This window comes from Eubalaena glacialis, chromosome 11 (genome assembly GCF_028564815.1).
Source record: "Eubalaena glacialis isolate mEubGla1 chromosome 11, mEubGla1.1.hap2.+ XY, whole genome shotgun sequence".
In the NCBI taxonomy this organism is placed as follows: domain Eukaryota; kingdom Metazoa; phylum Chordata; class Mammalia; order Artiodactyla; family Balaenidae; genus Eubalaena; species Eubalaena glacialis.
Window position 1 is genome coordinate 90,765,538 of NC_083726.1, and position 144,179 is coordinate 90,909,716.

At 37.4% G+C, this 144,179-nt stretch overlaps 1 protein-coding gene across 1 annotated transcript; it reads left to right on the plus strand.

Annotated features, from left to right (window-relative positions):
- The first annotated feature begins 4,005 nt into the window (after positions 1 to 4,005).
- On the plus strand, positions 4,006 to 72,349 carry IPO8 (importin 8). Its single transcript, XM_061206717.1, has 25 exons — positions 4,006 to 4,234; positions 9,640 to 9,721; positions 14,554 to 14,710; positions 17,286 to 17,444; positions 18,439 to 18,595; positions 23,359 to 23,448; positions 24,970 to 25,064; positions 25,508 to 25,592; positions 27,898 to 28,032; positions 29,689 to 29,788; positions 32,359 to 32,435; positions 32,728 to 32,844; positions 34,016 to 34,105; positions 35,419 to 35,584; positions 36,637 to 36,797; positions 37,625 to 37,750; positions 39,692 to 39,758; positions 42,966 to 43,091; positions 43,692 to 43,789; positions 48,655 to 48,750; positions 57,767 to 57,987; positions 60,277 to 60,482; positions 66,696 to 66,899; positions 69,146 to 69,262; positions 70,355 to 72,349. The coding sequence occupies exons 1-25, from the start codon at positions 4,151 to 4,153 to the stop codon at positions 70,450 to 70,452; spliced, it is 3,114 nt and encodes a 1,037-aa protein (XP_061062700.1). The 5' UTR covers positions 4,006 to 4,150; the 3' UTR covers positions 70,453 to 72,349.
- The last annotated feature ends 71,830 nt before the right edge of the window (positions 72,350 to 144,179 follow it).

Below are 144,179 nucleotides of genomic sequence, written 5' to 3' on the forward strand. Positions count from 1 at the left end.
GTACTCTTGCCTGTTTTTCAGGTGCTATGATGTAGAGCTCTGCCAACGTAGACCCTTTTGAAGTAGAGGCATTTAATCAAAATTGACGTACTGTATTCACTTACAGATCATTTAAATGGTTTAAGAGATATATTATTAAACTTACAGTAGAGATTTTTGTGCATTGGGTTTTAACTCCCATTTTGTCTTTACCGTATGGACTAGATTCAAGCCTGCTAACACAGACCAGCAGTTGAGCTGCTGCCAACAGATGGGGAGGACAGCTGTGTGATATTCCATTTAGATGACTGAAATGTTAAATCTCAAAAAAGGCCACAGTGGCAGTGCTTGGAGTGAAAATTGCTTTCTGTAATTTGAGCTGGAATCATGCCAGTTATCCTCTGTGCTGTATTTCTAGGATAATGTCATCCATTTCTATGGTGTCAACTAACCTATATACACAGATGACTCACAGTTCTCTAACTCCATCCCTCTCTCCTTCCTCTAACCCCCTGCCATAGCTTCCTCCTTCTCACCTAGCTCTTCTGTGAGAGCCAGAAGTCAGTTTCTGATTGTCACTGGAAATCTCCACTTGTATAACCCATAAGCACTTCTAGTTCAACGTGTCCAAAGACAAAGTCATCTTCCTTCCAAAATATAATACTCCTTCCATTTTCCCATAGGTCATCAAAGCTTGATACTCTAGAATCATTTTTGACTTCCCTTTGTTACTTTGTGTATCAGTCACAAATTTCTGATGCTTCAGCCTGCGAAATGTCTCATATCTGTCCTACCTTCTTTATTCCTACTGTGCATATCCTGTTTCAGACCCCTTATCTCTCTCACATTCATTCATTTATTCACTACTTATTAATTGTTTATTATGTGTCAGGCATAGTGTGAGACTGTCTCACTATGTCTCATTTATCAAAGGTTGAATAAGGTCTCTCCTCTCTCCTTAATAGAATACAATGATAATAGTTAACATTGAGCATGTACCATGGGCAATGTACTTATATCATTTAGTCTTCACAGTAGCTTTTGGAAGCAGATGAGGAAACAGGCACAGAGAGGTAAGCCGTATGCAAACCATGATACTACAACAAGACAATACAGCTCGCTCAAATTCTACCTTAAACAAGGTGAATGTGTTAATAAATATAGACATCCTCTCATATTGTGCATATTAGTTAAAAAAAGGGACTCATAAACAACGAGCCATTTATAAGTTAAAGATATAGTTTAGGGAAAGCAACTTTAAAACACTTGCAAAGAAATCTGAGAGCAGAATCAGATGCTTGGTTTTTGTTTGTTTGTTTGTTTTCCTGTTGTCTCAGACATCACTAATTTGACAGCATTATTTTTGAGTAACTTGTCTTCACTGAGTCTTTTCAAAGCATACAAAGTTTTCATGGGAACATCATCTCTTTCTTAAATTATATATTTTATAAGTTAAAGTTTATTTTTTGAGATAATTGTAGATTCTCATGTAGTTGTAAGAAATAATACAGATGGGTCCTGTGTACCCTTTATCCAATTTCCTTCAATGGTAACATCTTGCAAAACTATATATATATATATATATATATATATATATATATATGTATATATTACAGTGTCAGATACCAGAGAGAGGTTTTAAGATGAGAACTAAAACTGTCTCTTGTATAGACCAAATGCACATACCTTAGATACCAACTAAGGGATTAGTGTTCATTTTTTGTTGGCAGTTTCAGTGGGGGAAATGAAGGCAGAAGCCTCGGAATAGCTGACTGAAGCACAAATAGGAAGTAAGGAAGTAGAGACAAGGAATGAAGACCATTCCTTGGAAAAGAATGAACGTTAGAGAGCATTACTGAAAAAGATTGTTTTTTAGCTGGGGGAAATATTTTTAGGCTGAAGTTGAATCAGTGGAGAGAAAGGTTGAAAATATAGGAAAGTTTTACAAATTGTCAACCGTAAGTGTGTAATAAGACTCAAAATTTATTTTAATGAAAAATATATAGAATAGAGATTTATGGAGCAAGGTCCCAGAGGAAATGGGAGAAGATTGGGTTCAGATTGGAGGCAAGGAGGTAAAGAGGGGTAAACAGATTAATTTGTGTTTGAGTGATTTGAACCTAGTGGTTTTGTTCATCTTTGCAGAGCTTTGTGGAAAGAGGTAGGGAGTTTGAGAAGAGTCTTGAGGGTGGGAACAGTTGCTGAGATGCTGAAGGTGGTGCTGAGCAAAGGAAAGGAATGGGATTGTTGAGCCTAAGGAAAGAACACATTTGTAGCGGTGTCGGTTTGCACCGTGGGTCAAGGGTAGACTTGAGAAGTTAAATTGGGAGTTTATTAGCAGAGAAAGATGTGTAGTCGTGAATGGATAGACTAAGGAAGGGTTGAAAAGTGACTGAGTTGGAAAACCGGTATAGAGTTATTGAGGGAGACAGAGATGGAAGAGAAGGTCCTAAATTGAAAAGAGGATATTGGAGTTAAGATTTCAGAGGTCAAGGCGTTTTAGATTCATGTGGTCCAAGAGAGTGGGATAAGGAAATAGTGTGAAGATGAAAGGCACTATGATTCATAAAAATTTGGAGTGCTAAGGAGTTTGTATTTTATCTTGAAGTTGATGGGAAATCATCAAGGAAGGGACATGACAGTATTAACCTTTAAGAAACACTACTCTGATGGAAATGTAGAGAATGGGCAAAACTGGAAGCAACCAGAGACATATTGCTAGGCACTTTTGCACCCAGCTGAAGGGCGTGGTCCCATTTACAGCCCCTGTAGAGGGGAGAGCTTTCAGGCAGCTAAGTTTTCCACCACAAAGTTTGTACCCTCTTGATTGAACCCAGTTAGCTGAACCAATCTGTCTTAATTACCTGCTCCAGGAAAGATCACACCCCTTCAGATGTATTTTGCCCACAGTCATCTTCTTTACAAATGTAATTAAACTCTCTTTTTCTGGGTTAACCTCAGGAACAACTAGCTCCTTAATATTTTTATGCCATTGAAATTTTGGGGCCAGATATGGCCACAGTGGGTGGAGACAGTATAAACTTTCTTGCCTTTCACTACTTTTCTGAGAAGATCTGGAAATATTTCAGAAACCCTCAGGAATAGAGTTAGTTTCTCCGATCTGGAACAGTTACTTTCTAAGTATATTTTTTCTGTTTACATTTGTCTCTTCTATCACATTGTAAGTTCCTTCATAGTAACCTGCATTGAATTCATTTTGTTATAATGTGGTGCCTAAGTATCGTAGTACTCTGGCCCAAAAATACGTGTTTAAAAAACGTTCAGTGAGGGACTTCCCTGGCGGTGCAGTGGTTAAGAATCCGCCTGCCAATGCAGGGGACACAGGTTCGAGCCCTGGTCCAGGAGGATCCCAAACGCCGCGGAGCAACTAAGCCCCCAGCGCCACAACTAATGAGCCTGAGCTCTAGAGCCCACGTGCCTAGAGCCCACGCAGCCAAAACTAAATAAATAAATATGAAAAAACAAACAAAAAAACCGTTCAGTGAATGAGTGAGTGAGTGAAGGAATGAATGATGGCTCCCACAGACTGAGGGAGCCTTGTTCTCCTTTGGGCTAGATGATCTCAAGGTCCCAACAAGTCTGCCCTGGAACAGGCTCAGTTGTAATGTCCAAAGAGTGCTCAGACTAACAAAAAGTGCCACGCCATCCATATATGCTTAATTTGGATGTAGCTGTAAGGAGACCTAGCTAGCTCGTTTCCGGATCTGCGAAGAGGCGGGAGGCTCTTTTCCGTATGGCAGCAAGACTGCCGCCTGCCGGAGCTAGTGAAACCGGTTTCCCTCCGAGAAAGAAGCCGAGACTACTTTCCGTACAGTAGCATGGTGGCCGCCAGCGGGGGCGGCCATAGCATCACGCCCCGGGGGAAGAGGCCGCCGTAAAGGAGGCGCCGCTTCCTCTTCTTACTTCTCCCGCCTCCCACCGGCTGTCGTAAAAGGGTGAATGGAGAGCGAGTTGTTGGGGGTAGAAAGGGAGGACAGGGGGCGCGGAGTCAGAGTGGCGCAGCAAGTGGCTGCAGGTGGCGACGGTGGCGGGGGGTGGGGAGTGAGGTAGTGCAAGGGTCGCGGAGGAGGCGGCTGAGAGGGTCAAAAGAAAAACTAAAGCTGCAGTCTGGCCTACTGGTCCGGGGGCCGCGGAGCCCCCGCCCGGGGAGATGGACCTCAACCGGATCATCCAGGCGCTGAAGGGCACCATCGACCCGAAGCTGCGGATTGCAGCTGAGAATGAACTCAACCAGGTAAGGAGCAGGCCTGCGGCGCCCCCCGCCGGCTCGCCGGACTCTCCCTTCTCGGCGCCCCTGATCTCCACCCCTACCCGGGCCCCGGGCCCCGGGCCCCAGACCCCGACGCGTCTCTCGGCCGGTTCCACCCTCGCCCCAGCCCCCGCCCCGGGGTCCAGTGGGGCCGCACTCCCCGGATCTTTTCTCAAGGGCTCACGCACCTGTTGGCCACCTTTGCATCTTTTCATGTCGTTTTCCTTCCCCAGTGCAGTTTGTTCAGCCTGCTTGGTCCGCAAAAAGAAGCTTTAGCAAGCTTTGCTAGTGTTTTCGGGATGTGATTTCTTTTCCTTAAGTACGCTGACTTGGTGGGAAAATTCACTTAAAATTCAAATCTGAGTTCAGCTTTTCTGCAGACCCAGCCCTTTTTAGGTGTTGCTGTGGGAAACCCTGCCCATCGCCTGCTTCTGTGGGGTTGGCAGCACCGTTTAGACACTGATTGGCAGAGTTTTGTTGGAGCGTTGGAGAAATGCTGTCGAGAGAGTGCTCTGGGAAGAACAGGCAATTTTTATGGTGGTAGTGCTTTGCGAAAGACATGCCGAGTAGTAAGTGTTTGTAGGGATTTCTTATAAACGGTAAAATGTGTGAGACTTTCTTTCATCCCCCATCCTCTATTCTTACTAACTAGCCTTGACCATGTTCCAGCGATACTACCGACATTTCCAAATTTAATGATCCCAAACCCTAGCTTGTATTTTACTCCTCACCTGTAAGAATGAATCAGAAACCTCTCACTAAAAAATACGAATTAAGGTCCACCCCCAGGATAGAGTGACAGCTGTTTGAGGTTGCAGTAATCCTTAAAATGTAAAGGAATATACCTAAATTAGTGGTTCTCAAAGTGTTGCCCAGGATGAGCACCATCAACATCGTATGGGAACTTGTTGGAAATGCAAATTATGGAGCTTCACTCTAGACTTAAAGAATTAGAAACTCTGGGGATGGGGCCCAGTTATATTTTAATTAGATAGCTAGGTGATTCTGTGCTTCCTAAAGTGTGAGAACGACCGTCCTAAGTAAATGTTTCTGTAGGAGTTCACTTAGGTTTTCCCTGGTTGGAGTTGACTTTAAAGTGCAGATATCCATTCTAAATCTCTGAAAGGGATTATTTTAATGGGAAATCTGGGTGGAGTAAGTGTGAATCCAGGATTTCCAAGAGATAAAAGGGAGAGTGAAAACACTGACTGGAGGGAAGGTTGAGTTGAACTGAAGCCCAAAGGGAATGCATTGGTGCTTCAAAGAGAAAAGGATTCTCACTCAGAATAGGGGAAAGTTAAAGTCAGTACCTGTCCCAGGCTTTACAGAGTATAAGTACTATATGTTGCTTGGCTAGAAGAGTAGTAATCCAGGCATTGGTTAGGAGGAACAAAGCAAGAGCTGAACTTGCAATCTACCAGTATGAACAGGGGAGTTGGCCTGTTTCTCTTCACAGTGAGGCCAGATGTTATACTGATAGTGTTGACAGGGATCGTGTCTTTGCCATCATGTTGTACTACCCTGCCTCTGTTAGCCCACCCTTGCTTTGTTTCTGAGTCATCAGTATATAAGTGCAGTTGAATTTATAGAAGTGGAAAAGGTAGGGAGGAAAGCCTACAGAACTGCAAGAGACATTTAGGATCCAATTCTACCCTTTTCTTCGTGATATTTCAATCCAAATCCATTCCAACCTCACTCTGCCCTGCCCCATATCCACCCAACTCATCACAGACCACAATTTTCTCGCAACTTCTAAAAGTACTTATTGCTATGTCACTCATTTAGCATTTATATTTAGTATAATGCTTTGGATTGTAATATGCTCTAAGTATTTTTTTGAATTGTAAGTAGAAGACCAAAGTATAATGTCACATAACCTTTTAATAAAACATGGTTTTAATGTTGGATTTTGTACGCTTTATCCTTTACCACCACTGTAACCTCCTTTTTTGTTGAATAAACAGGTGGGTAATCTACCATAAATGATTAGGGTCCAGCTCATTTAATATTTTAGTCTAGGTCCCCCCACGATAAATAGTCTCTGCATAGGAAATAGGGGCAGTTTCTACAGTGTACTGATTGATTTGTCAGTTGCCATTTAGAAGAGTAGGCAGTTTCAAAACATAACGGCCTGTGTTCCAAAGGACTGGCTTCTTGACTGCTATATCTGATATTGTTTCTCTGGAAAAAATGTGTTTTCAGTTTTATTGGAGGATATTAAGAATGGATCCTGTACACATTCATCATTGTCTTTAAACCCAGCAGTCCCTTTAGCAGCAGCATAGGGAAGTAGGAATGGGTAGATATCTTTTTCTAGTAACTCATCCAGAAAGGTGTCTTCTTTTAATAAATCATGGCCTCAAAAGGGAAGATATTGGGCTTCCCTGGTGGCGCAGTGGTTGAGAATCTGCCTGCTAATGCAGGGGACACGGGTTCGCGCCCTGGTCTGGCAAGATGCCACATGCCGCGGAGCAACTAGGCCCGTGAGCCACAACTACTGAGCCTGCGCGTCTGGAGCCTGTGCTCCGCAACAAGAGAGGCCACGATAGTGAGAGGCCCGCGCACCGCGATGAAGAGTGGCCCCCGCTTGCCGCAACTAGAGAAAGCCCTAGCACAGAAACGAAGACCCAACATAGCAATCAATCAATCAATCAATAAATCTTTAAAAAAAAAAAAAAGAAAGGGAAGATATTTACTTTCATTGCCACTCTTTGGAATCTCTCCTTTTCCATGCATCTGTATGTATCATTTTTATTGCCCTTTAAGAGAGTTTGCTTCTATGAATAACATATTTATCGGGTTATTTGCAGGCACTACTACAAGACTCTGCTCTCATGGACCTTACATTCTAGTGGGGGATACAGAAAAGTAAATAATACAATTTTAGGTTATAAGTGCTGTAGAGAGTAAAGCCCTAGAGAGAGCGTTGGAATGTATAAGTAGGGTGATCAGTCTCTGAAGAATGGCATTGAGCAGAGACCTAGATATTGTGAAGAAGTGAACCAGATGAAGAACTGGGAGAGGAAGAAAGGGAAGAGCAAGTTCAGTAAAGGCCTTCAGCTTGGTGTGTTGGAGGACTGGAAAAGTTAATGTTGAGGGAGCAATGAGGCAGAGTGGGAAAACATCAGGTTTTTTGCTTTAAATGAATTCTCATAAAATGCAGAATTTAGCTAAGCAAGGAAAGTTTATTTTCAGAAAACTTCACAGGTATGAACCAAATATCCTCAAGAAATCATTGAGAGATAGTATTATTATTATTTTTTAGAAACTTGAAGCCCAGGGTAGAAAAGGAAATTGGATAAATATTTGTAAGGAAAGTAGTATGAGAATATATCTGAATTTACCACTGAATGTTTTAGCTGATCAAATTAATGTTGATTGAATCAAGGCTGAAAGAGGACAAAAAGTTGCAGAAGTTCTCTGAAATGTCAAACAGTTGTAAAAAGAGGAGTTCCAAAATGTGTACAATGACAACAGTGTTGAAATAGTCTCCACTATAACTACTTCCAAATAAGTAGTATTAATCTAAGTGTAAAGGTTATTTTGTACTTATGTGTAATAAGTAAACTACGTAGATTAGAACTAAACTATATATATGTTTCAATCATTGATTCACTACAGGATCTTACAGTATCTCAAAAGTTATAAATGTGAGCTATTTTACAAGAATGTAAATGTAGAAGGTGAGACTGAGCTAAATCTGTTTTAATTTTGACTCCTGTAAACTGCTATTAAAAGAAATCTGTTTTCTTAAAAACTACTTTAAATTTCTGGTGGTTTCAATTTACTTTATACACAACAGATTTAAGATTTTGAGGTTTATACAGGATGAAAGGAAGAGCAATTATAAGATAATTTATAATTTTATTGAAGGATATGGAAAGACTTGGAAAGCATAATGTTCCTGGATGGAAAGAAGCGATATTTTAAAGATGCCAGTTTTCTCCAAATTTTTGGTCAAACATTTATTTATTTATTTTTAATATGTATTTATTTGGTTGCACCAGGTCTTAGTTGTGGTAGGCGGGCTCCTTAGTTGCGGCACACAGGCTCCTTAGTTGTGGCATGTGAACTCTTAGTTGTGGCGTGCATGTGGCATCTAATTCTCTGACCAGGGATTGAACCCCGGCCCCCTGCATTGGGAGCGTGGAGTCTTAACCACTGCGCCACCAGGGAAGTCCCTGAACATTTATCTTAATAAATGCTATTACAAATAATAGGAAAGGTGATAAATTTAAAAAATGGAGTGGTATGCATAAACCTAGTGGTGTACTGAAAGGGATCCACCATAGATCCAGGCTCCTGGGAGGAGGTAAGCAGAAAAGACTCTCTGCATCATGGTCTGGCTTTACCCTCACTGAGTATGAGTCTTTTCTGGGAATGTCAACGGGCAAGGCCAAGTGTAAGCTCTGGGAATGTGGCAGGCCTGTACTAGACAGGCTCTAGGTCCAGGTACTAGACATCTGGAGGGTATATGATCAGAAGGAATAGGCTGCTCTCTATTTTTTCTTTGCTTCTAAAGTTACCATGGCCAAACTCAGGAATAGGTCAAAGTAGAACATGTCTATGGGGAGAAATGGCCCAGGCAGCAGGCAGTTCATCAGCACAGGCTCACTTGGGCATTGTTAAGTTTAAAAGATGCTCTGGCAACAGAGAGCAGCTGGTGACGACAGCTCTCAACACTGTCTTGTGAAGCACACTGTTCCAGTCTGGACTGGTTCCTCTCTATAGCTCATGCACAGCCATTGTCCATATTCTGTGTTGGATCTCTTGTTTTCTGTAACCCGTGTTTTCCTGTTTGTCAAAAATACCATAAACAAAATTGAAGCACAAATAAGCTGGAAACAAACATTTGCAATGTATAAGTCAAATAAAAATTTGAGATTAAATTCATAAAATAGCTCCTAGAATTTATTAAGAATAAAACAAATATTCCACTTACAAAAGGGTGAGGGGAAAAAGGAATTTGTAGAAGAAAACAAATAGCCAACAAAGAGGAAAAAAAATTCAAGCTAGAATAAATGTAATTTAAAATATGAATAAGGTTTAAAAGTTTTGAAGGAATGATAATGCTAATCCCTATATTAGATAGATGAACACACACATATTCTACTCTTGGGAGTGTAAATTGCTACACCCTTTGCGGAGAGCATTTTGACAATATATGTCCAAAAAACATGAAAGTGTTCTTACTCATTTATTCATCAATTTATTCTAAGTAAATTTTTCTGACTTGGAGTATTTTAGTAATCTTCATTTGGCTTTGGAGAGTTTCTCTCACTTTAAAAGTGTTTCTTTTATTTGGACAGTAATGTATTCAGGAACAGGTGCTAGCAGTTATTCATTTATATTGCCCTATTTTTTTATAAAATATTTCTTTGTAATTTCAGTCTTACAAGATTATCAATTTTGCCCCCAGTTTACTTCGGATTATAGTCTCTGACCATGTGGAATTCCCAGTACGCCAGGCAGGTGAGTTGGTTTTTTTATCCTTTATAAGTTTATTTATGGGTAAAAGTAGGACTAGCGTTTTATTTCATTTCTAAGTATATGCTTTCTTTGAAAACATAAGAAACACACATGAAGTATTTCTAATGGCTTAAAAACTCACTCTCTTTTTCCCTGGAAATTTAGAGGTCCATACTGAGCTCTTAAATCTCCCATAGCTTTTTCTTTCCTCTTCTCCCTTCTAGCTTCTAGCTGCAGTTCCTTTTCTCTATAACCTTGCCATTTTTCCCTCTTAGCTTTCCCAGTTTTAATAGCTTTATCTCCCTAATTTTTAATGCTTCCTGGTGGCCTTGCCTTTGGGCCCATAGATTAAGACCATGAATTTGTATATATTAATTTGGTTCTATTCATGCGTCAGATCATGGAGATAAGGTTTGCACAGGTGTTCTTAACCACATGATTGGGGAGCAGGACTTTTGTTATAAACATGAAACTTACTTTTGAGTCTGTGGGATCTTAGGGTAGTTCCCTGATGTTGTGTATTATTCTTCTTTTTGCTTTTTTAATGAACTGGTAATTAGAACCCAGAAGGTTAAAAAATGGAGAAAGTCTTGGAGTGTAATGAGTCCTGGAAAGAGAATAATTTCATGATAAAAGGGGTAAAATGATAATAGCTAATTAAAAAATATGTAATTGAAGAGACTTAAAGAATTATGTAGGTGATATGTACTAATAAATAATTTGGGCAATATAGAAAAATAGAGACAAAAAAGTAGAAAAAAATTACCTGACATTCATCACTCAGAAATGACCATCATTAACATTGGGTGAACATTAGTCTTTGCATGTGTTCAGGTAGAAGGATAGATGAACAATATAGAAATGGGATTATACTATACATGCTGATAAAAGTATTTAGTTTTACTTGAACATAACAGAATAAAAAAGTAGGGGACCATTAAGTTTTGGAAAAATATGTATGATTTTCTAAATGATCCGTTTGTGGTTAAGAAAAACCTATGGAAAAACATTCACGGTGGAATTATTTTTTTACTTTAATAAGGTTTATAAGACTTCTATGTAAGTTTTTTGAAACCACAATTCTCAATTTAATCTTTGTTTTATAAAATAGGGCTGTTTTGAAACCACATTTTGCTAAGTAGAACCTATTTTAATAACCTAAGTGTTTATAGCACCATTGTGAATTTCCCATAAAGCTTTGTAGAAACAGTATTTTTAAAGATCTTAAAGCAATTTATTAAATTAATATGTCTTCTTTATATGACATATAAACATTACAAAAATACAGTTTATATTATTAGATTGCTCTTAATCCCACCCCCAAAGATACCTACCGTCAACTTTGGTGCATGGTTCTCTAATTCTTTTTTTTCTGTAGATAAGCTGGTTTTAAAAAGTAACAAAAATCTGTTTGTATTACACATGCTATTTTATAATTTCCTTTTTTTTCATTTAACCTTATACCCTTGGGGGATCATTCCATGTCAGTGCATGTACATATACTTCATTCTTTGTAACAATTATTCAATATTTCTTTGAATTAGAACTGCCATAGTTTATTTAAGCAATCTGATATTAGTGGACATTTCCTTTATTGTCCCTTTTTGTTGTTTTTGATAGAGGCAATGCTGAAATGAACATCCTTAGACACATATCTCTGGATGCTCGTGCGGATAGTTTCACAGAATAAATTTTAACAAATGGAAGTGCTAGGTCAATGATACTAACAATATTAACATTTAGAATTTTGAATCTTATCACCAAGTTGCATTTACTTGCTTTTTCTATCAACAGTGCATTAGAATGCTGGGTTCCCCATGTCCTCACCAACTGTATACAACTTTAAATCTTAATAACTTAGGTAATTAAGTTTTGATATAAAATGTAAATAGCATTTAAAGGCAATTTTTTCTTCATAGTTTATGTAGATTTCAAATCTGTTAGCCACATGACAGGGTTTGTCTTGGTGGTTGATCATGTCCTAATTTATTAGGACAACTTTCTACTTTAGAGCATCCATTTTGTTATACAGTCTGAAATATACTGTGTAGACTTCTACATTATCACCTAAATTTAAGTGCCATTTATAAATTTTCTGTTCTATTTAATCTATTATTAAAATACAAATGCTCCAAGAATCTGATGGTGACACCCAGACAGATAATTTATCATTTTAGCATGACATTTAAAGAAGAATGATATGATCTTTGATTAAAAAATATCAGCCTGTATAAAGCTGTAAAAAATTATGCTAATATTAAGTGGAAATACTTAGTTCTGCAAAATATTCAGTTCTTGATTATTTTGTTTGTGGGCAATTCTAAAATATTCTTGCTATTATCAAGCAAGCTCATTAGTGAATGTCCTTTATTACCTTACTGTGAAGAAATAGGAAATAAATGTAATATTTTGATATTGGCAAGCCAAACAAAATAAATTTGGATGTTTGCTCCACTGTTTTCCTTTTGATTGGTAGGCTTAATAGCATTATTAAGGTTAACCTCAGTGTTCCAGAATACAAAACCTAGAAATAAACAGAAAGTTGCCTCTGATCAGTCCAGAAGCACTTCAAGAAGCTCTTTTGTTAAAACTAATGTGTCTTATTTGTAGGATACTCAGAATCTATTTAATCTTGTTTTAGATACAATATATACACTTTGTTACCTTATTTCCTAGCCTTTAACAGATTAAAGTAATAACAAAGGAGAGAAGGAGATAGGGGCTACCAAATTACTATGAAAAATGGAAAAGCTTAAAAACATCAACTCAAAAAGCACGGCATTCTGCTTCACAGAGTTTAATGGCATCCTTTCCCCTTTGAGGTTATGGAACCCAGTTGATCTGTGTAGTGGTGGCTCTGGGTCCAGAGGATAGAGCGTATGTGATGATTCATTGTGTTTGAGAAGGGGAGAAGCGTGTGTATGTTTTAAAACTAATTTCAAACTTAAGACGCTTGAAATTGTAAGTGGATTCTGCAGAAAAGCAAATTTTAGTACTTAATTTCTTTATGAATGAATTAAGATATTTGTATTTTCTTAGCTCTGGCAAATGTGAGATACTTGAATTAAATGATTAAAGGGAGATTTTTAGATTATTGGTACAGTTTCAGTTATTTTTGGTATTTTTCCTTCATTATCTTTAGTAATCCATGATTATCCATGAGAGTAATTAATATTCTCTTTTCAAATTATTCATTAAGTTCAATTTTATTTTAACTAATTGCAGATTTATTCCAACATATACAAATTTGTCAGTGTGCCTTTTATATAGGCCATCTCTTGTGGTGTCCCATAATAAAAATATTTTTAGTTATAAAATTAATAGCATTTAATGACTGAATTATGAGTAAGTCCATGATTTTACCATGTCTGTATCTTTGCTGTCTGAAAGTTGTTTTTTATTTTCAAGACTAGTTCTGTAGGGATTAAAATGGTGTGTATAATATATTGATTTTTTGATTTTTCTTTTTGCAAAGATTAATCTCATGAAATCAGTCTGAACTGCTGACAGGTTGGACCATATTCTTAGATCATTTATTCATTTTTTTCAACAGTTTATGTATTTTTATTGCTGATGACTGTAATATTAAAAAATAAATATACTGGGACAAACGATGGTACTTAGTCCAGAGCCTGTGTGATCTGAATTAAAAAAAGACAAAAACCCAAACTCTCTCACATATAGACACATTTTCTCCCTCTCTCTCCCTCCCTCCCTCCCTTTCATTCTCTTAAATAATTTTTGTTTTTATCCTAAAAAATGGAAATGCTAGGTGAAATTGTCTTTTTCAGACCTGTGTTGAATCAAAACTAATGAAAGAGGAGCTTGTAGGATGTCAGGTTTATAATTTCATTGGGTTTCTGTTGTATTATAGCCAATGTAGAACATGTTGGTTTATTCTCTGTGGTGTAATGCTTTTACGAGCCAATTTAGTTTATGTTAAAATTGAGATGAAGGGAGGATTGGGTGGGGGGGAGAAGGGAGAGGAGAAACTTAAGGGGAGAAAGTTACAATGCTTTGCAGATCACCTCTCTTTATTCATATATATTATGTATATGTAAGAATATGACACTATAAGTATTAATTTACATTCAGTGCTCAGCTGGGATGGTTAGAAAACTTCACATCCCCTATCAAAATTCTGTAGCAGTATGTTAGCTTCTTTCGGAAGTCTTTTGTTAAATGTTGATGGTGATTAAAAAGAATAGGAACAGAATCATTGATTATGTATTTTGATAGAAATAAACAGGTAAGAAATTTCCTGAGATTTTCCAAAAATATTGGAAAGCTGATGTCCTTTTCTTTATTGTTATATTTACAAGTGGCAAATATTTCAAAAGGGTTAGATAAAAATTACCAATACTATAGGTATTTCAAAATGGTAGTGCAGGATAATAGCCAGTGAAAGAAAAACAAAAAAAGCAATCTACATGAAGGACTGTAGAATTTCATGTGTTGTCAGTTCAGTATTAGGCATTATGAACAGTATGACTCTTACGGTCTCAAAGTACATTTAGTAGAGTTTCATTTAGACCATCTTGTATTTAGTCTAAGGATGCATCCTTGAGTCCCTGGATCATTTTTCTGTCATGTAAACTCTGGAAGCTTGATTTAATGAGATGTTTTCTGCTTAGACTTGCTTTACTAGCTAAAGAGAAACTTTAAATTCTTATCCATTTTCCCTTCCCCACTTGGCTATTTATAACTGTAAGATTTTCCATTTTTGCTGGGTATCATGTTTAGCGTTGAAGGGTTTAGCCTTTCATGCTCTGTAAAGCTGAATGAAAGCCATCTTTTTGATACTGCTACTTTAGCATTTTTTTTCTCTGACTTAGCTGCCATTTACTTGAAGAACATGGTGACCCAGTACTGGCCGGACCGAGAACCTCCACCAGGAGAAGCAATATTTCCATTTAACATTCATGAAAATGATCGCCAGCAAATACGTGATAATATTGTGGAAGGAATAATTCGGTCTCCAGATTTAGTGAGGTACATTATACTATTTCTATATGCTTAGTAGGAAGCCCAAAATATATGAATGGGGGAGGTTGGATTTAATCATCAGCCTCAAGTTTGTTTTTTAAAAGAGATAAAGTAATGAAGATGGGCACTCAAAGAGTACAGTTTTAGTTATTTGTTTTTGCATTTGTAATTCTTTGCCTCAAAATATTTTGGAAAAAAAAATTTAGTTTCTATAAGTTGCCACAAAAAGAGTTGAGGCAAAAATCTAACTAAAATTGTTGTATAGATCCTTGCTATGTGAATAACCTGTGTTCTTAGTTATGAGCTCTTGACTTTTTACTATCTGCTTTTCTTTTCCCTGATACAGGGAAATTGACTTCTGGGGGGTTTTAACCTACCAGTTTTTGTAACACTTTACCTATCTTTTTGTTCATTTTTATGAACTGAGCTTCTTTTCTTTTGAAGAAGACAGGATAGAGAAAATATAAACTAGAAGAATTGTCTCTGGTTTTTCAAATTTAGATTAGATGCTATAAAGCAGCACTGTCCAATAGAACTTTCTGCAGTGATGGAAATCTTTTATATCCACACTGTCTGATATTTAGCCATGTGGCATAGAAGCCAACTGAGTACTTGAAATGTGGCTAGTGTAACTGAGGAACCGAATTTTTAATTTAATTTTGATTAAATTACAGTGTGTGCATGTAGCTGGTACCTGCCCTTAGTGGACAGCAGAGGTGTAGGTCAAAAAAATAATGCAATCTTAAAACAGGAGAAACAAATTCTTTTCACCATGAGCAAGTGATTAGGTTTCTTTTGAACATGTGGGAGGGAAATAGATGAAATTGAGGTAGGGGAATGAAATTATTTAACTTCAAGAGATTAGATGTAACCTTATCCCTGAGTGTATAATGTACATCGGCATAAGCAGAAGAAAGGGAAGAAGGTGTGAGGATAACAGTGAGGAAGGTGGACAAACATTGAACACCTCTTTGTGCAGTTGTTTGGGTAAGAGGAGAAAATAGGGGTATTGATGAAAGAAAATCATCATTCTCATTGGTTGCCCAAATGCCATCTGGCACTGGCTTCCCTGTGGTACCATCATGTGTCCATTTCTTGTCAAAATCTTTACATTTTCAAATCTCTCTGAATCTTGCAAGCAATGCTTCTACACATTAATATATGAAAGGATGGCTGTTCATAAACATCCTTTGCTTGGCTTGGAATTGAGAAAGGATTAAGAGGGTCAACCTGAAGATGAAATTAAAAAAATGAAAAGTTTCAGTTTTATTGAATACAAATATGACCTATTTGTTGTTTAGCAACAGCTGCTGGTGGCACAAGAGGTTATCTTTATTATGAGACAGTTCTTTGTGGCTTTGCTTCTTTTATGTCCTGAAGGCGTAACTGTAACTACTCTTAAAGAAATATTCTCAAAGTTTATTTAAGAGTATTACAAAGGATCTTTTGCAATTAGATTTGGAAAAGACCCTTTGCAAGGGAAAGGCATTATTTGTTTGTTTCATTTCAGTGAAATCAAGTTATTGGCTGTTGAACTGAACACATATCTTTTTCTTGGCGCTGTGGAATCCTAATTTAGCTAGATTCACTCTCCAACCATTTGCAAGTGACCATGTAAGGACATACTAATAGTTGGTAGAAGAGAAATTTTTTTCCCCTCACTTTCTTGTCAATCCCAATTACAGTTGGATCCAATTGAGGAAATGATTACTGACCTAAGTGTTATGAGATCACATCTTTCATAGCTTCACTTTGTGGTTTCATTAAAGAGATTTCTTCTTTTTTTTTTTTTATGTCTTTCCTGTTGCTTTTTTCTTTATTTCTTTGGAAATAGCTCTTAGCATTCCTCTTCAGGAATTGCCAGCTAATGCTTGTTACTTCATACAAAAATTAGGATCTCAGGAAGCAGTGATAGGTGCAAAATACTGTGTGACTGGGAACTGATGATGAATGGTTCCAGGTTTTGGCTCACAGAGATGTTTCCCACTGTTATGTAGGCCTCCATTTTACTTACTTTGACCATTTTTAGGCTAAGTTTGTCCAGTTGAAATGATAAAATACTTTTTTGGTTTTGTTTCCCCCTTAGGATATGATAACCAAAATACAAAATATAACAAGCTGGAAAATTTTACAGAGCTGGGGTGGATTCATTGTCTTTTTTTTGGAAAATTTTTTATGAATTTATTTTAAGTTTTTTTTTTTTTTTTTTGGTGTGGACCATTTTTAAAGTGTTTATTGAATTTGTTACAATATTGCCTCTGTTTTACATTTTGGTTTTTTGGCCACAGGGCATGTGGGATCTTAGCTCCCCGACCAGGGATCAAACCCACACCCCCTGCATTGGAAGGCGAAGTCTTAACCACTGGACCACCAGGGAAGTCCCTGAATTTATTTTTAAATTCTTTATAGGACTTTATAGGTTTTTCTTTATAGGACTGCTCTTTTTCCCTCCACCCCAGATAAATATCTATATAATGTAGGTAAATAGGAATCAGAGTGTTTTTATGTACAATATTAGAGGTCTTTGAAGCGTGATATTTATAACTACTTAGATTTTGGACTTTTTTCCCCCACTTTATAGAGTCCAGTTAACAATGTGTCTCCGTGCCATCATTAAGTATGATTTCCCTGGTCACTGGCCAGCGGTAGTCGACAAGATAGACTATTACTTGCAATCACAGAGCAGTGGAAGCTGGCTTGGCAGTTTATTATGTCTGTATCAACTGGTGAAGACATATGAGTAAGTTGATTTCTATTGGCTGAAGATACCAGCCTCCTGTTACTTAGAAAGAATTGCATTGCATAGAGGGGTCTGCTATGGGTGTTCTACAGAATCAGGTTAGTTTGGGAAATGTTGGATTAAACACAGTTAAACATGTTTATTTACTACAGTTTTTCAAAGAATCTTTAATCTGCTAATGTACTAATCTCTAAGTTAGTGCTTCTCAAACTTATTTGTTAGTTTCAGAGGACTATTTATTAACAGCTTTCCTTGGAAATTTTGATGGAGAGAGGTACCTTAACATTTGTCTTTAAGTAAGCACATCATTAAGTAAACCAAACATTTACCTTTTTGGATGCAAGGTAGAAAATGTTCAAGTTTCTTTGCTAGTGACTTTCTTTTCTATAAAAGTTGCTTGGGAGGTGTGGGACTAGTGTTGCATTTAATAGCAGTGCTTTCTAGCTTCTAAGGGGATTGCTGCTCCTGCATGCAAAATCCTGTAGTCTTCCTTCTAAAATGATTTTTAGAGGATATTTTAGATTTATACCTGTTAAAGTGGTCTAAGAGCACCTAAATTTGTAAACTGTTTTAACTTCTCAAAGTAGGGTGGTAGACGGAGAAATGTTTTTTCCACCACATTATTTGTTATATGATAGGAATGTCTATTTGAACTGTTTATCAACTTGTATTTTATAGCAAGAATTGTGGTATGTGAAAATTAATTTAAGTAGTAGAAAAATTCATGTAGGAAAGTTGCAAAACTGTCTTGGATTTTTTTGAACTAGTCTAACTCTTTCTAGAAAGATTTTAGGTATTCTGTCTAAAACAGGGATATGCTCTTTCAAAGTTCCTTTCAAGTTTATTCTAACAATCCAAACAGAAAATGTAAGCTAGTGTTTGGAATGTTACTGTTTAGCTTTATATAGTTTAAAAATATTATTTTCATTCATTGTTTATAGCTCTTTTGTGGGGGAGAAATTATTGTTCTCTCTTTTTGTCTTTGCTTATGTAGATATAAGAAAGCAGAGGAAAGAGAACCTCTTATAGCAGCAATGCAAATATTTCTGCCTCGTATTCAGCAACAAATCATGCAGCTCCTTCCTGATTCCTCACATTATTCTGTATTAATACAGAAGCAGATCCTGAAAATCTTTTATGCACTTGTGCAGGTAAGTTTCTATAGCAGAAGACAAATACGGAGCCTTGTATTTCTGCCTGATACATAGAAAGTGCTCAGTAAGTGTCAGTTATTGTTAAAAATTACATATTGTATATTCTCACATGTATTTCTTTAAAAAAATCCTTATGAGCGAACAGACTTTGAGAGGTCAACTTAATTGTCCAAGGTTATCTGAGTGGCAGAGCTGAGATTCAGTGTCCATATGCCTTTCACCCGCAGTGTCTGAAGTCTGGGTGTGGAAGAAACAAGGTAGTTAACTTCCCTGAAACCTGATAATTTGACTAATCTGTGCATAGCATTCTGCCTGTAGATTAGTTATGATTATAGGAGAAGAGGAAGGAAAAGAAGAGGGTTCCTTTTTTTAATTGGGAAATCATTTTGATGGTAGTTTCTTTGCATTTGACCCATTTAAAGCTAACAAACAAGATTGAGTGCCTCATTTACCTTCATTTAAAATACTTCCTTTTTCTTACCTGAAAGCTATAAAGAACATTAATATGGAATGTTTTAAATATAAAAATATTTAAAATTTAATCCTCAAAAGACTTGGGTAAGTTATTTCGATCTGGGTGGAGAAAGAATAATTGTTGTCAGTTTAAACTGTGTGATGATGAATGGATTAAGGCTTTATTTCATGCTTTCTAGTTAAATTAGTCACGGCAAGAGGGTAGTTTCATCAGGCTAGAGAGCCAAGATAGTTTGGTTTTGTTCTTGGCTTCTATCTGACGTAAGTACTTTTGTACTGTTCTAGAATATTTCACTTGAATAAAGATTTATATTTTTAGCCTCATCTTTTAAACTTTTAATAGAGACAGTCCAAGGCACATTTTCCTTTTTTTTCAGCTTAGCCTTTTTTGGGGAAGAGAGAAGGGGAAAGGAGGCACATCTGAGAAAAGAGAAGAAACTGGACTACTAGGAAAACATATTCCTTCACCCTCTTTTTTGTTTTTTCTTTTTTTAAAAGTAATAAGGTAGGAAGATGTACGGTGCTTTTATTTTTGTTCTTCTGTTCAGAAATCTTTCTCAGGAGAATCACTTTGTGGCAAATATTTTTTATTCAGTGAGATGTTTTGCCATTAGATATAGTAATATCCCATTTATTCTGAGCCAGACTTCCCTTTCCTATTGGGAGAAGCATAGCCAGGAATCAGTAAGTAAGAAAGAGGCTGATGAAATAGTTTTCTTAAAGCCTCTACTTCTACTTGGTTTGCTAAGAGAACAAAAATCTAAATTTTTTTTCCTCAACATGTATGTGCTAAAAACCTAAAAAAACAGAAAAAAAACCTCATCATTTGAAACCATTTTAGTAATCTATTATATGCTAATACAGTAATATTCTTTAGTGGGAAATCCTGGAAGCAAAAATTTAGAAGGCTTTAAAAGGCACAGTTACAGTGTTTATGTAAGTAAAAAGTGATTGACAATTTGGGAAGAGGCAGAAAAGTTTATGTTTTAAAAAGTATGATACAATGATTTTGATTTTGTCTAAGCATTTATTGAATATTGTGTACAGGGCTGTTGAATATTCCATACATATTTCAGAACTCGTTTGTCCAGAAGTGAACTCATTGTTACTTTCCCCCAGCCCTTAGCCTGCTCCTCCGATGTTCCCCATCGTAAAGCCAACTGACTCCCCACTGCATTTAGAACAAAGTGTTAACTTTTTCCCATGGCCTATAAAACCCTTCATCTCTTGCCTCATCTTATACCATACTTAGCTTTAGCTTTGTTCTTTACACTCCAGCCATATGGAAATTCTTTCAGCTTCATGAGCAGATCATGTCCTCTGTCACTTCTGAGCCTTTAAGGCACTGTGTTTCTGCCTGGAGCATTCTCCTTCCCCTTTATGCCCTGGTCAATTTGTGCTTCTCCAGGTCTTGGCTTGCATATCACTTCTTCCAGGAAGTTGTCTCTGATAGTAGCAGGCTGCATTAGGTGGTCCTCATGGGTGCCCTTATCAACATTATACTGCTTTTATCTGTACTATTTATCATACCATGTTGTAATTCCTTGTTTAAATGTGTCCCCCCCCGCCCCGCCCCAACTAGACTGTGAGCTTTACTTAACATTATGTCCTTAGTGTGTAGTAGGTTTTGGAATGCATGGATGCAGAGGTGCTATGCCTCATCTCCTGTAGCTCAAGGTGTAGTAGGGGTGGGGTTGCACACTGTAATACAGTGGACTGTGACTTCATGCCACCGTGTAGAGGAAAGTAATTGAAAAAATGTTTCTTGAATGTTTCATGACATAAAGATTTTCATTAAAGTCATTAGAATGAGTTTCCACCACAAAAAATAATAATTATGGGAGGAGAAATTAAGGAAACACCTCTATTTACAATTGCATCAAAAAGAGTAAAATACCTAGGAATAAACTTAACCAAGGAGGTAAAAAACCTATACTCTGAAAACTATAAAACATTGATGAAGGAATTTAAAAACAATACAAAGAAATGGAAAGATGTTCTGTGTTCTTGGATTAGAATAATTAATATTGTAAAAATGTCCATACTACCTAAAGCAATCTATAGATTTAATGCAATCTCTATCAAAATACTGATGACATTTTTCATAGAACTAGAACAAATAATTTACAAAAGACCGTGATTTGCCAAAGCAATCTTGAGAAAAAAGAACAAACCTGGAGGTATCAGGCTCCCTGACTTCAGACTATACTACAGAGACACAGTAATCAAAACAGCATGGTACTGGCACAAAAGCAAGCATATAGATCAGTGGAACAGAACAGAGAGCTCAGAAATACACCCACGCACCTATGGTCGATTAATCCATGACAAAGGAGGCAAGAATATACAATGGAGAAAAGACAGTCTCTTCAGTAAGTGGTGCTGGGAAAACTGGACAGCTACATGTAAATGAGTGAGATTAGAACGTTTCCTCACACCATATACAAAAATAAGCTCAAAGTGGATTAAGACTTGGAAACCATAAAACTCCTAGAAGAGAAAATAGGGAGAAAACTCTTTGACATAAATCATAGCAATTTTTTTTTGATCTGTCTCCTAAGGCAAGGAAATAAAAGCAGAAATAAATAAGTGGGACCTAATTAAACTTAAAAGCTTTTGCACAGCAGAGGAAATCATTGACAAAACAAAAGACAACCTACTAAATGGGAGAAAATATTTGCAAAGGATATGACCAATAAGGGGTTAATATCCAAAATATATAAACAGCTCATATAACTCAATATCAAAAAAACAACCCAATTAAAAAATGGGCAGGAGACCTGAATAGACATTTATCCAGAGAAGACATACAGGTGGCCAACGGACACATGAAAAGATGCTGAACATCACTAATTATCAGAGAAATGCAAATCAAAACCACTAGATACCACCTCATACTGGTCAGAATAGCTATCATCAAAAAGTCTACAAATAACAAATGTTGGCAAGGATGTGGAGAAAAGGGAATCCTCTTACATGTTGGTGGGAATGTAAATTGGTACAGCCATTATGGAAAGCAGTATGGAGGTTCCTGAAAAAACTAAAAACAGAACCACCACATGATCCAGCAATTCTACTGCTGGGTATATATCTGGAAAAAAATGAAAACACTAATTTGAAAAGATACATGCACCCCAATGTTCATAGCAGTATTATTTACAGTAGACAAAATATGGGAGCAACCTAAGTGTCCATCAATAGATGAATAGATAAAGAGGTGGTGTGTGTATCTACATACACACAATGGATTATTAGTCAGCCATAAAAAAGAATGAAATTCTGCCATTTGCAACAATGTGGATGGACTTAGTGAAATAAGTCAGACAAAGAAAGACAAATACTCTTATCACTTACATGTGCAATCTAAAAAAATAAAACAAACGAATGTATATAACAAAACAGAAACAGATTTACAGTTATAAAGAACAAACTAGTGGTTAACAGTGAGGAGAGGGAGGTGGGGAGGGTCGAGATAGGGGTATGGGATTAGGAGATACTAACTACTATGTCTAAAATAAATAAGTAACAAGGATGTATTATACAGCACAGGGAAATATAGACATTATTTTGTAATAACTTTAAATGGAGTATAGTCTATAAAAATACTGAATCACTCATAGACCTGAAACTAATATAATATTTTAAATGAACTATACTTCAAAAATAAAAAGATAATTTTATGAGGTAATGGAGGTATTGACTAACCTTATTGTGATAGTAATTTCATAATGTATATGTGTATCAAATCAGCCTGTTGTATACCTTAAACATACATAGTATTATATATCAATTATATCTCAATAAAGCTGGAAAAATGAAAAGTTTGACACACAAAGGGGTAAATGGTAAAAAAAGCACTTATCTAGAATCTCATGTTGAACAAATGATGCCTTACTGCATTATTATTTATTTTTTACTTAAAAAAGTAGCTTTGGGACTTCCATGGTAGTCCAGTGGTTAAGACTCCGTGCTCTGAATGCAGGGGGCACAGGTTTGATCCCTGGTCAGGGAACTAAGACCCCTTGTGCCTCACAGCGCAGCCAAAAAAAAAAAAGCCTAGAGAAATAATTCATGGCATGTATATTTTCTAGATTTAAAAAATTTAATTTACATATATATGTTTATAGAGCTGTTTTAAGTTAAATTTTAGGTTGAACCATCTGAAATTACTAATTTCATGGTCAGGTGTTAACCGTTTCATATATTTCAACCTTTCAATATAGATAAATTGCTGATTTTTTAGAGGGGAGGAATTATTGTCTGACGTTGTTGTCCTTTGTTTTCAGTATGCGTTGCCTCTTCAGCTGGTGAATAACCAAACCATGACAGCGTGGATGGAGATCTTCCGAACTATTATTGACAGGACTGTTCCACCTGTAAGAAAGGGCTTCTGTTCCTAAGAATAATGGGGAAAACTTGGGTTTGGGTTATTTGTGGTAGATTGATTTATTATACCAGCCTGCTATTTAGAAAAAAAAAAAATACTACTGTAATAAAAGTAATTAATGATACATACTCATTTTTAGAAAGTTCAGATAAACAGAATTAATAAAATAATAACTATTTAATCCTACTAAAAATGATAACCATTTTTAAAACTTGGTATTTATTCCTCTTGTCTTTTTTTCTCTGCATTTATGTACAACCATATTTTTTTTCTTTCTACAAAAAATATTACAGAATCTTTATAGGAAGAAGTGATTAAAAAGGGTATGCTGACAAAATCTTATTAAAAAGTAATTTAAAAGGGTATACAGAAAAAGGAGCATTAATGAAATTTGTCAGGAGGAGCAATCATATTTTATTTGTAAAAATGGTATAGATAGGTACTGTTTTGAAGTTCATTTTTCACTTAAAATCTATTGTAAATATTTTGTATGATTATGAATTTTTTTACATTGTGCCATTTTTGTTGAATGCTTCATTTGCTAGATATTTAGGTTGTTTTAGTTTTTTAGTGTTTTAACTATAAGGATGTAGTTAAATTTTTATGCACATACATGATTATTTTGTTTGGATAACCTCTTAGCAGTGTTTAAGGCTTTGACAGATCTTTAATTAATTAATTAGTTAATCAATTAATTGAAGTATAGTTGATATACAATATTATATTAGTTTCAGGTATACAGCGTAGTGATTCAGTATTTTTATAGGTTATACTCCATTAAAAGTTATTAGAAGGTAATGGCTATAATTCCCTGTGCAAGACTTTGACAGATCTTGCAAACGGCTTTCCAGAAACAGTGCACTGGTTTATACTTTAATAAGCAGTGACTGAGAATGTCTGTTTTGTTAAATTCTAAGTTTGCCGGTTTGATAGGTGAAAGATGGTGTCTCATTTTTATCTGTAGTAACAGTGATACTATATTTCATCTATCAAATTAACTCAAATAATTAATCAAATTAACTAAATTAAAATATATCAAATATTTAAAATTTTGAGCTTGTCTCCAAATGTGCAGTATTCCTTCCTTTGTCCATATCTTGGGACAAATTATGTTGAGGTTTAGTTTATACACATAAATGCCAGAACTTAGTGAACAGTTCAGTGAATTCTGACAAACATATACTTGTGTTACCATCACCCAGATCAAGATATAGAACTTTTCTGGCATCTCAGAGAGTTTCCTTGAGGGATATGGTATTTTGTGTTTTGTTTTCTACTTATTTGGGCCTTTTAAAGATAGAAGATAAAACAACAGCACTGGTTGGTTGAAATTTGCTTTGCTTGTTTAATTCCTACCTAGCAATCTATAAAGTAAGAATTTGCATTTGTATGGCAGTCTGAATTCACATTTAATATTACTTAATTTGTATCAATATTTATTCTGTCTTTGTTAGTCACACAAACCTTTTCATTATGTGGGAATTTTATCTGGGTGTTTTTGTCCTCCTAGGAGACTCTGCAGATTGATGAGGATGATAGACCAGAATTAGTCTGGTGGAAGTGTAAGAAGTGGGCATTACACATTGTAGCTCGTCTCTTTGAACGGTAATTCTGGTTATTAGATTTACAATCTATGGTTAGTACCTCAATATTGGATATAATAAAATTGAATAGTCCCTTGATGCTCTACAGTATATGGTTATTTTTCTTTAGAGCAGCAAAGGGCAAAAAGTCACCTTCTGCTTTGTTTTAAAGCAGGCTTAACTGTGATCATTGGCTTTGAGATCATAGTGAGGTGAACAGTCTTCTCTGGATCTTTCTATTCTCTGTAAAAAGGATCAAGAAATGATATTTCTGTCTGAAATTTTAAGTATGGCCTGGAGTCTGAGTACAGCTTATCATAATTTCATTTTGGGGCTTGTGAAAAAAAGGTAAAACGTTAGTTTTCTGTCCCAATAGAATACATCTTTCAACAAGTATTTAAACTGGTGAGCATGCTTTGTTTCTAAAATTTGCAGTATTTAAACATTTTCTCTTTGTATTTTAAGATATGGAAGCCCAGGAAATGTCACAAAAGAATACTTTGAATTTTCTGAATTCTTTTTGAAAACTTATGCAGTGGGAATTCAGCAGGTAATAAACTTATATTTTTTAAATAGAAGGATGGTTACTACTGCAAGTAGTTAAGTCACTTCTATCCATTTAAAAGTAGTTTACAAACATGTTAATTAATACATATTTACAGGGGATGAAATGGCAGCTCTGGGAATCTAATGCAGTGCAGTCTGTTTTAGAACCAAATGTCCTAGGGTAGCTACTGCAAGAATTTCCCTTCTAGACTCCTAGATGCTGGACTGAAACCTTTCAAGTCTGTTGATTGATACTTGTGTAGCAGTCGCCAGTGTTAGATCAGGTTCTTCAGTTAACTTCCTGACCTCGCATGAGTTTCTTACCCTCTATTTCTTGGAGCCCCACCTCTTTGTTCTAAGCTTTTATATCAGAAGATTTAGGTAGTAGGAACTGATCTATTTCAAGAGGAGTTGAGCTTAGAAGTTAAGACTTTCAGCTGATAACTTACACATTTTTGTGGAAGTTTGGGAACCATTCTGTACAGTGAAAATTAGGAGTTCTTGAGAAATAATCCAAGTTGATATTAATATTTACAAACTACAAAGGATAGATGGGCATGAAGACTATCTGTATTGCCATTTGAATCATGAAATTTTTGTTTCTATTTCAACAAATGAAATTCAGTAATCATTGAGCATTGGCTGTGTCAGGGCTATATTAAGGAAGCAAAGATTAATCAGACATAGTAAAAGGCTTTCATGATACAAAGGGTGTTTCTAGATTTTTATAAATCTATGCAGATTAGTCTTCTTTACTGTCAATGATAGAAAGTTCAAACCTGTCATCTTAGATGGAATACTTCCTTTTATGGATTATCATTTTGTCTAGTATCATTTTATGGATTATCATTTCTAAAAATTACCTTGCAACAATTCAGGAAAGCTATGGCTATAATTTTCTCACAGATTATTTTGTTGGCCCATGAGAAAGTCTGTGGGGAAAATTGGTGAGTGATGAATAAAATTATATATTCAGCCATTCATTTTGGATACTAGGATAATCAGGGAGCTGGTTAGCTCTGTCTTCTGCTCTTTCCACTGCTGTTAAACCCCAGTAAGCATCCTAAAGTTGGTGCCCTCTTCTAGTGTGTTCAGTAGAGGTTTTCCAGTGTCACATAAACATGTATGTACACACACATTTAAATTTCATGCTGTTGCATAAACTGTTTGAACCTTGGTCATTTAAGGTATATATTCCTGATATTTTAAAAAGTTTTTTTTTTTTTAATCAAAAACTGTTCTCTTCTTTACTATTGTGTCTCATCTGCGACCACCTCCACTTCGTGTGAACAGCAACTGTATTAGGAAGAACTGTGTTTAGTAGCATCCATTTTTAGCCTGCATTGCAGAAGGAGTTTCTAGGTGATAGTAGGACTTCTGACAAATTTTATAAACCTGAACTTTATATAACTTGAACTGAATTCATGTTCTGAATTTATAAATTCTGTACATGTTTTAAAAGAACCCCTTTTATTTATTCAGCAGTTCAGTGATAAGCTTGCTGTAGTGAAGGGCTCTGGAGATCAGGAATTGGAAGACTTGGACCGTGTTGTAGTGCAGCCTCTGACTGCATGTCCTTGGGTCCTCACAGCTGCTTTGGGCATGGTTCTTTCCTTAGAAACAATCTTTTTTTTAAAATCAATATTTTAAAAAATAACTTCTCAGTTTTGTGGTATTTCTACAAAGACTTTCCGTGGTCTGAGATTATAAAATAAAATTTTTGCACACTCTTTCTTAGTTACTCTGTGCTTTCATTTTTTGTTGCTGTTGAAATATTTCCCTATCTGGAATTTATTTAGGTGTGAAGTTTAGTTAGGGAGCCACCTTAATTTTTTTCAGAGGGCTGGTCAGCTGTCCCAATACTGTGTTTTGGATAACTTACCATTTCTCTTCCAGTTGAAATGCACCTTTATCAAATATTAAAATATGTTTATGGCATCTCTTGCTATATGGATGTTTTCAGTGTTCACTTAGTCAAGTCTGTTAATATTTGACAGGAGTCTTAATTTATTTGAAGAGCTAGTATGTGGAATAGTGTATAGACGTATTTTGAGTAGTTCCACAGGTTAGAGGTAGGATAAATGGCTGGAAATCACAGTGAGACACCCTTCAGTTCAATATCACAAAGACCTATCTAAGAATTAAAACAGCTCGTGTGCTTTCTCACAAAATATTTACTTCTCTAAAAATCTGTTAATTTTTATCTCTATGACTTCTGCGTTGGTTTTATGTCATGCCTAAAATGCCCATCCTGTTAACTTTAAAATTGTTTATGTTTTCCTATGTTTTCTCTTCCTATTTTCCTGCAGGTACTACTAAAAATTTTAGACCAATATAGGCAGAAAGAGTATGTAGCTCCCCGTGTTCTTCAGCAAGCATTCAACTATCTCAACCAAGGCGTTGTTCATTCTGTAACCTGGAAGCAGATGAAGCCGCACATACAGGTTAGTGTCAGGGAGCACTCTCGGAAATCATTCTCTGGTTAAATTTTCTAGACAGGGTAAGTGTTAACTAATCCCATATTTTATATTTAATATGTTTTTGTTTCCATTAATAATTTCAAATGAATGCAGTCTTATATCTGATATGAAGGGCTTGGAAATTTAAGTATTTGAGAAGAGTGAAGTTTTCAAGTTGTATGAGTTGGAAGACTTGGATTTAGTTAATCTTGCTTGGAATCTCATTTAGCCTCTGTTTCTCCTCTGTTAGGTCAGATAATATTTTTCTACCCTTCTTACCTAAAGGTTGCTAGGATCAAAAGAGGTATTTTGTATGATAGCATTTTGAAAACAGTCACCAGGGCTCTACTAAGGTAGTGTTATTTTGCAGGAAATGCAGCCTGATACATGACCATTTTCTTTTGTAGGTATGAGCAAACAAGGTTTTTATTTCTCTTTTTGGATTGTTAAATTCTATAAAAGAAGTTGAAGTTTTCGGTTTTTATATCAATTGTGTACTTAAAGGTAGAATCAGCATTGTTATTAAAGAATAAATCAGAATGAAAAATTATGGACCATTAATAAATAAATTAATATTTACATACAGATAATTTTGGGTAATTCAAAGATGTTAGGAACGGAATTTTTTCCTCTCAAACTATGAATTCTTAAATTCTGTAATCTCTAAGGTGGTATCTAAAAAGTAAAGCAATTCTTTTACTTTGTCTTTGGTGTCTAGGATAGAATTTGTTTAGTGTTTTATTATAGGTCTTACAGATATTAGATCTTTTGCATTGTTTTCTGTGGACATTTTAATAATGTTTGCCTAATTCCCTTGATCAAATAGTGATTGGTTCTTTGCAATTAATAAAGATACAGATTTCATTTTATTTACTGTGTGCCTGTAAAGTAAGGGTGAACTGTGATAGCATTTTTTTCTACTTGATGCCTTTGGCCTTATTTTTACATGGCTGTAATGTAGGAGTAAGAAAACTCTGATTATTAGGCTGAATTTTTTTCTCTTAGAATTACTTAATTTGGAAGAAGTGATAAGAGCTAATTTTGTTCTTACGTATGTAGTTGTTAGAGCACGGAAGGGCTTGGTAGAGCATTAGCGGTAGTGAACATAGAGGCTATTAGATGTGATTTTTTTCCCCCCACTGAAGCCTGCATTTGTAGGGTAGGAAATTAAGTTGTTGAAAATGGAAAAAGAGAAGAAAATGTTAATGTTGATGAAATATTGACATTTAGGATCAAAATGGAAATGTAAAAATGTTCACAATAAGTAATATAATAGTAAATATAACCTTGGTTTGATATTTATTTCTCTTCCTTAAAGAATCAAGGTATGTTTAGGTATGTTTAATATTGATAGTAAAACTTTATTATCCCCGTTCTTGCTTCAAAGAATAACATTCATCTCTTTCTCTGTCCCTTTAATCAGTTGTTGTTTAAAAACAATCTTATGTTTAACTTCTTCTGCCCCCCACCCCTTACCCCCAAGGCTTTTGCTTTCCTGCTTTCACCTTAGCCAATGCAAGCTTAACAGAACGATTAATATAACAGTTTGGAAAACTAACTTCATGAAGGCTTTCATTCTTGGTGTTCGCCAAATGTGAATAGTCTATACCCATTTGTTGTTTTGTTTTTTTCTCTTGTTAGAATATCTCTGAAGATGTGATTTTTTCTGTGATGTGTTATAAAGATGAAGATGAAGAGCTGTGGCAGGAAGATCCATATGAGTATATAAGGATGAAATTTGGTAATGGAGATGATTTTAGTCCTCATCAGTTCCTGGCTCTGTAAAGTAGTAGAACTAAATTTATACTTTTAAGCAGATTTTACTACTTTGTTAAATTCCCAGAGTTCTGCTTTGCACTATAAACTCTGAAACTCGTGAGAGTTTGATGTTCTGTTGAACCGATGGACTTGAGATGAAAAGCTGCGTTATTTGTCCATCCCTCTCATGGGTGCTGAAGCAGTCATGGAGCCATCTATGTATAACTCTTTCTGTTGTGATGCTGATCTGCAGGGACCATTCCTTTCTGTGCCTTTTGGGATACCTGTTTGTAGATTGGTTTGTTCTCAGTCTGGGAGATCCTTTGCATTTCTGCATATTTTAGGAACACCCAAATTTAGTTTGCATCCTTAACCTAGAGACTGCGTATTCCACAGGGGAATGAGATTACTTCTGATGACCCCACTGTGTGGCCCAGTTCTCTGTGGGTCCTTTTAGCCTTGGATCTTCCAGGAAGCTGTTGAATTGTGTAGGTTGCCTAAGTTCATTCCCTTTTGTCACCAGTTTGAATTAAGCACTTCCTGGAGTACTCAGGCGCTTAGCATAGGAAGATGTTATTTGTGTACCTCTGTTCCTCCCACGGTGAAGAAGCTATCTGAGGGCAGGGACTTTATCTTACTTGCTTTATTTTGCATTCTCCATCCCTTCTACACCCCTACATTCCTCTGCAAGTTCTTGGCCCTAGTCTGCCTTCAGTGAATGTTGAAACAAATAATTGATAAGACTAGCACTCACCAAGGCATGCTGAAGGTGCTGTGACCACAGTGCTTCCCCTTGTTGGGCCATATGTCTCTAGTTACTTGAGTTAAGCCTACTAGTATAGATGCTAGATTATTGGGCTATGATGTTTTCACAGTGCTTTGTGTTTAGATTCTTTGATTCAGTAAGTGAAGAAGTGCCTCTTTCCTTTGGAGACAAAGTACAGGAAAAGCAAGTGAATGAGAAACAATATTTACCACTGCTTTATCCTTCCATTCTATCATTTCTATTTGAAAATCATTGTACATGTGCATGATTTATTAATTCCCCTTCCTAATGCTTTTGTTTTCCTAGTTTGCTTTGACAGAGCAGAATCGTTAACTGGTCCTTCTTCTTTTTTAAGGCATTTTTTAGTGTCTAGCTTTTCTATGATACCTGTTTTTATAATATGCAGTGTATTTGTTTAACTTTCAGAAGGCTACCATTATTTTACTTATAAGAAAGTATCTCAGTTTTTAGAAAATACAATAGTTAAGAGCTGTGTGTGTTTTTTTTTTTTTTTTTTTTTTTTTTGGCTGTGTTGGGTCTTCGTTTCTGTGCGAGGGCTTTCTCTAGTTGTGGCAAGCGGGGGCCACTCTTCATCGCGGTGCGCGGGCCTCTCACTATCGTGGCCTCTCTTGTTGCGGAGCACAGGCTCCAGACGCGCAGGCTCAGTAGTTGTGGCTCACGGGCCTAGTTGCTCCGTGGCATGTGGGATCTTCCCAGACCAGGGCTCGAACCCGCGTCCCCTGCACCGGCAGGCAGACTCTCAACCACTGCGCCACCAGGGAAGCCCCGAGCTGTGTGTGTTGATTGATAGAATTTACATTTTATTGATTAAAAGAGAATATGGATAATTCAAGACTAGCTAAAGTGCCTTTTTTCCTTAATCACTTCCTTCTGTAGAATGCAGTGGGTATTACTTGATATGTGTATTTTACTTTTATTTTAGATAACCACTGGGGAGAACAATTACGTTATTAGTTTTCTTTTTATATTTTTGTCATGTGCAGTTATTTAATTAACAAAATACTCCTGTCTAAGTTTATTGACTGATATTAATAATGGTGTTTTTAGATTTGGTAAAAACTGAAGGAGCTCAGGCCTTCATGTTAAGACAGCCTGGATGTGAATGCTGGCCTGGTTGCTTGCTCACTGTGTGACTGTGGGCAAATTACTTAACCTCTCTGAGATGGAGTGTCTTCAGCTATAATATCTTGTGTGTGTATGAGTGTCTATATGTGTATTATCAGTTTGTTTCTTTCTCTTACTACGTAAGCTCCATGAGAACCTTTTTTGTTTGATATTTGTATCCCCAGAGCCTAGAACAGTGCCTGGCACATAGTAAGCACTAAATAAATTTTTATTGTTTTTTGATAGAGGTAAAGCATTTTTCCTATCCTCAGTGAAACAGATATGCCTAATATGTATTGTTTGTTTTAATATGATTATTTAAAAGGTCAACCTTTTAAATAACTATTTAAATATTTTAATAAACATTTGATATTTATTAAAATAAACACATATTTAAATATGTGTTTATTTTAATAAATAACATTTAATTTAAATATTTAATAACTATTTAAAATATTTTAAAAACGTTTAAAATAAATATTTGATAAATATTGTTGTGCATGAGAGCAGTGATGATATATCTTTAGCTTTTTTATGCTGTAAATGAATGTTATATGTGGACTGTTTTATTTCTTGGTTTTGGAATAGTGGTCAATCAGGTTTAAAATCTATAATAAGTAGTTGTATTTTTTCTAACATGGTTTAAACTTTTAAAATCTTAGATATTTTCGAAGATTATGCTTCTCCCACCACAGCAGCCCAGACTCTCTTATATACTGCTGCAAAGAAAAGAAAAGAGGTATATAGTTATTCTTTTTAAATACAAAACTGAAAGGTGGCCTGTGTTGATTTGACACTCTAATGAATGCCCCTAGTATTTGAAAAATTATGTTAGTAGTTATAATCTGTTACTTTAAAAATATTTTTCTGTCCTTGTTAAGGGAAAAGGAATATTTTGTTTTCTTAATTATAATTGCTAGATAGAACACAATAAAATGGCTTTATTTTTGAAAATTTATACATCATATTTAATACAGTAGTAAGGCAGTAAAAGTTCATGTAGACTAAAATGGTTTCTTCTGTTTCTTTAGGTGTTGCCAAAAATGATGGCATTCTGTTATCAAATCCTAACAGACCCGAACTTTGACCCTAGGAAGAAAGATGGAGCCCTGCATGTGATCGGTTCCCTAGCTGATATTTTATTGAAGGTTAAGCTACTCAAATTTAATTTACTTAATAACGCTGTGTAGCACAGGCAAATGAGAGAATATGAAAGTTATGGATAATTTAAAACTGGTGACTTTCTGCATAATTGAATTGACTAAATATTTTTCTTTCCTTAATTAAAAAAATGACTTTTTTCGATAGTTCCATTTTTATTTATTTATTTATTTATTTTTTAACATCTTTATTGACGTATAATTGCTTCACGATGTTGTGTTAGTTTCTGCTGTATAACAAAGTGAATCAGCTATATGTATACATATATCCCCATATCCCCTCCCTCTTGCATCTCCCTCCCACCCTCCCTATCCCACCCCTCTAGGAGGTCACAGAGCACCGAGCTGATCTCCCTGTGCTATGCGGCTGCTTCCCACTAGCTATCTATTTTACATTTGGTAGTGTATATATGTCAGTGCTACTCTCTCACTTTGTCTCAGCTTACCCTTCCCCCTCCCTGTGTCCTCAAGTCCATTCTCTACATCTGCGTCTTTATTCCTGTCCTGGCCCTAGGTTCTTTAGAACCATTTTTTTGTTTTTAGATTCCATATATATGTGTTAGCATGTGGTATTTGTTTTTCTCTTTCTGACTTACTTCACTCTGTATGACAGACTCTAGGTCCATCCACCTCACTACAGATAACTCAATTTCATTTCTTTTTATGGCTGAGTAATATTCCATTGTATATATGTGCCACATCTTTATCCATTCATCTGTCGATGGACACTTAGGTTGCTTCCATGTCCTGGCTGTTGTAAATAGTGCTGCAGTGAACATTGTGGTACATGTTTCTTTTTGAATTATGGTTTTCTCAGGGTATGTGCCCAGTAGTGGGATTGCTGTGTCATATGGTAGTTCTAAAAAAATGACTTTTTATTCATCACTTTTTCAGTATGAAAATGTTGCTGTATAAAAAAAATGATACAAAATGATTTTAGTGTTATTTATTTCTAGAAAGATCAATCAATATCAAATTATATCTAAAGTACTATTTCTGTCTTGTTTTAAAACATGCAATATGTAGGTAAAATAATTTTACAGAATTGTAAATAGAAGTATATTAAGTGTAAGTCATAACAAATGTATTTTATTAGGAAGTGATTTTTACATATGAAAAAGACATTGGTAAGTTAAACTTAATTTCTGTCTCCTAACAGAAGAGTTTATTCAAGGACCAAATGGAATTATTGTTGCAGAATCACGTATTTCCATTATTATTGTCTAACCTGGGATACCTTCGAGCCAGAGTAAGTTTTCCATATTTCCATTATAGTATCTCGGAATCTTCATTTGTAAGTTAATTATTGAACTAAATATTTTTGGATAAGTTGACCTTTTACCACATATTGAGGCGAAATGAAGGCAATTAGAATGTCTTTTATGGTCACATAAGCTGAATAAAGAGCAAACTAGTGAATAAAGGAATTTATAGATTTTAATTCCAGCTGTTTTTTCCCCTGGCCTCACTTGCTGCATATGCAAAACATTCAGTGAGAGGGATGATGTTACAGCAATGGTACAATGTAAATTCATAAGCTGATTAATTTTTAGTGTCCAAAACAGAATGGAAATTATATTTTGGCTAAAAACTTGATTATGATTTCCAGTATAATAGATATGCCTTAATAAAATGGAGAAAATAATAATCCATGTAAATTTATTTGTGTTCTAAGTGTATATTATTTATAGAAATAATATATTTTATGGAGAAATAAAAATAGAACTTTAATTTAAGAGCCTAGTACTTATTTTTATAACTGTATCAACCCAACAAAATGTCTTGCTAAAACCAATATATGTTAAAATGCCTTGTACACTCTAAAGCATTTTATAAACAGAAGATAATAGTCACTAAGGAAATATTTGTGTGAATGTAGATTAGCGATGTGGAGGGCACACAAGTATTTTTGTAAGTAGGCTGTTATTTCTGCAGACTCTGTGAATTGTATTTCTCTTGTTAAGTCTTTAGCCATTCAAATTAATTACTGTCAGTTGTGTTTTCTGCACATAGAGAATTTTAAAAAATAATGTGATTCTGTGGTCTAATAGTTTAAACTTTGGTAATTTATGCAAAGTTAAATTTCTTCGTGTCTTGTGTGAGTGAAAAAATCAAGTTTGTTAAGCCAGTTAGTGTAAGGGAAAATAATATTTCATTCATTTGTTGTGAAGACCAGTAAATGAATATCAGCATTGTTTGGTTCATAGTGCTTTTGCATATAAATAATAAATAAGTTATGAATCATAATATTTATTAAAAGCATTGACAGGATTTCTTTTTTCAGAGACACTTAAATTTGGCTGTTTTCTTTTTCCTGTGAATAATGATATTGCATAAAGGTAATTTAGAAGTAATAAAACTGCCTTTATTATAAGAAGTCTGGGAAATCCAGAAGTTAGCCACTAAGGCTAATATGCTTCTTTCCAAAAACAAATAAATAAACAAATAGCACTTGGTAGAATTAATGATATTTTACTTAGTAAGAAGTTCTTATATGTGTGACATTATTACGTAATGCCATAATCCTAATAGTTTCCTACTAACTTTTTCCTTATAACATAGTCCTGTTGGGTACTTCATGCATTCAGTTCTTTGAAATTTCATAATGAGCTCAACCTAAGAAATGCAGTTGATCTAGCAAAGAAGAGCCTGATTGAAGATAAGGAGATGCCTGTCAAGGTTGAAGCTGCCCTTGCTCTTCAGTCATTAATTTCTAACCAGACACAAGGTAAAGACAAAATTTTTAAATTTAAAAAATTTAAAATAAAAACACACCTTTTAGAGGGTGTATTTAATTTATTTTTTTGACATGGTCTTCTCAAGGAGTTTTGTTCACTTCCTTCCCTAACAAAGATGAGTCCCTAAGTCTTAAGGTTCAGGGTTTGGATTTTTGAGCTTTTGCCCCCTCAGAATTTTATAGGAGTTTATTCTTGCCACTTTCAGGAGTGTCTATTGACTGTGGTTTCCAGAAAAATTTTAGATTAGAAAAGAAGTTGATGATTAGTAGATGGGGAATCAAGAGACCTGGGGGTCTAGTTTTGATTGTGCTACTACCTTGCCATGTAGACCTGGGCAAGGCACATGATCTGTCAAGACTTAGATGCCGTATGTTTAAATTTAGGGGGATTGGACTGGATGGCTTTAAGATTCCTTTTAACTCTAGGATTCTATGATTCTGCTAGTTCTGAAAGTAGCAAGTAGCATTTCTAGTGAGTGATAACACATATCTCATTTGTTTGTTTAGAAGAATGTTCTGTTCAAAATTCAAATAAACCTTTGAAAGTAAATTGGGCTTTATGAAGAACGTGCACCTTTACCTCTATTCAACAATGTTGCAATGGAAGGACAGTATTACATAAGCACATGTGGGGAGAAGGGTGGTGAGAGATGGAGTGGGGGAGGGAACAGGCACATCAGTGTTGGGCATAGTCTTTATGTACATGATTTTTTATACTTGTATCTTGATGGCATATTCATGTTTGGTAAGTCGTGCTGATGACAGAGCACATGTGTAATTAGAATTTCTCAGTGGGTACTATTGGCATTTTGGGCAGGACAGTTCTTTACTGTGCTGAACTGATTATCCCTATGTTACTCATGGGAAAATTGATACATTGGTGAACATTATTTTGGTACAGCTTTGTAACTTACTCACTGTGAAGCAAATATGTTATCTAGAACCTATTACCCTGTGTTATTTACCTTGTGACCAAGTTACTTTCCTTCACCACTTGTCAATGGCTAATTTTTTTTTACTGAGTTTGTTTTTTATTGCATTAGCTAAGGAATATATGAAGCCACACGTGAGGCCTATTATGCAGGAGCTGTTGCACATTGTTAGAGAGACAGAAAATGATGATGTTACTAATGTTATCCAGAAGATGATATGTGAATACAGTCAAGAGGTAGCCTCAATTGCTGTTGATATGACTCAACACTTGGTAAGACTGGGCAAAGTTTTATGTTAGTTGGTATAAAGGCTTTGAATAATCTAAATCAATTTAACTCCAAAATCTGGAGTTCAGTTTACATGTAATTGAAATGCTAATATAAAAATATTTGCTCTAATAATTCTGACAGTTAATAATTTCTATATATACTTTTCAGTTTTCCTGGATTTTGGATTTATTTATTTAATGACAACCAGAAGTTAATTATTTGCTATCTGATTATAATAGCTAATATATATTCCACTTTAGTGACTAGATAAGGGAAAAATGGCTATGTTTAAAACATGACAGATTCTATCATTGATTCACTTGGCAAAGTGCATATCTTAAAGTTTGAGCAATGCTGACATTTGGATGTGTGACACTGCCGTTTTTTTTTAAAGAATTTATGTATTTATTTATTTATTATTTATTTTTGGCTGTGTTGGGTCTTCATTGCTGCGTGCGGGCTTTCTCTAGCTGCAGCGAGTGGGGTCTACTCTTCATTGCAGTGCACGGGCTTCTCATTGCAGTGGCTTCTCTTGTTGCGGAGCATGGGCTCTAGGTGCGCGGGCTTCAGTAGTTGTGGCACACGGGACTCAGTAGTTGTGGCTCTGGGGCTCTAGAGCTCGGGCTCAGTAGTTGTGGCGCACGGGCTTAGTTGCTTCGCGGCAGGTGGGGTCTTCCTGGACCAGGGCTCGAACCCGTGTCCCCTGCATTGGCAGGTGGATTCTTAACCACTACACCACCAGGGAAGCCCGACACTGCCCTTTTGCTAACTTATAGAGAAGGGCGGGTATAGCAGTACTAATTGTTGAATGTGTTTGCTATTTTCACAGGCTGAGATATTTGGCAAAGTTCTTCAAAGTGATGAATACGAGGAAGTCGAAGACAAAACCGTAATGGCTATGGGAATTTTACATACCATTGATACTATCTTGACAGTTGTAGAAGATCATAAAGAGGTAGGATTTCTTTGTGTTTTATTATGTCATTATAGTAACTGAAATTTATATGATCACTGGTGATGAATTTTTAAGTCTTAACCTTTAAATTGCTATTTATGTTGCTGGATTTTAAAAATTACCCTCAAATTTTAAAGAAAAGTGTTAAAATGATTGAAGGGAAATATTACATGTGGTTTTAAAGTATATAGTATATCTCTTTGTGCTAAGCTTAGTTCAGTTCATCACATCTGGTATGTGCCAGGCTAGGTTTGGGGGGATATCAAATTGAATAAGACATGAGCCCTACTTTTTGGAATCCATAGTCTGGTCTTCTTGGCAGAGAGAGACTGCCATGCAGTCACGGTGGCAAATTTTAAATAATGGAACAAAATGCTGATGTAACAAATGTCTGAGAATGGAAGGGAAGAAGAGCTTAAAACATCATCTTTCCTAAACTGAGTTCCAGAACAATATTGGGATAAGAATTTGTGCAAACATTTGTTAAGTGCTCTCATATCCGTTAGCTGACAGAATGTTACTATGTCACCCTGCCGTAGAGGAGGTAATGGTAGTGTCCTTTTGCAGAAGTGGAAAACAAGGTTCAGGTAGTATCAAGAGCCTGAATCATGTTCACAAAGCTAGTAAGTTGTAGATTTGGGGTTGCAGTCAATTGATATATCCTGATAATATGTCAGTTAATCCCTACCTAAAACCTGCTGCTCTCTTGCCCAAGTATTATATATTATATAGCCTCTACTTAACTCAAATTAGATTTGTGTTCATTACTTCTGTGAGCACGGTTGACTTGTTTGGCAATGATGGCAGCTCTCATTTTGTACAGTGGGACTTAGGAAGCAGGTGCTGGTTCTTTAAATAGCATTGTTAAACCCTGTGGCTGTTGACTTATCCTGTGTTTATCACATACCAATGGACACTTACCAGGTTCTTAAAAATGGTTCAGTTTTCTTCTCCTGGGCAGGGCTTCCTTTGCCTAAAAGGCTTAGCGTGAATTTTTATTTCCGTATTCATTATTGTATTGTTGTGTCCTTGTTGAAACAGTGTGGGCCTATCGGTAAAAGTGAGATTTCCAAGTTAAGTTACGTGTCTACTTAAGGATTATTCTTTCACCTTATATGTAGAACTTATATTTTAAATTTGAAGAGAACTTAGACATCGCCTTGTCAAGTTTTCCCAAATGTGTGTGTATGGAGGATGGGCAGGAGTAGAATGAGCAGCGGGATGAGTTTGAAGACAAAACAGCACTTTATCTTTTTGTTTTAATTTTTAAGTTCTTGATATTAATTTTATTTTGAATTTCAAGTAAAGTTAAAGGAGCATGTGACCTTACTGTGATTATCAAGGGAGGCATGGGTTAAAATTGAGATGCACTAATCAAATCCAGCTTCCTTAACCTACAGATGAAAAAACTTAAAGCCTTCAGCTAAATGGCTTTACCAAGGTCATAGGTAACTAGAGGCAAAACAAGGACTGGAATCTTGGTCTCCTGACTACCAGTCTTATGATTTTGAACTTTGACTTACTAAAAGCAAACTTTGAAAACAGGATTTCCTTAAAAGGAATATTTACACGTGTACAAATACTTAATGTATGAAGAGCAGAATTAGAAATCTGGAACAGATGCTTAGTATTTTTATGGCTTAAGTCTTCACATTGAAATCCTAGATATATTAGGAATTAATTTTGGTGTAAAATATGAGATAAGGAAGTAATTTAATTTGTATTTTTATTATGAATTTAACTGCCACTTCTATCATTAGTCTACTTTTCAGAATTTCCTGGTTATTCTTGCATGTTTAATTTTTCACATGAAGTTTAGAATTCTCAATTTCTCTTCTCAGAAAAGTCCTGTTGGTATTTTTATTGGGATGATATTAAATTTATAGATTAAATTAAGAGTTATGATGAATTTTAAACTAAATGTTTAAAATTTGTCTTTAGGTTACTCAGCAGTTAGAGAATATCTGTCTACGGATCATTGATCTTGTTTTACAGAAACATGTAATTGGTAAGTTCAAAGGTAGAATAAAAAGGTAAATTGGGACTATTTTTAAATTTGATGAAAAATGCATTTTAGCCCTTCAAATTCAACAAGATGGACAGTTTTGAGAAAGAGAGGCTTGCATTCTGTTCAATTTTTAGATATACTTTCTGATAATAGGCATCCAGATTTTCATTTAGAGGTAAGCTTAACATATCCAGTTAAGAATTTTTGGTCTTGGAGTTTTTAAAGAACAGAGAATTTAAAGTTTTTTAGAAAGGAGGAACTGGGATGAGGTTCAGGTGAGGTTACTTTAATCTGGGATTGAAAAATGTGAAATGATAGACATATATCCTATCAGAAGTGTGCATTAATTGTTGTTCTGTTATCTGTTGTGGTGCCTGACTGCTGAGTAGAATCAGTAGCTAATGCTGGATGTTATACACTGATTGGAATTTGTAGAGGAGGCAACTTTTTCATAGTATCCAAGCATTTTGAAGATGCCAGCCCCAAATCTTGTGGGCATGAGGGAAATGCAACCTGTATAGTGTATAGATAGAAAGATGGAACAAAAGCATGTTACTGCCTAAGAGCAGTTGTCCCCAAACTTGTTATCATTCACAGCATTAGTAAAAAATTGAGCATGTACTTCTAATATATGTGAATAATATTTGAATACCTATTTATAGGCAATATACATGTTACTATACTACATTCACATACATAAAAATAGAAATGTAAAAACATGAGATTAAATATAAATATATATGTATATATCCACTAAGTGTTCTAATAACATTCTTCTCCCATCTCAGTGGATTATCCTGCACCCTGCCGAGGGTACTCCTTACTTTTGAAATAGTTGCTATAAAGCAGTAGTTCTAAGACTTCGATGTGCATAAGAATCCCTGAGGATCTAGTTAAAATGAAGATTCCTGGACCATAATTCCAGAGATTCTGATACACTCAAAAAGAGTATATTCACTTATGTCCTTATTCATGGAAGAGATTGTAACTGAAAATTCTCCATTAAAAAAAATTTTTTTGAGGACTTCAAATGTGAATTTTTTTAATTGATGTACAATATTATATTAGTTTCAGGATTACAATGTAGTAATTTGATATTTTTATAGAATATGCTACATACAAAGTTATAAAATATTGACTGTATTCCCTGTGCTGTGCATTACATGCTTGTAACTTATTTATTTCAGGTGAAGGGGATTAAGAGATACAGATTACTAGGTATAAAATAAGTTACAAGGATGTAATCTCCATTTAAATTTAAAGTAAAGTAATCTTGAGGAAAAAGCTGTAAAATAAAGCAAAGTAGTTTATACCAACCTTCTGTAATCTGCCTACACCAAATATTTAATTTGAGCAATTACAACATAAAGATGTTAAAAAAAGGAAAGGGGCCTATTTCTTGGGTGCGGTGGGCAGAGGAGAAAGCCATGGTTTCAGCTGCCTGTATCCTCTAATCTCATCCCTAGTCCCAGGGTGATAGCTGATCTCTCTTATGTTTTCAGCTGTGATGCACATAATGTTAGTGGCCCTTTTTTGAACCAATACTTGGCTATGCAAGATCTCAGATAAAAAAAAACAACAACCAAACTTGTTCTGGAAGATGTCATGGGCTGAATCTGTTAATCCAGGACCCCCGCCACAGCAGTCTGACCGTGTTATGTCCATGGTCCAGTCTCTTTCCATTGTCCCACTTCTCCCTCCCTCCTTTGCCTGTTTTCATTGCTAATTTACTCATGAAGTTGATTTATTATTAGAAGCCAGGCTTAGCTGTTACTGATTTAACTGTTCTATCTTATGCAGTAAGTCAAAGTTAGTAAAACCATCCTACCCTAATAGTCAGTCTTCTTGGTTGAGAATAAATGAAAAAACTTGTGGTCAATTTGAGCAGAAATGGAATTTAGCGGAAGGATAGTCATAGCACACCAAAGCAGTGGGAAGGCTGGAGTTGGCCAGAGCCAGCCAGGATTCTGCCATAAAAGTGGTCTGCTTAGAAGGCCAGTGCTGCCTTTGTCAACACTGGGTCCTAGGCTGCTACCATAGTCCAGACTCCAACACAGACCCTGTCCCCCCCACCTGCTGCCCCCCAAAACTGGAACAGCTTTGTGCCTTCTAGTTTCTCCCTCAAGATTCAGAGTCCTGGTCTTGAGCATCTGAGTAGCCAGGTAATGCACACATGCCGTAGCTGTCACGAATGTGAAAGGAAATATTTCTATCTTTTAGGCTTCACTTTAGGAAGAGGCATTTGCTTTCCTGAACAGAACTCTCAGAAATTTTATATTCAGACAATTGGTTGTATTTCAAGTGATTGTCTTACATAAGAAATTATTTCCCAGTATCTGTGATTTCCATCTTATTTTGCTTTTGGTAAGGCATATATCTGTATTACTAGCTTTTGAATGTATTGTTTTAAATAATGTTACAGAAAAAAAACTTTATTCAAACTTCCAGGATGAATATTAGTTCCTTTTATTAAGAAGGGAAAAAAATAAAAAACTTTGAAGTTAGACTTTTTTATTCAGTGACGTGGTAGGAATTATTTGAAATTTTTGTATTGAGGTTTGTGTTTTCTGATTGTATGTTTAGATATAATTTGCTTTTGAGTGAGGGTAATAATAATAAATATGTGTACAAATGCAAGAACATTCCCTTTGGACTCTTCTACTTTGAGTATAATTGTCTTGAGGTAAATTAAGAAATACTGTACAAATTTTACAAGCTTTGTAAATTGACGAAATACTGTCCAGTATATAGTTTGTAAAAATATGTGAGACAGACAGATATTTTCACCTAGATTAATTAAGCTCTCTGAAGAACATTAATTATTTGTAAATTTAAAATCCTGTGTAGCAGCCACATACAATAATCTGTTCCTTCTTGTATCCATTTCTAATATAGTTTTATACATATATATATAAACTATACTTTCTATATTACAAAATATAAAAAATATAATTTTTCAGTATTATAAGTAAGTTTAGTAAAAACAAATCTTTGGCTTGTCTTATTGAGTAGGGGGCAGATCTTGGTAAGAAACGGGAGGTGGCAAATAGGTGTAGCTGAAGATGTGAATGCTGAGAAACAGATGCTCAAAAGTACGTTAGATATAAAACATGTGTGAGTGTATAACCTAAATCCTCTTCTGAGTGGTCTTTGTGTTTAATTTTTGCTATTTCCTGGGATTCTAACTAGAGATTTTCTTCTTTCTAGAATTCTATGAAGAAATTCTTTCACTGGCATATAGTTTAACCTGCCATGGTATTTCTCCTCAAATGTGGCAACTTCTAGGTATATTATATGAGATTTTTCAGCAGGATTGTTTTGAATATTTTACAGGTATGACTTTGACCATGTAACATTTTTGCTTTTCTGTCTCTAAATAGATATTATTTTCAAGTAAAGGGTGGTGCTATCATAGGAGTGTTTTTCAGCCCTAGGAATAGAGGTAGTAGGAGGGAGACCATATTGCCTACTGTATCTTGAATTACTTTGCAGTCAGAGTATATATCCATATATTTATTAATATTTTCTGAATATAGACTATATTCCAAGTATTGTTCTAAGCTCAGCAATACATCAGTGAACAAAATAGACAACCCTTGCCCTTTTGACACTTCCATTCTAGTGGGGGGAGGGAGAGGGTAGGAAACACACAGCCAAGTAAGCAAATATACAGTATGTCAGATGGTGATGAGTGCTATGGAAAAAAAGAAAATTAATAACAATCACTATAATAAATGATGAGCATTTTAGTCTTTCTGATCCACATTTTCCTCACTTATAAAAAAGGTGGATTTAACACTTTCATTTCTAGCATTTTGTGGTTGCAAGGGAAGATAGTAATGTGTGGGTGCTACAGAAGTATGCTTTCAGTGGTAATAATTTATTTCTACTTCTCTTACTCAAGTCTCACTGGGATTTTGAATTTTTTTCCAGACATGATGCCTCTTCTGCATAATTATGTGACAATAGATACAAATACTTTACTATCAAATCCAAAGCATTTAGAAATACTTTTTACAATGTGTAGAAAGGTAAGCATGTCCTAATCATTTGTCATAGTGATTCTTACTAATGGTTTACTTACTAATGTTTACTTACTAATGTTGTATTTCACTTCAGGTACTCTCTCAATTTGTTTCTTATACATTTAGTTCTATATTGCTCTCATCAACATATATTTATATTTTGTATTTTCAAATGGAGTTTGGAATTATAATCTGAAAATTTCATATTGTGTGTTATACTTAAGAATGTTTGCTACTTTTATAGCTGTGTACTTTATAATGCTTAGGTAAATAATTTTCTTTGTGTTTTTTCTTTCAAAAATGCAGACTTGCTCCTTGATTAAAAAAGAGTGCTAGAAAAATACCACACAGTTTGTCAATTATTGATTTTTCTTTTAATTGAATGTATATATTAGAAGACACTAGATATAGGTAATTTGAACATAAATAACATAAGACAAAAAATTGGAATAGTTGGAAAAACAGCATCATTTAGCTCAATACAGGATAATTGGTAAGCCACATAATGGTTACTGTTGTATTTATGCACAAACATGATTGTCTACTATGTTCTCTTTGTCACAAGTTAGATTTGGCCCTCTTGGTTATATCTGGTAATCATTGATGAGTAATGCTTTCCTCCTCTTTTAGGTGAATATATGTATCAATATATACATAAATATAAAACTGTATTGCATAGAGATGGCAGATTTTAGAAAGCTCAAATAGCCAGAAACCTAAGTTTGGCCTTGGAGTTGGGAGTAAGATAGCTAGTGTACAACCTATTTTCCTCCTTAGAAGAGATGTGTACCAGACTCTGTTAAAAGCTCTGAACTGATAATCAGTTTATCTGATGGAGGTCTCAGTTCAGTTATAAAGAGCCTGGGAGATTTTGGGAAGTCACTAAGTTTCATCACATGTAAACAGCAGGGGTAGAATCACGATTTTTGAAGACTCATATAGCTCTGTAATAACCCAGCTTGTTAAGTCGTAATCACCTGGCTGTCTTCAGTTTTCTCCCAAGTTATAGAGACAGCTGCTAGTGAGGGAAAGGGGAAGAGAAAGCAAAGGTAGAAAACATAACAATCCTACATGGTCCTTTATAACTCACAGTTGCTCTGTATTATAGCAGATATAGTAAAAGTGACATTCACAGTGATGTCCTTCTACTTGTTGAGTAGTTAAATATATTTCGTATTTCTGGTCTTATTATTGAACTCTTACTGTACACTGGTATTTCCTAAGCACTTTATACACATGAATTTATTTAATCTTTACAACATTATATCACCTTTTGTCAAAGAGGAGACAGGCATTTTGCATTGTGCTGAGGTTTAGAAAACTGACCTAGTCACATAGCTGTTATGTGTTGGAGCCGGATTTGAATCCTGGTAATCTGGCTCCAGAGCCCATTTTTTAAGCTACTGTACTATATTTTGTTTCTCTTCCTTTTGTCCTTTTGGGACAAAACCTCAAACCAACAGAACCAGCAAACAAAGAAACCAAGTAAATGCAATTTGGGGAGAAGGGGCTGATTTTTTTCTTTCTGTATCATATAATCCTATGACATAAGTATATTACTGTATTCCTTTTTACAGATGGGGACTAAGGTACAGAGGTTAAATATTGGGTGGGCCAAAAGGTGCGTTCGGTTTTTTCCGTAAGATGGCTCTAGTAGCATTTAGTTGTCTTTAACTTCATTTGAAACAATTTTGTTAGATTGTATGTGACAGCTGTCATATCACCGTGAGTTTAAAAAAAGACTTATCAAAATTGGTGAATTTTTGTGTAGCCATTTTAATATTGAAGATGGAAAAAAAACAACATTTTTGGCATATTAAACTTTATTATTTCAAGAAAGGTAAAAACGCAACTGAAATGCACAAAAAGATTTGTGCGGTGTTTGGAGAAGGTGCTGTGACTGGCCAAACGTGTCAAAAGTGGTTTGCGAAGTTCCGTGCAGGAGATTTCTTGCTGGCCGATGCACCACAGTCAGGTAGACCAGTTGAAGTTGATAACGATCAAATCGAAACAATAATTGAGAACAATCAACGTTATACCACGTGGGAAATAGCCGACATACTCAAAATATCCAAATCAAGCGTTGAAAATCATTTGCACTAGCTTGGTTATGTGAATTGCTTTGATGTTTGGGTTCCACGTAAGTTAAGTGAAAAAAACCTTCTTGACCATATTTCTACATGCGATTCTCTACTGAAACGTAATGAAAACGTTCTGTTTTTAAAACAAATTGTGATGGGCAATGAAAAGTGCATACTGTACAACAATGTGGAACGGAAGAGATCGTGGGGCAAGCAAAATGAACCACTACCAACGGCACCAAAGGCTGGTCTTCATCCAAGGGAGGTGATGTTGTATATATGGTGGGATTGGAAGGGAGTCCTCTATTACAGCTGTCCCCAACATTTTTGGCACCAGGGACCGGTTTCATGGAAGACAGTTTTTCCACGGACCGGGGGCGGGGTGGGGGAATGGTTTTGGGATGATTCAAGCGCATTATATTTATTGTGCACTTTATTTCTATTATTATTACATTGTAATTGATAATGAAATAATTATACAACTTACCATAATGCAGAATCAGTGGGAGCCCTGAGCTTGTTTTCACTTGCCGCTCACTGATAAGGTTTTGATATGAGTCTGCAAGCAACTGATTTATTATGGTCTCTGTGTGGGCAAACCTATCTGCTAATGATAATCTGTATTTGCAGCTGCTCCCCAGAGCTAGCATCACCGCCTCAGCTTCACCTCAGATTATCAGGCATTAGATTCTCATAAGGAGCATGCAACCTAGATCCCTTGCATGCACAGTTCACAGTAGGGTTCACGCTCCTATGAGAATCTAATGCCACCACTGATCTGACAGGAGGCGGAGTTCAGGCGGTAATGCGAGCGATGGGGAGCGATGGGACCAGTGGACCGCTACTGGTCCGCGGCCTGGGTTTTGGGGACCCCTGCTCTATTATGAGCTCCTTCCAGAAAACCAAATCATTAATTGCAACAAGCACTGCTCCCAGTTAGACCAACTGAAAGCAGCCCTCAATGAAAAGCGTCCAGAATTAGTCAACAGAAAACACATAATCTTCCATCAGGATAACGCAAGAGCACATGTTTCTTTGATGACTCGGCAAAAACTGTTACAGCTTGGCTGGGAAGTTCCAATTCATCTGCTGTATTCACCAGACTTTGTACCTTTGGATTTCCATTTATTTTGGTATTTACAAAATCTCTTAATGGAAAAAATTTCAATTCCCTGGAAAACTGTAAAAGGCACCTGGAATAGTTCTTGGCTCAAAAAGATAAAAAGTTTTGGGAAGATGGAATTATGAGGTTGCCTGAAAAATGGCAGAAGGTAGTGGAACAAAAGGGTGAATATGTTGTTCAGTAAAGTTCTTGGTGAAAATGAAAAATGTGTCTTTTATTTTTACTTAAAAAACTGAAGGCACTTTTTGGCCCACCCAGTAGCTTTTCTAAAAACACAGCTCATAAATGGTAGAGCTAGGATTTAGACCAAGGCATTCTGGTTCCAGAGCCCACATGTTTAGAATCTAGATCTAGAAACACTGCTCTAGAGGTAGAATTTTAAGTTTATGTAAATAGGGTTGGTTCTTGGTTTTGCTAGCTACCTGCTTATGTTTCAGCTCACTGATCCATCTGTTTTCCAGCTTCTACAATTTTATAGCTGTCTGTTTTTTCTTTTTCTCTGTCTTTGTGGATATATGCCTCTAAAATATCTTTACCTTTATTTTAATGGCCTTCGGGAAGGGATAAAATTGAATGGGATGTTCAATCTGTCATCTTTATCTGGAATATCTTTTAAATTCAGTTTTCTTAAATTGTATTTGTCCAGGAAATTATCCAGTTCATCTAAGTTTTCAAATATATAAGGAATATAATATTCTTCATAGTATTCTCATTTTTAATCTTTCCTTTATCTGTATTTATGTCTTTCATAATGTTTTAAAATTTTGCTTTCTTTGCTTTTTAAAAATAATTTTGGCAGAAGTCTACTTCATTAAGTCTTTTTTTTAATGAATCTATTTTTGATTTCTCTTTGTTTTACCTCTTTTTGTTTATAGTCCTAATTTCTATCTTACTTTTATTCTCTGGGTTAAGTCTGTTCTTTTTCTTATGTCTTGTGTTTGAACCCTTATTAATTTTTCCATATTTCTTTATTTCTAATATAAGCATGCCTCTACTCTATAAATCTCTCTTCTGGAAACCTTATTATAAGGCTGCTGTATTTGGTGTATGAACATGTGCACTGTATAATTGTTCATATCAGTGAAAATACAGAATTGACATTAGGGGAACAGGCTGGTAGGCTTTGTTATACTCATCTTCTGTAATACTGTATAGTCCTAAATGGTTATAATGTCTATGGAAAGTACTTCAAATTATGAAGTCCAAATGAGGAAATTAAAAGGTGTGTAATATTAAATTTATGGTTTCATTATGAAAAAATGGGTGCATATAGACAAGAATTCAAAAGGAACAGAAAAACACAGGGTTTATTTAATTGTTTAAGGAGAAGGTTATTTTGTTTTCTTTTGATTTCATTGTATTTTACTGTTTTGATGCATTCCCTAAAGGGAAGCTTCATTTGTCTAGACAGTTAACTCATATAGCCTATTTTATTAATCCAAAGTTAAATAAGTGAATTATTACACCTTATAAGGAATCAGAGTAGATAAAGTAGATAGATGAACTTCATTTTGAACTTCCTTCTTTGGGTTGGCAAGGTAAACTTATGATGCAAGGAACGCTGAGATTCTAGTGGCTGAATTTTTATGTGATATTTACTTCATGTAGACTTGATTAAATTTTTTGCAATTGCTATTTACTGCTGAGTGAAATTTTAATTACTGCAGGTACTATGTGGAGATGCAGGAGAAGATGCAGAATGTCATGCAGCCAAACTTCTTGAAGTCATCATTCTTCAGTGCAAAGGAAGGGGAATTGATCAGGTAATATATGTATAGAAAACATCCTACTTGATGTTTACATTTAAAATGTGCATGTCTGATTGATGTTTTGTTTATATTGTGATGGAAAATTATAAAGATAGCCTATAGTTTGTGTTTACTGATACAGATCCTATGACAAAAATACCCAATGCAATTTGGCATCATATTTAAGAAACCATTGCTAAATTCACGTTCACAAAGATTTTCCTCTGTTTTCGTCTAAGAGTTTTATGGTTTTAGCTCTAACATTTAGGTCTTTAATTCATTTTGAGTTAGTTTTTGAATATGGTTTGCGGAAGGGGTACAAATTCATTATTTTGCACGTGGATATCAAGTTGTCTCAGCACCATTTGTTGGAAAAAAACTATTCTTTCCCCATTGAATTATCTTGGCACACTTTGTGAAATCAATTGACTGTAAATGTGAGGATATATTTCTGGATTCTCATTCAGATTTGATTAATTTTTTTGTGCTTAATCCAGGACTGCAGTATCTTTATTACTGTAGCTTTGTAGTAAGTTTTGAAATTAGGAAGTTTGTGTCTTCCAATTTTGTTCCTATGTAAGATTGTTTTGGCTATTCTGGTCCCTTGAATTTCCATATGAATTTTAGGATCAGCTTGTCAATTTGAGCAAAGAAGCCAACTGGGATTGTGATAGGCATTGTGCTAAATCTGTAGATCACTTTGGGAATATTTAGTCTTTCAATCCCTGAACATGAGATGTCTTTCCTTTTATTTATGTCATCTTTAATTTTTTTCAAAAATGTTTTGTAGTTTTCAAGTACAAGTTTCTTTCGTTAAAATCTCACTAAAATATTTTATCCTTTTTAATGCTGTTGTAAATGGTATTGTTTTCTTAATTTTATTTTCAAGTTGTTTATTGCCTGTGTTTAGAAATGCATTTTTTCTATATTTATCTTGTTTCTTGCAACCTTGCCAAATTTGTTTATTAGTTTTAATAGAGTTTCAGAGAATTTCTTAGGGTTTTCTGTACACAAGGTCATCTCATCTGCAGATAGAGTTTTACCTTTCCAACTTGGGTGCTTTTTATTTTATTTTTCTTGCCTAATTGCCTTGGCTAGAACCTTCAGTGCAATGTTGAATGGATGTGGCGAGAGGAGACATTTTGTCTTGTTCCTGATCTTAGGGGGGGAAGCATTCCTTTCACCATTAAGTCTGATGTTAGCTGTGGGTTTTTCATAGATGTCTTTTATCAGATTGAGTGTGTTCCTGTTTATTCATGGTTTTTTGAATGTTTTGATCATGAAGGCGTGTTGGATTTTATCAAATGCTTTTCCTGCATCTATTGAGATGATCATGTGGGTTTTGTCCTTTATTCTGTTGATACGGCGTTTTGCATTAATTGATTTTCAGATGTTAAATCAACCTTGAATTCCTGGTGTAAATCCTTCTTGATCATGGAGTATGATCCTTTTTATATATTTCTAGATTCAGTTAAGTGGTATTTTTTAAAAACTATTTTTGTACCTGTATTTATAAGAGATATTGATCTGTAATTTTTTTTTTCTTGTGGTATCTTTGTCTGGCTTTGGAATCAGAGTTATGCTGGCCTCGTGGAATGAGTTGGGAAGTGCTCCCTCCTCTTCTATTTTTTGGAAGAGTTTCTGAAGGTTGGTGTTTTTTAAATGTTAGAATTTAGCAGTGAAGCCATCTTTGCCTGAGCTTTTTTTGTGGGTAGTTTTAAAATTACCAATTCAGTCTCATTATTTGTTATAGGTCTACTTGTATTTCTATTTCTTTTTGAGTTAATGTAGGAGTTTGCATCTTTCTAGGAAGTTGTCCATTTCATCTAAATTAACTAATTAGTTGGCATGCAGTTCATAATATTTCATTATATTTCTTTTTGTTTTTGCAGGTTGGTAATAATGACCCTGTTTTGTTCCTGATTTTAGTAATTATTATCTTCTCTTTCTCTCGCTCTCTTTTTTCCCCCTTTTGTTAGTTGAGGTAGAGGTTTGTCAATTTTGTTCATCTTTTCAAGGAACCAATTTATGATTTTGTTGTCTGTTTTTTTTTTGTTTGCTATTTCATTAGTTTTTGCTCTAATCCTCATAATTTATTCTCTTCTACTTGCTTTGAGTTTAGCTTGCTCTTTTTCCAGAGTCTTGAGGTGGAACTTTAGGTTATTAGATTGAGATATTTCTTCTTTTTTAATATAGAGATTGATAGCTATAAATTTCCCTCTAACCACTGCTTTAGCTACATTCATAAGTTTTGGCATGTGTTCATATTCATTCATCTCAAAATATGTCCTTATTTCCCTTGTGATTTATTCTGGACCCACTGGTTATTTAGGAGTGTGTTGTTTAATTTCCATGTGTTTGTGAATTTACCAGAATTCTTTCTGTTAATGATTTCTAATTTTACTCCATTGTAATTGGAGAACATACTTTGTGTGATTTCATTCCTTTTAAATTTATTGAGGCTTATTTTATGGCCCTGCATATAGTCTGTCCTGGAGATTGTTCCATGTGCACTTGAGAATAATATGTACTTTGCTGTTATTGGGCTGAGTGTTCTATAGGTGTTTGTTAGATCTAGTTGGTTTATAATGTTGATTAAGTCTTTTATTTTTTGCTGATCTTCTACCTAATTGTTCTGTTTGTTATCAAAAGTGAAGTATTAAATTCTCCAACTGTTGTTGAATTATCTAGTTCTCCCTTTGTTTCTGTTAGTTGTTGTTTCATGTATTTTGGGGCTCTGTTAGGTGTATGTATGTTTATAATGGTTTTATCTTCCTGATGAATTGACCCTTTTATCATTAAAATTGTCTCTCTTTATCTCTAGTAACACTTTTGTTTTTTTAAAATTAATTAATTAATTAATTTTTGGCTGTGTTGGGTCTTCGTTTCTGTGCGAGGGCTTTCTGTAGTTGCGGCAAGTGGGGGCCACTCTTCATCGCGGTGCGTGGGCCACTCTTCATCGCGGTGCACGGGCCTCTCACTATCGCGGCCTCTCTTGTTGAGGAGCACAGGCTCCAGACGTGCAGGCTCAGTAGTTGTGGCTCACGGGCCTAGTTGCTCCGTGGCGTGTGGGATCTTCCCAAACCAGGGCTCAAACCTGTGTCCCCTGCATCGGCAGGCAGATTCTCAACCACTGCGCCACCAGGGAAGTCCCTTTTGGTTTGCTTTGATGTTGTTTTTGTCTAATATTAGTATATCCATTTCAGCTTTCTTATGGTTGCTGTTTGCATGATATATCTTTTTCCATTCTTTTACTTTCAACCTATTTGTATCTTTGAATTGACCCATTCACATTTACTGTTGTTACTGTTACACAGATTCAATCTGTCATTTTATTTTTTATTTATATGTCTCATGTTTTCTTGTTGTTGTTCCCCTATTCTTTCTTTACTGCTTTCTTTTGAATTAAGTACATATTTTCTAATGTCACATTTTAATTCCTTTAATTTTTTTTCCACTATTTTAAACATTTTTCTTAGTGGTTGCTCTAGGGCTTACCATATATCTTACCTTATCAGAATATACTTCAGATTGAGATTAACCTAATTTTTAGTGAGATATAGATGCATTACTCTTATATAGCTCTATTCCCTCTTCCCCCTTTTTGTACTGCTACTGTCATATATATTGCATCTATATATGTTATAAACCCAACAATACACTGTTTGTAATTATTTCTATTTGTAATTTTATTTCAAAGAAGCTAAGAAAAAAGGCAACCAAGTATATATCTACAGAGTTTGTTATATTAGCCTTCTTATTTACCATTTCTCAGTTCTCTTTATTTGTTTGCTGTGGGTTGAAGTTACCATCTGGTGTCATTTCCTTATTCCAGTAGAATCTTGCTTCTACATCCTTTGTATTGTTAATGGTGAATATATTGCATTTTATAGTTTCAACAGTATAATTATAACATGTTATTTTATGTGATTGCTTTTTAAAACAGTTTAGAAAGTGAAAGAAATACTATTTTTACTATTTTTTATAATTACATAATTACCTTTACTGGAGTGTTTGTGTGTGTCTTTCTTTGTCTTTGAATTACCCTCTGGGTCACTTGCTTTCAGCCTGAAGAACTTCCTTTAGTATTTCTTGTAGGATAGGTCTGCTAGCAATGAATTCTGTTTTTTTTTTTTTTTCTGAGAATGTCTTTATTTCATCTTCAGTGAGGTTGAGGTCTGAAGGTATTAGTTCTGTTCTAAGCAAGTAGCATTGGGAGTAGAAGATTAGAACAAGATTCATAGTGGGAGTCATTGCAGACATTGCATAGAAAACACCAGAAAAAACAAGACATAAGATGAGGAGGGCAGGGAGAAACCTGTGAGCACAGGTTTACCTTGGAAAATAGATGATATTTTTCACAGAAACAGAAAGTGTAGATACCAGGAGATGGGAATAGAGTGATATTACTCAAATGGTGACCATCTAATGGTGTCAGTAGGTGTTCATAAAAAAGTGTATTCAATGGTCTGGGAAAAACTGGATAAAACAAAATTCATTTCATTATTGCTTGAATTCTTAGTGCCTTTATCTGGAAATGTGCCTAAGGGAGTGATTAGTATTCCGTATTTTCCAAATTAATTTAACAGTGGAATCGTTTTGTTTTCCAAACCCAAGGAACATCTATTAACTGTTGTGACAGTGCCGTTTAGATAATGCTGATATAGGATCTGTCTTGAGGTAGAAATAAGGGATGTGGAAGCTTAAGTCCAATGGCTTTATTTTCGCAGTTAACTAGGAAGAGTTGTAGAAAATGAAAAAAGTTGAAATTTCAGTTTGGAGGAGTCTAGTAAGTAGTAAAGAAGAATTGAATAAAAGAATTGCTTTTAGCTGGATAGACTCATTTGAAGTTAGCAAGTAAGAATTTCATATGTAATGTATGTACAGTGGGTTTCTACTCCTAAAACTGGGTTTTTAGAGGGATTGGAAAGTTGGTACCCGAGCATTTCTATGTCAGAAAGTTAAGTGAGTTAACTCACTGTCTAATGTTAGTGAGGTTACCATTACTGTGCTGAAGGATTGTAATGCCTTAGAATTAAATTCCTCAATATTTCCTGTAAATTGGTAGTTAGATCTAGAGATTTGGTTGGATTCAATTGTGACTTTTTGGCAAGAATACTTCATAGGTGGTGGTGTGTATTTCTACTAGGGACAGAATGGTTGTCTCTCGTCTTATGATCTTAGTGCTGTTGGTGATGATATTCTAATTCTGTCATTCCTTCTTCATTTATGAGTGGAAATACTTCTATGAAGAGAAGTGTTTTCTCATCAATTACTAGATTACTCTGAGGAATAGTTTGAGTATTTGCCTTTATTTGTCATGATTGAGACAGTAAGTTTGTTTCCTTATGCTCCATCTTTGGAGCACCCTCCAAAGATGACCAGTGAGGTGTTTTTTATGGTTTGTTTTTTTTTTTGGCTTTTTAGTATTATTTGAACTTATAGATTCAAATTTATTTGATACACATCAAATATATTCAGTATATTTCAGGTATACAAAGTTCTTTAAAATTAGGCCAGTGGGAGCCTCTTGAGTTTGCCATATGAGTGCTCTTGACCTGACTCTCATAGTGTTTGGAGTTTTCTGCTATCTGGTGTGATTAGATGTTCCAGGTTCATCTTGTACATTTCCTGCCCTACCCTGGGAAATGGTATTCCAAGACTGCACAAGGGATATTCCTTGCTATTGAGTTGGTCTTTATTTCCACAAAAGAGAACCAGGAAATACATATTATATTATTTTAAGATTAATGCATCATTAGTAGACACAGATATTTCCAGTTCAAATTTAGGACTACATTATTTTTACTTAACCTAATTGATCCTAATCAGTATCTCCCACACCCAAAATCCTGGTTCTCATCATAATTACTCACTTACTTTACCCCACTAATATGTATATATTATCACCAACATATGATTACTATTAACAGTTTAAGATTTTTTAGTAGCTCAAGGGTATATTCATATGCTAGGGATATTTATAGCCAAACAAGTCAAATCATAAATTTTAAAGTAATTTAACATAATCCCTGTTTGTTTGATTATTTATTTCATTTTATTTTAACTTTTAGGGATTGCTTAAATTTTTTGTGAATAAATAAAACATATGCATAGTCTAAAGTCTAATTTACAAAACAAGGTATATTCAGGGAAATCTAGCTTCCATTCCTGTCCCCTCTACCATTACTTTCTTTCCCCATTTCTACCCTCCCCCCACCCCCCAGTTTTTAGTTCATCCTTTCATTTTAAAAAATAAGCAAATAGTTATATCCGTTCTCTCCTCACCTTCTTAAACAGTAGCATACTGAACATATTTTTTTTCCATCTTGCCTTCTTCACTTAATAATATATCTTGCAGATCACTCCATAGTAGTATATGGAGGTATTCTGCATAATCAATCCCCATAATTGACTTTATTTTAATATAAACGGATCATTTTAGTTTTACTAATTTTGAAACCTCACAGTTTCTTTGTATTCTTAATGGCTTTGCATGTAATAGTAGATATTTGTTAAAATGAAGCTTTGTTATTAAAACATATCAAAAAGAGTTTTTCAAACTTAGTTTACATTATCTTTTGGCTTCATTGATTCACAATAATTATTTAACTGTAGTAATAATTTTTAATAGAGCCTATGTCCTATATATGCTCTATATCAGAATATGAGACAAAATAGAGTTAATCAGACTAGTCATTTCTTTATAAAAATCTCAATCTTAAAAGTACCACATGTAGTCATGTGTTTTGATATTATATATCATCCTAAACAAGTCTAGTATTCTTCTGATACTAATGTACTTACAGTTTGGCTTACTAAAGGAAACATATTGAATTTGTCTTAAATTTTTACATGAAACTGATTATTTTTTAATAGATTTTATTTTTCAGAGTAGTTATAGGCTCTCAGAGAAATTGAGCAGAAGATACAGAGATTTCTCCTGTACCCCTTACCCCACACATGCATAGCCTTCCCCATTATCAACATCTCTGCCAGGGTGGTACATTGGTTATAACTGATGAACCTACTGACACATCATTATCACCCAGAGACCGCAGTTTACACTAGGGTGTACTCTTGGTGTGCACACTTTATAGGTTTGGACAAATGTATAATGACATGTATCTACCATTATAGTATCATGCAGACTAGTTTCACTACACTGCCCTAAAAACCCTCTGTATTCCACCTATTCATCCCATTCTCCCCTGAAACTTTGATTTTTTAAAGTTTAATTTAAAAATGAACTTATATTAAGACCTCAGAATTTTATTTTACACAAATCATTTTAGCCCATCCCTTTCTAAAAATTGAACTGTAGTTGCTGTACAATATTGTATAAGTCACAGGTGTGCAATATAGTGATTCACAATTTTTAAAGGTTATACTCCATTTGTAGTTATTATAAAATATTGGTTATATTTCCCATGTTGTACAATATATCCTTGTAGCTTATTTTATACCTAATAATTTGTACCTCCTACTCCTCTGCCCCTATATTGCACCTCCCCCTTCCCTCTCCCCGCTGGTAACCCCTAGTTTGTTCTCTATATCTGTGAGTCTACCTCTTTTTTGTTATATTCACTAGTTTGTTGTATTTTTTAGATTCCACATATAAGTGATATCATACAGTTTTTATCTTTCTCTGTCTGACTGATTTCACTTAGCATAATGCCCTCCAAGTCCATCCATGTTGCTGCAAATGGCAAAATTTCATTCTTTATTATGGCTGAGTAGTATTTCATTGTGTATATATACCACATCTTCTTTATCCATTCATCATGTTGATGGACACTTAGGTTGATTTCATATCTTGGCAATTGTAAATAATGCTGCTGTGAATATTGGGGTGCATGTATCTTTTTGAATTAGTGTTTTTGTTTTTGTTTTTTTGGATATATACCCGTGTGGAATTGCTGGGTCATATGGTAGTAGTATTTTTAGTTTTTTGAGAAATCTCCATCTGTTTTCCACAGTTAGCCCATCCCTTTTAATTGAAAGTAACTGTTAGGAAATATTTCTAATAAAATTAAACAATATTGCACTTTAGAATTGGAGTCATAGGATTTTAATGTATGAAATCCACCATTTTTCTTCAGTCTTTTACTTATATCAACAGGAATTTTCTTTTTCAAAAATTTTAGTGAGATATATTTGACATATAAAATTATCTTAATTTCAGGTATACAACATGATTCAGTATTTGTATATACAGTGAAATGATCATGACAATAAGTCTAGTTATCATCCATCACCATACATAGTTAAAAAAAATTTTTTTTCTTGTGATGAGAGCTTTTAATGTCTACTCTTTCTTAGTAACTTTCAAATGTACAATACAGTATTCTTAAGTTTAGTCACCATGTCGTTCATTACATCCCTGTGACTTTTTTAGGAATTTTTTTTCTCAAGAGAAATTCTGATCACATCATGCTTATTTTTAGTCTCTCTTTTTTTTTTACACTTGACCCTTGAACAATGCAGGGGTTAGAGGCATTGACCCTCTGCACAGTCAGAAATCCATGTATAACTTACAGTTGGCCCTGTGTATACACGTTTTCTCCCTATCCGTGGATTCAACCAACTGTGGATAGTGTAGTACTGTAGTATTCACTATTGAAAACAACCTGCATTTAAGTGGATCCATATAGTTCAAACCTGCGTTGTTCAAGGGTCAACTGTATTTCCAATTTGATTTATCAAAGAAAAATTCCACCCTAGTCATTTTAACTCAAACATGGAAGTGACTAAGTCTACATTTGGATTATTGCCATCATTTGAGTGTGGACTCTTGTAGAACAATCTTCAACTAAATGTAATCTTCGCGTAAAAGGGAAGGAGACGTTTTGGCACTACTGTAGGACCTCTTTTTGGCCATTTAAGCTCTCTGGGTTTAATAATTCTAAAAATGATTTAAACAAGCAAAAGTTTCACTGTCGTTAAGAGTATCTGATTTATTGATAACACTTTACCAACATTCAGCTTTCTATAAAAGTTACTTGATTTCTCTTTTTCTTTTTTCCTCTAGTGCATTCCACTCTTTGTTCAACTTGTTTTGGAGAGATTAACCCGAGGGGTCAAAACTAGTGAGCTTCGTACTATGTGTCTTCAGGTTGCAATTGCTGCCTTGTACTACAACCCTGATTTGCTGCTACATACTTTAGAACGAATTCAGTTGCCTCACAACCCTGGACCTGTAACTGTACAGTTTATAAATCAGTGGATGAATGATACAGATTGTTTTCTTGGGTACGTATGTGTCTTTTCGATTTTACACTGCATTTCTGTTCTGGAAAGTTGACTTTTTAATATGTACATATAATAGCATATAAAGAGATAATTTTTATATCTTAAGAATTAGTACTATTTTTTGTTTATTTTTGGCTGCTTCGTTGCTGCATGCAGGCTTTCTCTAGTTGCGGCAAGTGGGGGCTACTCTTTGTGGCAGTACGTGGGCTTCTCGTTGCAGTGGCCTCTCTCGTTGCAGAGCACGGGCTCCAGGCTCGCGGGCCTCACCAGTCATGGCTCGCGGGCTCCAGAGCACAGGCTCAGTAGTTGTGGCGCACGGGTCCAGCTGCTCCGTGGCACGTGGGATCCTCCCGGACCAGGGCTCGAACCCGCGTCCCCTGCACTGGCAGGCGGATTCCCAACCACTGGACCACCAGGGAAGCCCTTTAAGAATTATTTTTAGTGTATTGTTAACATAATATTAAATTCTTAGAGAATTAAGAATGTGTTTCAGCAGTATAATCTAGTGGAAAGAACACAGGCTCTGAAAATTAGGTATAGCCATTCCCCGCTTGTTTTTGACTTATGTGTATTGTTATATCTCTAGGCAACAAGAATTAAGTGTCCACTTGGGTTCCATGCCTATTAAGTGTCTATGGGTAACAACATTCCAAATAGAGTCGTGTTTCTAAGGGAAGTACTGGTCTGGTAAATATATAAAGACTTCAAGGGAGCCCGTTTTCAAATGTGAGGTCAGAAGATTGTTAGTTGTAGTCCAGGTACTACCCTGGTAGGAGAGCTTGGCTTTATGTGAAGCACTCTCCTAGCTTCCCAACATAGGAAAAGTGAGATCCTAAGTAGTAGTTATAGGCCCACCTCAAGTGACCCAACACATGTAAGTGACCCTGTTGTGCTAGAATTTGAGCTAAATTGCTGATTAATTTGTTCAAAACATTAGAAATAACTAGTGTTCTTTTTAAGTTTTGTAAGATATCATTTAGAAAAATTTACTGAGGGGAAAATAATTTCAACAGGAGTAGTTAGGACATTGCCAAGTGGTGGGGAGATGATGGAGGGGCTTGAATTAGGATGGTAGAAAAGGAATGGGGGAGCATATTTATAAGTTGCTATGTGTATTCTAATTTTTCTACTTGTAGGAGACTGGAATTTGTCCCTGATTTAGATTTCTTATTAAAGCTTTGAAAGGAAGAGCATACTTTAAAAAGAAATTGTGCTTAAAGTTATCTCTGACAGAGATTTAGACAGTAGAGATTTAGTCATTCACAGTTATAGTTAGTAGCATCTGTAAGTAATTTTCCAAAAATAGAAAATCCGTCTCAGCTATTGTATAGATTGGGCATGCTTGGATTGTGCTCCCTTGGATTCTTCAGAGCCCCACTCGATAATCATCTTTTGTACTATGATCCATTTGACGCCTGGTGTACACTACTTGTTAGAGGCTACGTGGATGAGAAAGTCATCAGGTCAAGCACAGTTCCTGTTACAGTATACTGTACTTTGGCATTAGTAACTTGAGTCAATCAAGCAATGGAAATAATGAAGAATAATAGAAGCTAGTAATATATTTGTCATTGGGTTTGTTGTATATTACTCTCATTTTGAATCACTGCCAGTGAATTTTTTGTTCATGCCTGTAATTTTAAGTGTTATACTAATATGGTAAATCTTTTAATTCTTAATATTTTTAGTTTTAAACAATTCAGAAGAAACATTCATACAAAAATGTGTGTAATGTATATTGGTCAAACATTTTTCCTTCAGAATTAAATTTTCCTTATCCTGTTTTATAGAACAGGACATTTAATAGATTTACTTATAGCTATTACATTCAGCTTATTAGATGCTGAGTTTTTGGAGGTGCTTTTGGCACCTGTGGTTAGTATACAGTGTATGTGCCAAGATACCTTGTAGACCAATCCAATGAAGACAAAGTCTAAGGGACTCCTCATTTTTTCCATTGGATAGGAATTTTATGCTGTCATATACAGGTATTCTTATTTTAATAAAAGTTGTTACGCTAAGGCCCAGATACAGCATTTGTATTATCATAAATTGATATTACACAAGATTCACCATATTAATTGCAGACTCCCATAGGTCTTTGATGATGATAATTGGCTTACAAAACTTGATTTACATAGGATTTCATATAGTACAAAATGGAGATACCTCTGTGTAACTCCAGTGAATGAACCTTAGAGTACACCTTGGACATTTCTTTTTGTAATTTCTTCGGAATTTGTTCTCATTTCTCATGTGCACATTTTTTTTCGCCTTTATAATTTGTAGGCATCATGACCGGAAGATGTGTATAATAGGACTGAGTATTCTTTTGGAATTGCAAAATCGACCTCCTGGAGTAGATGCTGTGGTGGGACAGATTGTGCCCTCAATTCTTTTCCTTTTCCTTGGCCTAAAGCAGGTCTGTGCTACCAAACAACTGGTAAACCGGGAAGATCGCTCAAAAGCAGAGAAAGCTGATATGGAAGAAAATGGTAAAGTGTTCTAATTGCAGTGAATGCTAGAAATGATTGTGATTTGAGTATGTGTTTTCTTTGAGTTTTAGTCTATTTGGAAACATTAAACAGGTGTACATTTCTTGGCCTGTTACACGTTTAACAAATATTTTGGGTTTGGTTGACTTAATTATAGTAGTCCCTTCTTACCACAATTTTGGTTTTATGCTTTCAGTTGTCTAAAAATATTAAATGGAAAATTCTAGGAATAAACAATTCATAACTTTATTTATCTATTTATTATTGAAGTATAGTTGATTTACAATATTATATTAGTTTCAGGTATACAACATACATAGTGATTCACTGTTTTTATAGATGATACTGTGTTTAAAGTTATTATAAAATGTTGGCTGTATTCTGTGTGCTGTACAATATATCCTTGTGCTTATTTATTTTATACTTAGGAGTTTGTACCTCTTAATAATATTCTACTCTATTTTGCCCCTCCCCACTTCCCTCTCCCCAATGGTAACTACTAGTTTTTTCTCTGTATCTGTGAGTCTGTTTCTGTTTTGTTATATTCATTTGTTTCTTTTATTTTTTATATTCCACATATAAGTGTAACATACAGTATTTGTCTTTCTCTGACATACTTCATTAAGCATAATATCCTCCAGGTCTATCCATGTTGTTGCAAATGGCAAAATTTCATTCTTTTTTATGGCTGAGTAATATTCCATCACATATCTCACCGCATCTTCATTATCCATTCATTTGTTGGTGAACATTTGGGTTGCTTCCTTATCTTGGTTGTTGTAAATAATGCTGCTGTGAACTTTGGCATGTGTGTATCATTTTGAATTAGTGTTTTTGTTTTCTTTGGATATATATCTAGCAGTGAAATTGCTGGATCATACTTTTAGTTTTTTGAGAAATCTTCATGTTGTTTTCCATAGTGGCTGCACCAATTTACATCCCCACCAACAGTGTGCAAGGGTTCCCTTTTCTCCATATTCTTGCCAACATTTGTTATTTGTTGATAGCCATTCTTACTAAGAGGGGTGAGTTGATATCTCATTGTGGTTTTGATTTGCATATCTCTAATGATTAGCGATGTTGAACGTCTTTCATGTGCCTGTTGGCCATCAGTATGTCTTCTTTGGAAAAATGACTATTCAGGTCTTCTGCCCATGTTTTAATTGGGTCATTTAGTTTTTTGACATTGAGTTGTATGAACTGTTTATATATTTTGGATATTAACCCCTTATTGTAGCATATCATTTGCAAATATTTTCTCCCATTTATAGGTTGTCTTTTCATTTTGTTGATGGTTTCCTTTGCTGTGCAAAAGCTTTTAAATTTAATTAGGTCCCATTTGTTTATTTTTGCTTTAGTGTCCTTTGCCTTAGGAGACAGACCCCCAAAAATACTGCTACAATTTATGTCAAAGAGTGTTCTGCTTTTCTTCTAGGAGTTTTATGGTTTCTGGTTATACATTTAGGTCTTTAATCCATTTTGAGTTTATTTTTGTACATGGCATGAGAAAATGTTCTAATCTCATTCTTTTGCATGTAGCTGTCCAGTTTTCCCAGCACCACTTATTATTGAAGAAAGTGATATTCCCCATTGTATATTCTTGCCTCCTTTGTCATAGATGAATCAACCCTAAATGCAGGAGTTTATTTCTGGGCTGTCTATTCTGTTTCATTGATCTATGTGTCTGTTTTTGTGCCAGTACTATACTGTTTTGATTACTGTAGCTTTGTAGCATAGTCTGAAATCAAGGAGCATGATACCTCCAGCTCTGTTCTCTTTTGTCAAGATTGCTTTGGCAATACAGGGTCTTTTGTGGTTCCAAGTAAATTTTAGGATGATTTGTTCTAGTTCTGTGAAAGATATCATGGGTATTTTGATAAGCATTAAATCTATGGATTGCTTTGGGTAGTATGGATTTTTTTAATGATATTAAATTCTTCCAATCCATGAACATGGGATATCTTTCCATTTCTTTGTATCATCTTTCATTTCCTTCATCATTGTTTTATAATTTTCAGAGTAGAGGCCTTTCACTTCCTTGGTTAAGTTTATTCCTAGGTTTTTAATTCTTTCTGATACAATTTTAAACAGGATTGTTTTCTTGCTTTCTCTTTCTGCAACTTTACTGAATTCATTTATTAGTTCTAAAAGCTTTTCAGTGGAGACTTTAGGGTTTTCTGTATATAGTATTTCGTCATCTGAAAATAGTGACAGTTTTACTTCCCTTCCAACTTGGATGCCTTTGATTTCTTTTTCTTGTCTGATGGCTGTGGCTGGAATTTCCAATAGTGTGTTAAATAGAAGTGGCGAGAGTGCGTATCCTTATCTTTAGAGGAAAATCTTTTAGCTTTCGCTGTTGTGTATGATGTTAGCTGTGGGTTTGTCTTAAATGGCCTTTATTATGTTGAGATATGTTCCCTCTATACCCACTTTGATGAGAGTTTTTGTCATGAGTGGATGTTGAATTTTGTCAAATGCTTTTTTCTAGCTCTTGTGATGATCATGTGATTTTTATCCTTTCTTTCTTTTTTTTTTAATGTGGTGTATCACATTGATTGATTTGTGGATATTGAATCATCTTTGCATCCCTGGAATAAATCTCACTGGATCGTGGTGTATGATCCTTTTTATAAATTGTTGAGTTTGGTTTGCTAATATTCTGTTCAGGATTTTTGCATCTATATTCATCAGAGATATTGGCCTGTAACTTTCTTTTTTTGTAGTGTCTTTGTCTTCTGTTGGTGGCCTCATAGAATGAATTTGGGAGTGTTCTCTTCAGTTTTTTGGAATAGTTTGAGAAGAATAGGTATTAGCTTTTCTTTATACATTTTGCAGAGTTCTCATGTTAAACCGTCCAGTCCTGGACTTCTGTTTGCTGGGAGTCTTTTTATTATGAATTCAGTTTCACTACTAGTGATCTCTTTATTCAGATTGTCTATATCTTCCTGATTCGGTCTTGGAAGATTGTATGTTTCTAGAAATGTTTCCATTCCTTCTAGGTTGTCTAATTTGTTGGCATATAAATATTTGTAGTATTCACTTATGATTTTTTGGTATCTCTGTGATATCAGTTGTAATTTCTCCTCTTTCATTTCTTGTTTTATTTATTTGGGCCCTCTCTTTTTCTTAATGAGCCTGGCTAACAGCTTATTAATTTTGTTTATTTTGCAAAAAAAATAGCTCTTGATGTTTTCTACTTTTTTTTTGTCTCTATTTTATTTGTTCCCTCTCTGAAGTTTATAATTTCCTTCCTTCTTCTGACTTTGGGCTTTGTTCTTATTTTTTAAATTCCTTTAGATGGTAGGTTAGGTTGTTTATTTGAGATTTCTCTTGTTTCTTTTTTTTTTGCATTTTTTTAACATCTTTATTGGAGTATAATTGCTTAACAATGGTGTGTTAGTTTCTGCTTTATAACAAAGTGAATCAGTTATACATATACATATGTCCCCATATCTCTTCCCTCTTGCATCTCCCTCCCTCCCACCCTCCCTATCCCACCCCTCTAGGTGGTCACAAAGCACCGAGCTGATCTCCCTGTGCTATGCGGCTGCTTCCCACTAGCGATCTATTTTACGTTTGGTAGTGTATGTATGTCCATGCCACTCTCTCACTTTGTCCCAGCTTACCCTTCCCCCTCCCCGTATCCTCAAGTCCATTCTCTAGTAGGTCTGCATCTTTATTTCCGTCTTGCCCCTAGGTTCTTCATGACCATTTTTTTTTTTTTTAGATTCCATATATATGTGTTAGCATATGGTATTTGTTTTTCTCTTTCTGACTTGCTTCACTCTGAATGACAGTCTCTAGGTCCATCCACCTCATTACAAATAACTCAGTTTCGTTCCTTTTTATGGCTGAGTAATATTCCACTGTATATATATGCCACATCTTCTTTATCCATTCATCTGTTGATGGACACTTAGGTTGCTTCCATGTCCTGGCTATTGTAAATAGAGCTGCAATGAACATTTTGGTACATGGCTCTTTTTGAATTATGGTTTTCTCAGCGTATATGCCCAGTAGTGGGATTGCTGGGTCATTTGGTAGTTCTATTTTTAGTTTTTTAAGGAACCTCCATACTGTTCTCCATAGTGGCTGTATCAATTTACATTCCCACCAACAGTGCAAGAGTGTTCCCTTTTCTCCACACCCTCTCCAGCATTTATTGTTTCTAGATTTTTTGGTGATGGCCATTCTGACTGGTGTGAGATGATACCTCATTGTAGTTTTGATTTGCATTTCTCTAATGATTAATGATGTTGAGTATTCTTTCATGTGTTTGTTGGCAATCTGTATATCTTCTTTGGAGAAATGTCTGTTTAGGTCTTCTGCCCATTTTTGGACTGGGTTGTTTGTTTTTTTGATTCTCTTGTTTCTTGAGGTAGGCCTGAATTGCTATAAACTTCCCTATTAGAACTGCTTTTGCTGTGTCCTGTAGATTTCAGAAAGTTCTGTTTTTATTTTCCTTTGTCTCAAGGTATTTTCTGATTTCCTCTTTGATTTCTTCATTCATCCATTGGTGTTTTAGTAACATGTTGTTTAGTCTCCATATGTTTATGTTTTTCCCATTTTTCTACCTGTAATTGATTTCTAGTTTCATACTGCTGTGGTTGGAAAAAATGCTTAATATAATTTCTATCCCCTTAAATTTGTTGAGACTTGTTTTGTGGCCTAGCATGTGTTCTCTCCTGGAGAATGTTCCATGTGCACTTGAAAAGAATGTGTATTCTGCCATTTTGGGATGTAATGTCCAGTTGGACCTATTAAGTCCAACTGGTCTAATGTGTCATTTAAGACTACTCTTTCCTTACTGATTTTCTGTCTGGATGGTCTGTCCAGTGATGTAAGTGGGTTGTTAAAGTTTCCTCCTATTATTGTATTATTGTCAATTTCTCCGTTTATGTCTGTTAATATTTGTTTTATATATTTAGATGCGTATATGTTAACAAATGTTATATTCTCTTCTTGTGTTGATCCTTTTATCATTATATAATGCCCTTTTTTGTCTTTTGTTATAACCTTTGTTTTAAAGTCTACTTTATCTGATATGCGTATTGCTACCCCTTCTTTCTTGTTGTTTCCATTGCATGAAATATATTTTTCCATCCCCTCACTTTCAGTCTGTGTGTGTCTTTAGCTCTGAAGTGAGTCTCTTGTAATTGTTTATTTTGCTAAATATATGCAGACAATCACAGAATTCTTTTTTTCAGTACATTGCATTCTTTATAATTTCTTGCTTTGCTCTCTAATGGGTTATAATTATTATGACTTGAGGGAAATTTTCTAGTAATTTCCCAGACTTTCTTGTTGAATTTCCTACTGAGGTGTAGGATGATTAACCAGTGAAGGTTTCTCTTGCTGTCTTTGTTATTATACATATATATATATATATATATATATATATTTTTTTTTTTTTTTTTTTTTTTTTTTCCATGTATGTAGTCAAAACTACGGTTTCTTGCATTATCCCTAAAACTACCTTGCAGTTGAATCCAGTTGCTTCAGTATGGTGCATTTTATAGAACTAGGTTTAGATTAATATTGCCTGGTTTGGGTTTACTCCAGGTTTCTCCTCTTAGGTTGATTTCGTTCTGCATTTACTGTCTTCCGGTTATTTATAATACTGGACTAACTGCTTGGAACAGACCAGCCCTGAAAATAGAAACTGAATCTATGGGGATATACAATTCAGCTTTCAATTTTTTTAACCCACATATAGCTAATTATTTTTCCTCTGTATTTCTATATTTTTCTGTTTCTATTAGCAGAAATGACCTCTTCATTTGAGCATTTCCGAGCAGTTCATAATCAACTTAGTTAATTGCTAAGAGACTCAAATTCTCAGTGAGAGGTCATTGTTATTTAAAACACATGCACTGAATACGTAATCATTTTATCTTTTTTGACAAAAAAGTTAATTTGGGAATCTGTGGCTAAATAGTATATTTTATATTAATGGATGTGAAGCAGCCATAGTAAAATAGTAATAATGTTCATCTTTAGAGATAGTTAGAAATTGTTTTGAGTGAGGAGGATAAAGTCATTTTCAGTTTAGCAACTACAGTAAAGATAAGCTTTATTTTTATAATTTTACATAAAATTATTTGGTAGTTTTTCCATTTCTAGAATGTCATTTATAATTTTTATTTTCTTTATGGAATTTATATTTTGTCCTTATGTGGTTTGATTCCTTTTAAATAAATAATGGATTCACAGAAGAGATTTCAAGTGATGAAGAGGAGACGAATGTAACTGCTCAAGCAATGCAGTCAAATAATGGAAGAGGTGAAGATGAGGAGGAAGATGATGATGACTGGGATGAAGAAGTATTGGAAGAAACTGCCCTTGAGGGATTCAGCACTCCACTGGACCTTGACAATAGTGTGGATGAATATCAATTTTTTACACAAGCCCTGCTGAGTATGTTGTTACTCCCTGAATCTTCAGATATGTTTTTCATTTCCATCTATTAGAAGTTGTTTTGGGATCTTTCCCCAAATTGGTTTAGATTCCCTTTAAATTTTTAATTTATTTTTAGTTACAGAAATCCCCAAACATACACAAAATGAGAGCAAATAGCATAATGAAACATCCATCACCCAGTCCCAGCAACCATAATCATTGTAAAGTGGCAGGGTGAGGCTGCAGGGTATCCTCACAAAAGTAATTACAGGCAAGAGTATCTGCATATATTGTTCATCCTCTACATATAAATGGATAAGGATTTTTGCAGAATGAAGTATCTCACATATCTTGCTTAAAAATTGTGGCCATAAACTTATTAGCAATTCACAATCCCCATGTGAACGGACAGAGTCCATTAGAGAGTAGATTTTTACTACATAAGCAATTTACCAATTTTGTACAGCAAAGGACACTAGAAATACAGTTAAAGTACTCAAAGATTGGGAGAAAATATTTGTCATGTACATGTCATAGGTTTAAGACCCACAGATTACAAAGGCCTTCCATGAATGAATAAGACCAATAACCCAGTAGAAGAATGAGAGATATAAATGGAAAACTTATAGAATTAAAAATAAATAATAAGCCAATGAAAACATTTAGAAAATTATTATAAACAAAATGAAAAAATCCCCCTAAATAGGTTGTTTTATAGTTACATCATATTTCTATGGTGGTACCATAATTTAGCTTATTTCCACTGATGGACATATAAGATATTTCCAGGGTTTTCTTTTTACAAGCAATATTAAATTGAACATCCTTGTGTATAAAATGTTACTAACAAGGCAATGGTAGTGTAATGCATTGGCATTATTTAGTATGCCAATGTACTGGTTGTTACAAATACCATTAATGAACCACCTCTATGATTTATTGAAATTCAGTGGGAACAAGAGGTAGAGAGTACAGGGAATGATATTCCAAAGCATGAGGAAGATAAGAGTATAAATGTGGAAACTGGAATGCGGAGGGTACACTCTAAGGCAGTTACTTCCAGACCTGGGTGTGCATCATAGGCAACAAAGAAGCTCTTAGGTCTTGGGTGGGATCTCAGGATATGTATTTTGAAAATGCTCCTCAAGAGATAAGCAGCCAGCTTTGGCTCAGTCAGCATATAGGGACCACTGCTTAAAGTCTCTGTGAAGTAGTCAAATTGTACCAAATTGTACCAGCCTTGAAATCTGGTGGGGTTTTTTTTCCTTTTTCTTTTTGGCCGTGCAGCATGCAGGATCTTAGTTCCCTGACCAGGGATCGAACCTGTGCCCCCTGCAATGGAAGCAGGGGTCTTAACCACTGGACCGCCAGGGAAGTCCCCCAGTCTTGAATTCTGGACTGAGATTGTCTTTATCCCATTGCCCATTAGAGTGTTTTTGAATGTTTTTCTAAAAAGAGGTGACCTTGGGGATATGGTAGTTTCCTTCAGGGGTATTATCTGATGATGATGTCCAAAAAGAACTGAAGGGGGCTAGACTCGGGAACCGAGCGTTAGGAAATTACTTTATTGATTTAGGAGTAATAGGGCCCTGGAGTGGGAGGATGGCATTTGATGGGAAAAAGCGTATCAGTGAAAGACATCAAGAAAGCAGCACAGAATTGGATGTGGAGAGAGCATGATTAAAGATGTTAGGCATTTGCAGTGGTTGACTAGGAGACTGATAGAACTAGTGATGGAAATGGGGAGATAAGGAGGGTTTGGGAGGGAAAATGTTAAATTTGGTTTCAGTTGTACTGAGTTTGAGGTGAGCTATCCAAAGTAAAAGTCCAGGAGGCTTAGGGAACAGTTTTGCCTAAAGGTACAAATTTGAGTTTTTGGTATAGAAGTGATGCTGAAGGAGCAGGTAGCATGAGAATTCCTGAGGAAAATGGTAACAAGTGAGTAAGGTGTTTCCCAAGATCTGGATTTTAGGCAGCATTCATAGTTCATAAAAACCCAGGAAGAAGAGGAGATGGGGAGGGAGGCAGAGAACTAGGCAAAGCAGAGATTTGTGATGTCCCAACCTTCCTTTATAGCCCCACGTAGGTCAAGTACTAAAGTGAGTACTCAGGAGTAATCCTTTGTTGGAATAAGTTTTATCACCTATTGTCTGTGATCATTGCATTGTAATTTGATTGTGTTATTAGTTATTCTCTGAAATAATGATTGTCATTGGACCCCTTTATTTTTCCTTCTCCCTCAACACACCCCCAAAATACAACAGCTGTGCAGAATCGGGATGCTGCCTGGTACCAACTGCTGATGGCACCGCTCAGTGAGGATCAGAGGAGGGCGCTACAGGAGGTGTACACACTGGCCGAGCACCGAAGGACGGTAGCAGGTCAGCCAGCATGATTTCTAGATCGGAGTGCATGTGTCAGAGTGCCAGTAGTCAGCTTTTGTTTTACGAGCCTGGTGGCACCTAAACACTGTTCTAAAAATTGTTAGAGGCCAACCTTTCAAGATAATAAGGAATTATCATTATTGTATGATCTTTTTAATCATTCATGATATCTTAGCTCTGTGAAACACCATGTGTTAATGTGTCTTTAGTGGTGTTCTTATTCACACCCTTATCCTATTTTGGAGCCAAAGGTAAGATGTAAAGGTTGGGATGAATCTTGCTGAAGGAGAGTTAATCAGCTGGATCACCCACCTAAACATCTAAACAACAGATGGGTCAAAAGCATTTTATGAGTTCTTGCAGGGAGCTTGTATACCTAGAAATGAAATACTCTCCATTTCTATTTGTTGGGCTTTATGTGTTGGTGATTCTCGTTGATTTTCAGTTTTTGAGCTGGAGAAATTATTTTACACAGACGTTATTATGGTCACTCCTAGAAAATTAATGGAAGATTTTGTAATTACAAAAGTATTTTAGTGGGGAACATCATGGAGTAGGAATCTAGAGTTTAGAACCCAGGTTCTTCTGCTTGGATTTAGGCTTTAAGTCCTGTACAGATTCTGTATCGGCCCTCCTGATGTGAGAAGTCAGTGTGCCCTTTCAGCAATAGACACTAGCTTTGAGCCTTGTTTTTATTTTGCTGAGTTTTAGCAAATAGTCTTTCCAAGATAGAAAATATAACTACAGTCTTCCTTCGGTATCTGTGGGGGGGGATTGTTTCCCTGACCTGCCTTGGATACCAAAATCTGAGGATGCTCGTGTCCCCTGTTAAAATGGTGTGGTGCAGTGGGCCCTCTGTATCCGTGTGTTCCATATCTGCTGGTTCCGCATCCCCAGACACCAAGACGATGGTACTTACTGACACGGGTTTATTAAAGGCTAATGTTCAATTGGGCAGAATAATTAATACCACGATTCACATTCCTTCACAGTACTAACTCTAAAGAATCTGGCTCCTTTGAGGTTATTTCCAACTTTGTCACCTTAAATACTCTTCTCTTTTCCCCCCTTTCTCTTGGCAAATGCTAGAGGCAAAGAAGAAGATTGAACAACAGGGAGGCTTCACCTTTGAAAACAAAGGAGTCCTGTCTGCATTTAACTTTGGGACTATGCCCACCAACAACTGAAAGAAGGAAGATCAACCGACCAAATGTCATCACTACATGGTACGTCAGCCGGAAGGAGAGGGTCAAGGGGAGCTGGGGCTGCTTTTTGTGCCACCTGCTGTGCCAGTTACTGCCTGGCGTCCGGCAGCACCTTTCTCCACCCCTGCATCCCCTTTGACCTTTCTCACCCTGAAATATATATTTTAAGCAGCTACTGTAATGTATGAAATTAAAGAACAACAAAATCATTGGATTGCAAAGGACAAAGCATATGCTCCAAAGGATGAATGACCAAGGTGGTTTTAGAGGATTGGATGGAATTGCACGTCTCAGGTTTTGCCATGCAGAATCAATGGATTTATGCGAATAACAGTGCCTTCTGTTGTACATGAATTATCTGAAAAAATTTTTTTGGAGTGCATTGCAATTTTTTTTAAGGCATAAAACATATTTCTAGATAAATGTAAACCTTGGCTATATGTTGACTTATCTGCATTTCACTATGTGAATTTACTGTTAGGAAGTTAGCTACAAGTCACTCTGGTTTCAAAATCATCACTGCTCCCCTTGCTCCCCACCGCTGCTGGGGGCGTTCTTCAGGGGTTGTACAATATGCACTGGCTCTGGTTTTTCATAAGGTGTTTTTTCCTGAAGATGTGGCTTTCCTAAGAAGTGTCTTATTCTCTCTTCCATCATATTTTTCAGCCCTGAAAGGGGTGGTATTTCTTTTGAGTCAGCCTATATGAATATCGATTTCATTCATAACCTAATAAGTTCAGGACTCAAAAATTTCTTGGCAGCAAGTGGCAGGGACTCTTTCGTCACTGGAATTAACAATCAGTCCAAGTATATTCTGAATCATGTACTTAATTATGCAATTAATTGACAGTTATACTAAAGCACATTGGACTTCTATGAGAAAGGTGCTACATAAGCACACTGTCTTTCTGGATGGGGGCTTGCATTTTCAGTAACTTATCATTCCAGCTGTGTTGGACCCGGGTCCAAAACATTTTGTAACAATATTTTTTATCTAGGAAAAAGACCCAAGTAAATCTAACTTCTTGCTTTCTCACACATCTGAATTTTCTCCTATCTAATCTGTCCTAATTTTTATTATAGCTCAGTTTGGCTTCTTATATTTTTCAAGGGCTGGGGATATCAGTCAGCTGCACTCTGACATGGTAATGATGCAAGATAGCCCATGATAAATATTGCAGATGGAGGTTACAGCTGTTTTTCTGAACTGATTCAACACCAGAACATGGGTCACAGTGTTTTCATTCAGTAAAGTGAAAGTGGATTTTCAGAATTTAATATATTTCCAGATATGATAACAGTTGTCCGTTTTTGTGAAATGTTTGCAGCTTATATTTTCCATCGGTCACTGGAGGAATTTTCTCCAGGTGCTTTCTATATTACCATCCCTTGTTAATATGAACTCTTTTTAGAATTTTAGGTTATTTAAGTAGTTTTTTACAGAAGTAGCCCAAGAAGCCATGAGTTTCAGAGTTAAATGATCCTCTGCTTTCTTCTGCCCCCTCTTTCCAAGGCATTGATGCTGAATGTGCCAGCTGGCGGTTAGAAGAGAAAGATGGCATGGGGGAGATTGTAGACATCTTAAGCTTTGAAGCTCTTCTTTTTCTCCTCATGTCCCAAATGGTTGAATTTTAACATAAGTAACATGCCTTCATACTGGACTGTAAAAGGCATGTGATTTTCTTTTGTGATGTATTGTCTTCTGCAGTATTAAAGGGAAAGAAGTGTTAATGTGTATCATCCTATCTTGTTTTTGAAGCCAGGGTAGTTGTACAGTTTTGTTACCAGCAGTGCTAACCTGAATGTGATATGATTACCTTGGAAAGGCAGGAACTCATATGAATGTACTGTAAAATAAAATGTGGACTGATTCCCAGGATCCTGAACTCCTCTGTGTGAAATGTTTTCTGAAATGTGGAGGTGCTTTATGCAGGTGATAAAAGCCCATCAGTGTGTGTTTTCCTGACTCCTGGGGACCTGGAGCAAGGTGACTGTAGGTCTGGGAGGGTAACAAGGGCTCATCAGGAACAGCTAAAGACTGGGGAGTGGTTGGGGGCTAGAGCCCGTCTCATAAACCAAGTTATCCAAATAAGAGCTGCAGAAGCTCTGAAAAAGCAAGGTCATTCAACCACATCAGGACCTTGAAGGAAAGGAGAAAATGCCTGAGGTGGAGCCGTTTTCTGATGGGCTGCCATCAAATTAGGAGTGGAATGGTAAGTGCTGGCCTTTTGATTCTCGAATGTTTACCTAGCATGACAATAAGCTCCTCCTCCCCACCTCTAATTTATGTTAAGACCACACTGAACCAGTAAATTGTTAATCAGTGAAAATTCTAAAGAAAGAAAACAATGAAATTATGTCATTTATTTAATGTAGTGAATTACAGTCCAGTTTTCTATTCAGCAGGGGAGACTGAAAATTGTAATAAATTTATGGAGGAAATCAAGGAAAACTTGACCATGTGATCAGAGACCACCAGCATTTGTATGTATATATACATGTGTGTATGCACGTGTTTTAGCTATAAAAAAAATCACTTCAGATAAGCCTTAAATGGTAACCCTTCCTGTCCCCGTTTCACTCTCTCCATCGAGATCAGTGTACGAGTGGGTTGGAAACTTCTCAGACAGTCCATGAGTGAGTAAGGCCACAAAATCAATGAAAAAAAGGTTGGACTGTGTTTTTAGGAAGAAGCATAAACGGCACAACCGTGGCTGATCCTGTAGAGGTGTGTATGCAACAGAACTTTGAGTGGCTGGGCAGTAGGAGAGTCTGGGGCAGACAGCAGTGCTGGCAGAGGGAGGAGAGGTGTACAAGGCTCTGACATCAAGTGGGGAGGTGAGCGAATGCACATGCTCCCTGCAGGGTACCTGAGAGGAAGTTCACCTTGGAGATCACCTAATTTGAAAAAAAGATTTCACAAGTACACGGGGGCCTCTCAAGAGCTAGGAGTTGGCGGCTTCCCAGAGTGTTTGGAATATGCCTGGAGCTGAGAGCGAGTCAGGCAGGAGTGACCTTATGGAGACTTTTTTCCAAAAGACTTCCTTGGGCATGAAGGGAAAACCTGGGGAGGATGAGAACTACCCAGCAAGGCCTCCTGGGCACCTGTGTCCCCCACAGAGCTCTTAGTTAAGAGCTAAGAGCTCTTAACACCATTCTCACTGCCTAGTGAGTGAGGACAGTCCCCTCACTTCTTCCCCTTTGCAGTCATTCTCTCCTGCTGCAGCTTGACCCTCACCCCTTACCTCCACTCTTACGCCCACCTCACTGCCTTACCTAGTCACAAGATAAGCAGAATGATTTTTCAAAATGCAAATCTTGGTTGTATCACTAACCTGAGAGATGAAGACCTCTCAGCAGCTTTTAGGATGCAGATAAAATCATTAACGTGGCCCCAAAGCCCCTGAGTGATTGGCCCTACCTCAACTCTCTCATCCTTTTCTCACTGCCTTCTGCCTCCAATTCACTGGGTTCTTCTCCCTCCAGGCTCACTGATGCTCTTTTCTCCTCTTCCCCTCTGTCCTTTACCTGATAAATTCCTCTTCATCTTCACTTTGGAACATAAATGTTACTTCCTTATGGAAGCCTTTCTGCTCCAAGGGCCCCTAAGTCAACTTTGAATCATGTCTCCCACTTATAATCAAATAATGTGCAATATAAGCTGTTTGCGCCAAGGCTGTGTCCTCCTCACTACTGAAACCCCAACACCGAGCATAGTGTTTTGCTTTCAGTGGGTTTATCATTGGTACCAGGTCCCCCCAAAGAAGACTCTGGTAATAGCTACATTGGAGAATTCAGGAGGACTCAATATATCCCACCTAAAATCTAATTATTTACTTGCCTGGCTACAGTCAAACAAATATTTAAAGGAGGCCAATAATTTGATCTCCCCTTTAAGTATTTAAGTACTTTATTTAAATACTTTGTTAAGTATTTGCTCTATTTATTTGGTGGAGTTGGGGAGAAACTGATTTTTTATTAATAAAAATCGTATACTTCTATTTTCAAAATAAGAAACTTTATGCATTTATTACAGTTTTCCAAGCCAGATAACCCAATATTGGTCATTCCCAATAACCAAAACTACAAATTCAATTTCCTAATTTTTAGCTCCCCGCAGCTGCTGATGTCGGACAACCCTCAGCTAGGTGGTGCCAGGATTGGGGGCATTTTCACATAAATTAGAATGTTCGACATTGGTAGATGCCAGCCAGAAGTATTTATTTTTTCATGAGGGTGTTGTCTACTTTGGTGGGAACAAGACTAGTGTTAATTTCATAGTTAAAGGAGGAGTTGTATTTGGAAAGGTTCATTGCCTGGCACCATGTTTCCCGTGTGTCCCAGTGAGGTTTCAGCCCTCCTTACAGCGGGTGCTCCAGGCCACTCCCTCTGGCCAGCCCCTTCGTGGGGTTGTGGTTGGGCACTATCGCCAGAGATTCTCTGAAGGCAGAGACAAGTTAAATAAGCAGATTGTTTACTCTCATTGTGCCTGCATCTGACAGGCCTTCAACCTCTCTTTTCAACCAAGATGTGAAGAATATGGTACAGCCTAAACTTTGGATCTAGAGTTGTGTGACTCCAGTTGGATTCTTCTTCTTTGCTTGTGGTAGCCAGCCTGCGTGATGACCCCCAATGAACTTTGATATCCCTTGGGTTGTTCCTTCTCACACTGTCCCATGGTTAGACTGTGAGAGCAATAGCATGTAGGAGTTACGGTATGTCACTTCCAAGATTAGGCTATGAAAATCTGTGACTTACATCTTGGGTGTGTTTTCTCTCTCCCTCCTCCTCTCTCCATGTGCTCTGGTGGGAACCATGTCATGAGCAGCCCAACGGTGAGGACCACATGGTGAGGAACTGAAGCCTCCTGCCAGGAGACACACGCGTAAATTAGGAAGCAGATGCTTCAAATCTGTCAAGTCTTCCGAGGCCACAGGCCTAGCTGGCAGCTTGACTATAACCTCATGAGGGACCCTAAATCATAATCATCCAAGTAAGCCACTCCTGGATTCCTGACTCTCAGAAACTGCAAGACAATAAACAGTTGTTGTTTTTAGCTGCTAAGTCTGGTGACAATTTGTTATGGTGCTGCAGATAACTAACACACTGTTTACAAAAACTCTCCTATACTTTGTACTATGAATAAATAATATACCCTGGATTGCCAGGAAATAGAATGCTGACATCTGATACGAGGCAGAACTAGGTAATCTCCAAGATTTCTCCCCACCCCAAGATTCCACAATAGGTTGAAACTGAAGACTGCCTATGATACCCAAATTTCCCTAAAATAGTCTAGATTTTCTACTTTCAAACTAAGCTATATCTAAAAACAGGTATGACAAAATCTGTAGCTCAGATTCAGTTTACATCGTGTTTATAGATGTTAGGCATTTGTTCTCAAGTATTACCATTTATCTTAATTTTTAGTCAGCCTTATTTTTTAACATGCAAAACTTTCTATAAATGAAAAGGCATGGTGTAATTTATAGGCTATATTTTAATTGTCATAAAGCACCATTTGAAACCATGGCTGAATTAATTTTTGACATATTCAGGCATTATCTTGAGTTACCCTGACTCAGTGGGTCAGCTCTACCAAACTCATGAAATGAGCCTGCTAGAAGAACTGCTGCAGGATGACTTGGATTTTAAAATTCTTAATATTTTAGGGAACAAAAGTATCAGAAGTGTTTCTTCCTTTGGAAGCTGAAAGCTTGATAGCAGTTCAAGAACAACTTGGAAATACCATTTAGTTATCTTTATTTTTGTTTCCAAAATTGCAGATGAACTTTGTGGCCTGGGACTCTCAGAAAACTGCCAATTTCTGTTTTGATTTTTATGAAAATCAAACTAAACGGAGGAACAGTAAATGACTATATTTTTGGTTTTAGAAATTATGCCAAAGTGTCATAGTAATATCTCATCAAAGAACAGTTTCACATTCCCCATTTGTTAATGGACTTAGCCATTAACAAAATAATTTGTTTTACAGAATATTTATTGTTGTAAGTATTATTATTATTATTAGATATTACTAATTAATTGATAGCCAAAGTTGCTCAGGCAGGAGAAGGGTAATTTTTTACACAACGTAAGTTTAGAAAATCTGAGTCTCTGCATTTAGCTCCTGATTTTCACACTGGCCTGTTAGGAGTCTCCTTATCTGTAGAACAGGGTAGAGGGAGGCCTGGCTGCCTTGGGGAATTTTGTCCTCATAACATGAGTCTGATATTTTATAAAAGGAGAATTGTCTCTATTCTTAGTTTAAAAAAATTTTTTTTTTACCTTGTAATTCAGAATGAGAAACAGAAAGAAAAAAAAGGGAATTATGTAGAAATTATTTTATACTTCATTTTAAAAACCAAGTTATGTTGTTTTCTATTTGCAAAAATGCTATATTCTTCAAAGGTAATATGGTTCTTGAAAAATAGTACAGCTGTGCCTCATATCACGCTATAAAAATTTCAGGAAACTACAATCATAGAGGAGCTAAAAGACAAGACACTTAGTAGATGCCTCTTTAAGGAGCAAAAACAAGTTGAAATTTTGAAAGTAGTTAACTGAGAAACTGCTGACTGGTTCTGGGGGTGGAGGTGGCCATTACTGTGATTTTTGATTAGGTTTTTATGTTCCTAAACCTCTATCACCTCTTGTGAATATAATTTTTCCCCCCTTCTGCTAGGCTATGAAGAGAGAAAGGAATTTTGAAGGGCAAGTGGTCCTTGCCCCTGAGAGAGGGGGGGAAGCTAAAAGTTGCCAGAACTCCAGGAAATTCATATGGTTGCAGGATGGCAGCTGGGAGGTTGGGATGGGGGAGCTTGGGTGTTTCCTCTGCTCCTAGTTCTAAGATGCACTTAGGGAAAACTCTGTATAGATCTTTTCCTTACCTAGCCCCTCTGTATTTGTTTGTTTCTCTTGATAATTAGTCATATGGTTCTTATCTTTGCATGCTGAGTAATTCTTATTTAATACTGGAAATTGTGTAAAAAAAAAAAAAAATAGAGGCCCAGGAATTCCCTGGCGGTCCAGTGGTTAGGACTCCATGCTTCCACTGCAAGGGGCACAGTTTGATCCCTGGTCGGGGAACTAAGATCCCGTAAGGCCAAAAAAAAAAAAAAAAAGAAAAAGAAAAAAGAGCCTCCATATGATGATGCCTTTCAATGGAGAAAGTTCAAAATTTTCTTTAAGAGAACAGAGTGGAAGAAGGGGGAACTCATTGTAATACAATCAGAGACTGGTCTGGGTTGAGGTTAGATTGCAGTTTGGGTAAGATGCAGTCTACTGCCTGTTTGCCCTGTACCTAGGGCTTGGCCCTTCAGAGTTTCAGTTAAGAGATCAGTAGGTCTGGGCCTCCTTAGTGCCAAGAACTATGGGAATTTCTGCCCTGCCTTTCAGTGGTTTTCAGCTTGGCTCTCTCATCTCCCACCATGCACATCTTTAGAATTAGCTGAATGCCTTGACGGGGGACACCAGATCTCAGGTCTCCAACTTTGGCATTCCAGTCCTGAATGCCCACCCAGAGCTCTGTTTCTCTGTCTCCCCAGCATAGATCTTCCGTCTGGACCTATCTCAGATCCTCAGTCTTTAGCCCATGCTCAGAACTGGCAAATACCTCTTGGAATAGTCAACTGCCAATTCTCAGCAACTTTACAAATGTTCTGTCTCTCAACCTCTGGAATTTTAGTCCCTCTAGTAGTTTGCTTTTGCAGCTCTCTGATACCTGAGTAAACACGATTTAAAAAGTTTATCTGGATTTTGTAGTTCTCAGTGGGAGCATTTTCCTGCCATGAATTCCATCATATCCAGAAGCAGAAATATACCTTTTTTTTGTGGTCCATTTGATCTGACCTGGACTGAGAGAAATGAAGTAAAGTCTTCCACTACTGTTTCCACCTGTTTCTCCTGGTGCCTCCTATAATTTCTGCTTTTATCAATATTGTTGCTACATTGTTTAGTACAGAGGTATTCAGAGCTGTTACATCTTCATTTTGGTTTGTATGCTTTGACACTATAAAGTGCCTTTATTATTGCTTTTTGGCCTGATTTCTACCTTCTCTAATATTTTATTACAACAGCCACTTTCTTTTTGTTTTGCTTTTTCCTGGTATGTCTTTGTTCATCTTTTTTTTTTTTAACTTTTCTGAATAATTTTGTTTTCAGTGTTACTCTTATATATAGCTTAGGAATTGGGTTTGTGACCTAGATTTGTGAGTCAATCTGAAAATCAATCTTTTTCTTTTATTAGGTAAATTAAACCTACATTTATTGGTTAATTTTAGATCTATGATATGTGTAACATTTTATTATTGTTTTTAAATGCACAGCTCCTTTTTTTTTAAAATTATTATTATTTTTTTTAATAGGAGCACACCGTTTTTTTTGTTTGTTTGTTTTTATTTATTCATTTTTGGCTGTGTTGGGTCTTCGTTTCTGTGCAAGGGCTCTCTCCAGTTGCGGCAAGCGGGGGCCACTCTTCATCGCGGCGCGCGGGCCTCTCACCATCGCGGCCTCTCCCGTCGCGGAGCACAGGCTCCAGACGCGCAGTAATTGTGGCTCACGGGCCCAGTCGCTCCGCGGCACGTGGGATCTTCCCAGACCAGGGCGCGAACCCGTGTCCCCTGCATTGGCAGGCAGATTCCCAACCACTGCGCCACCAGGAAAGCCCAGCTCCTCCTTTTTAATTTTTTATATTTATTTATTTATTTGGCTGAGCCGGGTCTTTGTTGTGGCATGTGGGATCTTCGCTGCCGCATGCGAGATCTTTAGTTGTGGCATGTGGGATCTAGTTCCCCGACCAGGGATCGAACCCAGGCCCCCGGCATTGGGAGCACAGAGTCTTAGCCACTGGACCACCAGGGGAAGTCCCTGTGTAACATTTAAAAAGTCTCTTCTATGTAGTCTCTTTCTTTCTGATAGTGACTACATAATTATATCTTTAATACCTTTATTCTCTTTTTTCTTTAGAATAATATCTAGAATTTTCCTAATATAAGCAGCATTAAAATTGCTTGTATTCTCTTCTTCCCCTTCATCCCTTCCCCTCCATCCCACAATTTTGGTAAATAATGTCATCTTTCTTAGTGTTGACTTTTGTACTGTCAAGTATGTTTTACTTCTAAAACTTAATTGTTCAACTTAAAATGTCTGTTGGTTTCTCGGTATTATAGATGAAGCAGTCAGTGAGCTTATTCTTTTTTCCACTTTCCCTCTTTCCATTTTTTTAGTTTACCTTTTTTAAGTTGTTAGATCACATATCACATGTATTTTATTCTGTCACCCTTGTTTTTCTCTTTTTTTTGATCGTATATCTATGGGTAGATATATTTGCCGCCCATGAGAAGTCTTTTTACTGAGGCTTCCTCAGTCATCGCTTGACTGGTTACAGTTTTTCCTCTAGTAGTTTCCTTGAGAAGAGCTCACACAAACATTATTCCCTGAATTCTGGAATGTTCAAAGCAATTTGGTAGTATTAACTGTTGGAAGGAATGTGACTAAAGGCTCTATTTCTGGCAAGAGTATAAATTGGTACAACCACTGGAAAGCAGGTTTGCCACAACTCATAAACATTCACTACTCTAGGACTCAGAAATGTCATGTCTATTCAGGGACAACTCACGCACAGGTGTACCAGGAGTCACATAGAGGGCTGTTCATAACAGCACTGTTTATAATAGTAAAAACTGAATGACCACCAAAAAACAGATAGATAAGTAAATCAAGGTATATTCCTCAAATTAAACTTTATACACCAGTCAAAATTAATAATCTATAGTTACACTCGATAGTATAGACAGAATCTTAGCAATATGCTTTATTTTACTAATTCTCATCTTTGTCATTTTAATACTTATAAAATTGTGATATATCTTACAATTGATGGCATGTCATCATTTAATTAGAAGATGTTATTTTTTCTTATTTTATTACATAAAATAGTGCTGTATCTTACATTTGATGGGGCCTTATATTCAATGACATATGGTAATAATATGTGACAAAATGAAGTGTCAGAAGATTACATAAATATGATGCCCTTTGTGTAAGGCTGAAAGAAGTAAAACTAAGCAGTTTTTATTTATGAACACATATATGTGACAATACTATATGTGTTCAAGGGAATAATAAAAAAATGTCAGGGTGGTGATTCCTTCTGGTGGGGGAAGTTAAATGGATGGATTTATGTTATTATTTAACATAATGGCTTATATTAATAATCAATAATTAACATAAAATTATAATAAATCAAATATATATACATTATAATACTGATACATAAATGAGGACATGTATGGACTAAGAATGCAGATATGTCATGAACCAAGGATTCTGACTAATTTTATACACCTTAGGTTGAAACTTTATATTAGAAGTAAAACTTGGCTGGTTCATACTGTCCTTGAGTATAAGTGTTGAAACTATCTTCTGGCATTGAATGTCACTTTTGAGTAATCTGACATCTGCCATCATCCTGATTTCTTTTTTCTTTTTCAAATGATATAATCTTTTTGCTTGGATTTCCAAATGATTTTCTGCCTGTTTAAAGACAATGGCTTTACTAAGACATGTCTGTTTTGTTGGAGCTGGATCAAATTTCCCTGATATACAGTGTGCCTTTTCAATAGGTAGGCTTAGATCATGTATTTCAGGACTATTTTCTATAATTATATTTTCAAATACATATTCTATGCCACTGTTTTGACTTTCTTCTTTTGGACTCTGCATGTGTGGGATATAATGTACTTGTCTTCTATATCTATGATTTTGTCTCTAATCCCTTTGATTTCTTTCTCTATTTTGGTTTAATTTTGCTTGCTTTCTCCACTTCTTTCCTGCCTATCTCTTACTGTGCTTTCCATAATATCTATTTTCCCTTGTGCTTTTTAATAATTTATTCTTTATATTTGATTTTGGTTTCCTTTCCTGAGTCCTGACAGCTCCTCTTTCTCTTCTTCCTGTTATTGATCATGCCATCAACATCTATTGCCTCTTTCTTTCTTCTCTTAGTTCTTTTATTTCTGCTTTGCTGTCTTCCTTCATAATTGTGATTTTATTTGAATACAGTTCTTATCTGATCTGTGACAAGTCTTTCTGGTGGATTTTCTTATTTATAGGAAAGTTTTGCTGTGCTTTCCCACATTTTCTTATTGTACAGAATTTTTATAGTTTATATTTTCCTGAACTAGCTTCTGGCAGGTGATTAGGGAAGTGTAGGTAAGTAGGCACAAGGGTTATCTCCTTTGTTGGTATAGTGAAAGACTCTTTTCTCCACGTCTCATGTCTTTTTTCAGTCCTCCTTTATCACCTTCTCTTATGTTAAATAGATATTCTGGTGTACCATTTAGAATAATACTAACTTAATTCCAATGGTATATATATATATATATATATATATATATATATATATATATATATATATATATACACACATACATACATATATACATTTTGCTTCAACATAGCTCCCTTTGCTCCCTCTTCCCTTGCATTATTATTAATTGTGTATAATTTTACTATTGTCATAGTGATTACATCTTTACTAGTTAGAAGTACATCAATATAGCAGTATCATTATTATTTTATACAGTTGTCTTTTAAATCAGTTAAGAGAAGAAATAAGTAAAAAATACATTTATGTTGTGTTATACATTTACCTATGTGTGGTAGACAGAATAATGGTTCCCCAAAGATGTTCATGTCCTAATCTTTGAAACCTGTGATTATGTTTACATGACAAAGGAGAATTTAGGTTCCAGATAGAATTAAGACTGCTCAGCAGCTGACTTTAAGACAGGGGAGGCTATCTTGGATTAGCCAGGGGGACACAATGTAATCACAATGTTTTTAAAAGTGGAAGAGGGAAGCAGAAGAGAAGATCAGAGTGATAGGGGAAGGACTCAACCCACCATTTCTGACTTTGAAGATGTAGGAAGAGGACCACAAGTCAAGGAATGCAGGTAAATTATAGAAGCTGAAAGAGGGAATTCAGTGGATTTTCCCCTAGAACTACCAGAAAAGAATGCAGACCTGCTGACACCTTGATTTTAGCCCAGTGAGATATGTTTTGCACTTCTAAACTTCATGAGATAGTATATATGCCTTGTTTTAGGCCACTAAGTCTTTGGTAATCTGTTATTGCAGCCATAGGAAACTAACCCACTATGTAATTATCTTTACCGTGTTCTTTATTTCTTCATGTGAATTCAAGGTCTAGTTTCATTTTTTTTTTTTTTCCGCTAGAAGGATTTCTTTTAGAATTTATTGTAGGGGCAGATCTGCTAGCAACAATTTTTCTCAGTCTTTTAAAAATCTGGGTATGTCTTTATTTCACCTTCATTTTTGGATAGTTTTGCTGGATATATACTTTTTAGTTGACTTTTTCTTTGAGCACTTTATCATCCCACTCTCTTCTGGCCTCCATTGTTTCCGATGAAGTCAGCTGTTAATCTTATTGAGGATCCTTTGTGGTGGATTGCTTTTCTCTTGCTATGTTGAAAAATTTCTTTATGTCCTTAGACAGTTTGATTATGATGTGTTTAGGTATGGATCTGTTTGAATTTATCCTACTTAGGGTTTGTTGAGCTTCTTGGCTGTGTACAATAATGTTTTTCATCAAATGTGGGTAATTATCAGTCATTTCTATTTCAAATCTTTTTTTCTGCCCCCCTCCCCCTGCCTTTTTCTCTTTAAAAATGGCACCTCTGTGTATGCCCCTCTGAACTTCATCTGGTTCAGTATGGTGTCTTCAGCTTGTTTTTGTGCTCCCCTGGTTGCTTCACCCAATGCTGTACCTACCTGAGAAGGTGATCCCTTCATTTTGGCTGCTGCTTTTGATATTTGCTACTCTTGATACCTCTGGGCACCTTCCATCTTTCTCTCTCTCTCTTCCCCAGCACTTGAAAACTATTCAAAGTCAGTCCTGTCCACAGCAGGTCTCATTCAGGTGAGGTCCTCCCCTTCTGGGAGAATACTTTCACTGGTGATTTCTGAGGTCTATTGCTGCTACATCCCTCTGTGCTCTCCTGTGCTCTCTCATTCCTACCTTCTGCTCAGCTGCTTTTTAAAACACTTCCATTTCAATTTAGACTTAGTGGGTTTTCTATGTTTCCCAGTTTCATGAAAACTGAGTTTGTGGCTTTAAAAACTCTGTGTTTTTTTCCTGTGGTTTTCAAGACAAGTCATGGGAAGATTCATTAAACGACCACCATATTTATACCAAGTAGCCTCCAAGTATGTTAAAAAATTTTTTAGCATATTTTCGAGATCTATTTACAGTGTTCAGAAGAAAGACAAGACAAAAACAAAGTTGGCCCAGAGTTTCGGTCAGATGTTATGTCTATTGTTTTGTTCAATTCAGTGCACAACATTCAAGGGGGTTGGGGATCAGTGTGATGTTACAGGAGGTTGGTCACATGTCTAAGTTGAATTTTGAGCAGGTTTGGGAAAACCCCTTAATAGGACCTACATCAAACATGAAAGTATTATAGTTTCTTGGTGATTTTCTTCAATTAATCTTGGGAAAAAAACGAGATGCAAAGAAAGAGAGAAGGCAATGGAATTTTGCAAACACAATAGAAGATGCAAGTGGAGATGATGCTTTGGACTAATGAGTAGGATAGAAAAAAAAATGATTTCTTTCTCTGATTAGATAAGCAATCACATAAAAGTGGACAGATGGGTTTTTGATGTAAAACATAGTTTGAGAGCCTTGTGATATTCTCAGAAAATTTTCATTTTAAGTTTGTAAACCAAGAGCAAGTCAAGTTTCAATTGATAAAGCGATATCATGTAATTCTAAGTCTTGTTATATATGTTATACTGTGTATTTAGCTAATACACATTTTAACAGAAAAGACATAAGTGACTGGATTATGAACCTCATTGTGTGTCAGTTATCCATTCCAAACTCATGGCATTTCTAGTGCTGTATGCATCACCATCCATCAGATGACAGGGTCAGCTCTGCAAGTCCTGTGCTTTGGAGAAAGAACAAACAAACCTATTTAGCAACAAAAATATCAGGAAGTCTTCAAGAGCTTGGTTTCAGATATCCTAATAGAAGGTAGAGGAGATCTGTTTGTGGAAGGGGATCCTTTTCATAAGCCTCCAAATCACAGGCTGTTTACTAATTCTTGGCTGCTGAGGCTAGTCCTAATAACTCCTGATAAATGCACCCAGACAAGATGGGGAGGCCCTACTGTGAAATGCTGGGATGGGATACAAGAGGGCGGCAGCAAGGGCTGCTGCTGTAATGTGATCTCTCCAGATGGATTCTTTCATCTCAGGTAAAAAGTTCAGTCCTACGATCTCATTCTTTTTTTTGCAAACATTGCAATGGTTGACTTTATTATCGGGATTAAGATCTATGATTAAAGTGATGTAATGTCAACAATCCTTTCTTAATCCTATATTGATTCAACAACTGCTGTGTATATGCTTTGGTTCAGTTAAATATGATGGACTAGTTTGTAGACCCCTGAATTCCAACAACAGCAACTGATATACTTACAGTGCAGCTGCTGAGCTGATAACCCTTCTTTATGACAGTGTAATAGAGTGGAATGATATTAAGTTACTCTGAATACAACAGGCATGACTCTTCATTTGTCTGTACTATATTAAAATATATTCATATTTAAAAATCATTTAATTTTTATTTTGAAAACACTCAAACTTTGAGTTACAGACAAGATTATTTCATGACTTTTTATGAAACTTTAAAATATAATAAATAATATAATCCACTGATGATTTGTATCAGTATTAAAAATGATTATTTCAAGGACTTTCATAATCCCTTAGTGATAAGTGATGCCTACATATGCGTGCTGCTCTTGAAATGGGCTCAGAGTCATTTAAAAAAATATAGTATGGGTGTTTCTCTTCCCTCACTGGCTAAATTCTGGATCAACACACTCTGAGTGGCAAAGCTGAGAGAACATAGTGGAGAAATAGTGAGTGGGTGAGAAACAGGGGTAATTAATATAAGTGTTCTGAAGTCCTGTGATGCCTGAAAGGATTTAAAACAAAAATGTAAGAGCACAGGAGGAGTAGGTTTACACTGTGCCACACCGTCCCCTCCCACCCCACCCCCCGGCCCCTCCCCAACACAAAACACAAGCATGTATACTTATTACTTCAGGAAATATAGCACGATAGCAGGGTTACTTGTATCATCGGCCTTGAAGTTACAGCCTCTCCCCCTCATTTCCCCACCACACCCATAGTCGTTTCCTGATGAAAATGAGGGAGCCCAGATGCCTCTGTGGGGTTTTGGGCAAAACCATATTCTATAGAGGAACTCCATAGGGGATGGTGACAAACAGTTCAATCTGATCCTTTCTTTATGATAAATATGGATTCCACAAGACATGCAGAAACGGAAACTGTGTCCCAATGTTTGCTGAGATGTGGGCTGGTGCTCCATGGGGCCTGCTGTTTAGCCAAGTCTTTGGGATCAAGAGTGATTGAACAGCCAAGAGGAAGATGATGACCTGTGAGACCTAACATGCTCCTGAATCTTTGTGAGAGACCCTTGTCACTGAAGGTGGCCAGGCATGTCTCTTGTAATCCTGAAAAGCCAGAAACTAAGTTTCTGCTTTAGGGTCTCTATCTGTATTCCATGTTTCTCCCCAGACCAGAGAGAGCAAGAGGTTGCAGAAAGAACAAAGAGGACATGCTTTGGAGTCCCTGGGTTCAGATTCTTGCCACTGAGCTGAATATCAGCCACCGTCAGATCATTTAGTTCAGATAATCCAAATACGGTCTGTCTTATTCACCCCATAGAGTTCTTACAAGGGTTCAATAAAGTCATAACATATCAATCATATGAAGATTTTTGAACGTTGTAAATGGTTGTAAAATCTTATTGATTATATTTCATCTCTTAGCTCATCAAATATCCTCAGTATTGCCTTTTATATATTTTACCTCCCCTGGGCTCCACAGTAAGATGTGGGATCCCCAGAAGGTGTTTAATAAATGGTTGTTGCATGTATGACCATCCTAAAATGCTGACCCTTGTGGTTCATTCAGGACTGGAACCATGTTCAAGGAACAGAACAAACAGGAATTCAAATCACTCTCAAATCAAATGCAGAACTCTAAGGCAGCTCTTACTAAAATCCCCTTTCCCTCCTGTTCTCTAGCACTTTGCAACTCCCAGGCCCGTCACTGTTCCCCCACAGAAGGACCCTCTCCCTCACCCTCCTTGACCCACCCAGTACTCTCTCTAACCCACCCCTAGCCCATCCCTCCCAGCATTGCCCTGGGCCCTCCACACCTCCACATGTGAGACTCCCCTGGGAAGTGAGGCTCCTTTTTACTGTCGCTCCTGTTTTCACTAGAACAGACCTTTCATTCTCAACTCCTTTTCCTAATTCTGCCTCCAAGAACCCAAATCTTGCTTAATCCTGCTCAGGGGAAGACGGGGGAAGGAACTAAGCAGCAGATGGAATCAGAACCTAATTTATTTGGCAGGAAGAAGGATTGGAAACACCGTTTTTATCCCATTCCATAGATGGAGAATAACAAAGTCAGCAAGTATCTATTACGTTCCTGCTAGGAAGCTGGCTCCAGGGATGAGCCAAAAGGAGAAAGCTACACTCCCTAGTCATTGATGACTGGGTGGGGGAGAATGGGAGGGGTGTTTCTCCAGAAAACTTTATGGATGCTTGAGAAAGTGAAAAATTCTGCAGCACTCAAAAAATATTCAAGCGTAATTTACATAAAATAAGTCCACTTTCTTAAGTGTCTAGTTCAATGAATTTTTGGCAAATGTATAGTCATCTAACCATCATCACAGTCAAGATACAGAAATGCCATTACCCCCAGAAGTTCCACTGTGTTCCTTTTCAGCCAATTCCCTTCCACTACCCCCAGCGCCTGTCAACCACTGGTTGATTTTTCTCTCCCTACAATACTGCTTTTTCTAGAATGCTATGTAAATGGAAATATAGATAGAGTATGTAGTCTTTTTATACATGTATTAATAATTCCTTCTTTTTATTGCTGAGTAGTATCCCATTGTACATATATATCAAATTTGTTTATCCATTCTCCAGTTGATGGGCATTTGTGTGTTTCCAGGTTTTGGCTACCATGAATAAAGCTGTTATGAACATTCATATAGAGGCCTCTGTGTGAACATAGATTTCTGTTTCTCGTGTGTAAATACTTAGGATTTTGATTGATGTGTTACATGGTAGGTGTATGATTACTTTTACAAGAAAGTGCCCTGCTGGTTTCCAAAGTGACTGCATGAGGGTTTCAGTTGCTCCACATTCTTGCTGACACTTGATACTGTCAATTGTTTTGATTGTGGTCATTGTATTGGTATGCAGAGGTATTTTGTGGATTTAATTTTCATTTCCCTGATCATTAGTGACTTTGAGCATCTTTTCACATGCTTATTGGCCATTTATGTATCTTCTTTGATGATATATCTGTCCAAATCTTTAGCCCATTTCTAATTGGGTTGTCTTCTTATTATGAGTTGTATTTTTCCTATTCTTCTTATTGAGTAAAATTTCTGTATGTATTCTAGACACAAGTGCTTTATTGAATGTATGTTTTGCAAGTATTTTCACCCACTCTATGGCTCATTTGTCTTTTCACTTTCTTAATAGTGGTTTTTAAAGAGCAGAAGTATTTAATTTTGATGGCATCCAGCTTATCAATTTTCTTCTTTTATAGTTTGTGAGAAATCTTTGCCTAACTAACACAAGGTCACTGTTATTGGCTGAATTTCATCCGCCCCCCACCCACCCCCCCCCCGGCCCCAAATTAATATGTTGAAGTCTTAACCCCGACTACCTCAGAATATAAACTTATATGGCGATAGGGTCTCTGTAGAGGTAATCAAGTTAAAATGAGGTTATTAGGGTGGGTCCTATCCAATATGACTGGTGTCCTATAAGGAAAAGAGGAAATTTGGAGACGGACAGACAGACACACACACACACACACACACACACAGACACACGCACACACACAGGGAGAATGCCCTGTGACCATAAGCCAGAGATTGGGCTGATGCATCCATAAACCAAAGGATGCCAAAGATGCTAACAAAGCACTAGAAGAAGAGAAAGGCATTGAACAGATTCTTCCTCGCAGCCCTCAGAAGTAATTAGTCTTGCTGACACCTTGACCTTGGACTATCAACCTCTAGAGTTGTGAGATAATAAATTTCTGTTGTTTCAGCTATTCAGTTTGTGGTACTTTGTTACAGCAGTCCTAGCAAACTAATATAGTCACTAAGATTTTCTCCTACTTTTTTCCTAGAGGTCCTGTAGCACTTTTGTAAGATTAATCTGGCAGAGATATGAGAGAGTTCCTGAGTTCAGAATGATTTCAGAACGAGTTTAAGGAGCTGGATGATGCTTGTAGCAATAAAGTTTTTATAGGAATAAAGAAACTCTGCCTTGGTTTTGGTAAGCAGAGAGAAGAAGATTTCATCTTTGTGAAAACGAATTTCACTGAACTAAGAAGCCATAAAAGTTGTTTCACTATAATTTAATGAATTGGAAATATATATATTTTGGACCAGAAGCTGCAGTTTGCCAAGCCATCATTCTTTTGTTCCATTCTGAGGAAATTCATTGCTTCTTCATAGGTAGTGTCCAAATCCAAGGTTTTGGAATTAAGGAGCAAAGTGCTAAGTGGGGTATTTAGTAGCTAAGATAGGCAATGAGCTTGTGTTAGATTTTTCGCAGAGGCCACTTGCTGAATTGTGTCTCAGGTCTCAGCAGTGTTTGGTTACCAACCTCTATTTAATCTATCTTCTTATAAACATAGGGAATTCAAGAAATTCAACTAGAAATTATGGACGGCTCACAGTATACTCAGCATTGTCAGGATAAGTAGAAACCTATGAGTTGAAGACCCAGTGCTTCAGAAATATTCAGTGCACTGGATTCCAGCCACTGTGTTTATTAAGGACACCATTCCTGCATTCTCCTGGCTTTTTAAGGTAGTCTTGGGGGATCAGTGCCCATGTTGGGACCCTCAGTAAAGAATTAGAAGAGTGCTAGATGGCAGAAGATGCCAATTTATTATAAAAAGAAGTGCTGCATCATTCAAAAAAAACACATGATATGTGGATGAGGATGATGATATCTCATTTCTGTGAGTTAAATAGAAGGGGATATTATAATCATGTTTTACAAATGAGAAGACTGAATTAGAGACAGGCTAGAAGGACATATTCAGATATACCAGCGATATCTAGCCAAGGTTTTCAATTAAAGGTTTTTTTTTAAAGTATTATTCTGGTCACAAGTATCTTCTTTACTATTACAAAATCTTGGCTCATCAGGATGTATGGAAGATTATTGCTACACAAACTTCCAATCCCTCTCTTCCCCCAACCTCCGCGGGTGCTGCGCCTACCCTTCCCACCCTGCTGTGCTTGACTCTGGACTCGGCCACCTGAATTGCTTTAGGCAATGGGATGTCAACAGATGTGAGCAAAGGCTTGAAATGTGCTTGCACATGTGGGTTTGCTCTCTCAAACTCTTGACTTTCACCATGAGAGGAACCTGATGTGGACACTGCTCATCTAAGGAGGATGAGAGATATGGAGCCGACCTGGACCCGGCCTCCAGCTGGGAGTCAGGCCCAGCTAAGCCAGCCCACCCTAGCCGAGCCCACAGATGTGTGAGGAGGCAGCATGCTGCTGCAAGCCACTGAAGTTTCCAGGTTATTTGTTAAGTATCTTTGTTTGGATGATACTACATTAATACATACTTTTGTAAAGCGCAAAATGGTTATAGGTAGCACAAGGTAGCCCACTGTGCTTATGTACTGCATAGACTGGAAATAATAAGAATGGAGGCTGAATGGTCTGAAGAACCGGCACAGGACTGGAAATCAGAAGACCCGGGTTGCAGTGGTTTTTCTACCTTTAATGATAGTAGCTTATCTTATGAAATGCTCACCAGGTGCCAGGCATTTTTCTAGCAGTTTTATTAATTCATTTAATCTTCATAACAACCTTATGAGGTACATTTATTGATATTCCTACCTTAGAGATGAGGAAACTGAGGCACAGAGAGATTAAGAAGCCACCTAATGTCTCACAGCTAGTAAGTGGCTGGACTGAGATTGGCACCTTGACAGGCAGTGTAATGGATGCTGTCGTGCGCCACCCAGGTGCCTGGTCACAACTGAGGCACTCGTTTTCCCAGATGCTGGGAGAGTTGGCACCTGATAGTTCTCAGCTGAGTCCCTCTCTGGGAGCTGTCCTTGACCAAAGGGAGCTGCCTCACTCAAGTTACATCCTTTCTTGGGGAGAGCACATCCAATGTTTTGGCACATCCAGGCCAAAAGCCTGGTCAAAACTTCTTTGTCTACATTAGGGACAACTTGAAGTCCCTTCCAACTCAGGAGCTCTCTGCAAGATCAGACTAGTCCTTTGAAGCTACTTCATCATCTCTACCCAATCCTGCTTCCCTCATTTCCTTACAGGTGTTGGTTTTTAAAATGCTCCCTACCAAGCCTGCATACAAATACCCATCTCAGAGTCTAATTCAAGCAACCCAACGTGAGATAGCTGCATTCCAGAGTCTGAGTTTCTAGACGCTATGCAGTATTGCAAGGTATCTACTTGGAGTTTCATTATAAAGTAGGGACGATAATACCTGTCTTATTGAGAGGGTTAAAAGTGGTAGCATTTTACATTCATTTTTCACTCTGGAGTGTGGCGATCTGCCTTCTGCCCCACCCTTTCCCACTCCATGGACGCTCTTACCACTATGGTCATCAATGACTTTTAATGACAAAACCCAACATATTGTTTATACTGGACTCTACTGCATCTGATTTTATCATCACTTGTGAACTTGGTCTTCTGACGATTGTTTTCCACAAGATTCCAACTCTCCCTTTCTTGTTCAACTATCTCCTGCATATTCGTGACTCCCTACCCCAACTTCTTCCCCAAGCTTTGGAATAATTGTTCCACAAACAGTTGAACACGCATTGCTACTTGTTTTCTCCAAGTTCCTCAAACTCAGCATTTCCAAAATGGAAATCATCATTTTCTCCAGCAAACCTGCCCTTCCATCTGTAATTTGCTTTCATTGGTGATACCATCCTTCCAGGCCACCATTCAAACAAAAAGGTGTTTTTCTTTAATAGTTCCTCTTCCTCACCCCCACACTAAATAAGCCTGTCTAATTTTCTCCTTGTCCCCAAACTTCTCCACTGTGTCCCTCCACTCTATTCCTTCTGTCGTTGCCGCCCTTGAGACCCTCATCAGCTCTTGTCTGAGCAATTGCAATAGCTTCCTAAGTGGTCTCCTTGCTTCCAGCCTTGCTTTCTCAAATTCAACATCCAAACCACAGTGTATGTGATCTACCTAAAAGGGAAATCGGATTATGCCATTCTTCTGCTTAAAACTCTTCAGTAGCCCCCATTTTCTACAGGATGATGCCAATAAAAAGCTCTACAATAAAAAGCTCTTCATAATCAGAATCAGTGCAGTACAGTGCAGTGGCAAAGACGTGGGTTTTAGAACCAGGCAATTGGAAAAGATCCCTGGCTCCTCTGCTTATTAGTGGTGTGGCCTTGGGCAATACCTTTAACCTCGCTAACAGAATGGAGATATAATAAAGGTATCTACTTGAGGCAGTTACTCACCAATTTTTCTACACACTATCTGATGTTTTCCAGCCTTTCTTGAGGTTAGGTTGGGACCATGCGATAATCTACTGGGAGTGGCATTGATGTGAGGCCTGTGACTTGCCTCCTTTTTTCCTCTTTTCCTGCTGTGACAGCTTTGGAGGCCACACGTCCAGGGTGGCTCTGGACCGTGAGCTCCGTGAGGACACACAGCGCTTCACTGTGGCACCTCCAGCACTAGAACAGTGCCTTGTCCATATCAGGTGGTCAAGAAATGTTTGCTGAATAAATTGACACCCACTTTGAACTTTGGAAAATGGAATATCTTTTTCTTAAAAGTATGCAGAATAGATTTAAACCCTTGTATTAATCCACTAGGGCTGCCATAACAAAATACCACAGACTGGGTGGCTTAAACAACAAAAATTAATTTTCTCAGTTTTGGAGGCTAGAAGTCCAAGATCAAGGTGTTAGCAGGTTTTCTTCTGAGGCCGCTCTCCTTGGCTTGCAGATGGCCGCCTTCTTGCTGTGTCCTCACATGGTCTTTCCACTGTATATGCAAGTGTCTGGTGTCTCTCTGTGTCCAAATCTATTCTTTCTATAAGGACACCAGTCATATTGGATTAGGGCCCACCCTAATGGCCTCATTTTAACTGAATTACCTCTTGAAAGTATTTATCTCCAAATATGGTTACAATCTGAGGTAGTGGGGGTTAGGACTTCAACACATGAATTTGGGGGGACACAATACAGCCCATAACAACCCTCATCTGGAGACTACCCTGTTCACTTCAACAGACCAGAGGATCTTTTCCTCTCAGGAGAAAAAATCTTGTAATAAGAATGATCAAGACAGGAGAAAGTAACACTTGTTGTGGATATGACATGACAGCAGCCCACACCTACTGTCCGTCCACTCACTATGTGCAAGATCTTATGCTAAATTCTGTAAGTGCATTGTCTCTTTCAATCTCAGAATTGAAGTACAGGAAGATAGAGGAAATTGTCTTAGGACATACAGCTGATAAGTGGTAGAGCTAGGATTTTAGGATTTGAATCCACTTATATTGCCCTACTCCCCATCTCAGCTAATTGTTACAAGTGCCCTGTGAGAGTATATGCTTTTTCAAAAAAACTGATAATAAAATAGCAAGTATTTATATACTGTTCTCTACATGACAGGTACTCTCAAGTATTTCACGTAAGCTAACTCATTTATAACCTCATAATAATGCCATGAGGTGATGGCATTATTACCATCACCAGTGCCATCACTGTCCCACTGCCAGGAGTCCCAGCAAGGAGGTGGCACAGGAGGGTTTGAGCCTAGGAAAGTCCACCTGCCACACTCAGCTGCTGCTTGGGACGCAGGTTAAGAAACTTGGCCAAGGGCATGCCTCTTAGAAGGGAAAAGACTGGGCCTTGAATCTGGGCCTCTCTGGAGACCCCGCACTCCCTTCATTACTGTGCACCGTGCCTGCTTGCGCCTGCCTGTGTGCTGTGTTTTTCTCCACAGCCTTGGTGATGTGAACAGCTCTGCCAACACTGATGTCAAAGAAAGGGCTTTAATGCTGAAGAAACAAGAGTTGGGGGAAATCCTCCTTTGCAGTGTTATTGGAGTAAACTCTCATTTCCCTTAGACTGATTAGCTGCGTGTTTAATATTTCAAAACGCACTGGTCTTTAACAAATCTGATGGGTTAAACCTGGAAGGGGGTGGGAATCTTTAGCAGACTGGCAGTTGCAGGCAGACTGACTTATTTTTTTTAAAATTATTTATTTATTTATTTATTTATGGCTGTGTTGGGTCTTCGTTTCTGTGCAAGGGCTTTCTCTAGTTGCGGCAAGTGGGGGCCACTCTTCATCGCGGTGCGCGGGCCTCTCACTATCGCGGCCTCTCGTGTTGTGGAGCACAGGCTCCAGACGCGCAGGCTCAGCAATTGTGGCTCACGGGCCTAGTCGCTCCGCGGCATGTGGGATCCTCCCAGACCAGGGCTCGAACCCGTGTCCCCTGCACTGGCAGGCAGATTCTCAACCACTGCGCCACCAGGGAAGCCCCAGACTGACTTTTTTATATTTATAAAAGTTGTGTCTGTCACAAGGCTTCTGGGAACACTTGCACAATTTAAAATACAAACTAGAAAAATACGTTGACATAATTGTCTGTCTTAAGGAATTTTTCCATAATCACAGCCTTAACATAAAAATTCCCGCTTGGTATCCCTCCCCAGGCAGAAGTTGGAGTGTACAGACGAGACTTTCCTTATGCTTAGAAATTAGCCTGAAATTCTTTATCCCAACATAAGCTCATTTCAGACTAGAGCTCCCAATAGACAGCATCTCCATCCTTCCTTCTGCTTCTGCTTTTCCCCAACCAGGACCCGGATGCTCCGCCCACTCCCCTTCCCCACCTGCAGGCATCTGTGGCTTTGCTGTGCTGTCCCTTCTTGGAGTCTTCAGGGGCTCCTCGTGCCCACCCCTGAGGCCATAAGACCCCGTCAGGACCTGGATCCTGCCAACTGCTGGCCTCCTGTCGTCCCCTCCTCCCCTAAGGCCCCGTGGTCCCCCCACGTGTGCGTCTGCACTGTCTCGATCCACCGGTTACTCCCTGCTGCTGCCCGGGATCCACGGGCTGTGCTCCGGCGCCGCCAATCCGCGAGGACTCGATGGAGCCCCTGTTTTGTTTCACGAAGCTGCGATGTTTCATCTGCAAGTTCGGGGTCCGTTTATAGAGTCCTCGCTGTTATTGCTGTTCATTTGTTGACTTCTATCTCAAAATGCCAAGGAAGGCAGGGTCTGGATGTAAAAGCACCACCTTGTCCACAGTAGGCATCAATAAAAGGAGATCGCATCTCTTCTTTTACTTAAAAAAAAAAATTACCCACGTTGCCTGACTTGTCAAATGAAAGACTATAGCGAGGCAGAAATTGTTAGAGAGAAACTTGAAACAATTTTAAAAAATGTTTTTATTGTGGTAAAATACACATAACATAAAACTTACCATTTTGGTGACTTTTTAAGTATACAGTTCAATGGCATTAACTCCATTCACAATGTTGTGCAGCCATCCCCACCACCCATCTCCAGAGCCTCTTCATCTTCCCCAGCTGACACTCAAAACACCAACTCCGCATTCTCATTACCTCCCCGCCAAGCCCTGGTAACCCATAGTCTCCTCTTTGCCTCTATGAATTTGCCTCTTCTAGGTACCTCATAAAAGGGAGATCGTACAATATTTGTCTTTTTGTATCTGGCTTATTTCACTTAACATGATGTTTTCAAGGTTCTTCCATGTTGTAGCATGTGTCAGAATTCATTCCATTTTAAGGCTGAATAATAGTCCATTGTATGTATATACCACACTTTCTTTATCCATTCATCTGTAGTTGGAAATTTAGGTTATTTGGGAACCTTGGCTATTGTGAATCATGCTGCAATGAATATGGATATGCGAGTGCAGATATCTCTGCAAGATACTGACTTTAATCCTTTTGAGTATATTCCTAGAAGTAGAGTTGCAGGATCATCTGGTAAAACTATGTTTAACTTTTTGAGGAATTGTCATGGCCTCTATTTACCTCTTTACTCTGTGCTTTTCTTCATCTTCACTCTGTTCACAGGCCACCCTCTCTGCATTTCTACCTTTTAAGTACCCCAAGAGGGAGGATACAATTAGTTTAGAAAGCACTTGCTGGGCAGAGCATGCGAGGCAGGCTTCTGGTCGGCCAGCCTTTAGATGGAGCCTTTGGTCAAGAACCAGTATTTTTGGATGAGTTGTGTCCACATTATCAGTGTCACGTGATAAAACCACCTCTGAACAGTGGACTGTGGATATTGCAACATTCCTCAAAATTAGGCCATATGTAGGCACTCCAGGAAACACTAGTTCACAAGAAAAAACCCAGAGGGAATTACAGACCAGTGAGTATTTATTCCCCTGGGGCATAACTTACTGCCTTTCTACAGACTTGTGCCATGGTCTGTCCTTATCTTTAAGTCCAGGTCTTCACTATTTGGCAAAGTTTGGTGTCATTTGGAAACGTTGAAGACTTCATTGTGCATTTCTTCCTGAAGCTCATATCCTGAATGGATTTGTGAATCCTGAAGATTCATAAATTAAAATGTGGAGTTCAGTATATTATGCAATACTTTAATCTTGATTTAAAGATGACTTCTCCCCCCTCCCCTCCTCACAGCCTGTAGCCTGTGCTCCTGGGCGGGTGAGGCAATCGGTCCCTGTCTCTTTCCCGGTAATTTCATTCCAGAACATGAGAAGAAGCAGGGAAAAGGGAGCAGAAAGCTCTTACTTGAACAGTACCATCAGATGATGGCTCCGTACTCTTGGGCCTCGGAAGAAGTCTAAAACTGACTCCTGTGGGTGCCTTCCTGGTTTACTTGGTTAAAAACTCGGATTACAACCTTCTTGACATGGGTGGTGTATTCCCTTTCTCTTCTACAATTCTCTCCCTCAGCCCCTGTTTTTCTGATAGTCTATTCTGCATAGGTTTTCACTGTTAGGATTCCCATTACCCTCTTAGGCAGTGGTCAAAATGACTCCAGTCACGCCTCTCCCTCATGATCCATGGGAAACACTCGTGCATCCCTTGCTCTGACAAATTCTGAGGCATCGGCTTGCTCCTGATGTGACCCTCTGTTCTGTGCAGGCCACTTTTGCTGTCCCTCTCATGAATCAGGCACAGTCCTTTGTGCCCCCATAACTGCAGGGACACATAAACGTTCTCCAGGTGTCCTGCTGAAGCTTTTAACCCTAGGCTTGAGCTGAGGGAAGAGTACCCATCCCTTCCCATAAGAGTAAGAGTCACAGGGCATCAATTGTTTTCTCCAAAGAAATATATTGAGGGTCCCTTCAGCATCAACACACTCTCCACTCTTTGAAATTACCACATTAGGATGGTCTGACACTCTGTTAGCATTCATTGTATTTTGGTGCCTCAGTTGAAACTTCTAATTTAACATCTTATTATACTTATTAGCTTTCCCTTTATCTGTTTTGCATCTAAAGCATTTCCCAAACCATAACAAAGCTCCCCCCACCATGCCATTATTACTGTTCTTTCCAGTTGTTTTTGAGGTGGAACCCTGCCACAGGCGTGTTGAAAATCTAAATTGTTATAGCACAGTATGTAAGCTACCTTGCACAGTGTCTAGTAGGTAGTGAGTACTCAAATGTTAGTTCCTTGTTTCCTTTGATACTAATCAAGAAATCACATACACTGATATCACCAATCTCACAAAAAAAAGTCTTCGAGCATGGAAAAACTGATGATAAATACAAATAAATACGATTAATACAATTTTTCCAAAATTCGATTTTTTGCTTGAAAAGCTGGAATTTTATTATTGGCAACAAATACTATCAGTGATCTCCTTGAAATGATGGGCTCACTTTGTATATTTTGGAGAAACTGCCTGCCAAATACCCAAGCCTGAAAAACCATGTATCTGTCAGTAGTTCTGTCATATAAAATTGTGTTCCATGAAAAAAAGCAACTAGTTCAAATGCAGTTCAAACAGGTGCACAAGGGCTTTTCCTTGAAACAACCGTTGCTCTTTGGCTCGCAGAAGTGTTTTAGAAGTGTAGTTCCTATTTCGCCACACAGAATATTAAAAAGATGTGTACTCATGGATTGAAATTTCATAAAATTAACAATTTTGGTGGGTTCAAGTGCATTATTAAGTGAAACTGACATTTTAAAAAATTGTGGGACCTCTTGGAGAAGACTATGACAACTTGTAGTTTGGCATCATGTCTTTGATTCATGCTAAGGTGCCAGCAGTTTTAGCCACCAGTACTTTTGCACCATCCATGCAAGTCTCAACACAGTGAGAAAGGCAAATTATTTATTATTATTATTATGAAAATAGTTTTGATCTTGTGGACTCCCTAGTCTCATGGACCCCCAGGAATCCACAGACCGCACTTTGAGAATTGCTGTTCTAGAACAGTCTCTCAATCTTTTTCTAATAATAATCTTTGTGAGATTGACATTTTGGAAAATTGAAGTCAATTCTTTTATAAAATGTCCCACAATTTGGATTTTCTGATTGTTTCCTCACGTTTAGGATTCAGGTTAAATATTTTTGGCAAGAATACGATGTAGGTGATGTGTTCTTCCTATGATATTACATCAAGAAGCACTTACTGTCAGTTTGTCCCATTACTGGTGATTCTGTGTTTGATTACCTGATTAAGGGGTGGTGCCTGACAGATCTCTTTATAGTAAAGGTACTCTTTCCCCTTTGAAATTAGTAGAACTAAGAAACTGACACATACTAACCTGTGAAATCATTCTTGAAGACCATGTGGATATCTTGTTCTGCAAAATGGTTTTAGCATCCATTGATGATCTTTGCCTAAAACATGATTACACTGGAGATTGTAAAATGGTGATTTTTGAATTCTGTCATTCCTTTTACATTTATTAGCAGGAGTTATTATGTAAAGAAGTGTTGTCTCTTCACTCTACCTCATTCTCTTTATAGATTCATGGATTCTTTTTCTTTCTTTTAACAATTCAATAAATTAATTGGGCAAATGAGAACCCTTTTAAAATGCAATTGTGTTTTTTTCACATGTCTCCATCAGTCTTTAAGCACTTCCTCGCTTTCTGGTATACAATAGTCAAGATTCACTTTCTACTTTCCCTGGACCAATCTTGGAACCAGTCATTTGTCCCAAGAGCTTTGGTTCCTTTTAGTAGGAATGGTATTTAGAAATCAAGATCTGGGCATTATTTGTAGTCATTGCTACTAGGGTGTCATTGTTTTTAGACCCATGCAGTAGACAAAGCTACAGTGTATATAGTTTTTAAAATAATCAATTCAGAATTACTCATACATGCAACAACATGGATACATTTCAAAAACATTACACTCAGTAAAAAAAGCCTCAAAAAAAAGTTCTATAGAACCAAACCAGAAACCTGGGGTCCAGCCTGGCCCTGCTGAGCCCAACCTAGAACAACTGAGCCACAGCGCACTGTCAGATCTGTAAGTGAGAAATAAAATGGTGTTTTTTTCAAGCTACTGAAATTTTGAGATTGTTGTGCATTGTTACTGCAGCCAAAACCTGAGGTATAAGAAAGAAAGCCAAGAGAATACTATGTGGTTTTGAAAGTTAAGGAAATGCTTCAAGGAGGGGTAGCAATGAATGGTTTCAAATACTGCTGTTAAATCTGTTACACTGTGGGCTGGGAATGGACACTGAATTTAGCTACATGGAGTTAACGGTGAACTTAACAAGATCAGTATCAGGGACCTGGGAATGGGTGGATGGAAAGTCTGATGAGAGCAGGTCTAAGAGAGAATGGGAGATGAGGCATTTAGAGACAGTGAGTTTAGAAAAATCTTGTTAGGAGTTTTGGTGAAAAGAAATAGAGCAGGAGAAGTACAGTTCAAAGAAAGTTTTATTTTGTTTTAAATTTAAGATGGAAGAAATAGCAGCACGTTTGTATGTTGATGGGGCAGTCGGGAGGAGGAGTGATGGTGCTCTTAGCAAACAAAATTTGGGTCCACATGCCCACGTGCGCAATAAAGCCAATCTACTGACACTGTGTTGTGGTGAAAGAAAGGGCAACGTTTATTTCAGGGTGCCAAACAAGGAGTCCAGGGCAGCTAGTGCTTAAAAGACCTGAGCTCCCCAAAGGCTTTCAGGGAAAGGGTTTTAAAGACAGGGTGAGACAGCTACATGTAAAAGAATAAAAGTAGAATATTTCCTAACACCATACACAGAAAAAACCTCAAAATGGATTAAAGACCTAAATATAAGGCTGGACACTATAAAACTCTTAGAGGAAAACATAGGCAGAACACTCTTTGACATAAATCACAGCAAGATCTTTTTTGACCCACCTCCTAGAGTAATGAAAACAAAAACAAAAATAAATAAATGGGACCTAATTAAACTTAGAAGCTTTTGCACAGCAAAAGAAACCATAAACAAGACGAAAAGACAACCCTCAGAATGGGAGAAAATATTTGCAAACAAAGCAACTGACAAAGGATTAATCTCCAAAATATACAAACAGCTCATGGAGCTCAATATCAAAAAAAAAAAAAAAAAAAAAATACCACAAAAACAACCCAATCCAAAAATGGGCAGAAGACTTAAATAGACATTTCTCCAAAGAAGACTTATGGGTGGCCAACAAACACATGAAAGGATGCTCAACATCACTAATCATTAGAGAAATGCAAATCAAAACCACAATGAGGTATCACCTCACACCAGTCAGAATGGCCATCATCAAAAAATCTACAAACAATAAATGCTGGAGAGGGTGTGGAGAAAAGGGAACCCTCCTGCACTGTTGGTGGGAATGTAAATTGATAAGAGCCACTATGGAGAACAGTATGGAAGTTCCTTAAAAAACTAAAAATAGAACTACCATATGACCCAGCAATCCCACTGCTGGGCGTATACCTTGAGAAAACCATAATTCAAAAAGATACATGTACCCCAAATGTTCATTGCAGCACTATTTACAATAGCCAGGACATGCAAGCAACATAAATGTCCATCAACAGATGAATGGATAAAGAAGATGTGGTACATATATACAATGGAATATTTTTATTTTTATTAAAAATTTTTTAAAAAATTTTTGGCTGCATTGTGTCTTCATTGCTGCACGTGGGCTTTTCTCTAGTAGCGGAGAACGGGGTGGAATATTACTCTTCATTGCAGTCCACGGTGGAATATTACTCAGCCATAAAAAGGAACGAAATTGAGTCATTTGTAGTGATGTGGATGGACCTAGAGTCTGTCATACAGAGTGAAGTAAGTCAGAAAGAGAAAAACAAATACCATATATTAATGCATATATATGGAGTCTAGAAAAATGGTGCTGATGAACCTAGTGGCAGGGCAGGAATAGAGACCCAGACGTAGAGAATGGACTTGTGGACACAGGAGGTGAAGGGAAGCTGGGACTAATCGAGAGAGTAGCATTAACATATATACACTACCATGTGTAAAATAGATAGCTAGTGGGAAGCTGCTGTATAGCACAGGGAGATCAGCTTGGTGCTTTGTGATGACCTAGAGGGGTGGAATGGGGAGGGTGGGAGGGACGCTCAAGAGGGAGGGGATATATGTATACGTATAGCTGATTCACTTTGTTGTACAGCAGAAACTAACACAACATTGTAAAGCAATTACAATCCAATAAAGATGTAAAAGAAAAAAAGGATGAGGAAGGGGGGTTGTGGGGTGTGTGATCAGCTTGTGGACATGCTTCTGATTGGTTGGTGGTGAGGTAATAGGAAGTCAACATCATCATCCCGGTTCCAAACTGTCTGGGGTCAACATGCTTGTGGGCAGCATACAGTTAACTTCTTCCACCTGGCGGGGGTTTCAGTATCTGCCAAACAGCTCAAAGACATGGCTCAGAATATTATCTAGAGCCCTTGAGGAGGAAATAGAGGTCCTTGACTTTGTTTAATGGCTAAATTATCATTATTTTGTCTTGCTTGACTGTTTCCCTTTCTCCATTTTCTTACTTCTCTGATTAAATTTATTCTTTGACTGAAGTTCTTCTACAGGCCAAAGGCAGGTGGAGGACATGGGGAGGGGTTCCTGTTCCGGGAAGGCCCCATGGGGTCCTGCTTGGTTACAGCACTGCTGTCGGGGCTGCCGGGGATCGCCGGAGTGATCTCCTGAAGCAGCAGGAGTGCGTGGGCTCCTGCTCCCCAGGCTTTTCACGGGCGGACTCTAATGAGTCACCGTCCACCCCGCATCGCCCACAGCGCTCGTTTCTCCATAGGCTATAGCTGACTTCACTGGAGTTGAACATATTTTCAAAAAGACTGGTGAACAGCAGTATGGCACCAACATTACTGGGCCTGAAACCCAATTCAGTTGATGGCTCTCAGCTCAAAATTTGATGCAGGCCTCATGCCTGGTAAATACTCAGCACTTTTCTCCTTAATTCCAAAACCTTCCATTTGGACCATCTATGAACAAGTGGCAAATTTCATCCAAATAGGGGGAAAAAAACCCAAATAAACAATGGACCAGCAACTGCAGCTTCTAATCCATTAAATTGCAGTGGGACACACACCAAACTAGTATGGATTTTTTTAGTTCAATCAGATTTATTTCCCTCAAAATGGAATTCCTATCTCTCTGCAGAATATCTTTTTTTTTCCCAAAAAACTTTATTACCAGGATCATCTGGCTCTCTAAAAACAATCTAAAATCACTGTGCTCTGTAGCTGTTGTTTCCTACACACCCTCCTATAGCAATCTTATGAAAGTCCCACAGCATCATTCATTCCCTCAACCATCTACAAGGATTTGGGGAGTGACTGCCTTGCACAAGGTGCTGGGCAAGTTCTCTGGATACCAACTCCTCAAGGGTAGGGTGATGCAACTTACTTCTTTCATATCATCACTGGAGCCAGATTCCCAGTAGGAAGGTGACACATGCTGACTTGAATATTCTCCATCTGGTTGTTCCATGGCATGGGACAAAAATGCCAAATATATGGGTGAGTGTTCCCAGCTGAAGGAGCATTGCCAGATTTACAACAAACAATGAAAAGCAGAATACCTCATTAAATTTGAATTTCAGATAAAGAATGATCATTTTTCAGGATACGTGTGTCTTAAATATTGCATGTCTCTTGAGACTCAAATGAGCCTTCTCTTGGTAGCATTCCCCAGTTGGCTTACCTCTGGAGGACTTGCCCACTTCGAAATATCTCACTCCTTTAAGAATAAGTGCTCTGCCTTTGTAGTATCCAAGCTCTTGTATTTTTGGACATTAAAGGCTGAGAGATGGAATTAGATCCCCTGGTTGCAAGTGTAGGAAAAGGTATGAGTAGAAGCTTAAGTGAAACCAAGCATAAATGGATAAAACATTAATTGTCCCCCCCCTTCCCTAGTTGTCCTTTATATTTTCTGCTGCAGAGATGCAAGTGTCTCAGCAGCAGAGTTATCTGCATATGTCCCCAAATATGCCACCGTGAATTCAGAGTGAGAGGAAAGTTTCACTGGTTGTGCCCTTGCTGGTGTGCAAGCAAGGCCTCCATCACTTTTTTCTCTTCCAGAGGCACCGGCGCTGTCCCACAAGACAGGTTCTGCGAGTGCAAATGTTGTCTAGGTGGGGAGACTCATTTCTGGTGCTTCCTCCTCCACACTCTTCCCAGAATCCTCTGGCCCTGTCTGTTTTGTTTAATTCTCAAGAGCTCAGCTGAGCTGGAGAGAGCTGAGCTTCCAGTTGTGGGAGTAGCTGACCGAGATGACAAGCCCACAGGAAAGAAACAGTCAAACCTTTAAACATTTGCTGTGATAGTATAAGCAAGAAGCTAAACCAGGGAAAGTGCCGGCTCTCCCTTGCTCTGTTTTCTCCATGGAAGGGCATGCTGGTGGAGGGGCAGGTGGATCCCCCAGATCTCCCTGTTGAGGAAGCCCTAACGAAAGTCTCCTGTCATATAATGGGGGGGGGGCAGTTGAGGAAAAGGAGAAGGGGAAGGGTTAGGAGTGGACAAGTGTTGAGTATGGAGTGGAGAAAAATGGACAAAAGATGGTGAATCTTCAGTTTTGTTAGATAGATCCAAAATAATTTGTAGCCCTTCTTGGCAGGAAGATTCATCAAAGGTAGTTTTTGTCTTGAAAATAAAAGGGGAGAAAAAGCAAGATTATTTACCAGTAAAAAATCAGGAAGAAAAAAAGAGATAGATATAAGAAATAGGAAAATAGTATTTAAAGTAATTCTTTACTCTTGACATTTGAGAAAACTATGATAAAAATCAGCCAATAGGCTTTCCACTAGGACTTGAGTTCACATGAATTAGTTTGTAATTGCTGCGTAATACTTCCTGATCCATATGATTCTAATTGTGGTCAGTAAAGTCATGGTGCTTCATTAATACACTTTTTAAAAAAAAGAAGAACAAGGGATTCATGATATTCAACATCCAGATACACCCATCCCTCAGAGAGGCCATTCACTGTTGACACAGGGCCTTAGTGTGTGCTATTTTGCTACCCTCTTTTCTCTGGAACTTCTATTCATCACTCAGTCCTCATTTCCACGTCACTCCACAGGAAAATCTGACTTCCCAGGCCACTCAGGTCCACTGATTATATGCTCTTTAGGGACCAGGGTGCTCATTATGACATCAGAGAGCACGGCTGTAATCCTACATTGGTTTTGTGATTACTTGTTTAATACCTATCTCCTCCTCTGGATTGTAAGCTCCATGAGGATAAAGGCAGTATCTTTTTTCTTCTCATTGTTCAATTCTTGGTGCCCACAGAGTGTCTAGTACATAACAGACATTCAAAAATATTTATTGAGTTTGTTCATGAATTTAGGGTTGTATGGCTTTTAAAATAGAGGTAAATAATAACAGCTTCTACGGAAGGTGAAGGATTGTTATCAAGATTAAATGTATCCACATGGGGATGACAAGCTACATGGTGCACAAATGCTAGTCTTTATTTATTATAGAGATCACCAAGGACAAGATGAGATAATTCCACTGAAAATCTTTAGCTTAGAGGTGAGCTAAAAAATAATCATACCATTTCAAAGGGAAATTTAAGATAGATAGTTTATCTGTATATACCACAATAAGTCTAGTTAACATCTGTCACCATACACAGTTACAAATTATTTTGTGTGTGATGAGAACTTTTAAGATTTACTCTCAGCAAATTCAAATATGTAATACAGTATTATATAGTATTATTAACTATATATTGTATATAATATATTATTAGCAATAGTCACCATGCTGTACATTACAGCTCCATGACTTATTTATTTTATAGCTGGAAGTTTGACTTCCTTCACCCATTTTACCAGCCCGACCCTCCCTCCCTGGCAACTACCATTCTGTTCTCTGTATCTATGACCTCGTTTTTTCATTTGTTTGTTTGTTTTTGTTTTTTTAAGATTTCACATGTAAGTGAGATAATATGGTGTTTGTCTCTCTCTGTCTGACTTATTTCTCTTAGCATAATGCCCTCAGGGTCTATCCACATTGTTGAAAATGGCAAGATTTCTTCCTTTTTTATGGCTGAGTAGTCTTCTGTTGTGTATATATACCACATCTTTATCCATTCATCCATTGATGGACACTTAGGTTGTTTCCATATCTTGGCTATGGTAAATAATGCTGCAGTGAACAAGGGGATGTATATATATTATTCTTCTTGAGAAAGAAAATCGATACTATCCAAATAGATGAAATTAGCTAATATCCTAAGAGCACATCTCATCCAATTAATTTTTAATTAAAAAGTTGATGGGCAATGCTGAGGTCTCTGAACAATTTGCAAAGTGAATTTATCATTTGTACCATTTTTTGGCCATAATGTTCTCCCTCAGTGATCTGTAGAGTCTCTCCAGGTTTGCCATGGTCACCTGGGGATGACTTGGGCTAAGTTTGATGGCCTGTTGATAATGGGCCACTGCCTTCTCTGGATCCCCTCTAACCTCTTATGGGTTAGTAAGAGCAAAACAGCCCTTATTTATAAAACTCTTGAGTTCTTTACTCTCTTTTTTGACACATCATCCTCCTCATTATTAAAGTCATACCATCAATTATTTGTAAATAAGCTTCCTTTAAAAATTTTTCTCCTTGCCACTGCCTAACTTTAGACCATTTTTCTATTTACTTCTATCCTCAAAGAAATTAACAAGAAAGCAACAACAATAATGAAGACAATAATTTTTATGTATAATACAATTGCATATACAATGATATAATAATCAATAAAAATTAAATCTAATCTCTTTTGCTTTTTGAGGTGTTTTAGTAAAAATTGTTTGATGGCCAACATCCTAGCTAATATGACATTTTTGAGATTATCAGTAACTCATTTATTCAAATACAGTATCTGTATCCTATTAAGATGAAGAAAATCATCCTGAAGCAATTTCTAAGGGGCTTTCTTAATTTCTACACTGGAACACAGCAGTTGAAGATACTGCTTTAAATAAGTATGTGCCAATTAAAGCTTTAACATTTCTTTTAAGGCTACAATTTTATTTTAATAGTATTTACTTAACAAGACTTTTAACCATATAATTATAACAATGTTACTTTTCATATGTCTAGAGCAGCATATAGATTAAAACATTTGTGTATATGATCTCATATGATTCTAGCAAATTAAAAAAAAATCATTTGGCTACCTAAAACCCCTTTGAGTTATAAGAGATAAACCCAGATAGATGAAATTACTTTTTACAGATACAGAAGCTAAAGCACAAAGAGGTTTAGAATCTTGAAAAAGATCCCAGGGCAAGAGGAGGTCAGAGCGGTAAGTAGAATCAGGTCTCTCTATTCTAGGCAACTTTCTCCAAAGTTGCTTCCTAGAGTGATTTCTGAACTTGGGTAACTGAACTTGGTATACATTTTCCCTCTTGGAATGGTGATTCTTTGCATAGTAATTTTTCAGATGGGCTGCCTTAGAATGCAAATTTGACTGGAAGGAGACAAGAGGCACCCCACAGACAAATCTATATGCAGCAGGTGGCATATGTAGCAGGGCAGGAACTTCATAAACATGAAAACACGAAGCAAAGAGTCAGTATATTTTTGGTAAGATAAATAGAGTGGATAGTGAGTTGACTTGGAAGTTTGATTGTCTGTTGTTGAAATAGAAAGACTATTCTCTTGAGGTCTATTCTGGTTTTTAATTTCTTAATGTGTGTAACTCCTAATTTGTATTATGTTGCTTATAGATGAGTAGTAAGAATATCTAGCAATTTTATACACAAGAATAAAAATAGATTTCTTGGGCAGGTCAGTTTTTAATTAATTCATAATATAATTATGTTCTAGAAAACAGAGAAGTTTCAGATGTACCAGAAAATAAAAACTTCTTTGAACTTGTCCTGTTGAAAAAAAACAATTAATGCTGAATTTTACTGCAGGCAGCCAGTCTATTAGTTAATGAGAACGAAATAATGTTCTTGCATTAAATTCAGCATCTTTCTTTTCATTATTTATAAGTATTCATTACATGCCAACAACATAAGGAGCTCTGCACAGATCATAAAAGATAGAATTCTTGCCCAATTATATTTTACATTAAATAAGATGCAGTTAGTGTATTTTATATAGTGTCTGCCATACAAAAGCATGCTATCAACTATCATATTGTTTGTATAAAGTATATTAATAAGGAAAGAGAAAAAGTACTGAAGGTTTGCATCATCTTTGGAAAACTAGTGTCTACCACGTACTGGGACTAGATTTAAATGCAGGTTGGGCAGCATTATTGAGGTGCATTGAAAGATTGTGGATTTAAAAATTTGTATAAACGATGCTAAGAGCAGACCACTCCTTAAATCATCAAGACCACTTCCCAGATTCTGCAGAGTTTTGCTTAAAGATATGATTAGAACAGCTGGGCACATTTTACTGGGCTGAACTTGAGGATTTAGAGCAGTCACGGTCCGAAGGTACAATGTGATGGTCAAGAGTGCTCATTGTGACTGCCCAGCCAGTGAGGTTTATTTCTGGGACATTATTTGGGTCACTGCCCTTTTCTTGATAGAAAGACCTAATCAGCAACAGGTACTCCTTATTCTCACTTACGAGGCTTGGCTAACAAAACTCTGTGTCTGTTGTGTAAATCTGAGCTTTCTAGGCAGTTCTTTACTCCAGCCTGATAAATTGCCTCAGCTTCCTAAACTTGCTCTTTAAAATAGAACAACAAAGAAAATGCAGGAAGGGTTAAAAAAATCAAGAATAAAATCAATTCTACTGGGGGAGGAAGGGTCAAATGGGAGAAGAATTAACCTTTACTGAGCACCTACTGTATACCAGGTTCTGTGATAATCACTTTACATGCTTTGGTTGCATTTATGTCGACATTAACCATAAAAACATCGATAGTTCATATCCATGTTTACCAGCTTTAAATTCAGTTATTAAAATGTTTAGAGTCATTTTCCAACAAATGTCTTGAGAATGGATAATGTACTGCACATGCAAAACGAACCGCTTACCAGTTATCTTTTTTTCACATACACATCTATTTCACTGCACAACTAGAGGAAAAAGAGTAGCACAGAGCTAATTTCTCAAAGACCTGGGTACAAAATCATCTCCCTAGAGGTTGTGACCATCCCTGTAAGACAACCTTATAAAGTATCAGGAAGGGAAAAGGAAAGAGACTGTAGTAACGCTTGGGCCAAACCTAAGGCATCCAGTAAAGCAGTTGCTGTCACCTGCACTTCAGCAATGTCTGGGAGGAAGAATTTTCCTCTACCCTTCTAGGTTCCTCTGGCTGGTCTAAGAATTAAATTGACATGAGACAGATTAGCAGAAGAAAAGCAAACAAAACTTTAATAATATGTATACATGAGAGGGACCTAGGAAAACTGAGTAACTCACCAAATTGGCCAAAAACCCTCACCTTTAATACCACAAAAGAGGATGTGGAGGGTAGTGGTTTGGGACTTCAAAGGGGAGGAAGGCAATTTACATGCAGATGGAAAAGCAAATGTTTGATAAACAAACGTTTGCTTGGCTGTGTTGGAGGCAGTGGGATACAATGAGAAATGTTAAGAAACAGACCTTGCTATGTTTCTCCCTGTCCACACACCTAGATCATACTCTAGTTACCTATGGTGATGGCTTCCTTTTTGGAACAGGTCCTGTATGTTCTTTTAAGCAGTTAGTGGGGTCCTCTATCTACATTCTTTTAAGCAGTTAGTGGGGAGGTCAAAGTTTTTTCCTGAGTCCTTTGGGCCTTGATTGTTTTCAGCTCCTAATAATCCACTTGCCAGAGATATTTTGGGGTGGCAAGTTTTGTTCCCCTACTGTGAGCTTATTGAGGCTCATTCCTCCCCAAGGGCTGCCATATTTTCTCTTAAACTCTATACAATGCAAGTCCATTACATGCTTTGTGTCATGAAGATTTACCTGGCCTCGCAAATACACAGTTGAAGTCCCGGAGAGGACCTAGTGCATATGCTGTAAAGCAGCAGTCAGAGTAATGTCGTGCTCAGAGAGTGAGGCCAACAAGCTTCGGTGTAGTGCACAGGGACACCTGGCTCTCTGGAAGATTTGGACCTCAATGAGCACACCTCTTTAAGAAAGGAAGGGGCAACAAACTTATGGTTACCAAAGGGGAAAGGGGAAGGAGGGATAAATTAGGAGTTTAGGATTAATAGATATACACTAATATATACAAAATAGGTAAACAACAAGGACCTACTATATAGCACAGGGAAGCATATTCAATATCTTGCAGTAACCTATAATGGAAAAGAATCTGAAAAAGAATATGTATATATACACGCACACACACATGCACACACACACACACACATCTGAATCACTTTGCTGTAGACCTGAAACTAACACAACATCCTACATCAACTATACCTCAATGAAATTTTTTAAAAAAAGATAGGAAGGAGCTCAACGTATTTGGCTGAAAAGGTTACCCTCTGAGATGTGTGAGGCTTTTCTTTACAGCCCCGTGGCTCCTGGATGCAGATGGGTGCCTGCCTTTGCAACAGTGCCAGCTCCGCTAGGAGTTTTTTTTTTTAAACATCTTTATTGAAGTATAATTGCTTTACAATGGTGTGTTAGTTTCTGCTTTATAACAAAGTGAATCAGTTATACATATACATATGTTCCCATATCTCTTCCCTCTTGCATCTCCCTCCCTCCCACCCTCCCTATCCCACCCCTCTAGGTGGTCACAAAGCACCAAGCTGATCTCCCTGTGCTATGCGGCTGCTTCCCACTAGCTATCTATTTTACATTTGGTAGTGTATATATGTCCATGCCACTCTCTCACCCTGTCACATCTCACCTCTCCCCCTCCCCATATCCTCAAGTCCATTCTCTAGTAGGTCTGTATCTTTATTCCCGTCCTGCCCCTAGGTTCTTCATAACCTTTTTTCTTTTTTTTAAGATTTCATATATATGTGTTAGCATATGGTATTTGTTTTTCTCTTTCTGACTTACTTCACTCGGTATGACAGACTCTAGGTCCATCCACCTCACTACAAATAACTCAATTTCATTTCTTTTTATGGCTGAGTAATATTCCATTGTATATATGTGCCACATCTTCTTTATCCGTTCATCTGTTGATGGACACTTAGGTTGCTTCCATGTCCTGGCTATTGTAAATAGAGCTGCAATGAACATTGTGGTACATGACTCTTTCTGAATTATGGTTTTCTCAGGGTATATGCCCAGTAGTGGGATTGCTGGGTCGTATGGTAGTTCTATTTTTAGTTTTCTAAGGAACCTCCATACTGTTCTCCATAGTGGCTGTATCAATTTACATTCCCACCAACGCTAGGAGTTTTAAGGAACACCAGTACCTAAAGCTGCTTTTTCAGAGTTTTAAATTTTCAAATTCTCTTTTAACCTACATGGCACAATTCGTCTGGGAGGTGTTGTGTGTGTATGGGGACTCCTGCACATTCCTTATTGGGACATTTCCACAGCCCGAAGCTGGTGGCACATGAACTAACTGCACTCACAACAACCGGCCTGTGCTTTCCCGACCTGGACAGGACCCATGTCCCTCCTGACCCACTGCTCAATCCCACCTTCAGGGCCTGGATCGGTGCCTCCTCCTCGGTGGACCGTTCCTTGTGGCCCCCACTGCAGGTGTCTGGAACCTCTACGCACTCTGCGTGTGATCACTCGATCATTTTCTAGTTTGTATAACACAGGGGGCCCCAACCCCTGGACCATGGACCGGTACTGGTCAGTGGCCTGTTAGGAACCGGGCCGCACAGCAGGAGGTGAGCGGTGGACGAGTGAATGAAGCTTCATCAGTATTTACAGCCGCTCCCCATCACTCATGTTACCGCCTGAGCTCCGCCTCCTGTCAGATGAGTGGCGTCATTAGATTCTCACAGGAGCGGGAACCCTACTGTGAACGGCGCATGCGAGGGATCTAGGTTGCACGCTTCTTGTGAGAATCTAATGCCTGATGATCTGAGGTGGAGCTGACGCGGTGATGCTAGCGCTGGGGAGCGGCTGCAAATACAGATCATCATTAGCAGAGAGGTCTGATTGCACAGAGACCATAATAAATCAACTGCTTGCAGACTCATATCAGAACCCTATCAGTGAGAGGCAAATGACAATTAAGCTGCATCTGGTGGCAGGCTTTATAGTGGCAAGTGAGTTGATGTACTTCAATTGTACAGCTGCATCTGGTGGCAGGCTTTCAGTCAGACTCCGACATGTATTTCAGTCCGTGCATGGCCCACCCATTATTTTATTTACCACTTTGTCCACGCCTCTTTCCCACACTGTGCACTTGTCTCAGTCACAGTTTTGGTAAGCCCAAAAGCTAACCCTAGCCAAAATGAGTAAAAACCAAACGTCGCTGGAGAGCTTCTTTGAAAAGGGGGAAAGACACAATGATGAGACAACAGAAGACTCTAAGACTGCCAACAAAAAGAAAACTGCATTTAAAAGAAAATACCAAGAGTCCTACTTAAATTACGGGTTCATTGCAACAGGTGATTCACATTCTCCAAGCCTGCTTTGTATAACATGTGGCGACCGGCTATCCAATGAAGCCATGAAACCTTCAAAACTGCTTCGCCACATGGAGACCAAGCACCCTGCATTAAAAGACAAGCCTTTGGAGCTTTTCAAAAGAAAAAAACGTGAACACAAAGAACAGAAGCAATTATTGAATTATTAAATATTGAATTATTAAAGCTAAGAAGCCCTTTACTATTGGTGAAGAGTTGATCCTGCCTGCTGCTAAGGACATTTGTCGTGAACTTTTAGGAGAGGCTGTAGTTCAAAAGGTGGCACGTGTTCCTCTTTCGGCTAGCACCATAACTAGACGAATTGATGAAATAGCAGAGGATACTAAGGCACAATTGTTAGAGAGGATTAATGAGTCACTGTGGTATGCAATCCAGGCTGGCGAGTCTACCGATGTTGACAACAAGGCAACAATACTTGCTTTTGTGCGATATCTTTTTCAGGAGGACGTGCGTGAGGATATGTTATGTGCACTTTTGTTGCCCACCAACACCACAGCTGCAGAACTATTCAAGTCTTTGAATGACTACATATCAGGAAAACTGAATTGGTCATTTTGTGTCGGTATGTGCACGGACAGAGCGGCTGCCATGACTGGACGGCTTTCTGGTTTTACTACTCAGGTCAAAGAGGTCACTTCTGAATGTGAGTCTACGCACTGTGTCATCCATAGGGAAATGCTGGCTAGCCGAAAAATGTCACCTGAACTTAACAGTGTTTTGCAGGATGTGATTAAAATTATCAACCATATTAAACTACATGCCCTTAACTCTCGTCTGTTTGCGCAGCTCTGTGAGGAGATGGACGCAGAGCACACACGCCTTCTCTGATACACACAAGTGAGATGGCTTTCTAGAGGTAGATGACTGGCCAGAGTTTTTGAGTTACAAGAGCTGCTCCAGAGATTTCTTTTAGAAAAACAGTCACCACTGGCAGCACACTTCAGTGACACAGAATGGGTCGCAAAACTTGCTTACTTGTGTGACATGTTCAACCTGCTCAACGAACTCAATCTGTCACTTCAGGGGAGAACGACAACTGTGTTTAGGTGGCAGATAAAGTGGCTGCATTCAAAGCCAGACTGGAATTATGGGGGCGATGAGTGGACATTGGGATTTTTGACATGTTTCAAACATTAGCAGAGATTTTGAAAGAAACTGAGCCAGGGCCTTCTTTCTCCCAGCTGGTGCATGATCACCTGTCTCAGCTTTGAAAAGAGTTTGAGCATTACTTCCCAACCACAAAAGACCCCTGAACGGGGAAGGAACGGATCCGCAACCCATTTGTGAATAAGCCAGGTGAATCGGCTTTGTCTGTGCTAGAAGAGGATCAACTGCTTGAGATCGCAAATGACGGTGGCCTTAAAAGTATGTGTGAGACATCTTCAAATCTCCATATGTTCTGGATTGAAGTCAAGGTGGAATATCTTGAGATTGCCACAAAAGCACTGAAAAGCCTGCTTCCATTTCCAACATCCTGTCTTTGTGAAGCAGGGTTTTCTGCAGTGACGGCGATCAAAACGAGATTACAGAGTAGACTGAACATAAGCAACACACTTGGGTGTCACTGTCTCCCATCCCCCCAGATGGGACCATCGAGTTGCAGGAAGACAGGCTCAGGGCTTCCACTAATTCTGCATGATGGTGAGGTGTATAATTATTTCATTATATATTACAATGTAATAATAATAGAAATAAAGTGCACAATAAATGTAATACGCTTGAATCATCCCAAAACCATCCCCGCCCCCCGTCCGTGGAAAAATTGTCTTCCATGAAACCGGTCCCTGGTGCCAAAAAGGTTGGAGACCGCTGGAATAACAGGTATTGACATTCTCTCTACCAGGAGAGAATCATGCCCCACACCGCCTAGGCCAGGGAGTGCACACAACTATAAATATAGCATGTTTGGTTTGGGCCACAAAATGAATGGACATTTTAACATTAGTCGCAAAAATTGAGAAATTTTACACAAAATTCTAGCCTTTTGATTATTCTTGAAAAACTGGAAGATCTGATATCTCAAAATTCCCACCCCTTTAATAGACACTTAGCAGAAGCTGACTCTCCATTAAATGAGGCATATGCCCTTCATTTGACTTAAAGCACCTGCCTGCGGGTGTTGGATTCCATGAGTCCTTGCTCAGGCAGCTTTGCACAAGGTGCCCCAAGCTCACTGTTGAATGGACTACACAAACAGCAAAGCAAACTCATCTTCTCCTTTCCCAAGGCTCCATGTTCACTTCCAGTACCTACCCCGTGATGTAGGGCTTTTGAACAGCCTGAATAAACATTTGTCAATGCTAAATCTCTTTCCCTCCTCATTCAATTAATTTGTGTAGACCCTCACACATCAGAGGATGTGTCCCCTGCTGCTAATTCGTTTCCGTCACAGTCCTGCTGGGACCAACAGCAGCCTATTAACTTTCACAGTCATTTTTAACCACATCCTCCGGGTTTCTCTCTGTTCATTAATTCACTTTTGTGGGGAAGTTTTGAGTCCGTTAAAGTGAGGCATTTTAAATAATCCTGATTTAACCAAGTGCTTGGCAATCTCATGCACACAGCTCTGCTCTTGTAGCCTTACTGTGGCAGGACAGTGTCAAGTGCAGGCGACAGACCAGGGCCAGTAAGCCACAGCTCCATGCATGTCCTGGGGCCACTCAAGACCACCACCACTTACACTTACACCACGTACCTGCAACCCAGGTCAGGGTGGAACCAGGTGTCCTGGAGAGGTCTATGTTAGTTTTTCTTCAAAGAAAACTATGCCCTGTGGGGATGAGGTGCAGCTTCTCACACTGGACCATACCCCACCCATATCCACTGGTTAAATATATTATAAGAACACTTATTGTATAAGCTTTTAGATTTCAAACTACTCATTTTTCACAACTAAGATCATGTCAGATTTTTTCATCTCTACATGATAGCTGAATTAATTGAATTTAATTAATTGAATTAACTAAAACTACTGAGGTCCAACCATGATGAAACAATTTCATGACTTCATAGCACAACTCTGAAGGGCAGGTAAAAGCTGGTGACCCAGCATAAAGCCCAAGGCAACATTTTCTTTAAGATGCTCTGAGTATGGACATTGTCTATAACTTGATGCCAACTTGCTACTACTGAATATTCAACAAGAAAAATGAAAAGGGAATGCAGAGTGATAATTAAATTAACAATTTCACAGACATAACACCTTTAGCTTGTGAATAAAAATGTGTTAGAAATTGGCATCAAGCACTGTGATGATCCAAATGTCATCCCATCTTACTACACCTGTTATCACTAACCCTAGCAACACATGTAATGTAAGATGTGCTTAAAAAAATTCCATGGAAACCTTAGATTTCAAAAGCATCATTAGGCCAAATTCTGTTTCCTGAAAAGCTACATTAAAATCAATTCCCTCACACTGTAACGGTAAATATAACAGTAAACAACAGTTTCCAAGGGCAGTTACAGGCTTTAATTTTCCTTTCCCCCACTTTTTTTTGCTGATTAAATAGGCAAAAACCTCACATTTTTCACCTAAAATGTTTTGCTTCCTTCCTGGATTTCTGAGCTGGATTTCAATTTTGAAGTCCTGAAAGGTAACAAGGGATCCCAAATGATCATTCGTAACAAGAGCAAATAATCTCTTTAGCCTCAAAATTCTGGTTCAGCGGAAAGTGTTTTCAGTAGCCTGCTTTCTTTGTCTTTCTTTCATGATTCTAAATTTCAAGGAGTGATTAAAGCTCTACTTATAAACTATATGAATGGGAGCCACTGTAGAAGGAAAATACCTGATATGCATCTTATAGTTTATTTTTGTATTCTCTGGGAAGGCAATGCATTATTTTTAATAGTCTAAGTGTCTAGTTTTTAAGCCTTTTTGAATAGTCTAGTAATTTTTAAGTAGTCAATTTCAAGCAGTTCATCTTCCATTTAATTCATCAAGTTAGAAGCTTGTGAACCAAGCCAGGGCATTTGTGTTCTCTATTGACATTTTGAGTTCAGGAGGAAAAGAAAGTACATCTGGGACATCTTGAATTAAAAAAATATATATATATGTATAACTGAGTCATTTTGCTGTACAGCAGACTGGCACAACATTGTAAATCGACTATACTTCAATTTTAAAAAGATGAAAAAAAAAACTTAAGGAAAAAAACGCATGTGATCTCCAGAACAGTCCTGACAGCCATGCTGTCTGCTGTTCACCAGGGTCTCCGACCCGTCACTGCCTCACACTTGTTAGCCTTGTGGGTAGAAAGTCCAGGAGCAGCATTCTGCCGTGGGCTCCTCTCCAGGGATCAGAAACCTTCACAGTGGCGTGAAGATGAAAGTGAGCCATGCGGAGAGAACAGAACATAGGACACATGACCTTCTTATGTTGTAATCACCCACTCTGCCATGCTTTTTATCATGAGGAAGAAAAAGTGAAAAGTAGATCTTCTGAAGAAGGTAAAGGACTCTTGAAAATTATTTCTTTCTTGGCATAACTGATACAGTTGGAAAACTTTCCTTGTGATTTGAGTAGCAAGAGCTTGGAGGAGAAATGGGCATTTACTTAATGGATGGTGTGTAATAAGGTATGCCTACAGTACAGAAGCGATAGGGTGTGGGATTCCAAGCTAATGAAGGGGAGATGGGCTTGTGGGCCACCACCCCTGGAAACTCTCCTGGTGTCCCCACATCATGGTCATGTGTCTGAACCATCTTCTGGAAATCCTTCCACTCTGGTCTCTGATGTGAGCCCAGAGTCCTGAGTCAGGTCCCCCAACAACCAACTGATTTTCTAAGTACTGCAATGCTAGGAAGTTGAAGACCAGGAAGTTTAGGTTTATGTTAATTATTTTTCTAAGAAACATGCCATTCAAGTCCTACCAACTGAAACAATAAAGCAGAGATACCTCATCTTTTATGCTCTCTACAAAGCAGTTCTCCTACTCATCTGTCACCAATATGGACATTTTATGAGAAATACTTTTTGGTATTTGCTCACTAGTTCATCTTTCATGTACAGTTGAAATGAATAATTTAATCTGGCATTCTCCTCACCCACCTACCCAGCAAATGTTTTTTTCCTAATCTGAGGTTTTCTCAGCACCCAGCAGAGTGTGGTCAACACAACACAGTGACAATTTAAGCAGAAGAGAAATATCACTTTAAAGAGGAAATGCCAAGAATTGTAAAAGTTAAAAAAAAAGTGTGACATGAACCATGAGCCGCAGACACAGAGGTATAGCCCTGTCAGGAAACCATGGAAATGGAGCCGTTGAAAGGGCAGAATAAAAAAAACAAACCATGTGACAGGTAATTGCAGCTTCCTATTTTTCCAGACCCATACTCAGACAGGTTTGCTTTCATATTCTATACTTCCAGGAACACTGACCCTCTTTCTGTTCCTGGAATCCATAAAGCCAAACACACTTTATTTTGACTTGCCCACTCAGAGAGCAGCACGATTGTCTGAAAATACCCAAGGGGCTGTACTTGCAGAAGAAGAGAAATTGACCCTGGATACTTCAGTCTAGGTCTATACTGCTGACTTAGATTTTATCGATCCAGCTTTCATTTTATTCTTGTGCTGGGTGAAGTCATAGACCAAAATTCATGAGAGGAAAATATCTGATTGCATGTACTATTAAGTTAATTAGCCTAATTATTTTTTAATAGTTCACATGCCTGAGGCTAGTAATTTATATGTGGTCAGAGTCATAAAAATTTTTGATTTTTTTTTCTTTTACTGGTGATGACTATCACCTGGGGCGGAGCTAGGCAGCTTATAATGTTTGTGGGCTTGTAAATATTTAAAAGTCTATCTGTGATGCTGGGTAATAGCCAGTTGTCATTGCTGAAGGAGGATCAGAGAAGAATCCGTCAGCCGGGGGCCACTCCTTTTCTAAATCCAAGAGTTTAACTTCCTTTCTCAGTTTTTTGGATTTCTTTGCTGCTTTTTGACACAGTGGTGCCTTCTGTTTGGGAAAGTTTTAGGCTTTAATTTCTAAGGCAATGTACTTTCATTAGTCTCTTTTATGACCTCCCTTTCTCTTCCCTTCCCTGCACCCCACCAGCCTCATTACTTGTTATTATATGACCGTGAGCAAGCCATTTAATTCTGTGCACCTCATCTATAGAATGAGAAGTTAAAAAATGTTCCCTTAAAGTTCATCTTCCAAAATTATTCTTCGCTTTTATTCACTTCCCTGGAGAATTTCTGTTTAATATTATTTATTATTTGTATATGAAAAAGTCCTAAATCTATATTCACAGACTCAATTTCTCTCACTCTCAGTTGTTCATATGCCATTACAATATATATGTTCCATTAGCATTCAAGACTTCAGTGTTGAACTCTGCTGGTGGAAGTGAAACTTCCTCTTTTGGAAGCAAATTAATAACATTTCTTAAGAGTCATGAAATATATTCATATATGCTAACCCAGGAATTCTACTTCTAGGAATCCATAATAAGAAATAAATTAAGATATATTTTTGGAAAGTATGTTCATTGCTCCCCTTTCTCCAAATTGAAAGGAATCTGAATAACCAATAGAAAGGGAATTAAGTAACATGATACATTAACTTGATAAATACTAAAAAAAAACTATTAAAATGGTTTACTTCCTTGTAGCCACTTTGAAAATGTGTGAAATATTATATATGATGTAATTTAATATAACAACATGTGAACTGAACCATCTACAAAGTTCCTGCAGGAGATATACCAAAATGATAATAATTGTGTGTTCAGATGGCAGATCAGATGTGAATTTTAATTTTGTTTTCTCTCTTTCCAAGCTTGCAATTATATTTTTTACCACTCTTGTAATTGAAAAAAAATCAATGTTGAAGGTTGATCTTATTTCTTTTCTTCCTAAAATCTTGCTTCTCCCCAGCTTCCCCACGGCTACGAGTATCTTCTCAAGTCCTCTGGGTGCTCTGCTCTGGAGTTCTTAATTTTGTAATTCTCTTCTCCTTTTACCTCTCGTACTCAAACTATCCCCAAGTGCAGTGGAATCTTCTTCAACAACAGATTTTGTCCATTACCACCCTCTGCCCAAATCCAAGCTCTCAGCCACTATAGCCAGAATGTATTTAACAGCCCCCAATACCCTACATAGTTCCTCTCCTTGCAAACCTACTTTTGCTCCCTATTACCTACCAATATCAAAATTGGACTCCAATGTTGATCTTACTACCTTTTTCTATACAGTCTCTGTTCAACTTCTTACTTTGTTTTTATATACCCCCATCTCAAATTCTCTACTATGGCCAGTAGGCTCTCTAAATTCCACTATCATATTTTGTACGCATCAATGTTTTTGCTTTTTCCTTCAAAATTCACTCTCAAGTCCATATCATCTACCCTCTCCACATTTGGGGGTATGTTACTCCATGTACTCTCAATCTTTACAAATATGGACTTTCTAAGTATCCTAGTGAGATCCAAGTGTGGTAAAATATTTGAAATGTAGTACACAAATATTAGGTAATATGTTGTTAGAGTATAGCCTAATCTTTAGAGTATTATAGTTAATGGCTAATATTTTTTTCTAATTTTAAAAATTTTTGAAAAATTGGATCTAGAAATAATAGGTGACTATAGTATCAGTCACAGAAAAATACTAGGAAGGTGTATGACACCCCTGGTTTTGTTGTCACTGAGGATAAGAAATGGCAGTCAGTAGAAGCAATAAGAACAGGGCATTCTAGACTCATTTTGATGGAGTTCATTAGCCTCGATCAGAGGAATGCTTTCATCACAGTATTTGACAAAGTATCTTTAACAACCTTGTGGACAAGACTAAGAAATGTGAGCTGGAGGATAATTACTTGGGTAAATTCATAGCTAGTTGAAAAACTATACCAAGAATCTTGATCAAGATAGAGATCAACTTGGAAAGAGGGTACTAAGCTGTCTGGTTCTGATCTCTTCAGGATTTTTATCAATGACTTAATGAATAATCAGAAAATAGTCACAGCAAATTTGCTCAATTAAAATAGCTAGACAGTATTGTTTGTACAATGAATGTCAGAAAAAAAAAAAAAGAAAAATAAAAGTCCCCAAAAGTCTAAAATTTCAGACTAATGTCAGGAAGATGAAATAAAGTACAGATAAGTATGAATCCTTCAATTCAGGTTTAAGAAATTGGCTACACAACTGCCAGATGGGTGAGACCTGATTTAACAAAAGTTCCCGTGAATACAAATCCCCAGAGGTTTCAGTTGACTTTATTCCTAACGTGAGCCAAAGTTGTATGGAGGCAAAACGAACAAACAAAAAAGCCATTTTGGGGTAGAAAAATGATATAGGGTCCAGAGCAAGGGAAGAAAATATTTTAACTTTGCCCTGAATTTACTGAACCTGAAAAAATAGTTTAGGGTGCCTTATTTTAAGGGAGAAAGCGGATAGTTCAGAGGTAATAGAAACACTGAGAGCAGAAAGAGAAATGTAAGGAAATTAGGGCAAATGAGGAAGCGGTAAAAAGAAACGGGGTGTTTAGCTTACAAGAGATCATACAATAAGTGCCATGGCAACTCTACTCAGATACATAACTGACTCTCAGGTGAAATAGAAAGTAAGGTCCCACAGAGGGACCAAGGTTTGAAAACAAGGCTTTAATGTCCTGCAGGGGCCTGAGAAGCTGGGATGCTGAATAGAGTGGTGTCACCATGAAATGAATTTCTTTGCTGCCAAAGAATGAGTCAAATCAATTTTTCTTCAATAGCTTCTCTGTGCCTGGCGTGTGCATCTGCAGCATTCTGTGGAAGTCAACACATGAGGATGAGAAAATGAAAGTTGGAGGTGGGGTGGGGGGGGTGGGGGGCTGTTCTGTGTCTTTGATGTTAAAATAAATTGTCTGTGGAGGTTCAGTCAGTACTTTTCATTCGGAAGTATTCACCAATCTCATAGCATTTTAGAGTCACATTTAAGGTATGAAAGACTGGCAAAGATGTGCGACCTTTTGAGTTAGGAAAAGGTTTAGTTTTATTAATACACTGTTTTTCTTTAAAATTGCTCACAATATAACTGTGTGAAATGCAAAACTTCTCATCAATTTACCCTTGTGTTTTATTTAGATGAAACTTATCTGAGTATTGATTGCTGTAGTTGATTGAGTAGTTGATTGAGTAGTTGCTGTTTCTTAAAAATAAATGAGGTAAAAACGCATTTTTTCGTCCATTTTAAAGTTCCTCTACCAATAAAAATTTGTCAAGAGGAAGAATGAATGTAGAAACACAGCAGAACTAGACTAAAATCAATTTCAAGATGATCAATTACCACATCTCAGTCGTTTTCAAATAGTAACTTTTCATGAAGTTGGAGCTTATTATTTTTAAATCACTGATCATTATCAAGGCTAACATTCAGCCCTGTCTATAAAACAAATACAATTAGAACTTCATGGAATTATTAAGAAAGACTTTTTTCCAAAAATTAATATTAACATTGTTATTTGTAGAGAAATTATAATACTAATTACAACAGAGATTTAAATGATTAAAGTATTGATTGGTGGTTAGTTGATGTTGGAGATACTCAAAAATATTAAACTAAAAGAGACGTGGTAAATCATTTAGCATAATGTTCATTTTTTAGTTTTGGAGACAGACCCAGGAGAGGACAGAGCCCAAGCCTGCACTGCTGGTTGATAGAGCGCAAGGTTTAGAACCAGGGTCTGCCCAGTTCACAGTCAAGTGCTCTTTTATATCACACCACAGGAAACTGAAACGCAAAGTGAGTTATTGAGATACTGTGTTGAGCACCCGGTTTGTACAATGTGCTGCGCTATGCTGGGCAGGACCGGGTAGCCAAAGAAAACCTAGCCCTTTTCTTAAAGAGACAGAGTCTTAGCTGGGAGACAAGCCTGAAAGCGTAACAATCCAAACAAGGTAGAGTCCAGTAAAGCAGTTCTGTGTAGGACCAAAGCAGAGAGGTGCCTATGTGCAGCTCGCTAGTGATCTGTCATGAGAAAAGGGTCAGGTTGAGAACATGGGCAGCAATGCTGGATGACATATTCTTCATATCCTTTATTACTTAAGACTGATCTTGGTGAGAATGAAGCAGCAGAGCATTCCAGATCATAGAGATGGTGAGTACGTGTAGGGGTCTGTGCTTGATTGCAAGGTAATGGGAGTTCCACCTGCGTGACAACCAGCCTGGTGAGGCAGGGGAGGATCCTCTTGTGACAATTAGGGAGCTGGGGCCAGGTGGGCTAAGGACTATGCATGACTAGGGACCATGTTTTCCTCAGAAAACCTGTTTCTGCTTCAATACACAATGGATGGGTGAGGACTGACAGTATATATCATAAGGCATTGTTGACAAATCTTGGCTCCCTGTCCACCGATGATGAAGAGAAATACGGAGACAGAGTTTGGAAGAAACAGAAAAGAGTAGCTTTACTCCTTTTGCCAGGCAAGAGGGGAACACAGTAGGCTAGCGTCTCAAGAACTGTGCCCCACTTCCCTGGCGAATAGGGAAAGGTTATATAGCCCGGGGCTTGTGGTCTGGGGTAGGTGATAAGGCTCAAAGTAATTAAGGTCATGCATTTCTTTTCTTTTGCAAATTCATGGCCAGAGCTGGCCCAGGCGGCGCAGCAACCCCGTCTGGTGTCCCTGAATATATCGGCCGTGACATTCTTTCTGAAATGAAGAGTGCTACAAGGGAGTGTAGAGGGAGAAGAAATGCCAGGTGCAAAGAGTAATTCATAAGGAGTTAGAGACTAATCAGCTTTGTGAAGGACAAGTCTAGTTACAAGTGTTTATTAGTAGTAACAGCTAAAGTATAACTAAGATAGCTTAACTCTTTTAGGCCTGTTTATGTTGTTTTCCCAGCCTGTTCATTGTTTCCTTATTTTCCTTGTTTATCAGAAAAGTCTCATTTCTATTTTTGCTGCAACAAATTCCCCACTGCTAGTTTATTCCCTCCATATCAGTGGAGGAAGGGAAACAGGCATCGTTTTTGTCTGGCTGAGGACAAAACTTCAGTTTTGCTCCATTTGACAAACACTAGCTGTCTGGCCCAGGGGCCCATCTATCTCCTACTTCAGCATGGCCAAAATTATTTTAGTTTAACTGTTTATTTAAACTTGCATTAAATTCAGTCATCACAGCCATGGAAAAACTCATTAAAATGTCTGTTTGCTAGAGCTACCATATGATCCAGCAATCCTGCTTCTGGGTATACATCCAGAAATGAAATCAGGATCTTGAAGAGATATCTGTATTCCCATGTTTATTGCAGCATTATTCACAATAGGCAAAATATGGAAACAACTTAAGTGTCCATCAATAGATGAATGGATAAAGAAGACGTGGCACAATAGTATACTATGTATTTATATTATGTATATATATATATATAAATAAAATACCCACACACAATGGGATATTATTCAGCCATGAAAAAGAAGGTCATCCTGCCATTTGTGACAACAGGGGTGGACCTTGAGGGCATTATGTGAAGTGAAATAAACCAGACAGAGAAAGATAGATACTGTCTGACATCACATATATATGGAATCTAAAAAAGGAATGTATCAAAGGCAGGCAATTTTATACACGAATTATGTTGAAGAATGTGGAAGATCAGCTCTTCTAGCACCATATTTTTTATTGGAACAATCTGGTTCTGTCTCCCACTGTTGGCTCAGAGGGGCCTGGAAGTTAGCCAAGACCTCAAAGTTACTGCTTTCTCAGTGAAGAAGCTCTCCTGTTGGTGCCACAGGGAGCCATCGTCCAGGTAGTAATGTCCTTTCAGGGGTTGGTGGCTCTGCTACTACCTGAGCTGATTAAGCGCTGCCTGTGCACCTGCTGGGAACTGTCCTGGGCACGCAGGGTGGGTGGGAAGTGGAGCCCTCAGAACCACAGATGGCAAACAACCTGTGTTTACCATCCAGTCAGTAAGCATTTACTGCACACTGGCTGTGTACGGAGCGCTCCCCCATGTTTATAGTAAGCTACCCATCAGTTCTCACAAGAATCCCATGAGGTGGGTATTATCGTCCTATTACTATTATGATGCCCTCTTCCCATGAGACAGTTGGGATACGGAGAAACTGTGATTCTTCTGGCGTCAAGTAACTAGCCTTCAGACTCCAGGTTCAGTGCCTCCCTTCACCCCATAGCTGTTCACTCTGCCCAGCTATTCAGGAATCCCCTTTTCTTCTATGACTTTGCTACCTCAGTGTGGCCCATGGACCCCATCTCAGCACTGTAACCGAGCAGGACCCTATGGGGCCTTCCCGGGACAGACCCCCCCCCCCCTTATATCCCATGCTTTAGCTCCTCTCTGAAGTACTTAGATAATAGTATCTCGTGCACATTTCCTGAGTTGTTTTATAGATGCTTAAAACCACCACCAAATGAGAGAACTTAACTATTTGATGACCATGAGCACAGAGCCTCCAGACTGACTGGCGCCTAGGGATTGATAATGTGAACCTCTGTGACACCGCCCTGTTACCTCACCGTCAACCAATCAGAAAATCATGCACGAGCGGATCACATACCCTGGGATGCCCTTCCCTCACCTTGCCTTTAAAAATGCTTCGGTGAAACGCTTCAGGGAGTTCGGATTTTTTGGGGCACGAGCCACTTGTCCTCCTTGCTTGGCCCTGCAACAAACCTTTCTCTTCTCCAAACTCCGATGTTTCATGTTGTTTGGCTTCACTGTGCGTCAGGCACATGAACCTGTGTTTGGTAACAGCATCACCTGGGAGCTTGTTAGAAATGCTGAGTCCCGGGCCCCACCCAGACCTACTGACTCAGACCCTGAATTTTAACAAGACAGTCTGTCTGCACACTGAGACCTCAGCAGAACTGCCCCAGGAGTCATCAACCCAGCGGAGACAAGCTCCTGCTACAGAACCCCTCTGGATCCAGTCTCTGCAGGATGAAGTTCTGCAGAGGGAAAACTAATTTTGACTCCATAAATTTTAGTTCTTTAGTGCTAGAGCAGCTTATCACAAGGCGATTTAACCTGGAAGGCAGTTCCCTATCACAGACATGAAAAACAAAAAATTTCCCACACGGATCTTATATTTAATGATTCTGTTTTGCAAGTATTTGCTATTGTCTGTTATTTGCCAGGCACTGAAGGAGGTGCAGGTCTTATTGATTTCCCACGGGACACGGCAGTCCACGCTACTTCCGGCTTACGGCGATTCAGCCAATTCCTGGTTTTAAAGTTGCATGTTTACAATAAAATTGCATCTGTACTTCTCTTAATGATGCTTTCTTGTTGAGTCATTCATTTAGTCAAATAACATATTTATTCAGACAACAAACACCTTTCACTGATGAAGTCCATTGTATTTATACATATGATGAAGTCCATTATATTTATACGTAGTTGTGTTTCCATAAAAAGTTATGTCCTGAAGCAATTCTTAATGGGAACATATTTTTTAAAGGAAGAGCTTAAAATATCATGCTAATTTTACTACTCTTTTATGGTTAGCAGAACTCCACCTCTGAGGTTTCATAACTCTTCATCAACATGAACTTGGAAATTCTCCCAATGTCCCAAAGACGGATGTAGACTTAGGAAACCAATGCTGAAAATTAAGTCTCTCAGGACATGTTGTTGTCTCTGTAATTTAACTTGGATGCTATTCAAAATCTTCAGAGGAAATTTTTTTTCAATAGTTTTCATTTTCATTTCAAATGGAGCTTCTTAAGACTACAGCAACTCTTGTAGAGTAAGAATTTAAATACTTGGGGCCTTCCATCTACATCAGATTTACATGCTAGGAACTCTGCTCCTTTATGGGAAACTAGTTCTAAAAATAGTTCTGAAAATCCCTTGAGGGGATGACATACTCCCAGGAAAAACATCTCTCTGGGTAATCTACTTTTATATGGTAGTATTAAAAGATGCAGACTTCAGGCATAAGACTTATTTCCACACTCTAGGATAATTCTACTTTTGCTTGGGAATTTTTTGGGGATAATTAGTTATCAAGGGTTCAGGCTTATTATACCTTGAAAAATGTTTAAAAATGCTTTTAAAGGAAGTCATTGAGGTGAAGTTGATAAGCAGTAATTTAATATTTTATTTTATTTTATTTATTATTATTTTAAAATAAATTTATTTATTTATTTATTTTTGGCTGCGTTGGGTCTTCGTTGCTGTGCGCGGGCTTTCTCTATTGTGGCGAGCGGGGGCTACTCTTCGTTGCTGTGTGCGGGCTTCTCATTGCAGTGGCTTTTCTTGTTGCGGAGCACGGGCTCTAGGCTCGTGGGCTTCAGTAGTTGTGGCACACGGGCTTAGTTGCTCTGAGGCATGTGGAATCTTCCCGGACCAGGGCTCGAACCCGTGTCCCCTGCACTGGCAGGTGGATTCTCAACCACTGCACCACCTGGGAAACCCAATTTAATATTTTAAAATCAGCTTTATTGAGGTATTATATACACACAATCAAATGTACATTTTAAGTGCACATTTCAATGTGTTTTTCTTTTTCTTTTTTTAAATGGAAGTATAGTTGACTCACAATTTTGTGTTAGTTTCTGGTGTACAGCAAAATGATTCAGTTATACATATATATATAGATATTCTTTTTCATATTCTTTCCCATTATGGTTTATTACAGGATATTGAATATCATTCCCTGTGCTATACAGTAGGACCTTGTTGTTTATCTATTTTATATATAGTAGTTTTTATCTGCTAATCCCAAACTCCTAATTTATCCTTCCCCCACCCCGTTTCCTCTTTGGTAACCATAAGTTTGTTTTCTATGTCTGTGCAATTCAATGTGTTTTGACCCATGTAACACCACTAAAATGAAGATATAGAGCATTTCCATCATCCAAAGAAATTTCCTCATTTATTGCCAGGTACCTTGCTAAGTGACTTATTTGCATTATTTCTTTTAATTCTCATTAACTATTATAAAACAAGCTTTTATGGGCTGAATTGTGTTCCCCCATATCAGTATGTTGTAACCCTTACCCCCAATACCTCAGAATGTTACTATATTTGGAACTAGGACCTTTACAGAGGTAATTAAGTTAAAGTGAGGGCTATCCAAGTGGGTGACCCTTAATCCAACTTGACTGGTGTCTTTATAATAAAAGGAAGTTGGACACATAGGGAGATACAGGGATGCACATCCACAGAGGAAACACCACATGAGGACACAATGAGAAGGTGGCCTCTGCAAGGAGAGAGGCCTCAGAAGAAACCAACTCAGAAAATACTGCGATCTTGGACTTCTAGCCTCCTGAACTGTGAAAAGGTAAAGTTCGGTTATATAAGCCACCCAGTCTATGGTATTTTGTTATGGCAGCCCTAGGAAACGAATACAATGTCTTTAGCTTTGCTTTTTAACAATAAAAAGCAAAAACAAAGAAAAAAACCAGGGCTTGGGGGTGCCATAGAATCTGCCCATCGTCACCCAGCTCCTCAGTCATCAGGTAGGGGTTGGATCCTTGTGTGTCTGGTTCCAATTCCGTGCTCTTATCCACTGCATGCGCTGATGTAGCAAGTACAGGACTGTTTACAGGGTTTGAAATTGCAGCTGTGACTCTAGCCAGTCCCACCACCAAGCTCCCCTCAGCTCTCCCTCCCTCCAGCCACTCTTACGTTTTTATGCACTTGACTGCGATCAGTGCATTGAGGGCAGAGTATGGATCTTATTAGTCTGACCTTACTATAATAATATAATAGCTATTGTGAGAATTAAATGATTTTTAGTGATTAGATAAGCACTGGGCATATAGAAAGCACTATTTTTGTTTGACTATTATTACCTCATTTAATTAAAAAAATCACCATTTAAAATTACTTGTCTTCTTTTATTTAATTATTTTCTAAAATTAAGGAGAGTATAATGTGTTTTGAGAACCCGAAAAGGTAATATTCTTCCTTAGTTCAAACTGTTCTACAAAAAATTTAGGTTAGACAACAGAATGAGTTTTCCTCATGTCTGATACCACAGTAGATTTTTAATGTAATAATCACCATTAAACATGCATAATAATAGTGCTACGCTACACTAATTGTAAAATAACACCAGTAACAGAGTCATTACCCCTGAGGCCTCAATCAAAGGCAGGTGCCAAGGTGAGGGTCCACTCAGCTGACATTAGGGCCCAGGACAGGAGTGGGTGTGCATTTTGTAGAGTGAATACTAAAGGTGAATACTTAGAGAAGAAATAACAGGATCCATTTGAAACCTCCACTTTAGGGAGACTAGGTAAGCTTCCTGGAAAAATAGTTTTTCCAGAGTTAAATGTTAAAAGGGGGAAGGTGTGCAGGAAATTTCAGATAAGTATTACGCAATTTCTTAACAATACAAACAGCCTGCCTACTCTGACAATACAGATCACCCCTGGGATGGCATGAGGCACTGTTAAAACACCACAGTGTATTTATTTTGACTGTGTAATAAGTAATTTGGGGAAACCAAAGAGCCAATTATGGATCTAAATCCCATATATATAGGATTATTCTGGTAAACATTTTGGCTGAGTTGACAGGCTAATTCGAAAGAAGAAATATTAGCAAAATAACATTCTTCTCTGAGTCGACAATCATGTGATATAGGTTAACAAGTCCACAGGTTGTTTTTCTATTTAATGAGCAAACCCTGAATTGATTTAGCCAATCAAAATGGGTGAAAAGCTGTACAAGTAAATATCACCTCAGTTCACACCCTGTTCAATGAGGCCCAGGTCTGCTTTAGCCCATGCGAGTCACAGAGAAGAATGTCCTGGGTCTTTTTTGGAAATCATTGGAGACTGAGGGCAACACACTAGAAGTCTCAAAACTTCTGTTTGACACTGATGGAACTATTATGGGTTCCTGGTTGAATGACATAAGCAGTTTAGGGTAAAAATAGCTCCAGGATTAGGTAATATTACTACCTTTTGGTATCTTCTCTATTTCCTTATCTGTTAAATAGTCATCAGATGATGATCTAGCATCCTCTATGACAGGTCCCCAACTTTTCTTACATATTAGAATCACCTGGAGAGCTTTAAAAAAATCCTCATGACCAGGTCACACTCATACCAGCTAATCAGAGTATCTGGGGGTAGAAGCCAGGCATCAATATTTTTAAAGCAATCCCTAGATTATCCTATTGTGTAGTAAATTTTGGGAACCACTGCTCTATGACCTTGGATTACTTGCTAAAATGCAGAATCCCAAAGAGTTTCACTAGGCCTGGGGTGGGGCCTTAGAATCAACATTCTTAATAAGCAAGCACCCCTGGTGATTTTGAGGTGGGTGGTCTTATGTCATATTGAGAAAAACTGCCTTGGTAAGCATATGAGATTTGCCCCATCAATTAGCTTGATATCAGGCTAAATTGAACAAGAGGCTAACAGCTAAAGAAGAGATTAAAGAAGGCTCCCTAGGACAATGTGAGTCAAGGCCAAAGATCACAGTGGCTGGCTGACTTGCTCAAGCGAGATACCTCGGGTTGCCAAGGTGACATGAGGAGGCTGGAGTTATGTCTCACCGAAATATTCTCCTTTAGCATTTTCTCTACAAAATGCACACCCACTTCGGTACTGGGCCTTAAAGTCCCAGCTATTTGTTGACACTGGGTGTGGCGATGGAAAGAGGCAGTTTTCTTTCATAGGAGCTCTGTTTTGAATGTGTACTTTTGAGCTAGTGCCTGTGGTATCCAAATAGGCAACACGACATGAACAAAATCTCCTACTATTTTGTAAGCCCCACTCTGTAAATATTCTCCAGGAATCTCCAAAAATTGGAGGGTTCAGGGCACAGGCATCGGACCAGTACTGACTTCATCGTATGTTTTGTAAGAGCAACATTTACTAGAAATTAGATCTTATTCAAAGGATGCAGATTTTCTCATTACGCATCTGTCGTTTTGTAGGGAATTTCCCCTGTGGTTATTAGCAGTGACATGGCCCTCGCCTGTGTTGAATAAAAGCTGTGGCATCACCTCAGTTTCCTGGCTGCTTCAATGACAGAAGTTTAGCAAAAGCAAATAAAGATTCATCAGTTTCTTTTGGCAATTAAGGACCTGCTCATTTGTCAATTTAGGAAACGTTTTCAGCTTTCTCTGTCTGAGGTTTCATGATATTTGCATTTAAACCGAAAGCAAATACTTTAAAAAAGTATTGATATTTGGGGAGAATTTAAGAAACACCAGTTACAGAAGTGGAGTTAGCAAACCACTTGGTGGCAGTAAACTCCCTGTTAACAACAATATGAACAGGAACTGCTGGGTAGGCTTCTTAATTTCTATTTCCTTGCGGGAGTCTTTTTTTCTTTATTATTATTTTTGATCTCCCCAAATGTCTCTCTTAAATGAAAAAGGTATGGTTTCTTCATTTTTCCCCTAACAGACTGAATTATACATAAAGATTGGACGTTGTGACCTCTTCTAAAAGTATTGAATATTGAGAGTTAAACTGTAAAAATTCTGAATGAGAAAATCTTGTTAGAGTACCGATTTTTCGATGGCTCCATCATCAAGTCTAAATAAATGGTTATGTACAGAGAGAAGATAATTGGATTCTATTCTGTGTATCCTATATGTTCAAAAGTCACAACAACTTGCCCAAAACATCTATTGTTCTACATGAATACCTTTCCATTTTCTCCACAGAATTTGTCACAGAAACTTCTTCATCTCGTATCCATTTAAGGGAAAAAGGATGTGCCTAAAAAGTAATTTAATAATAATTAGAGTAACTAGATTAGGTGTCAACATATTTGGAACCAAGAAACTTGAGTTGGGTCAATGAAAAACCACAGTAGACTGGTTAATTATTACAAGTGGATTTAGTACTTATGCTAGTCCTGGTGAAAATAATAGTCATGTAAGTCTTTAGAATACTCAGATTCACTCTGGAGTTTGTCACCAACTGGCTGTGCAGCAGCCTGGGCAGGCCAGTTAAACTCCCTGACTCCCAGTTCCTCATCTGAAAGTGATTAGGTTGGGCAGAAAGATCGTGGGAGCTTTCTTTTCCTGTCTTGAAAAAAAAATGTATATAGCTAAGTTTTCCAAGTGCATCCTTGGGAAATACAATGGAAATATAACATCTAGTATTTAGTTTTGGGGGATTCTTCTGAATAGACTTTATGTATAAGCCATATATAAGAACTATATACAGGTAATAACTATATTTAAGTACATACATACTTAAGTATATAAGTACTATATAAATACTTATGCATAAGTAATACATAAGTAAACTGTATATAAGGAAGCTATACATAAGTTATAACAAATGAAACTTTTTTCAGGTCAAAAATCACAGAAAGAGAAGAAATCATTTGTTTCTCCCTTGCTTGGATGATCAGTCTTCAGTATTGTATTTGTGTCATTGCAGCAACAGTGAGAGGTAGCCTGGTATTCCATCCTGCACAGTGTGATTAGAAAAGCTTTGGTTGCCTTAGCGCATTTCACTCTCCCCTGCTGAAGATGGAGGAATAGAATGACAGATCTTCCTCCACTTACAATGAGGCTTACGTCTTGATAAACCCATTGTAAGTTGAAAAAATCCTAAATCGAAATGTATTTAATACATCTAACCTACCAAACATCGTAGCTTAGCCTAGTCTACCTTAAACATGGTCAGAACACTTACATTAGCCTATGGTTGGACAAAATCATCTAACACAAAGTCTATTTTATAATAAAGTGTTGAACATCTTATGTAACTTATTGAATACTGTAAGAAAGTGAAAAACAGAATGGTCGTGTGGGTGCAGGGGGGTTGTATCAGTAATTTACCCTTGTGATTGAGTGGCTGGCTGGGAGCTGTGGCTGCCACTGCCCAGCACCATGACAGAGTATCATACTATACATCACTAGCCTGGGAAAAGATCAAAATTCAAAGTACAGTTTCTACTGAGTGTGTTTTGCTTTTGCACCATCGTAAAGGTGAAAAATTGTACGTTGAACCATTGTTAAGTCAGGGACCTTCTGTATTTAAAAGTTCTGACTCTGTAGATAAGAAGAGCAGAACTGGAGCTGACTCACAAAAGAGGCCTCACACAGGGTCTGACAGAGAGTAGGGACTCAGTAACATTAGTTCCAAGCCTCTTCTTATTTGTTCCTTTGAAATACCTGGTATTCACTAGCTCTTTGAGGCAACTGTTTCTGAACCTCAGCAGGCAGTTGCTTGCCACCTTACGGGCTTGATAGTGCATGTGGGGAGCCAGTTCTCTGTTAAGAGTGACCTGACATGGTCATGGTGGGACATTAGTTCCAAGTCTAATTTATTTCAAATGTATGCAAATATTTATGCTAAACTATTCTATGATTGGAAAGAAAGAATTAAAAACAATGTTCATCAACAGAAAACACATCAACAGGAAACATACCACTAAAATTATACTTAATGGTCAAAGGCTAAAATTGGGAATGATGAAAGGAAGTCTATTCTTATTACTCCAACTCAACACTGTACTAGAGGTCCTAGTCAGTAGAATAAGGCAAGAAAAGAATGCAAAGGTACACAGATTGGACAAGAAATAGTAAATGGTCTTTATTCACACATGACATGATTCTATAGGTAGAAAATCCCAAGTACTCTACCAAAAATAGTAAAACTTACTAAAACTAGTAAGTTTATTTAGTAAGCTTGACAGATAAAAGGTCAATATTAGAGATTGTCTTCTTATATACTAGCAGTACAAAATTAGAAAATGATATTTAAAAGATGCCATTTACAGTAGCATCACAAAAGCATAAAACTATTTAGGAGAAACTTTAACAACAATATATAACATCTCTATGTTGAAACTACAAAACATTACTGAAAGAAATTAAAGAAGTGCTAAATAAATAGAGAGACAGACCAATTTCATGAGTTGGAAAACTCATATTGTTAAGATATCATTATCCCCAAATTGATCTACAGATTCAATGAAGTCCCAATCAAAATCTCAGGAGACTTTTTGCAAAAATTGACAAATTGACTCTAAAATATACATGGAAATGAAAAGTACACAGAAAGACCAAAACAATCCTGAAAGACTTAACTGCTTGATTTTGAGACTTAATATAAAGCTACACTAATCAACAGTATGGTATGGGTATGAAGATAAATATTTAAATCAATGAACATAATAGATTCTAGATAGACTCACACAAATATGACCAACTGATTTTTGACAAAAGCGAAAAAGTAATTCAGTGGAGTAAGGATAATCTTTTCAACAAATGGTGTTGAAACAATTGGACATCAATTTGCAAAAGACTAAAAATGTCAACCTAAACCTCACCCCTTAGATAAAACTTAACTAAAAATGGATCAGAGATATAAAAATATATTGTAAAACTAGAAAAAGTTTAGAAGAAAACACATGGAAAAACTTTCTGATTAGGGGTTACGTGAATAATTCTTAGATATGATACCAAAAGTGCAATCCGTAAAAGAAAAATTTGAAAAATTTGATTTCATCAAAATTTAAAACTTTCATGCTTCAAAGGACACCATCAAGAAAGTGAAAAGAAAACCTACAGAATATTTGCTGTGGGAGAAAATATTTGCAAATCATATGTCAGATTATGTGTTGTACCCAGAACACATAAAGAACTCCTACAATGCATCAATAAAAAGGCAGGTAAACCAATTAAAAGGGGGTGAAGGATATGAATAGATACTTCACCAGAGAAGAAATATGGATGGCCAATAAGCACGTGAAAAGATGACCAACATCATTGCTTACTAGGGAAATGCCAATTGAAACCACAAACATTTCATCCCACTAAGATGGCTCTAATAAAAATGATGGACAGTAAACAAGTGTTGAAGAGGATAAGGACAGATTGCAACTCTCACATAGTATTGGGGAAAATGTAAAATGGTGCAGTCACTTTGGAAGACAGTTTGGTAACTCCTCAAAAAGTTAAATATAAAGTTACCTTATGACCTAGAAATTCCATTCCTAGGTATTTGCCCAAGAGAAATGAAATGTTCACACAAAAACTTGCACATGAATGTTCATAGCAGCATTATTCATAATAACCGAAAAGTAGAAACAACCCAATGCCCATTAACAGATGAATGGATTAAAAAATGTGATATATCCATATAGTGGAATCCTATTTGTCCATACAAAGAATGAAGTATTAATGAGTACATGCTACAACATGGATGAATTTAGAAAACATCCTGCTGAGTGAAAGACGCCAGACACATATTGTATGATTCCATTTAAAGGAAATGTTCAAAATAGACCAATGCATAGAGATGAAAGTAGATTATTGGATGTCAGGGGCTGGGTAGAAGGAAGAATGGGGAGTGACTTTTAAGGGGTACAGTTTCTTTTGGGGGGATGATGAAAATATTCTAGAATTATATGTTGATGATAGCCACACAATTTTGTGAATATACTAAAACCCACTGAATTGTACCCTTAAAAAATAAACTAAAAAAGTCACATATGCACAATTATACTATGTAACTTTCAAGGATATGTACATCGTATCTAAGAATACACTTAAACATATTAGGAGTGCCCTTGGGGTGGAGAGGAAAAATAAAATAAAAATAAAATATAATACATAAAATGGGAACAGAATCCCATTCCCCCCCCCAAAAAACCCCAAAACTAGAGAGACAGCGAATAGATTAGTGGTTGCTAGGGGTCAGGAGTAGAGGCAGAATATAACGACAAAAGGGCGGCATGAAGGAATCTTTTGTCCAGTGATAGAATTGTTCTGTATCCTGATTATTGTGGTAGTTTCACAAATCTACACATGTGCTAAAACTCATAGAATTGCACACCAACAGAAAAACTTATTATTATTTTGTTTACTGAACGCAAAGTTTTAAAAAGGTGTATTGAGACACCTGTGTTGTATTTATTATTTTACATATATTCATTATTTATTATATATAATACTGTATGTTATTAATTACATATTTATTATTATTTTAACCCTCCTTCATTTTTTCATAAAGTGCCTGGGTTACTCTTCTCTATGTGAACAACCTCCCTTAATCTGGTTTTTACTAAGTCATGCATTCATCAGTCTGTTGGGTGTTTCTCAGTTTAGTACATATAAGGTGTGCTGCGTGAAAATTGCTCAGGCTTTTGTAGGCAGAATTGCGGCGACGGATGAACTTTACATCTCATTTTCCTATTCACATTTAAAGTCATTCATTTCTTTTGCATTAGAAATGGCCTTAAAATGTTGAAAATAATCATTTGCCAGTAAAAAAGTTGAGGCTTGTGTTCAAACCCAGAGCCTAATTGTGTAAAAGAACTTCTACCCTGCGTTCAAAATACCTGCTCTATGGTAGTCACCACAAGAATTGTGGGTGGTGTTACTAACTCCTTTAGATTAATTAGAACACCCTTTTATGAATTTCCTTTGTATTTTTAAAAAGACTATATTTTTAGAGCAACTATAGGTTTAAAACAAAATTGAGATGTACAAAGATTTTCCATGTACCATTTGCCCCCTCATGAATAGCCTCCCCCATTATCAATATCATTCACCAGAATGGTACATCTTTTTTAAAACAAAGGATGACCTAGATTGACACATCATTATCACCCAAAGTCCACAGTTTACCTTAGGGTTCACTCTTGGTGTTGTACAGTCTCTGGGTTTGGACAAATGTAGAATGATATGCATCTGTCATTACAGCATCATACAGATATTTCACTGTCTTAAAAACCCCCTGTGCCCTGCCTATTCATCACCTTCCCCCCTCCCCCAGGCACCACAGATCTTTTTACTGGATCCATGGTATGGCTTTTTCCAGAATGTCCTATAGTTGGAATCCGACAGTATGTAGTCTTTTCAGACTGACTTCTTTCACTTAGTAATATGCCTTTAAGATTCCTCCATGTCTTTTCATGGCTTGATAGCTCATTTCTTTTTAGTGCTGAATAATATTCTGTTGTATGCATGTGCCACCGTTTATTTACCCATTCACCTACTGAAAGAAATTTAGTTTTTTTCCAAGTTTGGCAATTACGAATAAAGCTCCTATAAACATCCGTGTGCAGGTTTTGTGTGGACAGAAGTTTTCAGCTCCTTTGGATAAATACCAAAGAGTGCAATTGCCGGATGATATGGTAAGAGCATGTTTAGTTTTGTAAGAAACCGCCAGACTGTCTTCCAAAGTGGCTGTGTCATTTTGCATTCCCACCAGCAGTGTCTGAGCATTCCTGTTGCTCCACATTCTCACCAGCATTTGGTGTGATCCGTGTTCCAGATTTTGGCCATTCAAATAGGTGTGTGGTGGTATCTCCTTGTTGTTTTAATTTGCGTTTCTCTGATGATGTGATGCGGAGCATACTTTCATAGGCTTACTTGCCATCTGTATATTTGCTTTGGTGAGGTACCTGTTAAGGTCTTTGGATGAGTTATTTCTTATTGTTGAGTTTTAAGAGTACTTTGTATATTTTGGATAACAGTCCTTTATCAGGTGTATCTTTTGCAAGTATTGTCTCCCAAACAGTGGCTTGTCTTCTCATTGTCTTGATATTGTCTTTCACAGAGCAGAGGTGTTTAATTTTGACAAAGTCCAGTCTGTCTTTTTTCTTTTCTTGTTTCTATTTTTAAAAAATCTAACATGTTTTCCTTTTCATTCATGATGTGCTTTCTAGTTTACAAACATGGCTGTAAATGCCCAGTTCATATCACAACACCACAGAGAAGAAGTGCCCCAGCTTCCCTCCTGCCACTTAGCCCTCAGGTCCACATTTGGGAGCTAGGTCTCAGGAGCATGGCCAGCCTGTTCTTCCCCTAGTGTAGTCAGGTAAGAAGCCTGTTTTAAAATCATGCTCTTGGGTAAACTGAGGTCAGTATATCAGAATGGCACTAACTACTTGCCAGAATGATGTTGCACACACACAAAAATCTATGACCCTTTCTCCTAGGATTTTTTCTGAGAAAGGAAAATTGTACAAATAATCATTTTATAAACTATTAGATATACTTCTGAAGAGCTGCATGTAAATGGGAAAGTTGAAACTATTTCAAGTGCATCAGGGGAGATTTCCTTTAAAAAAGGAAAAGTCAATCCTTAATTGATCACTTTCTCAGTTTGGAATTTTGTATTTTAAGACCTTTTAAATCAAGGCACACCTTGATTTTTAGGACACCGGAAAACTATTTTTAAAATAATATTCACATGCTAGGATATGGTGAATTTTATTATTATTTTTTCTAGATTTAATTTGTGGAAACCCTTTGGGAAGACAATAGAAATTAATCTAGGTTTTGAGGACAAGAAGTCCTTTTCAAATTTTCTCATACCTTGGCATTTATACGAGGACAAGTCCTGGGCAGGGGGTTCAGGGTGGGGAAGGTTCATTGGGCCTCAGGGAAGAGCCTGCACCTGAGCCTGCCAGGGGGAAGGGCAGAGGTGAGCTTGAATGGTGTGGGCCAGTGATATCAAAAATATTTCAGGGCTTCCCTGGTGGCGCAGTGGTTGAGAATCTGCCTGCCAATGCAGGGGACACGGGTTCGAGCCCTGGTCTGGGAAGATCCCACATGCCGCGGAGCAACTAGGCCCGTGAGCCACAATTACTGAGCCTGCGCGTCTGGAGCCTGTGCTCCGCAACAAGAGAGGCCGCGATAAAGTGAACCGCGATGAAGAGTGGCCCCCACTCGCCGCAACTAGAGAAAGCCCTCGCACAGAAACGAAGACTCAACACAGCCATAAATAAATAAATAAATAAACCCAAAGTTTAAAAAAAAAAAAAGAATTTCAGCTGTGGAACCCATTCTTCAAAGGAACCATACACAAAAGCCTAATAGATAAACAAATAAAAGCCATGCTGCTGTGCCTGAAGCAAATTAGGGAGCCTTGAGTCCTACTGATAAAAGTCAATTTTGAGCGTACGGTTTCATTGTGTCACTGATTAGAGGATGGGACCAACTGGGTCTTCCACTCACCAGCTATGTAGCTTGGATTAGCTGCCCTACCTCTGGGAACCGCAGGGCCCTAATCTGTGAAATGAGTGTTAATCTCTACCTTTCGAGTATCCTGAAGGTTTAAGAAGCTAACAAGGTACTGTGCTTGGCAGGAGGTCTACACATGAGAAGACACAATAAACCATTGTGTCTTTCCCCACTAACCAGCCAGCTTCCTACCTGAAATTTCATCTAAAAGATCACAGATTCCTACAAAGTTGGGGGAATTGTCTTCAGAAGAAACTGTTAAAATAGAAATATTGCCTCTGAAGAGGAAAGGGACCTGTAGTTTCTTCTCTGGGCTTTTTTTAGTTGACACTCGGGTTTAAGAGTTGAGAATCTTAGACTCATATTTCCAAACACAGATTCTTAGAACTAGAGCAGTCCGTAAGAGCTCCCAGTTAACAACTTTTTTTTTACAAATGTGAAAACGGAGTGTCCAAGAGGTTGTTGATCATCCAAGGCTGAAGTGGGAGGACATGGACGACTTTCTCCAGCCTGTTTCCTTTCTGAGAAAGGGGAGTGATCATCCCTGTCCTACCAAACACTCTGAGTGGTTTGGCTCATGAGAGAAGAGGAAGTGCCTTGTAAATTGACTTTCAAATGTCAATTTTTGCTGCTCTTTTCACTTGGAGGAGGAGAGTAGCGGAAAGGGTGAGGGACAGAGGGCTCTGTGATACAGCCCAGCAGGTAGCTGGCACCGCGCAGAGGCCCCAGGCTGGGGAGGCTGGGCCCTGTTTGAGGGTGATGAAAACAGGTGGTCGGTAGGACCTGCCCACCATGGCTGCTGAAAAAGTGGGGAAGCCATCACAAAAGGAGGGAGTCTTATAGGCAAGCGGCTCCCCCAAGGGCAGGTGTGATCCAGAGGGAACTCATCAGAGTGCTGTACTTCCTGGTGGTTTTTCCTCGTGGCTGTTAATCTAAAATTATTCATATGTCTCTTCCTGGCCTACATAGAACACTTTTAGATTGGAAAGTCTTTTGATCACATCAAAAGTCTTAGCTACAAAAACTCAGTCTGTAGGGCAGGGTAAAATTGATCCCTGACTGGTTTAAGATAGGAAGTTGAGGAAATAAAAGAAGTTGAGGTAGACACGGTGTTTCACCGTGGTAACCTAAAGTAAGATAATGTGTGAAAAAGGAGATTTCCAATGAATATGCCTCACTCCTCTGATTCTTTTAATTGAATCATTCTTTGCTCAACGCACATCCTGATTCATGAGTTCTTTCAAGTCATCACTCAGGATAGAGGCTTAAAGGGACTGGATTTCAAATGCTTTCAGGAAAGTTTCTGAGCCTAAAGAGCTGGGAAAATAGTTTCCCTGATAGGTGAGACTACAGACAGTTCTTACCATTAACAAAGTAGTCTGGTCTCTGTCAGAAATATTTAGGCAAGGGAAAAAAGTAAAGACATTCCAGTTTCTCTTAGAGAATGAAAACAAAAGCAGGATGTTCCACACAGCTTTGCTCTCACCCACCGTGCTTCCAGTGCAAAACTGTCTTCTGGCCTCAACAGTGTCTATTACAACCATCACAGCAAAACAAAGAACGGCGAAAAAGATATTCCCTTGTAAGTCAGGAGATTTCATGTGGTGAATTTCTTAACAACTTTTTCATGCTAAGTTCAATAGAAATCACAATTTGAATGGACAGATTTTGATGAGGTGAGGAGAAGTTATAGGAACACTCACAAAAACCATTTTAACAATTAGAAATGTTTACATAAATAACTCCCAAATCTTGAGAGAATAGATAAGCATTTTCATCATCATTTTACAAGTAACTTAGTTTAATATAAAAAACAGAGTATAAGTAAATAAAAATGCAAATGAAAGCACATTCTAAATGAACTGAAAGAGCTCTCACTTTCCAAAAAACCCTTAAATGAATTTCTTTGTAACTATTTAATAAGTTTTTAATATCTATATTTATTTATTTTCTCCTGACAGCAAATATGAGGTTTCTGGATCAGAGGCAGGGTGATTACTTACAGAACATCTTAGTGTTGGTTTCTCATGCCCCAGTCTCCCCTTTGGGGGAAGTGATGAGAGCAGATGTAATCTGCATGTACAAAGCAGTCCATAATATAGGAGAGGACCACTGAAATTATGAAACTCGGAGCTTATATAGGAACTGCTGCACAAGTGCCCCCTCCTCTCCAGAGAGAAGGAGAGAAACTTTATCTTTTAATGTAAACAAACCCTATGTTGGAAGCAAAAAGCAGAAGGTCCCTAGATGTTACAGCTCTCTGGAATATAAATGTGTGGCTCAGGATTTTATTACCCTTTGAAATATAAATAAGTGGCTCTGGGGGAGAGAAAACTGTAAATCTCTCAGGAATAATTAATTCATTATTTCTAACTTCCAAGGCATGGTTACTGGTCAGTCATCCTTTAACTCAGTTTGCCAGTAACTTTTTGATCAAGAAACTCTGACTGTGCAGAACATGAAAATATTAGCTATTTGTCAGCACCATAAAACATATTTAGATGGAAATTCCCGTGGTATTTCCCATTCATTGACAACTGATCATTTTATCTGGAGGGCTGCACAACATAGCTGCACAGTGATAGAAGATAGTGGTGAAAAGTAACTCGATTATGGAGAGTCATGAATGTTAACAAGTTTGGACAATATCTGTGCAGGCAGTGGGTAAGCAATGAATATCTCTGACCTTGTAAATTTAGAGGAAGAGTGAGAAAACCATGGTATCAGCTGCAGAAGAAAGAAAATAATGAATTACCGCATGATCAAAGAATGAGAGGCTTTCAAAATCGTGGGGGTCAGGGTCAGCAGGAGAGAGAAGATGAGAGAATGGGAAGAATGAGAATAGTAAAAGGTTTAGGACAACAGTGTCAAACTCTTCATTTTGGAGAAATCAAGATGGCTGAGGCCTGAGAGAAGAACCTTAGGGGTCCACTTTAGATGAACTCAATATTCCTAATAAAAGCTTTGAGTGATGTCTGCTGTTGGGTGCGTATGGGACATAGAGGAAGGGAAGGGAGGAGGCATGATTAAGAAAGAAGAACGTATTTAGGAGAAAATCCACACAAGATGAATTCTGTTTTTTGCCCTATGTTTTCTTTAGAGTTTTGTAAATGTCCCCATTCAACTCAAATTTGTCATTTTCTCCTTCAGCCTTTGGAATCTAGGTGAAGGCCTAGAGAAATCTGGAAGCAGGCAGTGGAGTTACTCAGGGTTGAGGCCTGGCTGGGCAGTTACAAGGACAATCAGAACATGAAAAAGTCTAGGATAGCACTGTTGCTTGTTTATTTTATTATTTATTTATGTTTATTTGTATATTTTATGTAACACATATTTTAAATTGATTATTCTTATTATTGAGATGGCAGAGTGAGTTAGAGGTGGACTTAGGGATTGTGAAGGTGGCAAGAAGTAGAGACACCAGAAGCCCTAACAACACTGGTAAAGAACAGGGCCAGTAGGAATGATGGAGTAAGAGGGGAGAAACACTTAAGTCAAAGGAAGGGAATGCAGTGTTTTGGTCTGAGAAGAGGAAAGTGAGTATAGAGAAAAGTTGAGAGTCTTCAGCTGTCAATCATAACCTCAAGGTAAGCAAGAATGAAATGGTGGGAGAATGGGAGAAATGGCAGAGGCAAGAGGTTAAGGTCAAAGGGGAACATTTCAGGATGCTGGTATTAGAAGTAAAGGTCTCAGTGATGAAGAGGTCAGTGGTACCCATGCTGGGGAGTGCTGAGGAAGAGTAGAAATTAAGGGCTCTGGAGTGAAGGAGGCAGAGGAATTGGGAAAGGGGGCAGTATACACTGGACAAAGTTGAGGGTGAGGAGGATATATTGGGGGCAGTGAAATGAGAGAACAGGACGGTTGGAGGTATGCTGGGTGTCAATGTGTGTCTGTGAGGGCGCCGTTGAATTGTACTCGAAGATGAGAATGTAGATCCTGTCAACCCCTGAGTTCTAATTGGAATGCTGGCATGACAACATGATATGATGGGCTCTCTGAAAGGTTTTTTCTTTCCCCTTTGGCCTGCCATTATGGATTCTATGGAGCTTCAGGTAGACAGTAGGAAAAGTTTGCTTGCAGTCTTAATACTACAGGAATGAAATGAAAGGCATTGTATCTGATTAAAAGCCATAAGAAAAATATTTATTCCCATTACTTGAATGTATTTCAAAAATAATTGTTACTAAAAAAAAGTGGTTACATGTCTTTTTGCCTCTTTATTTTATTGAAATTCAGTTTTCTAAAGAATCATAGTAAAAAAAACCATGAAATATGTGCTATTATCAAAGTAATCTTGTGTATAGTCCAATGAGTATTGCTTATAGAGTTTAACCACCATTTATAATGTGAATGAAGGTAGTATTAAGGATGGGGTAGATATGATATACATAAGAAATTCTTTTTATCTTCAGTTTCAGTAGTAAATATCAACAAATGTTTTACCTAAGCACTTACAGAATACTGTTATAATGCCCCAGATTTAAACATTCTATTACAATGTTCTGATCCTTGAGGGACTTTTGCTCATCTGTAAAACATTTATGCTAATCTTGTCCACATTCAGGACATATACTGTTTTACATTTTAGTTTCCAAGAATAACCAGCAGTAATTAATATTAATATAAATTAAGGATGCCAGCATGGAAAGCTGTTCCATATCGATCCCTCACCTTGGAACTGTGCTGTACTGGATCTTAATAGATTAGTTTCAAGGTTCAGGGAAATGGTTGTGGGAGAAGCCTAAAGTATGGATAATACTCAGTGTGGTCCAGTGCTGCGAAAAGACACATCATGGCTGGCCATATTGTTCCAAGGATCCAAATAAAATTTATTCCCAATGCTACAATGTGGTCCCATGGGAATGGAGTGTTCTGAAAGAACAATGTCTTATTGAGAGTTTCTGGGCTGGACAAATACTTATTTATTTATTTTTTTGGAAACAGTGCTGCAGTATTTCAGTATTTTATTATTAAGAATTATTTGGGTTATTGTTTTTTATTTTGAGGAAATTGTATTTTCTTTTTTTAAAAATTTATTTTATTGAAGTATAGTTGATTTACAATGTTGTGTTAATTTCTGCTGTACAGCAAAGTGATTCAGTTATACATATATATATACACACACACACATACATACATATATATATATACACATTCTTTTTCATATTCTTTTGCATTATGGTTTATCACAGGGTATTGAATATAGTTCCCTATGCTCTACAGTAGGACCTTTTACTCTCCTGGATTGAGTTATCTACAGGTTATGTAAATCTGTATGTAGAGGGGCAGATGGTAAAACAGGTTGGCAATTCCAGCCTTGAAACTAATTTTCTGTGTGATCCTGAACAAGTCATTGAAATTTCAGGGCTCCATTGCTTCTCTGTCTCTTTTTATTTCACAAACTAGCTGTGTGGTTCTAATGAAATAATGACCATCACTCAGAAAACTACAAAATACAACACAAATGTAACCCTCTGTCACTAGTTTGGCTAAACATCAGAAGCTGAGGAAGTTAAACATTTTCCCTTTATTGCTTACCTATAAATAACCTTCATTGTAAAAAATAACCATTTCCATGCTCAAAAAAAATCAATTTTTCCCTAAATTTTATTCATACATCCTGAAGATAATGTGACTTTAAAAGGAAAGGTCACAATATCATTCTCTTGCCCAGGACCTTGCAAAATGAAATTTAAGAGATCTCTGCTATTGTTTTCATTTGGAGCCACATCTGACACAGTTATAACCATTAATGGAAGGAAATCTTCCATTACAATGAAATGGCACTTGTAGCTAGGTCATTAAAGCTGGTTCCTTTAGAAAGAATTGTCCAAATGCCCACCCCCGTCCCCCCATAACACACACACAAAGCCACACACATCCGCATGAGTCTTGAAACAAGATTTTAATGATACTGTATGGCCCAGTGGCCCAAAAAAGCATTTGAAAGGAATTTTCCCAGTTTTTCTGTTATTTGGTCCCTAAGCAGAACATATTGAGATATGGCAGTGATTTTTAAAAAAATAAATAAATGGCCATAATAACGTAAAAGTAGCAGAGTAAAATAATAAGCAAATGGTCCTAAACCTAAATAATATAACAATAACAAGTTATAATTTTTTTGATCAATTGTACTTCAATAAAGTTAAAAAAAAACCCGAGTACACTTTTTCTCCCTTTCTTTGATTCCCTTTTATTTCCTTAGGGACTTTCTTGGTGCAAAACAGTACAGCTTTCAGACCATGAACCTCTTTGTTCAATTTTATCATTTTTAGTTTATACCAAATTATGCAATAGATCATCTAATTTTCAAACTTACTTAGCTTGAACTGAATTATATTTTTTCCTTCACTTAAAAAATAGTATTTTGCTGACATCTATTTTGTGTTAAATATCCCTTTGGTTTTTTGTTACAACAAGATAGATGAAGCCATTCTTAAACATAAATGATAAAATCTAACACCTTGTACTATGTTAAGATTATTCCATGATAAATCAATATTTCTCTTAGTGTGGGGCTGAAGATAGACATGCACACACAAACACGGACACAAATTAGTAGAAGGGAAAAATCTCTATGTCAATATGCCCCTAAAAGTGAATAAAAAGTCAGGAGAAAAAGATACATTCCACTGAAGTACTGAGGTAACTAAGTCATTCGATTATGGTGAAGAAAAAAGAGCATAAGCTACACAA

What these genes read in the sequence shown, in the direction of transcription:
- IPO8 (XM_061206717.1), top strand. Translation starts at nt 4,151, where the DNA reads ATGGACCTCAACCGGATCATCCAGGCGCTGAAGGGCACCATCGACCCG. An exon ending in CGGTCTCCAGATTTAGTGAG is followed by an intron (nt 14,711 to 17,285) that starts GTACATTATACT and finishes CCCACTTTATAG; the next exon opens with AGTCCAGTTAACAATGTGTC. An exon ending in AAGGAAGGGGAATTGATCAG is followed by an intron (nt 48,751 to 57,766) that starts GTAATATATGTA and finishes TTTTTCCTCTAG; the next exon opens with TGCATTCCACTCTTTGTTCA.